Source organism: Cloeon dipterum, chromosome X (assembly GCF_949628265.1).
Source record: "Cloeon dipterum chromosome X, ieCloDipt1.1, whole genome shotgun sequence".
Lineage (NCBI taxonomy): Eukaryota > Metazoa > Arthropoda > Insecta > Ephemeroptera > Baetidae > Cloeon > Cloeon dipterum.
In genome coordinates, this window is record NC_088790.1 from 5,459,853 (window position 1) to 5,581,744 (window position 121,892).

Sequence of the window (121,892 nt, forward strand, 5' to 3'; positions counted from 1 at the left end):
ATTTATATCTGCCGGCAATAAAAGGGAACGCACGATTACAATAAAATGTGAACAGAAATAATTGGAACCGCAAATTGATGCATAAAATAACAATTTGCTGACGTAACGAGATAAATGTGTGTCTTTATTATGCACTGGTTCATTTTTGGGGGTTTGCGTGGCAAAAACGAAATAATTGGACGCATTATAGTGAGAGCGATATATCTCTAAGCAGGTGGTTCTTCGGTAAAAATCTGATGTATTGATATATCTTCAGTGCCGCACCTCCCCCGGAAAAGGCGTAATTGGTTTCGTTTCTTATCTGCGGAATCAACGCAGCAATTATTTATACTGTTGAACGGATAGCATGCGTGAGTTTGGACACTAAAGCATAGTGACACCGACCCAACTGTTTAATCGCTACTTTTAATCAATCCATGAATCCACTCAAAAAATGAACATTTTGAATTTTGAGTATGGTTAATTTTATGAAATTGACGCAATGGCTCATCTCTTAGTTAAATTTATTTATTAAATAAGGTTGCCAGCTCGTAGTCACAATTAACAAAAGAATGAACAAAGTAGGTACCGAAAAAAGAGGCAAAAATATGCAGAGGAGGCCCCTGCCTGTCATTAATGCCATTAATAACACAAGAGCAAAACTGTAATATGTTATTCCTGGTAAAATATTTGCATATTCGCTGGCTGTTGACGCTGGCACGCGCATTGTTGCTCTTAATTCAGCATCTGTTCCTGTTTCAATGCATATACCGGCTAGTCTGCTTGTCACGCCCCGTAGTTGAAATCAACCCCGGGGGTTGCAACAACCCCTCTCTGCGAAGCGGCAGATGAATTGAATGCTGAATGCGCGTCGGCAATAAATGGGGGAGGCGAAAAGACGCAACTTGTTATATGTGTTACCGAATTACACTTACTTAGTTAATTCTGCTCGGCGGTGGTGAAAACGTTCTGCCGCGCGTTCTATATAATGCAACTTGTCAACTGGGGTAATGGGATTTTGATTAATTTCAAGCGGGCTGACCACGAGAGCATTAAATTTGAGAGCTAGATTCGCTCACAAGTGGCTCCAAATAGTTTAGTTGCAGACAATCTAGGCTGTTTCTTTTCCTGGGCCAAAATATTGAAAAAATGTATGATTATAACTAAATAACACAAGAGTGTACAGCAGAAAAATCACAAAAAAATCATTGCAATCGTCCACGATTTCACATTGGCTGCTTTACATAAAGTTAGTAGTTTTATCACAGCTCGAAATCGATAAAATTCATTAGGGGTTGAACTAGCAATATCTTTAATAAGTTTTGGTCTAAATATTTCCCGTAATCATCGTCTTGATTTTCACCCAGAGAATATTCAGCACTTTCCCGGATTTTAGGGTTTTCTGAAAAGCTAAAAATCACCATATCTCGAAAATCACCTCTACGTAAATTTCAGTCGTTTTTAAATATGCACATTGAACTAAAAATCGTTTTGAAATAGGATTCCTCGTAAAACGGTGCAAAATTTATATAATGGAATTCAGGCCTTGACCTCCCATCAATCAAACTACATATTAAGAAGATATTAAGGCGCCTAATTGGCACCAATTGAGACGATAAGATGAGCGTCGGATACTGCATTGGTCAATATGCTTAATAGATTTTGTCATAAAGAGGTTAATGCACCATTCAAGATTAAAGGCAGCAGTTTTTTCATTTTAATAAAATTATAATGACCCAGTACGATACTATACAATAATGATGCAACCGAAAAATAGAATTTCACTCATTTCTGATGAGACAATCGGCTCCAAAGTTTGAATGTTAATTAAACGATGAGCACTGTCTCCCTTTTGAAAATCATGATTTAGTTCGCCTGAAAGTATATTTGCCTCATAATTCACACACCGTTGCACACATCATAAAATTAAGCAAAAAATCATAGATGAACTGTTGAGTTTTTTGATAAATTAATTAATTAATTAATTGTTGTTCCAGTTTGCATTTCCTCTTCAATCAAATAGGGCTTTTTAAACAACTATTTTTTAATTTAAAAAACATTCACCACCAGCGTTATGATTTATACGTTCGTTAAAGAGGCTTGCTATATATTCGAGGCCTATATGAAACGTGCGAGACATGTGACATATTGATTAAGAAATGTCAAGTTAAAAGTCACGAGATGGACCGTTAAATACATATACGACCATTTAACTTTAATGTAACTGATTCAAGCACAGTTACTGCAGTACATGATACACCAAAATGTTAGAGAGCAATCTTATCTAATCAATGAGCTTCACACACAGCACTCTCACGCGCTAGCTGTGTAACCAAAAAGACGCGGCGCTTTGCCCTATCGCGCACAGACGGATGGACTGCTAAAGTAGGCCACACATGTAAAAAAAACTAGGGTAATTCTATTTTTATGCTTTTATATCATTAATTTGCTGTGAATATATTAAAAAAGAAAAAGGTTTTGCACTACAGTTGCTATGAAAAGCTGCTGACGCTTCTAATCAAGGGCATCAAGGTCAACTGGTTCAAATGTGCTCCGGCAGTCCCACCAACTTTTTAATGGGAGATATCCGCTGGCGTAAAAAAGAATAACATGCGGTGGGCAGCACACCAGCCACTCAGTCAGTTAGCATCCAACCATGGACCCGATCGAAGCCGCCGACATACAGAGCGCTTTGCAGAACTTTTTGGGCACGACAAAAGATGTGGCGTTTGAGTACAAGGTGGCCAAGGGCACGGAAAAGCTGCAGGGCTTCGTTTCTCTGATCAAAAGGGCCGTGGTCACCTATGAGGATGGAATTGGAGAGAAGAAAGAAGTGCGGCTGATTGTGAAAATGCCGCCGGTGTCCGAGCACCAGCTGAGCTACACCAAAGGCTCGGATTTTCATCAGAGAGAGTGCGACTTTTTTAACTCGGCAGTGCCTATTTTGGAAAGGAATTTTAAGTAAGTCACAGAATTACAAAATAAAAAATAATTACTTCATTTAATGACAATTCCAGGAATTCCCCCGCAAGTTTTCCACTAGTGAAATGCTTCTTAGCGAATGAGCGGGCTGTTATTTTAGAGGACCTGTGTGCGAGCAGACACGAAATCGTTTCCAAGCCTTTGAGCAGCACGAATTACTGCTCATTAGAGTACATTTACATCGAAATGGTTTTCCAGCAATTGGCGCTCTTTCACTCGGCGTCCGTAGGCACAAACTGGCCAAAGGTTTTGCCTCTCATCCAAGTGGACGGACTGTTCGAAGGGCACGGCAGGAACATGATGGAGCCCAGGATAAAAAATGGAGCTCTGTTCGTCGCCGAGGTCTTGCGGCTGGAGTTCCCGGACGCTTACAAGAAATACTCTGAATGGCTCAGCACTGGCGAGTTTTACAACAAGATCGTCGACATCTGCAAACCCAGTCAGCACCGGAGAAACTGCCTGTGCCACGGGGACATGTGGGAGAACAACGTCATGTTCCGATTTGACAAAGACCGACAGGTATAAATTCATAAAAAAAGCAAGAAAAGTCTTATTTTCCATGGTATTTAGCATTTATGTTTTGTAACAGCCATGACAAATGACCGGCAAGTGCAAATCAAAAGCTCAGAGAACAACAAATCTCTCCAATTTGAATGCAAAATTATTATTTTTCTGTTTCTGGAAGTGAATATAATTAGAGTAAAAAACATAGCTCTGGAAAAATACACTTAAGATCGCCACTTCTCAACGTTGAATTTAATTGAATAAAAATTGTAAAAATAGAACCCTCTTCAAAACAAATAAAATATTCTGGAGCAATTTTTTTAGTTTTTAACGTATATTAAATTTCCAGGCTCCTCATAAAGAAAAGTAAGTTAAATTGGAAGGGTAACGTTCCCTGAGAATGTTTTAGTTAAATGTTCTGAATAATACCAATTGCGAACTAGTATTTTTTCCTATTTATATATGTCTCAATGACAATTGTCCACCTTTTTTTCCAACACTGGTCATTTTACAAAAATTAATGAAAAAATATCCCAAACAGCCAACATCAATGAAAATAATCGACCTGCAAATGGTCCGCTACAATCCTCCAGCCTTCGATCTGCAATTCTTCATGTACCTGTGCACGGACAAGGACTTCAGGGACGCGAACGAGGTGCCGTTGCTCGCCACTTACGTGGATTTGTTCAATCGCAACCTGCCAGAGTCGGAGCCGCAGATGACCATGGAGGATTTTCTGCAAGAGTATGAGGAGTTTCGGCTCTTTGGCACTCTCTTGGCCGCCACGATGCGGCCTTCCGTGTTGCTAGAGGGCTCGTGGGTGTCCGAGAATGACGGAGAAATGAACGGAGACGTTGTAGAAAATTTTATTTATGGCAAGCCTGTGGAAGAAATGGTGAAACAATTTAAAGTAGATGAAACTTTTAGATGGGCCATCATGGCGATTGTTGACGAGCTCGTTAAAGAGCTCGACAAAACTGGCATTTAAAAATGTAAAAACTGTATGTACAAAATTTTAAAATGAAATATATTATTTTCTTTGTGAAAACAACTAACCACTTGTCCACTGAATTTTTATTATAAATAAGCTTAAGTTCCTTGGAATGATGTCTTGACCGATGAAGAATTATAATAAAAATTTAAAATGAGAAAAATGTATGCAAAATTTTTACTAGTCTGAGCAGTCCGGATTTAAAATTTAAAATGTATTTTGCAAAGAAATGAAAAATATACCTTTTTAAATGTTCACGAATAGAATATTTCCTCCCCTGTATAACCAGGGAATTTTCTCTCACAATCAGGTTTTTTACTACCGATATTTAAGTCTGCCTATATCCTAATAATTATAGCATTTATGTTCAGACCTCTTTAAATAATTTTAATATTTATTTGAAATGTTTAAAACTCCATATAACAGGAAATCATGAAAATTCGCTGCCACGAGCGGCAAAGAATTCACAGTCGCCACTTTAGTTAAATGAGAAATTAATTATTTACAGCCCCGAGGGCGGGCGGCGGACGTACGTGTTTTATTTACAATGTAATTAGCGCGTGAGTTGTTTTAAAACGGCGGCGCGGAGACACGGTGGCACGTGGCTTTGTTTACCGACGAGTGGCCACGTGCCGGTACACCCTCAAAAGCATGCGAACGCAGCTATGGTGCTTAAAACAAATGAGAGCAGGAGAGGGAGAAGAATTTTAGATTGCACGCATGCTGCAGTATGCACACAATAATCACGTTTTGCTCGCACAACACATGTTGTGATTTCGCTCAATCATCCTTCCCTCATTTGTAATTCTCGTTGATCGCCGCCTCCGGGTGAAACTGACCGTGAGAACAATTTTGCAGAGAGATGAGGTTTAGAAATGAAGCCGCAATATATAGATCAATTTTGAACAAATCTCTATTAATAATCATGTGAGGATAGGGGTTATTTTAATAAACGATTTATTTTATTAATTTGCTGGTCTGTGTACTAATTAGAAATAGTAAAAAACTTTAAATTTCTAATTTTGAGACCCTTTTATATCTGTAAAACACTAGATTAAGTATTGAAAAATATCATTTGGACTGACAAAATGATAATTTTTAAATTCGGAGAAAGATTTTAAGAAATTTACCAATTTAGGCAATTTCCGAAAAAAACTCGTTTCCAATTCATAGTAAGGCCGTTATAAATTATTTACTCGTATTCACCAGTGAATTACGCAGTCCACAAAAGATTGATTGATTTTATGAGACTCCCGCACCTTAGAAAAAATTTAATCTCTGCAACAATAAAGCCGTTGAGTTTTTGCACGCGATTATTCCAAAACACTTCGCTTGACAAGTTTTGGAAAAATCACAAACCTTACAAAAGGTAGGAAACTACATCATTCAATTCATCTGGCTGAGCATAGGAAAATTCCTTTACAATCCGACCACTTCTAAAGAGAGCACGTTTGAATTTGAAATTACGGAGGAGTGGATATTATTTCTTCGGTAAATTGGAATATTTTGTCAAACACGATCGAATGGAAACAAAAATTCACCAACATATTTTTATTAAAAGATGCACTCCCCTTTTTCAAGCTGAAATAGAAAATTTTCATTGTTTCGCTAAATTTTCTCATCCACAAATTGTTTAAATTTTTAGCTATCAATTTTGTAGCTCCGTCTACCCAAGTGAGAAAGCAAGATAAAATAAAATTGAATATATCTTACACAGAAAGAAGCATTCAAACGACAAATCCCCAATTAAAATAGCCGCATCTCTGATTGAGAAACGGGGTGTCACTGCGTCTGATTAAATTCTTTTCACAAGTTCCTCTCTCATTCACCTGGCATTGCTCATTCACTTTTTCATTATGTTGCGACAATTTTTCACCTCCTTCTCGGCGCGAATGAATACAAGGCAGAGGCGCGGCGTGCACTTAAAATTACGCAAGGAAACGCGCGGGGGACGAGAAATGAATAAATGAGTGTTGCTAAATGGCACCCATTGGTGCAAATAAAAAAGAACGACGGAGACTTATTTGCAGCGCAAATAGAAGGAATAAATTAGAAAAAGACTTGCCAGAAAAGTGAAAGAAGCGAGCAAGCGAGCGACGCAGAAAGGTTTAATTTGTGTGAATTGCCGATGGCAAAGAGATTCCGGGTGAAAGAAACGGACGCCTTTCTTGCTCTCGTATTTTTCTTTGATCAAATTAATTTTGTCGAGAGTGGCAACGATCGCTGAACGCTGAAGAAAACGTTCTGAAAAGATATCCTTCCAGCGAGGTTGATTTTTTATTTAATTACGTCATGGCATATTATGCGCATTTGCTGTAAAAATTGATAGGTCGATATCGGAGTTATTGGAATGTGAAATTTTTTCTACGCTTCCAATCGCCAACTAGGCACAATTATGCAATTTTTAGTCAATTGACCGGAAAATATTCGATCTTCTTAAAGCAAAACTATCAATTTAATCAACTGCTAATAAGTATGTAATAAACAATTCAAATTGATTTCATTTCTTGCTAAAGGAGCGCATAATAAATCTGCAAAATCAACAAACAAAAATATAAATGTGAGAAACTAGACGCATATTTGAAATGAAATCCTGAAAATCCTGATTTGTGTATTAAATACGCAGAGGTGAGCAATTTAATTACACACCTAGCAGGCAGCCACCCAGCCGAGCAAATTGTAATTCCTTCAATCGATGCATTGTGTACGTATCCGTATTAAATTCGAATATGTATATTGCGCGCGGGCAGGAGAGATTCCCGGCGGCAGACAATGATGATTATTATCATTACTGAACGCTCGAGTTGTTTTTGACTGCCTGCCTCACTTGAAATAATCTCTCTCCGAGCTCCCGTTTAATTTTCCATTGTGCAAGCAAGACGATCCCCGTTCCGAGTCAGCAGAAAGACAAAATTGATTCTCTCGCTCGCAGGCAGCAGCAGCAGCAAATATATTTAAAGCCGCCTCTGCCTCCACCAACCGGCAGCGAAATAAACAAACGCCTTTTCCGCCTTTTCTTTATTTCAATGCTCCGTTGAACATTCCAAATTGGTCATAATTTGTCTCGCAGTAACAACTTTTCTCTCCCATCCTTGTTACGTACACTCCATACGGAACACGCCACATGGGACCCGATTTTTTCTCTCGCGCTCGCCAATCCTTCGGGGAGCTGGCGAGCAGACATCTGCACGAATCGAGTCCGTATATTATATAATATATAAAATAGCTGCTTTTTTTCTTGCACCCTCTCCCCGTCTCCATTGTCGATTTGGCTAGAGGTTAATTAGAAAAGACGGAGCATCATGGATGAGTTCACTTGAAATTTTATTTGCATGGAACAATTAGGAATTGCGGAAAAAATTATTTAAATTCACTGGGGATAAAAGATTCATATGCGACGCGCAGGTATGGCGTTGGCTGATTGTGAGGTGAGGAGGTATTTGAAAATGTGGGAATGATGCGAGTTTTTGACAAGATTGTGCTATTAACTACGCCGGTCAGATCGGAAAAAGCCTTCGCGACACTCTGACAAAATGCATAAAAGAGCTCTGTTTCCCACATTACGAAGCTATCTTGAATCAGATTGGCGGAAACCAATTTTAAGGAAAGGCTGATAATTTTAGCTTCAACTTAAAATTGCTTGTCCCATACCTGCCCATATCCAAAACAAAAATATAACAAATTATATCTAAACATAATAAAAGAGAGGTTTGTTGACATGAAAGAACGTCAGAGATCTTCAATTGTCCGTTTAAAAGTAATTATATAAACTTGGCGACAGATTGTTCCAAAACCGGTAGCACTGAACTGGGAAGCACACTGCTCAGGCACTGAGACACCAGGAGTCGAATCCCGTGCAAAATTTCAGACGTTTTTCATTTGATGATAGTTTTTTGGAGGAAAATAGTCAGTTTAAAATGGTTGCCGTTCCTATATAGATAGTTTTTACCTCTGCTCAGAACAGCGCATATTCCCTCTGGGCTATATGAGCTCACTGGGTTCAAATAATAACACCGCTGAGCGGATAACATGGGGCCGCAGCAGAGGAGCTCGGGCCCAATCGTGGCTATCTTTTCGCATCCCCGCACTGAATTATTTGATTAAAACGCCAGACATTTGTCTCTAAAGCCGCAGGAAAGATGCAAACCCCATCAAAGGGCGAGTTTTTCCAGCCCGTTGAGCTATTTGAGCATTTCGACATTGGGCAGCCAGCAATGGATCTCCGAAATGCTGAAATACCTCCCACTGCCTTGACACTGTAAAAAAATAATGCCAACGGGCTGGTTCAATTTGGCTGCTTTCATATTCTATAAATTGAATATAAATTAATATATCCGTGGTTAACTTGGAAATATTTTTTCCCCTGTCACATTCCACCAGGAGAATTAGATTTTAATACCTTCCATGCACAAAACATGCGCGCCCGACCCCGACAAAATTAGTGCGATAATGCAACTCAAAAAGCCAATGAACGCGAAAGAGGTGAAACCCCTATGAGTTTTTGACTTGCACTCTTCTGGTAGTGGTAATTTTCAAAGATTTAAAATAAAAACATAAAATCATCTGGGGATCTGGGGATGATTAATAGCGTGATATTTATCTTACTGTTATTTTATTTATTTGTCTTATTTTTTTAAGAAAAAAAACCTGACGGATAAACTTGAAGCAACAAAAAGAGTAAATCCGACCTGCAAGATGGATCAATTGTGTTTCCTGTTTGCCAGATCTGGTGCTCACAGGCGGACAAGGGCGTTTCTAGGGGCAGCAGCTGCAGCAGGGCAAGATAAAGGGGCAATCAGCGCGCGGGCAGCGCGAATTCGGCAAAAGGCAAGGGTCAGCGGAGCAGAATGGCGCGCAGTAAAATGTGCGCGAGTGCCTTGGTTACTGCGGCGCCTCCTCATTTGGCCGGTTTGTAAGACGCGCTTTGTAATTTGATCCCCTGGGACAATGCGATTCTCATGAAAGATGCATGAAAATCCCGTTCTGCCGACGCCCGCCGACCGCACCCCATATTGTTAAGTATGTGCACAAAGAGACTCGCCGCCGGTCGCCACCTTTGTTTCACCCGACCGTCTTAATGCACTATTCATTTCAATTAACGCTTTCGCCACACACAAATGAAGCGCTCTAATTTCATTATATATCTCTCAATCCTACTGTGAATTTTAGGTAGTTTTTCATTTGCTTTTGGGGATTTTTTGGAGCGTAAAATTTATTGTGAGTAAAAATTTAAATATTAAAAACGAATTCAAGATTTCAATTACATTTTCGGAATCTACTTATCGAAACGAATCTAATTATGTACTATTTCCATACTTTTGGTAAAGTTTATGATTTTTCCAAAATTTCCCAACAAAAAAAGTGTCCGGGAAAATCAGTTTTAAAATTTTATTTAGATGTTTTCACAAAATCAAGCTTTTTTATTTTAGCTATTTCAAATTCTAACTTTTATATCTCGGCATATTTCAAAATCACGCGCACATGTAAATATTTGGCATTAATGGAATAAACATATTTTGAATTGAATTGAGCCGATGGCAAACAGCAAACCTCAAATTGAATTTAGACACTTCTCGTTCATTGATAAGAACACACTCAGCTCTGAAGCGTCGATCTCGGTCAAAGTCCCCTTGTTAGATTTATATCTGTACCCAAGCCTTGTTTGCACCAGTGCATGGCGTTACTTCTTCGTTATTTCCCAACACATGCTTTATTATCCGCAGCGGGGCAGTCACTTATTTTGATTCATATCTCTGTTAGTTTGTTGCTCCATCTCCATAATTCGGCCGTAAATCCCTCGACGGAAGCGAAGCAGGCAACACACTGGACCAACGTGACGAGCCGGTTGCATAACAAGATAACTGCAGGCGCACAACACGCAGCCACGACGTGGGGATATTTTCTATTTCACAACTGCGCAGATTTCAAACCTATATTTGATTAAATGTTGGAATTCTTTGTCGGTTAATAATGTTGATTTTCTCTGCAAAATTCTTAGGAATTTTTTTAGTTTTAATCCTTATGAAGTGGGGAAGATCTACTTTTTTCCCTGCTTGCCAGTTTAAATTTTAGGAAAATCGGCTCCAAAGTCTTCATACTAATAAAGCGGTGAACATCAACTGTCTCCTTATTTTAAAATCAAGATTTGTTTCACCAGAAGGGAAATTAAATAAAATTTACTTCTTTCCATGCGATGGTTTTTATTTTTTCTCCAGCTTATCCACGTTGGAAACCAACCGCGGTGTCTGTTGCCCTTGCCAAAAGGGATCGTTCATCCTATCATGTGCAGAATTTAGCTGACGGTAATAAATGCCAGTCAACGCCAATTGGGTGAAATGCGGCATAGGCATAGCTGTCCAAAATCCCGCGGCTGAGACGTCATAATGCAGAATTGATCAAGGGATCAAAATGCAACCTTAAAAGCCACTATTTCGAGTATCTTTTTGCGTAAAACTAAAGCCTTAAACTGTGAACCAAAGCCTAAAATAAAAATTAGAAATGCGAAAATGAATTCCCTCACTTGCTGGATGTAACGAGGGTGGCGTCGAACGAATTTGCAGAACTCCATCAGGTATAGGGAGAAGAGAGGAAGTAGGTTAATTTTTTTCAACCATGGTCTCGCGGACTCTAGTATAGGGTTTGCGATCTACAGTAACGAATTCCTGCCAATGCTCTTATCAGTCGTTTTTGTGACGTGAAGACCTCATCTTTCACTTTATCACAGGGAAATTTGTGAAAGTCATTAAAAAATTCACCTTCAAATCAATAATAAGTTCGTAATCAGAGTTAAAAAATAAAGAGTTCAGTAACTAAGCAGGATCCGTAAAATTTCCTGTCTTTTCATAAAAATCTCTTTATTATTTTGCGGAAGTACAGGAAAAATAATAAATTTTCTGGTTTTATGAATTTCCTATCTTGGAATACACTCCACATCCGCCCTCGCACGTGACACCGCTTTTAAAATAAGCAGCGGGTGAAAAGGGTCAAATTATGATTGTTACCCAATGTCGCTTTTCACCTTTTGTCCGTAAAATGAGGAAACGACTCTGTGCATCCTAAACGTTTCTGTCCACCGGCGAGTTTGCTCAAAGATAATTAGATCGGACGAGTATGAGCGCGAGAGAGACTAATTAGCAGCAACTCTCGGACTCGTCAAAAGCAACTAAGCGCTGAAGGCTGCGAATTGCGCGACGTAATGAGTCTAATTGTGTGCTCCTCAATTATTCGGGCCGGCACAGCTCAAACATTATTTGCTGGAGGTCAGGAGAGCATGTAAAATTTATTCAAACTATTTCCAGTGTCCATAAAGACTAATTTCTTTTTATCGCAGAAACGAGATTCCAATCTGCGGACCGCGGACGAAAATAAGGGGAGTGAGAGAGTGAGCTGCAATCGCAAACACAAAAGAGAATTGTTAGCCCTGCACGTGCGCGGCGTGCGGCTCGTTTTAAAATAATGAGTGGCCAAACTTTGGCCGTGGCCAATTACACGAAATCGGCTGTCACACATTTTAACAAGTGTGTTTCCAATTAAAGATTAAATAAAAAAGCAGAGATCATTTCAGTGCAACGAAGAAGAGAAATGGTTTATGATTCTGACAATTCGCTAGATTAATAATTTGTGTTGCACACATCTTTAGTCGATTAAGGTAAATGAGCAGAAATTTGTGAAAATCCTTTTAACCCTAGAAATGCTAACAAAAAATTAAGAAAAACTAACCAATTTCCCACTGTCGCATTATTTGAAATCGTGATTTTTTTCGCCAGAAAGGGAATTTACCTCATGATTCGAACACCATTGGATAGATTGCGATGAGAGGGATAGAAATCAAACGAAAAAAATCACGGACAAACCGTTAAATTTTTCGGTAAATTTGGAAAATTCTGATATGATATAAAACAGTTTCCTTCGTCCTGATTTCTTTATTGCATTGTAAAGATAAACTGTTGGTAAATTTAACAAACAATAAACTCAATGAACTACTTGCTAGAGTCAACATTGCAAATGATTTTAATTGTTGGCCTTCAAAGCTCTACTTAATAAATAGTATATCCGAATTTTTTCACTGATCTAAGAGTACAATTAATTAAAAAAATTACTGTTTGTAAATATAATTATGATATTTATCTGACCAAGCCTGAGCTACATTATTTACGAGGAAGATTTTTCTCTTACTGCAATTATAGATGAAATTTTCCATATTTGCGATTTCCGAGTTATGGACGTTTAAATCTCAATTTTTCAGTTTCCCCAGCTTCTATAGGCGAAGATAATTTATTAATCTCTATTTTTAATTAATTAAAAAAAAACTCGAAAATATCATATAATTCATGTTTCTGTATAACATATTAATAAAAAAAGTCAGTTTCGATTTTTTCCAGTAAAATTTTATGCTTTTTAATATACTCTTCGGCCGGTTGCGACCGACTCTCATCGATTGAGTCTGTCGGGACGGTATTATTTTTTGTTCATTTTCCGATGGCACGATCGGTTGCTCTAAATAACCAGCGAGGATTAAATAAGCAGAGCGGTTGGCGGGGACAGAGATGCAGCACGTAATTGTGTTGGAAACATGGCCAAAAGCCAGCCACGAGGAAAACATTGATCCTGGCTTTGGGGTTTAAATCAGTTAGTAGCAAAAAGTAGCGAGGGATGCACACGCGGATGGTCTCTCTGCGCTTCGGCGACCCGACCAGCAGGCAGAGAGATTTTTCGCCGCTCCGCGAATAAGCTTTTATTGCACCGCCAACATACTTACACTCGAAATCAATTTGGCTAAATCCCACATGGAGCTCCCTTGTGCTGAACCGAACCTTGGAATAAAAACACACTTCGATAATTTTATATAACAATCTGAAAATCAATTGACTTGAAAAACATTGAAAAAGAGTATTTCGCGTAAATTTTAATTAACGCGCGATTCTTTCCCTTTTCCCTTGAGTTTTAGACATCTTCTATTTTAGCCAGACACATCAGTTTATAATTGAAAAGTACCGCAAAGTCCAGAGTGATCGTGACCCGCCAGCGTGGTCCCAATGGGAAATGTCTAGCAGGCAGGACATTGATTACTTTCTGAGCGAACAGGCAAATTACTCTATCAGGCTGAACGAAACCTACCTCATTTTTATTTATTTAAATTTTGCCTTTGTAATCATGGTTTGGCAAAAGGGTGGAAAATTTACAAAAAAGCCTAAATGCTGTTTTTTATTTTAATTTCCAGGAAAACCTTTTGAAGTTTATTATTTTGAAAACAGTCGAAATTAGAAAACCCCAAATTTGTTACAGTTGGTTTATAATAAGATATTTACCAGGGAAATAAACCGTTCCAATTTAACTTTAGCTCTATTTGAGAAGCCCAAGAACGGAATAAAAACGCTCTTGATTATTTTAAACTGAAATTTGTCGTGATTTTGGACAAAGTTTTTTTAACTTATGGTAAGTTGTGAAATGTCGTTCTCAGATGTGAATTGTTTTCCCAGATTCGATCTGCAGGATTTGTGCCAAGTTGAGAACTTTCAGAACATGTGCAATTTGAGTGATATGTTAGAGCACCTTTCGGGTACTCAGTAACAATCAGAGCGTGTTCTGGTAGCTTCCAAAAAGTTAAATTAAACTTATTCTGAAAGCTCTTGACTTGGCCGTTCCAATGGTGTGCAGGTCGAACCAATACAGGACCGTTAGGCGTCGTTAATTGGTTATTAAAAGTTAGATATTATACACACATGTGATTTAATAGTTACGATCCTCGACTGCTACTCTGCCGACAGGGTTCGATTTCTTATTTCTTACCTGTTTTGATGGTCTTGTCTGACCTCAGGGGCGAGTAAAGCACGTTCCGAAGGTAAAAAGCAACCGATCCTGCAATTTTAATTTTATCTCTATTCACTGGAATTAAAAATCGCCCTGTTTCAACCCTCTTTATCTCGAAAAGTGCAGGTTTCTCAATCCCAAAAGGTTTTTAGAAATTCTATATACACACACTTGAGGTAATATTTGTATCACATACTGTGATTAAAATCAAACGGACCCCTTCTTGAGAATAATCAAATTTGAAAGATTATTCGAATTTTATTTTAATATTTGCAAATAGAGAAGTTGTTGGCCTTCAATTTAGGAATCGTCTGGCGCATATTTTGTGATTCATTACAATTCGAAATATTTATGATTTTGTGAACTCCAGTGGACCCGTGTTTCCCGATTTCACCCTGATTACTTGGGAAAGGTTAAACATTTTTGCGTGAAACCTGGTGATTATATGTTAATTATATAATAATAACCTAACATAATCGGAAAATGAAATATAACGACAAAAATTTAATAACTTTACAGATTATATCAAACATTCTTCGAAAAACTCGCCGTGGAAAAAAAACAATTAATTAACCCATTGAGCTAGGATTATTTAACATCATTTCCTGAATTGAATATAACATGTCTACAAATTAATTGGTGGGGCTTTTGATTACGCTTCAGCTCCACTTATGAGCGCTACGTGCAGCATAACTATTCGCAACAGCGTGGCTGAGTATCTCTCCACAAATAGATATTCTGATATTAATTAGAGCGAATTATATTTTGATGGGTTCACGTAGGAAAAATAACAAGAGAAATCGATTGCGTAATACACCTAATGCTTTATTTCATTTAACCACATTAATTTGCACTCAATGAACTGAACATAACCTATATTTATTTATTAACGAAAACAGACACGACAACATCTTCAAATCCGTGTTCACTCAATCTGAAACCGGTTTATGGCACATCCCATTTTAGTTCAAACTAATAAGAGAACGACAAAACTGATGGATTTTCTCTGAAGGGACAGTGGAAAGCAGGAATTTGAAGAGGTCTGCAGTGAGCTGTTCTCCCATACGACACAATCAAATTAATGAGAAGAAATGAAGCATATTTGTCAGCTAAGAAGTAAACTTCGCACACATTTACGCAAGTAAAAAGCAAAACGGAATGTTCAGCAGCGTTGAAATTCGTGAGTTTGATTATTTTGTGTGTAGAAATCCCCCTGTTGATTTCGTCTCTGTATATAATCTCTCATTTTATTGCTTGGATTTTGATAAATTACGATTAGATTTTGAGCCGTCGCACCGTGGTGATGATCTATCGCGGATTTTATTTAATCTCAGAGGGGGGCATTTTCTTTTTTAGGTTGAAACACGTCTACAACAACATTTATAGCTTTTTCCTTAACATTGATATAGTGTGTGTGTAATTTCCTTGTATTTCCTAAATCGGGCAGAAACCAAGTGAATTGAACAAATTCTTATTGATGTACTTGTTAAGAGTCGAGAGTACGTTTGCTATGCTTTGTACCATACAAATGAACCTATTTGTTGCTTGTCTTTTCTTTAAAATAGCAATAATAAATGTCTACACTGAGTGAGTATATTTTATGTTTTAGCATAAGTAACTGTAATTAAAATGATAAGAGCAGTTGAACTACTCAGAGTTCGTAGGCAAAGTAGTGATTTCCTGTTGACACAAGCATACTTCGAAGGAAATTATTTCAACATATCACAGCCAATGTGAAATATAAATTAAATTTTGCCTGTCAAGTGGGGTATGTGCATCATAACAATCTTTCTCCTCCAACGTTCACGCCAAATCAATTTCTTTTAAACACTTTTAATGTTCAATCTGCCTCTGATTGACAATGAACCAAATATACTAAATTAAAATATCTACATTTCAAATAAATAGTAAAAAATATGGTACACATATCTACAGTTCGGGGAGGGGGGATAAAGTATAATTTAGGTTTATTAAAAGTCAATCCACTGCCGACCGAAAAGGCGATCGGAAAATCACACATGTGCTTTGCTCTCACCTCAATCTAATAACTTTGGACGCTTTTCGGGCGCCTGGCTACTTTAAAAATGGCAGTACAATATCTCATTCTAGGTTGCTCATCACTTTTCATGTTAATGTTTTAAGGCTATTAGACGTGCACATTTAGAGCAGATAGTGAATTTACTTCGGCCTTTCGATCTGGGAACAAAATTCGCAAACAAACGTGGCAGAAAGTGGTTGTTTCATCTTGATAACTTTGTTTCATACGACAAGCCCACGTAACATCTAGATTTGAAATCTGCAACATGAAATAGCTGGGGCATGCACGAGAGCAACACATTTGGCAGAAAATTCGGTAGATGAACAAGAGGGGCACATAGACGCAACGCTGAAAGTAGTGCTGGAATTTAATTTTTGACTCTGTCAATGGATTCCTGTGGTTCGAATTAAGTTAGACAGCTGAACCACTCGGTCTACAACTCAAAATTACGTGCTGAAAATCGGCAGAAACGTAAAAATCGTTACTTTGGCGGTTAATGTTCTGAAAGTGCGCTAGCGACCAATCAGAAAAGGGAGCGGTGATCTCTGATTGGCTCTTTGACGTAATTTTGGTCTTAGATCGAGACAGTAGCGCCACAGCAACTACCAGCAAAAGCGAGTCAAGCGACAAGGCTGGTTACTGGCTTCAGGAAGGAACTGAGACGATTGTTGGATCCAAGTGTTGTTCATTCGACTGTTCGGTATGATTAACAAATCCAAAATGAACCAACAATCGAGTAACTAGGATCTAAATCCATTGACGTATCCTGTGTGAACCATCTCAATGCTGGCTTATCTGCCTTGTGGCGCTGCTGTCTCGATATTTGACCAACACTGCGTCATAGAGCCAATCGGAGATCACCGTTCCCTTCTCTAATTGGTCGCCGGCGCACTTTTAGAACAAAAACCGCTAAAGTAACGGTTTTTACGTATCCACCGATTTTTGGTAGGTCATATCGAATTATGCCAACCTCAGGAATCGATTGGCACGTTACAAATTAATTCCAGGGCTACACCTGATGTGGTATTTCACTATTTTCGATTTAGTCCTCAAAGAGCCCGGCTTTTTTGCGGCCACTTAAACGAGAAAATCTTTTTTAGATGATAATGTAATTCACACACAATGGGAGAGAGAGTCTACGGTGTAACATTCATCTTAAAAATAACGCGATCGTATTTATTCATATTGTATTCACACTATTATATGATATAACAATTTCTCATCAATTAATAATAAGTATTGTCTTGACTTTACCAAAAGCAGTCGCACCTCGAGAGGGTGCCGCCTTGAGAATCAACTCCTGGATGGGCTCGTGCCAGTGCCCCCAGAATGCGCTTCTTAAAGAGACCCCCCGAATTCCGTCCGAGAGGCCGGTCGAGAAGGTTTGCATACCTTTTCGCACCAGACTCCAATAAGCTTCCGTGAAAAAACCGTAGCCATCGCCTCCTAACGAGACAATTCTGTTCTCTAATCAAAACAAACGAGTCGAGAGAAAGAGAGAGTTGAAATGCAGTCGAGGCGGGTCCTAAGATGATCGTTTTGAGTATAGTATGTGTGAATGATATCATTTGCAAAATTTCAGACCGGCAAATTTCAATTGGCATTATATCCAGTTGAGAACATCTAAAACAGAGACTATGCAGCGAGTAACGAGTACGTCTTGCGCCGGCTTGAAATTTGAGGCCTGGAATTTCAAATTGCATAACAGTTCCTTAATTAGAGTTTTTGAATCAACAACGCTTTACTCATTTAGAGGGGAATATTTTTCGTTTCTTACATTAATCGGTTACATTCTGTCTCATTTTTCTTATCGTGTATAGCTACTTGTTTTGACTAAGTTCGCAATTGTGTCCTATGTAATTGCTAAGCACTTGTGCTTATTTCTTCTCTTAATCTTTGGATATATTGCAATCAAATATAAATGAGAATGATTTGGTCAACCAGTGAACATTTTTTTTTAACGGGAAACGGATGCGTCCTATTAAGTTGAATACACATCCACGGGGGGGAGAGCGAGAGAGAGAGGTGAATTCAAATGGAAGAAACAGTTATTTTCGGGGATATGCAGAGAATAAATTGCTGATTACAAAGTTATTTGCAATTATTACTCAAAATATTATGCGAGCTGGAGGGCGACTGACTGTTTAGGGCAGTGGCACCACCACTTGAACGTAATTTTGAGGGAAGTAGCCCGTCTTGCCGTTGACGCTGCCTTCGTACCAATTCTCGTCCACGCGGTTAACCAGCGTGATGTTATCACCCTCCTGAAACCAATGAAATAGCAAATTAGATCGATCGTATTTATTTTAATAATTGTGGTGAAAAGTAAATACATAAAAAATTTGGAAAGTGTTTCAATAAAAAAAAGTGTCGACTTTTATGATGTTTGCATGGACCACCTGTCCAGAATTTTGTTTGCGAGTTAGGGATTTGGACAGTTTTTAAGGAAAAACTTTGATATTGATTTTAAAATGCAAGTTGTGTTCAATCGTGATGATTTTTGGTATAAAAGATTAGCCATGTCGAGAGTAATTTTTTACTCCCAGAAATTCGCAAATTTAGCCATTGAAGAGACTCCAGCCAGGCGCCTCTGACAAAATATTGGATTCAAATTTCTAAAACAATCGACTATTTTCTATGATTTTTAAATTTAAATTTTTTATCAATTATTTAATTTAGTACATAAAAAACTTGATTTAACGGTAATAATTAATTTAATAAATTAATGCTTGAAAATATATTACGGTTTGTTTATTAAGAGATGGGCAAAATTGAATGTTAAAAGAAAGTTGAGCACCCTGACAGCGGTGGTTGGGTTAGATTGAAAATTCCAATGGAAGGATGTTCGACTTTTGTAGCTCCACAATGAGGCTAGATTCAAAAATTGTAATCATAATTTTATAATTTCATGTAATAAGCAAAACAAAACCAATTAAAAATAATAAAAAAAGATTTAAGTTTACCTTGAATTCAAGCTCTCCCGGGTTCTGCGCTTCAAAGTCGTACAAAGCCCTGCAGCACGGAGTTTGATTCATCGGAGTCCTTGCTGGGCTGCGCATCGGCGAGGGCAGTGGCGAAGCTGCAATTTCTCAAGTTAGTTTTGAGCCAATAATGAATTTGAATTTGCTTGATGTTCTACGAAAACCGACGCTAACTACAGGCAAATAATCGTAAAGCAATATTAAGCAAAAGCGGTTTTAAGAAGTGTGTAAGTTCCCTTGAGATTATTTACAAACCGACCTGAATTAAACTAAATCGAAAGTAACCCATGCGCTCTTCAAAATTATGTACACACGACCTTCTCTCTGCATACCTATATTGTTCTGATTATCATTTACCAGGCAGGAGCAAAGATTGCAGGGACTAATTTTGCTTAAATAATAATTACACTGGAAACACTCAGAGTCAGGTTTTGTCTGCAGGCAAATTACCAGCATTGGAGCGGGCTTGCTGATCAGAAGCTCCCAGCTCCAATTGATTAGGCTTATTAAGCACAGGTGAAGTATGCTGAGAAGAGCCTTGAAGAAGAAAGCACGTCAAGGACAGAGAATTTTTGGTGTTTTTTCGAGCGCAAGGACATGAGAGGGGCAAAGACAATGAAAAAACAAACCCTGCCTAATCGAGCTATTGCAATTCGCTTTTCGTTCGTTCTTTTTTCCCCCATTGGCCATTCATACTTTTCCCTGTCCCAGTTACATGACACATTTCTCTTACCTTGGTATCCCTCATCCTGGGAGGGAGTAGTACCTGAGCAAATAGAAATAGTATTTTGAAATTTTACAATCAGAGTATGTCTCGACTTTTAACATTGGTTATTGGCTATCGGCAGTGGTTCTGGAATTTTTTTATTAGTTGACGAAACCACCAAGGAAGAGACTCTATTGAAGGGATACTAAACGTCACAGTAATTAATTCTACACTGGCCTAAACATCTCTGATCTAGTTTTGTTTTTGTTTCCGTCTTTTTTAGTGCAGCAAGCAGTTATGCTACAAATACCAACAAGTGGCTGGCCTTGTGAAATTCAATTGATTGAATGGCCAATTTTTAAATGAGAAAAACTAAAATCTACTTTAAATTGTGTGCTAGTTTTGTTGAGGTTGAGCGCAGTCTAGTAAAAATAAAACATGCAGCAAGCGAACTCATGCGTCAAATGTGAAAGTGTGGAAGAACAAGTAGAAGAGGTAAGACGAGTAGAAACTTTGTGATGAGAAGTTAATGATGACTAATAAGGAAACTCTTAGGATTCCACGCTTTAGTTCACGGTTAATCCATTGAGTTCGTGTTCTATTCAACTAAAAGAAATATCAACAGGGGAATTTTTTGATTCAACGTATTTCGCGGGTTATATGAAGTCCCAAACGAGATTTAACTTGGAAATTGATTCAAAATCGATTTCTGGCTCTGCTCTATACGATGTAGTTTTTGTCTGAAAAAGTGTTTGGCTTTACGTTGGAAATTTTAAATAGCTCGTCAATGGCTCTAGATAAATATTCTGCACTTAGCTCCAATCATCATTTTCTCATACTAAATACCAGTTTAATGGAGCATAAACTATAATTTTAAAACAATTTTGTATTTCTTGCAACTTTCTTAAAATCTCCATTGTTAAATTGCTATGATCCTTGCATAAAAAAATTCCACCAATCCACGTGGTTCACAAAATAATACACGAATTTAAGATCATTCCCAACTTTGAATCCTAAGAGTTTCCTTGTAAGGAAAAGGATTTAGAAATTGCAGAGGATTATAAGTTCTGGATTTTTTTCTCAAACTGACAAAGTACACCAAGGGTTACCAAGTGGACTAAAAATTTGTAAGGGGAGCAATTGTAAATGTCAAGGGGGAGGCAGAATAATCGTGTTTGTACAAGGGTCACAAAAGTTACTCCTCTCATCCCATTAAAATTGTGGATGTGTCAAAATGTGCTGATTGAATTTATTGTGGCAAAAACGAAAGCAAACGCAATCAATCATTGCCGGCAGTTGCAGTAAAGTACCCTTGGAATGTGCGTTGTCTGAGTTGTTGGCAAAGAGCAGCGAGTTAGGCTGATGCACCGGAGTGGTCGCAGGGGAGTGGAATGGAGAGCGTCCGGGAGCCACTACAAAACACACCCATTCGTCAGATAGAGAGAGCACGTTGCAACAGTCAGTCAGTCAGTCACACCTTCGTCATAGACACAAATTGTCTAATTTACATATAAAAATGAGAGTAGAGGCACACAAATCCTGCGACCAATTGCAAGTGACCAGCGTTTTGATAAATGACAAAAACAACACTGTCCAGAGGCTTCTGTTCGGAAATTTCCAGAAATACCCGCCCTATTCTTCCATTTTTATAGACACTTCATAATAATGGAAACCGATCATATTACAATTTTTAAATAATTCAGAATAACGTAAAATTTATGTCTGATTTAATTTTAACTCAAAAACTTTGTAAATAGTAAAATTGAAAAAATATAAATCAATCAATTCAAACACTTCAGAAATTTTTTTATCTTATTTTTGTTTAAATTTCGGTTAGGGATTAATTTTTATTTCAATAAAAAAACGAAAAATTAGCCATTTTCTCAACTCTTTTATATATAACTAATTCAGAAATTTATAACTTTTAAAAAAGTCTTAATTTGAACTTCAAACATCTATATTTATTTTTCAATGGCCTCATTAACGAGTCACTTTTAACTGCAAAAAAATATTTAATCCCCTTCTTTTTTTCTGAACTTTTACGAGCAAATCTGCAAATGCAAACCCTGCTCGAAACAAATACAACAAACGCCACGGGATTTGTGCTTTAGTGTAGTCTATCTAGATTAAAAGAGGAGAAAAGTATGCAATATCGATAACCAGTCAATGCCAAAAGGCGTGTCTGTGTCTTTATACACTAACAAGCCGTGTCTGCATGTGTTTAGTGTGCTTAATTTAATTTCCCATTTTAATACGCGAATCTAAAAGAGCTAATACGGCTAGCAAATTTAAACAAGTTCTTCTCCCTTTCCGTTTCTCTTCTATGAATGGCCTAACAGTTAGAATCTAAAAAAAATTAGTAGAGGGTAATGAGCCAGGATTTCAGGAATACATACCACAGAGCTTGTTGCATTTTCAATGAATGATTATTATAACCTGCCTTCCGTTAGTAAAAATGCAACAAAAGAGTAAATCATAGCAAGAAAAAGACGCACAAATACAGGAAAAGAAGGTAAGGAGTTAAAAATTGAAGGCAGGACAGAGTTGATCCACCACCAGATGACGTGAGAGGTAAAATGATCGCAACTCTTACGTTTCTCCGAATGCATATTCCATCCTATCGTAGGCGCGGCAGAAGCTCTGTTGTATGCATTGCTATTGGAATATGGGGGTGGAGGGTTTCGGGAGTACGGGGGTGGCGGCTTAAAATGATTCGCACCATTCAGTCCATCCATGATGGGCTCGATGCTGAGATCGGCCAACGTCTTCGGAACGAACTCCATCTTTGGTCTCATCGCAGCTTCCTCTCTCCTGAAAATTATTAAATAATTTTAAATGCAAGTAAACAGTAGTGAAATCAAGAGGATTTTCGCCGGTAAAATATTTGACTGTTTTTAGGGTAGTTTATGAAAATTAATTTTAGCTAATTAAACACGTATTTTAAGATACAATTTAGTTTTTGCTACTGCAAATTCTAATGTTTTAGTTCAAATTTCAATACGGTCTACTGTTTTCTTAAAAAAATTGCAAAAAGAGAACAAACTTTTCAGAAAATAAGTTCTGCAACAGTAATTTCGAATTTATCTATTTTTTCCTCAAATTAAGAAAAGAAGGTGCGATTTTCTTTCTCCTTAGAGCATAAATGAAACGCTTTTTATATAGGAAAGCCTATAATAAATCTTGATTGATCCTTAATTATTTTTAAATCATTCTTGCAATACCACCCATAGAAGGCAAGGATTTTCCACGTTGGGAAATATTTCAAGAGTATGAAAGCAAACAGCATTTTCTTTGTTCGAATTTCACACAAATGGAAATTAAAACCGTTAAAATAGGTCTATTTGTATGTCCCGCAACAATTGGAAGCTTAGAAAAAAGTCAACTGTCGTGACTTACTTCTCCTGCATGGTTTCATTCAGAACTTTGAGAACTTCTGTGCACTGCTGGTGATACTCGAGCAAACCCTCCGCAAAGGTTGCCAGTTGTGAAATTTGCTCGACCTGGTGGGAAAGTAACGATTGAATTAACACACAATGCTGTAAATTATCTTCAGCTTACATCGTTTTCGAGGAGATTGAACATTCCTATTTGGGCAAGGTGAAGCGATTCAGCGAACTTTTCTTCGGCTTGTTTAATATCATCATCTGGAATGTGAGAACCTAGAGGTAATCACCAGATGGTGAAGGGAAAGAAAATAAAAGGACCAAATTAATAAAATCATAAAATAACAAATCAAATAAGGGCATAAAATGAAACCGAAAAATACAAATTTTACATAAGTGCATAACATTGGTAAAAGCTTTTGTTTTGCATTAGATTGAATGGAAATATGTTGTTTTAGTGCACATTGTAACCAAATTAAAGCAGAAAATCAAGGTATTGTGTTAAATAAGAATTCAAGGGTTTGTTCTGTTCAAACATGTACTTTTTGCTTCAAATGTGTAGACTTCCATGAAGAAAATGGCCTGTAAAAATTTTCAATCTAGCATCATTTCCAGGTTACGAAGCCAAAATTAAAAAAAAAATGGTTTTTTAAATTGATAATCCAGTTTTACAAAACAAAATCGCTACCTCATAGCTTTATAACATTGCCATACTGATAATTCTGGACTAGTGGTTCAAAAGTGGACAGATTTGAGGTTAAAAATTGCATGTTAGAGCAGAACGAATCTTGTTAGTGCAGTAACTAAAAGAAGAAGGATAGCATAGCCAGGTGAGGAAGTAAAAATACAAAAGTATTATGCCATTCAGGTGGGTTGCCGACAGTTATTCAGGATTTGAATTTGAGTGTATTAGCAGTGTTTATTAGATTTAATTTTATGTGTTTAGTGTGAGGAATTGATTTGAGCCTGGAGTGTTATGTTACTGTCAATACTGTCACAAGTCACAATTCAAATCCTGAGATGTGGTTTATGTTTTACTTGGAGCCAATTCATAGTTCACGGAGAAATGCAAATGAATGAAAGCAGCATTTTGTTATCTGCATCAGAGCAGAGGGCAAAGAGTAAAGTTGTTACCCAAACCAGGAGGAACAGGGCTGCGAGCAGGACTGCCATATGGACTAGACGAAGATGAGCCATATGGACCAGGTCCAAGATTTGGACCCCTTCGCACTCCTGAATGACAACCAACGGTCATGAAAACAAGGAGAAATACTCAACACAAGAAGTAAAGTAGTTGTCAAAAGTATGGGTTGGAAAGAAATACCTATTCTATAGATATATTCTAAAGAGTTGTAAACCAACATGCCTTTCAGTAATTATTGGACATGCTATCCCTGCTGAACATCAATTGATGACCTCAATTGATCACAAAGTGATTTTACATAATGTTAATTGTTAGTGCACTGTCAGAACAAGTCAACAAACACTGGACAATGTGAGGCGTACGAGTGTTTATCAAAGGTACCTTTCGACTGTTTTCTCCTTTTGCAATCAAAGTCCAGCCGTCTCCCCTGCAGCTTCTTACGGTGGTGCTAAACATGCAATGCAGTAAAATCTGCCAAGCGTTGGATCAAGACACCAGATATTGTTCAAAGAAGCCAAAAGATAGCATATTCCGTTTGAAAGTGCCACAAGAACGTCGGAGCGACTAATAAGATACGATAGTAGTTCTCTGCTGGGCCTAAGATCGGGACAGCAGCACCACAGCGACAAGGTCAGCAGTCAAGCTACAAGGCTGGCTGCTAGCTCATCTGCTTTGTCATCGTAGCGCTTGTGTCTCGATCTTGACCAACAGTCTACGTCAAAGAGCCAATCAGAGATCACCGCTCTTTACTCTGATTTGTCGCTAGCGTTCATGACGTTCTTCAGCACTAACAACCACCTGTAATGGTGATCATGTTTCTGCCGATTTAGGGCCAGTCGTTTTAAATTGTCAACCTGGCCATCAGGAATAGATTGAAACTGTTAAAACTGAAATTTCAGAGCTACTTTGAAATCATATCTATACGGTGATGCTATCTATTGGCGGCTCTGAACACTAAGGGACTGGTGATAATGGTTACACAGCTTACCATGACCTCTTTCAGATCTTTCATTTGGAGCGCATGCAACGGCTCTAAGAAGTTTTGCTTGATGTTATCATCAAGCGAGTATTTGACATCAGCCATCTGCTTCAGAGCTTCTCCGAACTCGACCAGCGAGATGCCGAAGTGCGAGTCGTCGCCGAGCTTCTTTCCGTACGTGACCATGCAGTCTCCAAGGACACCCTCAGGCTGAGGGTAAGTGTTGGCCTTCGCCTGGCCACTCAACTTGGAAATGCCCTTGACGGCAGCCATCTTGGCCCTGGCGTTAGGGTTGGGCTGCAGGTACTCCCTGGTTTTCATCTGCAGCTCCTCCACTAGCTCGTTGGTCACGTCAGTTTTCTAAAGATTCGTTTTAACAATATGTAACGCTGCTGAAACTCAGTACTCACCCGCTCCATTTCCATGAAGTCAACGTCTAGCTTCGTGCCTTCGGCGCCTCCCATCTTTTCCGTCATGTACTGAAACACAAAAGCAAATCGCGCAATTAAGAAAAGAAAACGAGCAGTTGCAGTTTGATTGAAATTCATGCCGACGTATTTTTACATTCTGTAAGGACTTATTAATGAGACGGTTTGATTGCCAGATGCTTCATGCTATTTAATGAGTAGCACAATTGACTGAGCACATCGAGAGGTCTACTCAATCAATCCATCAGGAATCGCGTGACGTCTTCGCCCCTAGTCCTATTCTTACTTAGACGAATAAACAAGCATGAACTTTTTAGCTCCACGATAATTTGTTCTTGGAATCTCAATTTGCGAGACCTATCTCCACATTTAATAATTTCAGCAATTTTACTAATCAACGAGTTAAGAGTAATCACTAATCACCAGGGGAAAATTTTCGATTTGACGGAGTTTGCGAGACCCGGCGCTCAAAGTCTGTTTGTGTTCAACAATGTAGATATTCATTATGAAGACTAACTGACGGTGTTTTTTATTTCCCGGAAAAGTCCCTTAATTGTTGATCTTGGCTGGAGAAGTCGCAATGAGCTCATTAATAATTAAAGATAACAAGTTTCAAATGTTCTGAGCTGACTTCCAGGTCAAGTAACTGCATTTTGGTCTTTGGGAAAATAAATTACTTTTACTTTAATATTTTTGTTTAACTTTATTTTTCTAACTTTTTTGTAAGCCTTTTAGGAGAGTCTTTGTTAATACGGTCGCGCTTTGAAAACGCCGCTACACACACAAACGCTGGGTGGCTGGGAGAGTTTATCCACCCCTGACCTTACAGAGAGAGCTGCACTTTCAGGCGGTTTGTTCTATACGTTCCAGCGAGAAATTATGTTGTGAGGATTATCGACCTGGCCATGCTCTTATTTAAGTGGGTCGGGCCGCGGAGAGTGATAATCGCAATCTACATGCATTGTGGTGTGTATGTTTGTTACTCTTTTTTATTGATTCTTCCCCCAAGGCCAGTGTGAATCCTCGTTCTAAAGGGTATCTCATACAATGTCATTAATTTATGACAATAAAGTACATTATTTAAAAATAGGAACGTGATACATTCATTTTAATTTGCATTAAAATTATTGCGATTCTTATTAGTAGTAGTATTAACAATACACGTTGCAGAAAAATCCAAAAAATTATTTGTGCAAAAATTTTAATTCATTATGAGGTTAAACGCCAAGGGTGAAAGTTAGGAATTTCCTGGTAAATACCTTCTGGAACGATTAGAGCTTAATTGATTTTCCTCGTGCGGCACTAGTTACCCACGCAGCAAAATAAGAGGGTCAAACCACTCGGAAAAGGCAGCATCAGCTCGGCGGGGGTGCATTAGAGGCAACTTTTCCGTTGGCTCACATCAAACGGCAGTGACAAGATAAAACCCTTATTTAGCCACACACAATAACAAGCAGTTAGTTCGATTTTGCAACAGTATTGTTTGCTCCCGAATAATTGCTTTTTGTGCTTGGCTGTGTGGCATGATTGCAACGGATTTTATTTCCTTTATTGTCGTCCCTTCTACCGACACACGGGGCGACTCTCAAAGAGAATAGGTACTTATATATGCAACCTGCTCTGCAGCTGCAGAGCTAACAGGGCAGACGCGCGGGTTGCATAACAGCACTCGACTTTGCAGCAGCTCGTTATGCATTGAAAAGCAGCTAGCTCCTCTGGTGTTTTTTCCGCAGGCACTTATACTCGAATTTCCAAACAATAAAGACATTTCCGGCAATCTGTGAGGGCAGATTCTTTGGTTGCTCGAGAGAAAATTGAATCTGCGTGGGAAAATCGAATTTATGCCCTTTTTGCAGAGAGGCGCTTTTGGTGGTGCGCAAATTTAATCGTACCTTCACCGCCCGGGCGTTGGTGGAGGCCTCGCGTTCCTCCAATACATTCGCCAGATGTTGGGCGGCCGTAAATTTGATTCGAAACATCACGCACGCAAAATGCCTCTTGATTAAATATGAGCCGCAGCATGCAAAGATCCTTCCGTGAGCTCAAGTGGAATATTAAATCAAGGAAAGGGGTTGGAACGACAAGCTATACATCATATGTACACATGTTTTCCGTCCTTTTAGCGAAATAGAAATTAGGGGTGTATAAAAACCGTTTGAAAGATACTTTTTCTTTGACCGCTATATGGTGTTTGAGCCATCAAATTATGATTTGTTAAAGCACATTAACACATTTCAAAAATCTATTTACTCGGAAAAATCAATAAATCGAAAATTTAATCAGGATTTTTGTTGAGATTCCCAATAAAACGTTGAATTTTACTGTTTTTCCATTCTTTACGACACGTGAATCAGCTTTTTTATATTTTCCGAGTAATTCCCGCGAGTTATACACACTATCATCAAATGGTTGAAGGGTCACAAAGAAATTTTAAAAAATTTAAAATAAATACGTCATTTTTCCAATAGTTTGCTCGTGGAAACATACAGCAATTTTCTGTTAACTTTTGACGATTTTCGCGATAGGATTAAGGGTAATTGTCAATTTTTACCGACTTTATTTGCCCATCCTGAATTTTACATATGTTGTTAGGGATGTTTCATAGTGTGTAACCTGAAATTTTGAGCAAAAAATTCGGGGGCTCTTTTTGGGAAATCGTGATTTTCGAAAATTGAAAACTTCAGATAGTAAATCCGAAATATCAACTTATCTTCGGTCCAGATTGGAATTTTGATAAGATTTTTTCACCTCTAGACGTAAATTTTTAAGTAGAACAAGTTTGCCGTTGGTCAAAATTTTGTAGCTCAAAGGTCAAGGTCACAAATTCGCATGCCAAATGTTTTGTTAAAAATATCGCAAAATACGCCCCCTCGGATTTTTTTCATGAAAACGTAAAAAATGTAGCCCTGAATGCGTAGAATCGAATGGTTAAGAGAAATCGATGGGCACTCTCGTAGATCGCGAGATATTCTGAATTTAAGGATTCGTGTCGAGCGTCCGGCACGACGACAACATCATCCGCCGATTTTACTTTCGTAATTTACGTCAGAATATGATCTGTAACCCCACATGTTATGCATATGATTACCTAGAAAAATAAACGAGCTTTCCAGTGGTGTGCTTAAATTTATTTTTGGTATCAAACTTTTCAAGTAATAGCGGCGCGCGAAAAGAAAATATAAAATTTTCAAATATTGACATTTTTGCAAATCTCAAACCTCGGGTTCTAATCATCAGAATTGCAAAAACTACCCACCATTGGACTCGTCTCGACCTACCCTAACCAGCTGAAAGGTTTAGGGGTGCTTTTACCCCCTACCCCTAAGACGCTACACTTTTTTACTTTTTTTGAGGGGGTTGAAGTATATAAAACAAAATTGGGAAAATAAATAAGAAAATTTGAGCGGTTAGAAATTAGAAACCAATTATTTGCCATATTCCCCTCAAATTATTAAACAGATCATTTTCTGCTAGGTCACCGGCTCTAATATTCGATTATTTTTAGCAAAAATTTTAAATTCGATTCATCTTTACATTCCTATGATATATTTTACACAACAGAAATCCTTGTCTGTGCAGATTAGTTTATATTTAAGAGACACGAAACCCTAATTTGAAAGTACTAGAATTCCCTACAGGGTGCTAGGTCATGAAGAGAGAGCCAAAGGAATTCCCAGCAGCGGAAAGGCAGCAACAGTAAAGCATGCTGAGCTAGTTTATCGATTGCAGCGTGCGTGTTTTTTCACGAGGCACGCGACACTGCCTCCTGCCCAAGAGTGCAATTGTTAAGTCCGACGCTACTGACAGCAGTGAAAGGGCCCGGCGTGTGCCTTAAGATATTTCGTCGGAAGAAGACGGGAATTCCAAAGCAAATGCAAAGCCCATTTCCACTGCTAATTTTCGAGTCCTTTCCCCAGCGGGCGTGGTTTAAATAGCACTGAGACATGCAGTTAGTTAAGCGCTTTAGCTTTACCGGCGGCTTTTACCTTTTCCGGACAGTGCATGGAAATGAGATTCGCTGTCTTTGCTCCATGGGAAATTGTTTCCATGACAACAGACGAACTGTCACTGCACAAAGCAGAAGCAATTAATTGTTCGTTTGTATGTTTCTAGCCAGCAAATTACAACCATTTTCATGTCATTGAAGTGCGCAGTTAGCGATTAATTGCCGGATGAAAAATTTTGCAAATTCATGTTTGATTGTAATTATAAATTTGCTGCAAAGTTGCGAATTGGTTACGTCATGGTATTAGGCCAGCTGGAAGTATTGATTGTGGAATATTTCATCTTAAAATGAACAACAAGCAAATCAGAACCAAGTAAAAAGTTATAAATTTTAGATTCTGCCAATTATTAATAAATAAACGGAGTGTCAATGATTTTTTTGCTTGATTTCTTTTCCTCTCTTCACGACCTATCTAACAGTGTGCGAATTATGAGCTAAATTTCCCTCTTGATGAATGTAATCCTAATTTTAAATGAGGAGACCGTAATTCAAAACTTGATCAGCATTCAAAAATTTGAATCCCGGGAATTTTAAACGGCAAAAATTTTAGCTTATTTCCAATTTTTAAAATCTCTCTAATTTTACAAACATATTTACAATTTTTCTATACAGCATGCTTTTTGAACTTTGCCCTGGCTATCAGAAAATGATAAAACTGACAAAAAGTTGTCAACGGAATAAAACGATTTTTATTTTTGGTAAATTTACTTTTGTCTCAGCTATATTACTAAAATTCTTATTTCACACGCGAACGAAAATTCAACGTATCGACATGTTAGATTGAGGCTGTGGGAAATTTTTATTAATGATCAAACTTGGTTGAGAGCAAAGATCTTGTCATAATCATGATAGATTAGGCGTCGTTGGGTAATTGCTACACGCTCTGCAAAATCTGTTTATGGGATATTAATAGGCAGCTTTAAAAATCGGATTCCCTTGTGGGTTGCACTGCGCAGACCACAACATTGCTGTTTAAAAATTCACAACCCTGGAGGTTTGCGGTTGTGAATGGAGTGCGCGCTGTTTGTATATGAAGATTTTATGGTAAAGGCTTATTGTTAGGGGTCAGGTTCGTGGGGAAATTGTCAAGACTTATACATATGCGTGCTGGTAAAACATTTCCTCCCTTTTACAGTATAATACAAACGCATTCAAACTTTCCACCAGAAAATCTATTACGAAGGAGTACAAAGGTGTTGAAAAATTCAAAACTTTATTTTGGAGCGCACAACAAAGCGAAGAAAATTTCATTGCCCTTGCCATTGTGTGCGGACAAAGCGTCACACAAAACATTTATCGCGGCAGAACCGTCAGTATAATTCCTCGTAATTCATCCTTTTTCCTTCGGTGAAACGCCTTCTTTTCTTACATCAAGGAAAAACTGTGTTTCGCAACGTGTGCGCTATTTTCGCATCTTGGCGGCATCAGGCGAATCCGTGGCGACGGCGGCTGCAGGCGGGCGGGCGGGTGCGTGGGTCGTGGGAGGGTGGCAGGGTAGGGGGTGGGCGGAATCGATAGCCGGGGCCACTCTCGCGAGCCGATTCGGCAGCCGGTGCTGAGAAACGGGTCGATCGCCGCCTCCGCCGACCCAAACGCCCTCAATGTGTTCCGTAGTATCAGCTGAACGATGACGTCAGCAGGGGGTGAAACGATGACGCAACCCCCTTGGTGCGTGGGCGTCTGAGCTCCGCAAAGCCCGGTGCCACGACAGGATTAATTTTGAGAGCGGCACCGATTGTCGCACGAGAAGAGCACCATTCATGGCAGGACTTTTGTTAATCAACGCGGCTTGGCAAAATCTCTTTTGATTAACTGCGGCGACTTTCTGCTCGGTCATTTGATAAGCTCATATAAAATCGATTGCAGGAGTTTCCTTCCTTTTGATTTAAATAGTAAGATTAATTTTCACGCTATCGTCACAAAACTCCAATTAAAATGAATTTTTTCCGTATTTAAAATCCATTTTGATTGTAACATTGACCAAAAGGGAAGCTAGAAACCCTTGTCAGTAGGGATTTTGCGTCAAAGTGACAACGCTGATGCGATTGTTCCCTTCAACTAATCCAATATTATATTACGTGTTAACATGTATTTATTCTTCCACACACTCTGGCAAGTCTAATTTATGTCCACTCTAATCTGGGACCGCTGCTTGATAGGAAAAATGTTTGGCTAAAACGATAAAGTAATGCTTGAATTGATATTGCACGAGTTTTAAATTAAAATACAGCCTTGGTTCTCCTGTTTAGACATAAAATATAATTCTCTTCCTTTAAAAAGAGCATTTTTGCTATAGCTCAAGAAGCCTCTCAAAATGAGCAGCAAGTAGTGCATTGCATGCCGCACTTCACGGGATACAGAGGTATTTTCATACTCCGCAACTATTCTACTCGGTAGTTTTATAATGATATGTACATACAAATAGGATGGTTGAGCTATGATTGACACTGACAGCCGCGAGTGTAAAAGTTTGAGCTGCCAGTTGGTCTGACATTTGGGTCATGATTTTGCATGCCAATTCCACCTGATGAAACTTTTCTCAGCGCTTTTCCATTTCAGCGCGAACTCAGTGAGAGCGATTAACCTTTTGGTATCCAAAAATAGCAAGGTAACTTATTTAAAGCAATTTGAATTTCCTATTATGCTACTTTAAATGCTCAACAATAAAAAGAGCTCTAAAAAATAATTATATCTGAAAACGTCTGTTCTCAATTTTGAATTGAATAAAAAAGTAGAACTCTTTTTAAGCCGTTTGATAAATTTTCAGGCTTCTTAACGAAGAGCAGAGGAAATGGGACGAGCAAATCTTCCCTATAGGATTTTTGTTGAAGGAAAATTGTAAATAATACCAATTGTGAATTCAATCTTAAAACGATTGTCAAAAAAGTCAGTTATTTCAGGGGAACAAATCCACTGGACGGTCTATTTGCCAATTGTCCATCCTTTCAAACCCTGATTTATTCCGTGCTTAATAAAATCAAATTAAAAAAAAACTACCACCACAAGAGCATGCTCACAAATTATCAACTGATCCAAGCTGTATCGATCAGCGAACAAAATTGGATTGCTGCTGGTTGGTGCGAGAGGCAATTATGCCTTAACGCGGGGTTTATTGCTGCTAAAGTGCCCCTCCTGAGCTCTATAATTTGTCCAGCCACGTCCCGGCCAACCACCGACTACCGTGTATTTTGACATTAAGCTTCTTGAACAGATTCGCGCTTGAAAGTTCAGTCACGAAAGCAGCCTCGTGTTTCCTACAGTGCGATGGCAAATAACGAAGGAGCCCATGTACACGCGACAAGAATGCAACGAGGAATGCAAATCTCGATGTGTGATATTTAATCTGAGTGAGTATGCAAGGCGCCGTGCAGTCTGCGTGGCCAGAATGCTGGATGGAAATGCTCAATGGTGGGCGAGCGAGAAGAGAGCAGGATGCGCCTAATTTAGTGCACTTCACGAAATGCCATGTAAAAAGGTCTTTGATTTTTTACTTTTCATTTGCTCGTATTCTCCTCAAAATCAACTATTTATCTAAGAAACCGAATTTTTTTAGCAACACATCCCTTCTGATGACCAGCAGTTCTGCTTTAAAACGAAACTGACAATGAGGCTGGCTGGCTCACTTTGAAGTATTTTCAAAACGAATAGAAGACCTTACATCTCGTTTTCACTGCTGTGACATGAACAAGCAAGCGAGTAAAGCGTAAAAAGGGCTGGACAAATTTTCTGCAGCTTTTATTCCCTGTGAACTTGAATAATCTTATGCATCTTATTTCTATAGGAGCGAGCCAAGTTTCACAGTGTTTATGGCATCAGCAGTGCAGGTACTACTACAATGAGGTCAGCCTCCTTTGAAATTACTGCTGCACACGGACTGCACAAATATCACTGGAACAGTGCTGGGGATCGATGAATGATTCAATGGCCGACGATATTGTCAAGGTTGTCGGCATTTAATCCATTGAGCACGGCTTGCTCCATTCTACGGCATACGCTGACAGCAATTGTGCGCGGCATTCAAATGCAAATTGTTCATTGCTTCTGAAAAATTTAATATTTGTTCCGTCAAATGGCCATGAATTAAAAAAATAAATTATTGTTTGCATGATTGATGTTCAAAGTGCCAAAATGCTCAAAAGCTCGCGAGCAATTTTTGAAACTGTTGCCTGTGTAACTAATTTTGAACTACGTACAGCTGCAGTTGAATGCGAAGAGAATTTCGCTAGCGAGCGCCCTGAAGAACTCAATTTCAGGCAATTGCGCGCAGACAATGTGGACGCTTTTAAACAAAGTGTGAGCCAGTGTTTGCAGAATCTCATCCCCTCTTGGCTCTGCACAAACAGAATAAAAGAGTCCTTGGGTCGATGCTGAGCGTGGTGCGAGCGAGCACATTAACTGGCCTGATCGATAGCTTAAACCAACCGGGATGAGCCGTTAAATTTTAATCTCCTCCAAGCTAGGAATTGTCTGTCCTTGAAGCACGAATATCTTTAACTGAGTAATAATTAGGCTCGGGGGATCGTGATTTGCCCAACTTGCCTCTACAGGGGCAACTAATTGTGATACCATTGAGATGTCAGAGTAATTTTTTAGGAAGATTTGCAAACGTGAGAAATGTAACGAATCAATTTTTATTTGTTTTGAAAAATAGGATCAAATTTTATTTTTTAGATTCCAATTCCGTTAACAGACGAATCATTTAAAAAAGCACTGATTTCCTCGTGAAAGATTATTTTGTAAATTAAATCGTTCCCTTTTATGTGACGTAAACCTTGGAGGCCTGGCTGCTTCGGAGTAATATGGAGCCGTCGGAGAGGGAGGAGATTTATCTGGAGTCGTCTGCACGGCGCCTGAAAGGCTTAGAATGCAACCCGGCCAGACGCTATAAGAACCGTAAACGAGATTCCGCGTGACGCATTTGCCGCCGAGATGAATTGTTTCGGCTCTGGGTGTGCGCATATAAAATGCGGAGTAATCATTTGCTAGACCGAGCGCTCAACTTCATTCAAATTCGTCATGAAATTTTACTGCTTTTTGCGATTAATATATTCATTGAGCGATCTGCTCAACAAACTTCAATAACCTCGTGCTGTCATCAACAGTTTGTTAAACAATATTAATTGCATGTTCGCTTGTACCACCAGCTTTGACATAAATGGCTCACGAAACGTGCAATTAACGTTCCATTGTCTCACGGACAATGCACATTTGGAGGCTGAAAATGGCCAACATGCAGCCGGTGAGTTCCAAATGCATGCAAGTACACAGTAGCGCGGCAAGCGTGAAACCTCAGCAGTGGCACCATCGATCGTTCCAGCTTTTTTTTATCAGGGTGAGAGGTATAAAAATAAATTTGTGGCCAAGAGGAAACATCACAAAGCGGTTGCTTTGTATTTCGTAGTGCGAACCACACCCACGACAAAGTAGACCCTTTTATCTAAACGCTATTTGCGGAGAAGATCTAATTCCGTTTTGCGGAAATTGCACTTTAGTTGGTAGCTTCCATCTGAAAGAATATTTTTTTGCCATTGCACCAGGAGTATGCCAAGAAATACTGCAATGCAGCATCAATGCTTGCATAATTGTACTGAAAACTCCTAACGAAGTCCTTTCAATATGAAGCTTGTCTAATTCTTGGGATGTGCAATAGATCCAACATTGCTTTGAATAGTCGACTGTTTTAATCAAAATAACATGTTTGATAACCGGCAAATATACGGTTTCTAATCGTTCAAAATTGTATTTTTTATCTTGCCAAGCATACCATAAAGTAAAGACACGCGTGTTTCTTTTCCGTTTAAAATGAAAAAGAATCATGGTTGTTAAATGGCTTTTTTGCTGACAACATTTTGTATAGAAAGATTTGTGCACCGGATTTTAAATGGGGAGTGGTTACTCGGAAATTTAAGAAAGAAGAAATGCTACGTAAAAATGTTGGAAGCATTAATATATTGCAATTAATGAATATGTGAAATTATCAAAAAGAACTAACCGACATTCTGCGCAAAATTTTAGCTCAGCAAAATAGGATTAATAAGGGCAGCCATTGTGGCCCTAAAGTCCTGCTGAGTGATACATCTGTAAATGGCCCAATAAAAGCCGCCAGGCCTCTCTCTTTCTCTCCCAGCGCGACAATCCCACTGCAATATAATCGATTTGGTTTGTGAGTAACGCCAGTCTGAAAGTAATAAATATCATCTCGCTCTGCACCTCATACACAATAAGCTAGTGCGTTTAATTGCGAAAAAGTGAGCTGGATACTTGGCTCGACCACTTTTGTGCTCAAATAGCGGCTGCTATGGTTCCAGTTATGTGATTACTTTTGTGTCTGCGGCGATATTGCATTAAAAGTTGCAGACCAACTTTTACAAGGAATCACTATTGTGCCAAATTTGCTATGGAAAAACTTTGTGCATTTGAATTGTAGTTGCAAAACTTCAAAAATAGAATTTTCCAAGCATTATATTTGTCCCAAAAAAAAAAAGATATTCACATAATTTTGGAACTGCAAAAATATTTTAAATAAAATCCCACAAATTTATTGCAATTTATCATTCTTTAAAGGAAGTGCAATATTGAACAATTAGTTTCATATCTGTGCTGTTTCCGTTCTGCAGAAGATAATCTGTGTCTCTCATTTATCGGGCGTTGTACACAAGCATGTGCTTGTGTTTTCACCATGTCTATAGCTGGCGGAAACACAGGCTTCTTGCATACAAATAAGTTATTTACGCTTCTTGCCCGTGCAATTAAGTAATGGCTCCGCGAGTGTTTAGAGAATAACAATTACCGAGGGAGAGTGTTAACTAATTGCGCTATTCGTTATCGGCAACAGCGAGCGCAAACACATAAAACTGCAAGGTAAGAAAGAAAGACGATCGTTGTGTTTGGTTAACTCACCTGGTTGGCTTTGTTGATCTGCTTCTTTAGACCGGCGAACGCCATGGTTGAGGTTTTTCTTGTTTACTACTCTCGCCACTAACTTATTGATTGATTTCCAAGTGGTTTTGGTGTCCGGCAAAGGGTGCTCAGCACCAATCTAAAACACACAAAGTTGAGTTGAAAAGCATTGCAGTTTATCTTGTTGATGAATATATATTCATATGAAAAACTAAGTATTTTTTATAATTTTTTTCATCTTTTGGGATGGGCGACCCCCTGATAGCGAAGTGTCCCAATAACATTGGGCGCATGGGCCTCATGGGAGGAAACCCGGTCCAGAAAATGACAAGCTCATGTTACTGCCCCCACACCGGGGTCTTTTTTTATTGAAACGCTATAGACCTTCGTCCCGTGAAATTGATTCACGCATGCCGGAAAAGTGCAAACCAGCAAGTAGCGAGTTGGAGGGCTTTCGCAATAATCCCAAATTCGAATGCAATGCAGAAGAGTCGATTGTAGGTACACATCAGCCCCAAACATCGGTTAGATTCTCACATTGCAATTGCACTACGATGCGAATCAACAGCTTGTTAATATTTAATTCATTAAGAATAAATTTATTTCTTTTAGTAAATTTACAAAAAAAAAATGCATCTGGAATTTTCTGAGGGAGCTATTTTTCACATAGAGGACAAATATTTGAGCTATTTGCAGAAGAAATACACATATAATAAACGACTGCTCCTCTTCTTAATGGGTCATATTTTCCGCAATAAAAGCGAAGAGAATGCTCAACAGCCGTAATGATGGGTCGAGTGTCCTAATTTCACATATCACCCCTAGCTGGAAATTGTACGAAAAAATTCACCAATGAGTGGTATCACGGCAGCGCCTGAGAGGGGAAAAAACAACCCCGTACTCCATTCACATCTAAAGCGGCAACGCGCGGTGTTCCAGTTCATTCTGAAGGCAAGCGAAAATCGATGTTTGCATTCGCCAGCTTGTGAAAATCCACATCACCGTCGGCATTGCACAAATCGAATATCTTTCGTGGCATTACTACGGAATTAGAGCTAAAATCAGTTTTTTAGGCACTCTAACGCACTTTGAAAACTGATTATTAATGTAAAATCAGAAAATCGATGGTGTATACAGTATGACCACTTATATTTTGAGACTAACTTTGCATGCGCATAACTTTTGAACTATTTATGCGTTTCGCGCCAAATTTGTATCATTCAACTCCCCACTTTATGCTCTTTTACTATAATGGCGCGAAAATCACCTCAGACCCTTAGTAGGTATGCAACATGCACGACAAGCAGAAAATCCTTTCGCTGCTCCGCGCCCAACGCTCGATTCGGGACATTATGGCCCTCACCAAATGCTCCAGGGCAACCGTCTTCCGCATCAAAGCTATTGGTGATACTGCCCCGACCCCAAGGAAGCCCCGAAATGCAAAATCAACGCCCGTCCGCACTCCAGCATTGATGAGGGCCATTCGCATGAAGATTAAACGAAATCCGCTGATTTCCATTAGAAAAATCGCACGCTCGTACGCAGCGGGCCGCGAAACGGTCCGAAAATTAGTGAAAAATGATCTGAAGTACGTGTCGAGGGCCAGGACCAAGAGACATTTGATTACGACCAAACAGAAGGAAGCGAGAGTGGAAAGAAGTAGGAAGCTGCTATCCGATTTGAAGAAAGGCACGAAACGCCGTGTTATTTTGTACTCAGATGTAAAGATGTTCACTGTCGATGCAGTTTCCAATAGCCGAACTGACAGGTATCTGAGCAAGTCACCAGCATCTGAGGTACCAGAAAATATCCGATTTTCGTTCAAAACTAAGCATCCTGCTGGTGTTATGGTCTTTGGACTTGTCGCATCTGATGGCAAGAAGATGAATCCAGTGTTCATAAAACAAGGGCTTAAAGTGAACTCTGAGGTCTACTTAGACATTTTGAAAAAGCAAGTTCTGCCTTGGGTGAAGTCAACATATGGGTCGGACACAAAAATCACATTCCAACAAGATGGTGCGCCGGCCCATACGTCCAAAAAGACTCAAGATTGGCTAAACCAGCACCTGCCGGGCTTCTGGTCCAAGACGATGTGGCCTGCTAGCTCACCAGATCTGAACCCCCTCGACTTTAGTGTTTGGGCAAAAGTCCAGGCGGATGCTTACAAGAAGCCTCACCCCAATATTGAAGCCCTGAAGACTTCCATCAAGAAGGCATGGCGTGCAATGGATGAAGAGTACCTTCAAAGGGTTTTCAGCCGAGTCCGACCCCGTCTGGAGGCCGTGATTGAGAAAAATGGAGCCCATATCGAATAAATGTGTAACCAAACGTGTAATAAAGCTGTGATGTAAAAGACGTCCGCCTAACTTAAGTAGTTTTTGTTAAGCAGCCATTTTAAATAAAACATGGAAGAGTCTCAAAATATAAGTGGTCATACTGTAATTAGGGATTCACCAGAAAGTCAAATAAAAACGTCAAATTTTACGATTTTCCCGCTCTTTGCAAAACGTGCCACGGCTTTTTAATTTTCTGGAGAGCCATGCCCCCATTTCAGTGGATGTGCGTTCCAATATAAATAAAATTGCAAAATTTACAAAAATTCAGTTATTTTTCTAACGGTTTACTCGTGGAAACTGAATATCTTTCTGAACGAGTGGAATATTGACTCAGGTATTGTACTGATACAGAAAACGTGCAGTACTTTTGCGAAATAAAGAAAATTTTAACGTTTTTAAAACCAGATTTGTCCTCTCTCCAATTCGTTTATAAAACGAATTTTTGTGCTGCGAGACACCGTAAAAATATTTGGTATATTTTGGGTGTCCATAATGCACAGTTCATCATACACTCTTTTAATTAATATTTAGTGACGCGAACCGACAAGAGTCGCCGAGTTGATCCCCGTTATCACCGTCGAATCGAAACGCCCAAACGAGTGAAGCCACCCACGCTTGGCACCGTGCATTTATTCACGAGCCGCCGGCAGATCCATTCGCACTATACTTGCCAAAAAAAGCTTACTCCCTTTCTGCATTGCGCACTCGAGCCAAAACGTTTGGCCTGAAATAATTTTAAAATTGGAAAAAAGCCATGTTGCATTTACTTGCAATTTCAAGCACGTTTTTAAACAAAATTGAATTACTGACAACAATGATCTTATTTTTTTTTATTCCCCAAAGCACTTCCAGCATCTTTTGATACTTTAGAAGCAATAACTTTTGGACGGCCGGTGCTATATGAAAGAGGCTTTTTTATCTTTGTGCACTCGAACGTCGGAGTCAGTTTGCGGTTCGCATTATAAAACGCTGCGAATGTGTGCCACTTGCATCACCAGCAGCGCTATTTGTGCCCGCCGCAGCGGCGTTCTTTGCTGAATAAATTTCCACTTTGTCAAAGGCAAATACAGGCATCCACACAGTCGAAGATGGCATATAGACAGCGATGCATCTATTTCAGCGAATACACCACAAAATCAGCTGAAGTGTGAGCACCGAGGCGATTTGCTCAGCTTGCGGAACGCGAGAAGAAAAGTGAATTATTATTCGCTCTCTTCTTTGTTACTCACGCTATGGCTTGTAATTCAAAAATATAAAAGTTGAATCGCAAGTGGCGCACGTCATCTCTTAGAAGATAATGGAGAGATGTGAAAAATGATAAGCAAGTAGAAACGCAACACTTTAACACGCGACAGATTTCCTTTAATTTTAAATTCGTTAGCCCGATATTCTCCTACTTTTACCTCTCTTACAAATTAATTTAATTAAAACAAACTGACGCTTCCAACAAGATTTGAAAGAAAAAAATTAGATTTTTTCTATCGATTCCTGTAGGAAATTTAATTTCTAATAATTTGTTAGTGGTTCAGAACTTCGCCCATTGGCTTTTTCTATGAAAAACCTTTTTTATACTGAATTGCGCAGGAAATTTGTGAACAAACCTGGTGGTAAGAAAATGCAACCCTGGTTTGCAAACTCATTTAGCGCTTCATTTGCTCTAATCATCTCTTTAAGTTGGCTTTCAAAAGGTCATCGATTGATGAATTATGAATTCCAGCGAAACAAAAAACAGGAAATGGGGCAGCAATCGAGGGTGGCTCACCTGCTTGAGACGGATCAGAGGCGAAAGTCGGGTTGCCTATACGTACTGCTCGCGAGGCTCAAGTGGAACGAACTGCTGCCCCCTTTGCGCCGCGCTGCCAAGGGGGCAGCAGCCGAATCGAAGAGCCACCCCTGCGCATGACAACCCCCGCGTGTTCTCGCCCGTAAAAGCAGCGCCAATGTCAGACAGCCACCCTCCGGACTGCCCTAATAAAATTCAGTAGCCATTTTTGGCGCTAATTGATTTATAATGTTGCCGTTTACTGTTTGTTTGCAGTGCTGCAGATTAATTAGTTATCTTTTTTCCAGCTGAATAAGGGCGTGGTGCAGAACGGAGCTTAAATTCCTCCGAAAAATAGGTCAATTCTGCTTTGGCCTACTTTTTGGACAGAGAATGAAACCAGAGGGTCGATATTAAGACTCAACATTTTCCGGACTGAATATTTGCGTTTAGATTTTTCCTTGAAAAAAACGTCTGGTTTTTTCCAACAGACAGTTTAACATATTATGAAACAGTTTTTATAATTTTAAATGTCCTGTGCTAAATAAAATAGAATTTATAGATTAATTTTACATTTTTCAGAGGTAAATTACTTATAATATATTACCATTTATTTGTCATGCAACAGTTTTTATATATGTTAATGCGTCGCATAAAACGTATTTTAGAATTTAGAATAGATTTATTTTCGGAAAAAATACTATACAATATTTTATCAATCATCTGCCCTTTTGTTAAACTATTTTTTTATTGCTGTGTAGCATCAACCTCCGTTAATGGTCTGGATCGCGAAATTTGGACGAAGAGAAACTTAACTCGAGGGATTTTCGCATTGCTGTTTCACAGGCTTTTTAATTAAATACTAAAGTTTCGCTTTTCATCACGCGTTTCACGAATAAATTGTGAATAATACGCTCGCTCTCCCTGCTTGCAAAGCTCTTAACTTTTAATAATGGTTCTAGACCACAACGTCGCCCGCGTTGAACCGGCCGCTCGACGCACCGAGAGTTATTCAGAGAGACACACCGACTCCCACGACGAATTCTCTGCTGCTGGAAATAAAACACGCGCGTGTCTTATTGAACCACCAGGCTTCCCACACAGCGGCTTTATTCCTTTTAGTTTTCACTTTCAACGAGGTACGTGTATTTATAAATTTTGCCAAATAAATAAAACACCAACATAGGTGTAAGCCAGGCAAGCAGGTGCTTTGATTTCCAAACAGGTATAAAAAAAATTCATGTCATTCATTCAAACGAAGCATATTTGAATGGAAGTTATGTGCCAACTCCCAATTCTCCAGCCTCATTTAAATAAGATGTTCTTCGTTTGAATCCCCTACAGCAGAACGTTTTCTTTTCTTTAATTTGAGAAATGGCGTTGTAAATCAGTTGTAAATTGTTTTTTCTCAGATTTCACTATCATTTTGAACTTTTAAAATAGCTACATAGGAAAACTGACTTTTAAACAGTTTAAATTTAACTGAAGTTTTCCGTCTGCAATGGCCTAAACGAGGCCACATTTTCATTTCGAGACATGGAACAAAAATTAATCTCGAAAATGTTTTTTTCACCTCTAAGATAAAACATGCAATCTTCGGTAATTTGAAAAATCATAAAACATCGATTGAAACAAAAACAGGCAATTGTGCAAAACTCTTTTTTGACAGTTAAAACTCCGATTCAACAAGAAGAATATATATCTGCAAACAACGCGCCTCCCTTGAGACTCCCAATATAAAAATTTACCGCTTATACTTTTCCTCTTTCACTGAAAGGCTGCGCGTGTCAGGACAAATCGGAGAGAAAAAGCCTCGACGAGTTTGCGCTGCCTGCGAGTGGAAGGATTGTGCAAAAGGAATGGGCGAGAAGCATTGATCAGTTAACAGTTAGTATCACTTTTTGTGCCGCCGCAAAATCAATACTTTTCGCTGCATGACTTTTGCTCCATATACAAATGTTCCGCCCCGCGCACAATGCAAGTCGACAGATTGAAAGCACGATCACAATATTTTTAGAAGACTTTAAAAGGGGAACTGTGCAGACAAATTCTGAACATATTTTTAACGTTACCCTAAATAATCTCTGTAAATTGAGAAAAAGCTAAAGGTTTCTCATGTTGCTGTTTGAATTTCTGAGAAAATTGGCTATAAAATTTGCTTGCTACTCAAACGGCGAGCGAGCACTGTCTTTTTATTGCAAATCATGATTTATTTCATCAAAAGGGAAATTTACCACACAATTTTTACACTGTTGGATAAATGAAGCGATTAATCAATAGACAATAACAATTAAATTTGTCGGTATTATTTATCAAATTATAAATTGTTACTCATTTTAGACTAAATTTCAAAATAATTTAATTGTTAAAATTTAAAAATTAAATTAAATCTAACAACCAGAAAGGATGTATCCGAATAATGCCAGTGGAGAATCATAATAAAATCATGCCGCTGAGCGCAAGGCAGCGAGATTAGCGATCGCCTTAATTGGGTTAAATTCGAAGTGGTATAGTCAAGGCGGCGGAGACGCAAAGGAACACTGACTGACGTCGTTCATTGCAATTATGTCATCAGCGACAAACCAAGAAATATATCGAAAGAAGCTGGGCGAATTCACTGCTCCAAGTGGCGGCAGTGGAAATGAGTGACGCGTTGACGTGAGAAAATGCCGCTTATCGTCTACTATAACAGAAAGAAACAGCAACGATCTTTTTTGACATCCAACTCATAGGGGAAACTCCTAGGATTCAACGTTTTAGTTTGTGGTCTACGCGGAAATTCATCAATTCGACGATTTTAGCAATTTAAGGGACTTTAAAGAAAATTACCAAAATCGATTTAAAATATTAAATTATGTTCATAGCCAATATCGATCGGTGGCTAATTTTTTATATTCTTGTTTATTTGTTTATTCTCACACTTAGTCAAAATACATTCATGTTATTAAAAAGTCGTCAGATTTATATAAAACATGTGAGAAAAGGCAGAATACCTGGCAAACATCTTGTGTTAAAACTTTACCCAGGAGGGCAAAGCCGGTATTGGCCTATACTATATTCTGACTAAAACCAAAATTTATTCTAACAATCTGAGTTTTGTAAGAATTTAATAGTTAACCGTAGAGAAAAAACCTATAAAAATTTATTCTGATAGCTGATTAAACATCATAATTACTAATAGCTGCCAAAAACTTATTGCAGTACTTTTTTCTTAAAAGTTAAATAAATATCTGTAAATTGAGTGAAATATAACTTTTTAGGATTTTTTTTATCAAAATGGAAATCAGCTCTGAACGATTGAAAACGCTATCTGGAACCATAAAATTATTGTTTGCGATTTTCCCAGCAAAAACTCGAAAATGAGGTGACCCGTCCAGAAAAATGATAAATTAAGTAGAGAGGTAGAAAGAAAATTAGTTTTTGATAAATCGATTTTGAATCTCAAAAAATGCTCAGGACTATTAATTTTAAATCCGAGAAGATATATTTCTTAGCTCATTGAATATAGTACACGATATAAAAAATGATTTCGCAGAAGAGAATGCTACTTTTTCAACCATGATTCGATTTTCAGGACTGAATGAACTTGAGGCGTGCGACGAAGATAGCAACAGTTTGGACTCACAAGGCGCGCGTGACACTCAATTTTTGCAATGAGAGTGATTTTTGGCGGCGAAGAGAGGTTTGCTTTGGCAGCAGAAAGAGCTACCCAGACGCCACAACCACCTCGCAAATTCAATTTGAGCTGTGAAGCTGCTCAAATCAACTTATTGTTAGATGACCAAGGGAAATGTTGTTGTTGTTTGACAACAGACATTAATTCTAAATTTTCTCTTTCGTGATGATTATCAGTAAAATACTTATCTTATTTCCTGGTGACTTTAAAATAAGATTTAAAAAATTAAATATAAAAAGCTCAATTAAATTTAAAAAAAATAAACACAAGAATGTAAATTTTATAAATGAATTCAAACCTAATTTTTTTAATTGCTTTTAGCAACTACCGAAGGGATACGAGTTTGGCTATGAATGCTTGAGGAAAAAAAATCTTGGCAAATTCAGAAAGCTGATTACAGTTTTAATTTTAATCGAATACTAAAAAACTTTTGCTCTTCCCAGTTTCCCGAAATTGACTTACAAAAAATTTAAATTGCCAAAATAAAGTGATCTTGGATTTTATGTTAACCACCATTTTAGAAAAAATAAAACTACTTCAAGTCGTTACGTTTCCGCAAGCGGATTTCCCAGAACACCTGTCTGTTGGAAATATTTGGTATAATTCAAACACTGGAGGCGAAAGAATTATCTTTAATTGAACAGACAAAGATAAAAGTCAGGGGTATATAATTTGGAAATTTTTTGTTTCACTGTTGGATTAAATTCATTAAATGCACTGAAATGTACCCATTACATATCACGATTTTACAACAAGGTTAATTCCTTTAACTATCAATCTTTCCTAATAATATTGAGAAACACAAACAAAGTAAAAAAGTAAATTCCATCATGTCACGGGAGACAACTAAAAACAACAAACTAAAGTAAAAACTTGTCGCATTCAGCACGAAAAACAAAATTTACTCTCTGGTTCGCCGTCTGCTAATTTCAATTAGCAAAATGCATTTTTTTCGCGAGAAGGCGGGTCTTTCTGCTGCATTGCGGCACACGCCGGCCACCAGGGGCAGTCGCCCCCTCATTTCATCCGCGACCTGACTAACGCCCACGACGCCCACTCGAATAATAGGATACATACACCCCACGCAGATCCATTCACAACTCCTCCACTTTAACTCCTCTCCTCTGCTAGCGAGAAAAAATAACGAAAGCTTAAATTTAGCGCACGCTTGGCGGAAAATCAATTACATGCCCCTGCCCAGAGCCGGCTCTAGGGACAAGAAGGAAAATACACACCATAGGCTTCATCAAGTGGTTTTCCTCCCCCATTCACTTCGGTGCGAATTTTCGCTGACGAATCTATTTTGATCCGCGCATCGAAGAAAACCCCACGCAGGTCAAGTGTCGATATTATTTAGGGTGCAATGAAAATTTTATCTTGTGGTTAAGGCTTATTATCAAAGCAATAAAAAGTCGTTAAAAAATTAACTGCAAATAAATGTATTTATAATTTATTTAATTCGATTGTCTGAGCATTTAAAAAAAACTCAACAACAAAAAGATGATTAAATTAAATTTTTATACTAATAGTTACAACCATAAAAACGACACGCCAAGAGGGATCTTTGCTAAATTGTAAGTTGACACAGTTCACAAGAGAGGAATAAGATTGTCAGATGAATAGAATTGATGAAAATCAGCTTTTAGCACATACCAAATCAGTTTCCTTGAAGATCCGCTGGAATTAGAGTTGACCAAAGTTTCGGCTTTCCCTAAGCCAGAAGCTAGAAAACCTGACCCACAAATGTGCGGAGAAATTTGCGAAAATTGCAGCTCCGGCAGAGAAGTTCACCTGCAGGGACCACTGCTTGTGTGTTTGTTTTAGTTTCTTGTTTCTGTCGTCAGAAATGAATCCAGCTGGTACCCTTAGGTATTGATAGTTGTCTCTGCAGGCAACACAGATTTCGTTGGTGATTTTTGATGCACATAGATGGCGGTGGCTTGCGGCTCTTGAGGGTTTCCTTCAGAGCAAACTCTATAGGTGTATTACTAAGGAGAAAAATGTTTTATTTAAAACTTAAATATCAAAGCACAGCAAAGGACAAAATCACTCTTAAATTTTAAATATTTAAATATATCAAAAATATTCAAAGGTTTAGTTTATGGTGACTATGGTTCAAATATTAAAATTATCTAATGTTCTAGTAAAATCTTAATCTCCTTAGTGCACTAACATCCATTTTTCCCGCGCTGTCGATTTTACCAGCTGGATAATGTGTTCTGAATTGGCGGGACCATTGCAGGTGATAGTCGGCAGTCGGCACCCCCGCGTTGTTATCTTCACCTACCAAATTTCTGTTTTTAACTCACTTAGGAAACTTTGCATCTATGATTTAAAAGGTCAAAATCTTTCATATGTGATTCCTCAACGTTCATTTCTTATTTCAAATTGATTAGTTCGATTGTTTCGTCTTAAAATGAAAAACAAGGGTAAGTAAAAATCAGTGTCAATCAAACCTGACCGCATGTATGTATGTAATTTTTCCTTACGATTTGAGCATTTTCTGGGTTGTCATTTCGCCTTAGCAAGAATTTCCAACTTTTGCTACCTATTCGTGACATTTATTGCTGCTAATTCACTCACATTTTAATTGGTAGGTGGAAACAGCTCATCTACACCGCCTCAAAAGAAGCTGAAGCAAGGAAGTAAGTCATTATACATACTTACATAAATTATGCGATACACATATGATATTAATGTCATTATTTTATTATACATTGCAGCGGTACTGTCCTTCTTTGAGGCAGCGAAAATTAGAAACGAGAATGCAAGAAAGAGGAAATTGAGTGAGCCGCATGATGACGAAGTGACAGTCCTAAAAGTGCGTTGCGATGAGGGAAACGTGGAGCCTCCAAAGGTTGAAGATGAAAAGACGGTCGTTCCGGAAAAGGAGCAAACAAAAGCAGTCGTAAGCAGTGTCAACGAGAGTTCTGAGGTGACAGAAGCAGTCAATGATGCACCTGAAGACAATATGTTGGAAGAAAAATCATCCCCTTCCAAAACTGAAAGCGAAAGTGAGGAGGAAGAGGAGAATGGGTCTGCAAACGCTAGCTTTACGTCGACTGGACTAAACAGCAGTTTATTGATGGATGTCGATGACAAGTCAATCACCTCAATTAGTGATATTCCCATCACTCCCATGAAGTCGACTCCCAAAGTTAGGAAACTCACCCCAAAGCAGTTGGAAAAGCAGCTTGAGAACCAGAAGCGCAAGGAGAAAGAAAGGGAGGAGAAGGAGCTGAAGAAGCAGCAGGAAAAGGAGATGAAGCAGAAATTGAAGGAGGAAAGAGAAGCTCAGAAAAATCTTGAAAGATTGGAGAGGCAGAAAAAGAAACAGGCTGAAATAGAGTGAGTTTTCTTGAACTAAATTTGGGTAATCCCAAGGTTATTGACTTTTGCCTTAATTGTATCTCAAATATTATATGTGTGACTTGTTTGTTAAAGCAGATCAAACCAAGGGCGCCCTTTTAAATTAAAAGCTCTTAAGAATAGCATCAAAAAAATGAGCATGTCTAATTCAATTTTTAGTCAAAAGCTTGAGGAGAAAAAGGCCAAAGAGGAGGAAAAACGGAAACAAGAGGAGAAGAAGCTGGAGGAGAAAAAGAAAAAGGAGGAGGAAAAAGTGAAGGAAAAGCAGAAACGAGAGGAAGAAAGGTTGCTGAAAAAGGAAAAGAAAGAGGAGGAGAGGAAGAAAGCTGAAGAGGAGGAAAAGAAGAAGATGGAGAAGTCAGCAGCTGCGTTTGCTAGTTTCTTTAAAAAGGTTCCTGCAACAACTGAGCAGTGCAAACCAGTGGAGGAGAAAGCAAATCTTCTAAACAATTTTATGCCTTTCACTGTAAGTCCCTGTCATTTATTAATATCCATCTGTTTTTCTTAACAATGTAAATTTCAGCTGAAAAAGGGCATGAAGCTGGCTCCAGTTGTTCGACACTCGCTTGATGATAAGGCCAGAACCAATTTAGAGAATTCCTTTGAACATCAATGTGATGAAAAACAGCTGTACCTGCAACAGCTCAAAACCAAGGACTTCATTCCCAAGAAAAGTGGCAAAACATTCCCAGCTAGTGAAAACATAGTTGATGACGATGTCATTGTGATTGGTACTGAAAACTCGTTCTGCAAAAATGCGTGATAATTAATAATTCAACTCCAGAAAAAGAAGACATAGAGGAAGAAGTTGAGAAGGTTGGAGAGCTGTTGGTTACAAACAATGCGCCTGAAAAGAACATAAAACCAGCAAGAGTCAAGCTCCTTCAATTTGTCGAGAACCGAAGACCAGCATACTGGGGAACTTGGTCAAAGAAAAGCACTTGCGTCACCCCAAAGAAACCTTTCGCGCAAGATAAGGTGATTTAATTTAAATACATTATCAAACACGTTTGTCAAATATTTTTTTTCTGCATAGATTTTTGACTATGAAGTTGACTCTGATGAAGAATGGGAAGAAGAGGAGCCTGGCGAGTCTCTTCACGGCTCTGACGATGACAAGGAATCCGAGGATGAAGAGTATGAAGTTGACAATGACGTTTTTGTACCTCACGGCTATTTGAGTGACGAAGAAAGGGGAAATAGTGAAGATGAAGCACTGGTAAGTTAGCATACTTGTGCTATTAAGGAGTGATCCAAATACAGAAGGTTGGCTAATCGACAAACGACTTTCCATATAGGTTTTTTCGCAGCAATAACCAACCCTTTTTTTGTGTGGTTATTAGTTAATTGTTAGTAAATTTAGTATTTTACTATTGTTATTATTGAATAATTTCCATTGACACAAGTCCTTGGCGAGTCCGTTTAATTTAAATTTGGCGTCCTGTGCTCTGCCAGAAAAGCCTAAAAACTTAATTCGCGCCAGTAACATGATTATTGAATATTAACCTATTTTTTGTTTTAATTTTGGTTTTTGGTCAGGGCTATAATTTAAAATTTGAAAAATGACGTCCATAGCTCATTTTTGATTCTGTTTCATGGTTAATTTTAGTTAGGAAAGAGCAAAAAGCCGACTTCTTGTGAAAACTCAGTAATTATTTATGTACATTTTTAGCCTGCTGAGGAGCAGAAGGAGAGGCTCAAGCAGATGGATATTCAATTTAAAGAAGACATGAAAAAGAAAGTGAAGCACCTTCTTCCCAGAATGGTCACCTGCTTCAATCCAAATGACCCAAGCAAAAAAGATGATCCAGGTAAGCATTGCGCGTGTGGATTTCACGCACATTTTACTCCTATTCCTAAACTTCCAACTTCCAATCATCATGAAAACATTAAAGCATGATCAGTGCATATTAAAGCCTTATATGAATAATTTAATACGGCTGAAAAAGCGACTTTGAACAGTCTTAAATCGATTGCAAATCCATGAAATAATCATAGACGCAATAAATACAAAATGATCAACTCAAATCAAGAGTCAGAAATAAGAAATAATAATACGTTCTTATGATTGATTCAAGGTAGAAAAAATTTATCGAATTTTATTCTTATTTATTTCGTTGTGGTAAATTTTCCTCACTGTTGCAGTGGAATTTTATTTTATTGTTTTTTCAAGTTTTTTCTGCGTGTATTTTCCGTAGGATTTGTTGCTACTTTCAGACCTGTTGAAAAACAGACAGAACTAAAAATGACAAAAATTTTGAGATTTGATCTGGATTAAACGTAGAAATTTCCTGTTAGCGTTTTAACAGACCAAATCATGTCTAATGGGCTAATACAATGTCTTTAATTTGCACTTATAAACAATATATAAATCATCAAATATTTTCCAGAAAAACACCTAGTAATTAACGTATCCTTTTAATAGTGCACAACCAAGTTCTGCATCTTCTGAACCAGTTCGCTGCAGTGGTTGTCGCTCACAAAATTCCCACATCCTACAACACGGATAAAGTAGAGAGTGATAATTTGGACGACGAACTGGGCAGTGAGCTTGATGATACACTGAAGACTGAATGTTCAGCCAAGAAAAACAAACGAAACAAGATGAAACTGCCTGATGAAGCCGTTCCAGATTTCATCCGACTTCTGCACGGCAACACCAAAAACCGGCACTACCTTGTCAAGGAATTCATCACTTACTGGGACAAAAAGCTGCACCCAGATATTGACGTGGAGGCACAAATTACTGACGACCGCGTCCGCATTTCCATCGGGAACGCGAGCAAGAAGATGAAAGAGCTCGCGACCTGGCAGGCGTGTCCAGAAGAAGGTGCGTTCCAGGGACGCATGTGTTGGTGGGTGTTGCAGGAGGAGCGGGACAAGCACAACCTCACTGATTTGCCTTTGCCAAATAACTGGGTTTACAATTTAAAACCGGCTGCCAGAAGGTCAAAGCTGCAAAAGCCAGAGGTGAAAAAGCAGGTTGTTCCAGTTGAAGATCGTGCTGCGTCTTCGCCCGAGCCAGCGGCCACGGAAATGCCGCCAAAGAGCGTCCAAGGAACTCTAATCACCAAATTCACCAAGGTCCTTACCCCTGACGAGCGGCAGAAGCAAATCGCGGCTGAAATGCTGAAGGTCAAGGAAAATAAGGAGAAGATGGCCGCCAAGAAGGAAGCCACTTCTCCATTCAGTCCTTCGTCAGCCTTTTTCGCCAAAACTGCAGAACTAAACAAACCCTCCACTTCTAGCAACTCTGCTAATCCTGCTGGCGGCGAGCCGAAGAAAGGACGCCGCGTGTCCCTGCTCTTCTCAGTGCCAAGGGGGCAAGCTATTCCCTCTCAAAGGCCTGCCTCGGCTTTTAATCCTGTGCCTGTTGTTCTGGCCAAGAAAGATGATCAGGATGTTATTAATCTTGATTAAATTTAAACATGCTCACCTCAATGCATCTGTGAAACTCGTAGCTTGTACATTTTATTCATCACTATAGCAGGTAAAGAAGAAGTACTAATATTGCAATTTTTCCTGTTTTCCGAGGAAAACATCATAGTGAAGATTTGTCTTTTTGACTTCACTTGTGAATAACTGTACCACTACATTTTCTTACATCTTTGCTGTACAAACGTGAAAGACCGACAATTTTCAAATGTCCTTTGTCCAGTAAATAAGTTCGATATATACACTTCAATTATTTAATTTATGTAAACCACTAAGAGCATTTTCCAAGGCAGTAAACCGATTTGATAACTTCCCTGTATTTGTACGACAGTAAAAAATTAAATTTTACCAAGATCAGGACAAGACTGAATTTCACAGACCAAATTTCGCAAGTTTTAATTCTTGTAAGTCTTTCTGCCAACTTTTTAAATCATTCTTCAATGAGTTTGTAAGTGATAATTTAGGAGAATCTAGTTATAATTATTTCCACGATTTTTCCAACTAAAATTAATTCGTGGCAATTCAAAATATGTTATTACTATGTAGTCTGGAGTCTTTGTTTCCTAGATTATTTTTAGCGCGTTTGATTCACAGCATAAAGTCATTAATCTTACGCAAAAATTACTCGAAAAAGTGATATATTTAGGGGTAATTTCCTCGATCAGCTACCCCAAATTTCGCCCAAGTAGCGGTGACTACCATTTTCACCACGAGTAAAATTGGCACAGTTAAAGAAACGGAAACTTTTATTGCTTCTGGAACTGAACAAAACCTGAAATTTCATTAATCGGGCTCGTCCGCGTTGGTTGAAACATGAGATTTGTATTTTGCTCAACATGTTTCGGCTCCAACTGGCGCCTAAAATTATACCTTAGCTAGAGCCTCGTGTTAGGACCCCCTCGTGACCTTGGGTGCAAGTTGGAGCCAAATCATGTCAAGAAATATAAAAAATCGCAGCTCTCAACCAACGGGGACAAGTTCGATTATTTCATCATTAGAAATGCCTTATTCCTATCGAGTTAAAATTGTAAATCAATTTTTTAGTAGACATAACCAGACACGCTAGGAATTAAAAATCCTTTCCTGAATACGCTTTACAAAAGCTACAATTAAGCCACTGACTATGCTTGACACAGTTCCCTCTGCTTAACGTTTAGTGTTGTTTTGACGACTGCATTAGTGAAATCCCTGCAGCTTTTTGACAACTGATAAGCGTAGAGTCATGTGTCTGGTTTGTACTGATTAAGTGGAACCAACTGAGCGAGTTATTTTTTCCAGAAACAGGCTAAAATGGGAAAGCATTGTAGGTTCTTTATCAAGGACGCAATTGACGTTCATTAATGCTAATGCAAACAGGCGTTGTGTAATTTACAGCACTCTTCTTTGTACGATGGCAATTTTAAGCTCATGTCGCAAACAGGAGCAGTAAAAAGCATCAGGTGCTATCAACAACGTAGCAGACATAACCTCCCAATTTTCCTGCGGTTAGTTAATTGTATACCAAAGTTTCCAATTTGTATCAAAAAATGATGCAATTACGATAGAACTAAACTACGATACTATGTTATGGTGCTGTGATCTCAGCCTAAACTAAAAACAAATAAAATATCATATTTTAATTTTTTAGATTTTTTGTAGATCACGGTTGATACATAAATTCAATTTTAGAAATTGTAATAAAAAAATTGAAAAATTGGTTGTCAATTTAAATACACGAAGAGGAAATTTAAGAGCTATCAACAAACAAGGAAAATTTTCAATTAAAGACAGGTTATGCGGTATTTCCATCGAATTGCAAACAAGAAGATTTTCCCTGTTATAAATCAGTCAGCAAAAAGCTCTCTTTTAATATTATAGACGTCATCAAATAGATCATAGGGTGGATTTCTTTTTATTTTATAGGTGAATGCACAACAACAAAAACGCGCACAGGACATCATGGAATTTATTGTACGCACGGAAATGAATTGATCACATTATAATAGTTGTGTCAAGAATAACTAGTTCACACCGATTGATAATTTTAGTCTGCAAGCGCAAAAGCAATAAAATGGTTGCTAGATGTTCAAGATCAACCAATTTACGAGCGTTTACAAAGCACTCCCTTTTACTCAACGGCTTTTAACTTTTCAATACGCTATGACTTGAGCTGTGTGCTATATAATTTTAAAAATGAGAGCCTGCAGAAAGAACCAATCTCTGACAACTTTTATTTCTCTCGTTGTCAGCAGCGTTGATTTATTTATATTGCATATGCGCTTGTTTGATCAACTTGATTTGCATTCGTGTTAACCTGACTGTCTGTAGTGTCTGTGTGCGCGTATATGTTTTGCGCTCGCGGCCTCAGAACCATTCCACACAACTAAAACTATAGTATTTTCTAAAATGTATATCTAAAATTTATCTCCAAAATGTTCTCTGCGACGAGCTTGAATAAAGCACAAAAAAACTTTATTCCGGAGATGCGGCATGATAAAAAAATGTGATTATTCACGCTACTCGCAAGATGAAAGATGAATGAACAAAAAAAAACTAATTTTAATCTGCTGTCTCTCACACGGCTGTGTTGCGAAGTCGAAAGGGTAGACACCTGCGCGCAGATAGCACGCCGAGCGAGCCTGGTCAGTGCAAGCTCTGCGCTCAGATCGTCCAGGTGGATTGTATTTCACGCCGTTCCAAATGAATTGGAAATGTTTAAAAATAGCTACTCACTTTCTACTTGTGATTTTGCTCTTTTCATCGGTACAGGGTAAATATTAAAATATTATTTTATTTTTTCAAATATATTGATGCTGGGAATTTTCTTAAGATTTATATAGAGAATACGAAAAATTGAACAAGTCGACTCAAATGTTTTTCTACGTTTATAGAAATTAACAAAGTTTCGCGTCCTTTTCCATTTGATGAAATAGCTTATTCATTAGGACTGCAATAAAAACGTCAAGTGTTGCAAAAGCAAAAAAGTGATTCCAAATAATTATCACTTCTTATTCTAGAGCAGTCCATTGTTCACGTCACATGCAGAGTTTGGCAAAGCGTCATCCTCCGCTACGTTAATTTTTCCATTTGCTTAAATAGCTTATAAATCAAATATTTCATCATACACCTCGACGTTGCAACAGACGTCACACAAACGCGATCACAAAAAATGACAGCATACATCATTTTTCCTATTTTTCAATTTAAATCGAAAAAATGAAAAAATTGCAGAAATTGAAAGCAGTGTCGATGAAAGGGGAAAGGAGCAAACGGACAATGAAGACAGTCACAAACACAAACACCATCACCACAAATGGGACTATTCACGAAAAGGTGAGTATTAATTTGAAAAAAAAAATCGTTTTTTCCAGACGGTTGAAATTTTTTGAAACGTTTGATTAGAATATAATTATGGCGGATTAATGAAAAATCGCAGGCCAAAAGCTCTGATAACGCCACTTATCAAATTTGAATTGATTTAAGAAATATAGCTAGTTCTCAGATAAATTATATCAATCATCAATTTCGACGCTCATTAATTAAGGTTTTGGGCCTGTCATGGTGCAACATTTAAATTGGAAATAAATTTTTATTTATTCAATTCAAAACAATAACTGTAAAAAATCGATCATTCCCTTTTAAATAGCATTTAAAGAATCGAAAAAACGGGCAGTAATTTCGAGATTAAAACACAATAAATTGAAGTTTTTTGTCGAATCCTTTACGGTAAAAGTATCACAATTGAGCTACGCGTGAAGCAGAACATGATTTATTTTGGAAGGTCAAGAGAATTGGCAGCACCAGCATTCCGACTGCGGTGGCGAAGGCCAGTCGCCCATCAAGATTTCGACCAAGCACGCCGTGCCCGCACCTTTTCCAGCCCTTGAGATGGTCGGCTACCACAACCCCCTCTTGGCGCCGGTCACCCTTACAAACAACGGACACTCAGGTATCCGCAGCAGGAGAATTGCCAAGTAATTTGAAAATGCAACTCGCGTGTGGATATTTTTGTATTCATCTCGGCAAGTGCATTATTTTAAATACATTATTCCCACGATTCTCGGTTTCTGACTTGAGATGCTAAAAGTATATTAATGGAACAGCCGAGGCATTCCAATAAGAATCAAGACGCAGCAGCCAGAACATCTTGTGACTGGTTTACCGATAAGTAATGGGAAGTCGATTGTCAAAAGACAAGTTGAACATCCTTCGAAATAAGCACAAATCTGGACAGTCCACTTTTTTAATTGGAAAACCACGTACCTTTATCCATTAAATCTTTTACAGCACTGCAACTTTTTGTAATTGCTGATAAATATCTAAAAAATGCTGTTTCACTCAGGGCGGCTTATTTGTTTCTTGAAAAGAAAAAACCCAGCAAATTATCGTTAATTTTCAGATGGTTCAACTTATTTTTATTTTAAATTTGTAAACTAGTCCATTATTAGAAAATACTGAAACGTGAGATGCGAACAAATCTTTTCAAGATTAAAATTCAATTTTTAGTAAAGTAAAATTACTCTTTTTGACATTTGGAAAAATACTGCTATACTTTTATTTAAGTTAAGCTCTTTTAAAGTAATTGTATTTCCTTTTTAGCCACTTTGAATGCTCAGCAATAAAAAGTAATGTAAAATATAATTTATACGTGCAAACGCCAATTTTTCAACTACAATTAATAAAAAATAAAAAACCAGACAAAATTAAAATAAATTTGAATAAATATAGGTACTCTGGATCTTTTTATTTCAATTGGAAAAATTTCTTATCGATTTTTCTTTGTTTTTTAACCCTGTATAAAGGGCTGAATGTATTTTTATCAATTTGTACACCTATTTTTCAGTTTCTCTGAGTGCGGCAAAACCGAATGAAGATGATGACGAGCCGATCCCCTATATATTTGGAGGGCCCTTGAAAGGCGAATACGAGATGGTTGGACTCCATTTTCACTGGGGTCGGAGAAACAACCGGGGCTCTGAGCATATCATTAACTCAATAAGGTAATGTTTAAATTCCAATTTCACCTGGGATTAATGGAATAAAAACTAACCCAAAGAGAAAATTTTAGAACAGGAAAATTTTATCATTCTAGAGTTTTATTTTTTTCCGAACTTATATTAAGGTACAATGCAAGCGAGCATTAAAATTGTATCCTTCTGTGCATACTAGGCAGGCAGGTTTTACCGTCCCTCATCCGCCGCCATGTCTGAGTGACAACTTCTCTTGCGCTTGCCTTATTTCACGTCTAAATAGTAAATTATACTTTTTATAGGTTTGCAATGGAGCTACACATCATTCACAGAAACCGGAAGTACAAAACGTTGGAAGAGGCACTGAATCACAGAGATGGACTTTCTGTCTTGGCTTTCTTTTTTTCCGTAATTGTTTTTAAATTTCTAGTTCAGAACTTGCAAATTAATATTATTTACTATTAGGCCGGCGAGAGAGGAAATGCCCGGCTTGACGTCCTGATCCAAAGTCTGCCCAACGTCAAAAATATGAATGACAAAGTTACCCTTGACCAACCCCTGCCCCTAGCGTGGATGCTGCCTCGTGACATCGACACTTTCTACTCATACAGAGGCTCTTTGACGACACCGCCTTGTTCCGAAGCCGTTACTTGGATCCTCTTTCCTCACCCTCTGCATGTGTCTTTTGAACAGGTCAGATTGAATTTACATTCAAATTAGAATTATTGATAAATGAAAAATTCAGATGGACTTATTCCGGAAGCTGTCCTTCGGGGAGGAGCCAATGGTTGATAATTTTAGGCATCCGCAGCCTATTTCAGGCAGAACGATTTATATTCACCGTCTTGTAAATGGAACGAGATTCCACCACCATTACCACAGAATTAAAAAATCAGAGTAGAGTCTAGTTAGAAAAAATACTGCCCCAATGAGTGCCATTGTAATTAAAAATTATAGATTCCGAGAAATAAACATATCAACCGTATTTATTTATTTGTTTTAAACTACTAAACACTACCTTCCAAATGCTTTCAACCCATGTCAGCTGGTTTCACAACCTGGTTGGTCTCTGCTACTGCCTTTGGAGTTTCCACCTCTGTAGTCCTCTGCAGCAAGTTGCGACTGAACCACTGAGGACGTGGTTTCGGAACTTCCACGATAAATTTTTTCTAGAACAGCATGTTATTAGGTTGAAAGGGTATAAATTATGGGGAAAATACCTGAGCATCTTGTGGAGCAGCTTCATTCTCGTAGAGAAGAATAACCTCTTTGTCCACGGCACTCAGACCTAATTTCTCCTGGACAAGATCTTGCGCCAATTTCGTCTCTTCTTGCACCTTCTTGTAACAATAGTCTACACATTTCAAACACATATGTATTAACCTTCACACTATCATAAATCTTTACTATATTACCACACAAGATGCCAATTTCATGGTGATGTCCACATCTTGTGCAGACTATCAAATCATTTCTAGGTCTAATTCTCAGCAAGTTGGCGGGACCAAATTTACGTCTCATGCGTTTTTCAATCGTTCGCCTGTGCTTGGGAACTGCCCACAAAAATCCATCACCAAGTCCAAAAGGATCAGAGTTTTGGGGTGCAAGTGCAGTCGTTTGTTGATTATTTTCACCGAGTAAAACGGCCTGGTAAGTCGGCTCTGCAAGAGAAGGAAAATTAACACAGAGCTCACTTAATTTTTAGCTGAAAGAATTATTAACTCACTGTAAGGATATCGCAAGCCTAGGGAAACACTAAGAACCTCTTCAAACGAATTAAAGCAATGCTTTAATGAAATCCATGCGTTGCGTACTGCCATTTTTCACCGGCCAAGGCCAAACGTGGTGTTGGCTGTTGGGTGTTGGTGTTAATAAATCAGCTGGAAAATGAAGGGGGGAGTTAACTAAGGAGAACAACCTGGTTCCAACACTGTGAACAAGTTTAACTTACAAAGCTGATTTATTCTTGAGTACCTTTTTTAATTTAATCATAAATTTAATTATCTATTCCTGCTGTTAAGCAAAATTTTGGAAAAATAACCCATACTAATATAGTTTAAAGTTAAAACCTCTACTCCTATGTCAAACTCCCGTCTTGAAGTCATTATTGCGTACGTGCTGCTCCCTACGCGGAAAATTAGCACAACCCTCGAAGTTGATGCATAAAAAATTTCAAACGGTCGCGTAAACTCAATGGACTTTGTGATTTAACAAGAAAAGCGGACTTTAAAAGGTATCTCATTCTCCAGTGGTGAGTTTTTATCAAAAATCAAACTATTCGCTTGAATGTCACATCAAAATAATGCTCAAACTCTAATTTTTTGTGTCATACTTATCTTTTCTAAAATTCAGAGTCTGCGTTTTGCATGTGAATGATATTCATAAAACAACTAAACTTCCTTTAAAAATAGAGTTAAGTTTTCATATTTACACACATTTCGGGAGTAATTTAGTGAATGAATTGTATGTATACACACGACAAAAAACGCTGTACTTCTCGCATTCATTTTATATTGGGTGCGCGTTATTCATTCAATAATCGAATTAACACACTAAAGCCCCTTGAAAATTTCTCATGGACCCTCTTAAAAAGAAAAATCTGCCACTGAAAATATAATAATTTAAAGGCTAACAAATATTTTCTAAAAAATATCAACACATAATTTTGGTTATAAATTTAAATTACGTAAATTACTGTACATAACTTTCAAAACGCAAGTCAACATCATTTTTTCTAAATGAGCGTAAATGAGTTGCACAAAAAGGCAAAACTTAAGTAATAAGTAAAAACCTAAACTGGTTTTAACAAAAGAGAAAGCATTTTTGTCAATTAACTTAGAATGTTTCCTGATGAAATAAATTTAAAGCTAACCTTTTAAATTATTTTTACTTTTAAATTGCAGTATTTTTAAACATAATTTTATAGAGTTATCGATTTATACAACATTACATTATCTGCATAGAAATTGCTTAAATTTCAAAATAAAAACTACTTTGATTAAAAAACCAAATTTCGCCATCAATTGCACAAAATAATGATTGCATTAAAATAAAGTGATTCACTCGCTCACCTTCAGGAAAGGTTGCTTTGCAGCACGCAAAGGCTGAATGACGTCATGCGCTTTTATAAATTATTCACCTCCTGATTTAAACTCTCGCTCATAGGTTCATCGTTCCTTTTAAATATTCAGGTTGCCTCTTGACAAATTGAAATAATTGTTTAAAATTGAGAAAAAAATAGCATCGTTCTGATCTTGTTTACAAAAGATTAACTATACCGACTAGGTGGGTGGTGGGTCAAAATATAATGGTAGCTATTATGATTTATTCTTTCCGCTGCAAAGATTACGAGAGTTTTTTGATACTACTTTCGTTTATTTAAAATATAAATATGTGCCACACATGGTGCCAATTAACTTTTTTAGACGCTTTTCCGCCCCCACATGTGCCTCTGTTTATAATTCAGTGGTATTGAAAACTATAAAGAATCGTTTGTCTGCGGAATGGCGCCATGCTAATTTGAAATTTGCATGCTGATGATTGCACTCTGATTGCCGTTGTCTGAGATTGAGCAAATACGCGCAATGGGAGTTGTTGAAGAACATGCAAATCGATTAAAGTCCTTGATGCTATGTTATTGCAAATTTAATGCTGCATAGATATTAAGCGGCACTGGAATGGAATTTATCCAAAATGTTTTCTTAAAATTAAAATTAAAAGTTTTCGTGCTAATCATGCGGCGAGCACCGTCGCCTTTTTGAAATTCGTGAAAATTTTCGTAAAGAGTAAAATTTAACTCATAATTTTTGCACAGCTGAATCGAAAAAGAGTAATCTTATTGAAAAATCCATTAAAATTTTCTTTTTCTCGGTCCTGATTTGATAATAAATATTTTTCTAAATTCAACGGACCTCTTGCTACAGCAAAATTTTAATCATTGTGGCCCTGAAAATTTCCACGTCTTTAACTAAACATTTTGTCATGTGTGTTTTGCAACAGTTTATTTTAGAGCGCTCTTGGGAACCATATGGAGCGGTGTGTTGTTGATAAAATTCACGACGTTGTTGCACTGCTTGTTCTCTCCCTTTTAGCTCGCACTAAAACGCTGCACTAATTGCCACTCTAGCGATATTGGTCACTTATTTTTAGTGGCCGCCGCCCATTTCAGCGCTATTAGAGTAATTAAAAATTGAAGCAATCCTTTCGACGTACCATGCGTCTAAGCAAAAAAATCATACAAAATGGATTGAAATTTTATTGCAACGCCTCCTGCTCAAAGTCGCGCATCTTGGATCTTGGAGCTGCCAATAATTGATTGAAACTCAATCGATGTCTTGAGGTCGCATTTTCAGACGGCTCTCTTGGTGCATTGATCGCTCCAGTTGCAGCCGAGACGAATGAGCTTCTCTTGTTTCAAATAGTGATGCCATCATTATGCATGACTGCACTGAATATCGGAGAAAGGCCAGTGAATTCCTCTAACTTAATTTAAATCTTCATTGATTTGTAATTTGTTTATTTATGTAGCTGTTGATTTTTTTTATTTAATTTACATTTTCATGTTGGTAGTCAAATTAAATGGATGAGATATTTTAGAATAAACATTATGACTCATTGTAGCATGTAAAATTAAAGCTAAATAGAATTATGGAATGATGCTCCTAGACTGATATAAAAAATAGAGATAAAATCATTTGTAGGAGGTGAACATTTTCTAAATATGCATCGTGCAAAGAGATGAATAACAAATGGGCAATTGGTTCTGTTAGAAAATTTACACAACCAACTTTATTTTCCTCATTTTTAAACTTATGGAAGCAGGCTCCCTCAAATTTCAAAGTAAACCAGCTAAAAATTTTATGTTTAAAAAAATGGAAATTCTGACCTAAAACTCTTATTGTTATGGTACCAATAAAAGCAGAAAATACTTTACAAAAACTTTTGCCACCAACCTCACGCACACTGTGTCTTGAAAATTGAGTTCGCGTTTCTCTAGTCAAAAAATAACAGCAAACGACAAATTGTCGCCGGCAATGGCACAACGCACGCAATCTGCCATTAGACAAGCAAGTGAATTTTCGTTTTGATTGGCTTCGCTAGCTGTTAGCAAGTGCGGCAATAAACATATTGAATTACTTTCATCCCCCCTTTTCCGGGGGTATCCAATTTTCCGGCGGCGATGACTCAGTGCCTGCCTGCCCGCTTTCTTTCTTCGTCCCCAACTTTCCAAGGGTTGTCCATGCGGTGTGTAGCTATTTTCTGTACGCGCTCTACGCACACACCGAACTGCTGTCCAGATCGATAGAGTGGGAGAGGCGCGGCTGCGGCTGCAACACCGAGCAAAATAATATCAAATACGCTGGCAAGGCAGACAGCCGAGTGAGTCGAGCGGCGGACGGTGCCGGCGAAGCACGTGTGAGTATGGTCCCTTCGTTTTCCTCGACCGCCAATTATTATTGGCTCTTTCACGGAATTACGGTGCTTTTTGTCGTGCTGCGAGCGCAAAATTGGGACTCATTACCGACTCGTTTGACACTTGCTTCTCGAATCGTGCCCCCAATTTCCATCACATTCGGTAAAAAATTGCAAATCGTGAGTAGACGGGTCGCGTGGATTTGGTAGAGATGCATTAAATAAATGGATATTTTTCTTTGAGGTCAGTCAGCTGATGTCCGAACGTGAAGCATTATTTCGAGCTTTGATATGATTTTCAATTTTTTTTGCCAGAAAAATTTCGGCTCTCTATTTGTTGCTGGCAAATATTTGTATATTTTAATAGTTTAAGTAGTTAGTTTTCATAATTTAAATTAATTAGTTGAATTTAATTTTTTATTTTCTTTTTGATAATTTTTTGTTCATTACCGTCAGAAGCAACGAAAGATCCGTTTGTAGAGCAATTCTGTCGAGTGTTTCCTTCATTTATGGTATTATTCAAATTTTTGAAATACCTCTGTCAACACAATGAGCTCATAAGGATCGTAGTAATCAACTCCAAGTTGATTTTGTTATTGGTAATTAGTTAAATAAGAGCTTCAGAATTTGTTGGTTAATTATTCACTTTTCCTAGAATAAATCGGCAACAACAACTACTGAACGCTTTCATATTTACAATTAAAATTTAATTTATTCACAAACAGGACTAAATTTTTAACTATTGGTATATTTTATCGTTTATTATACAGCAGTCAATTTTAATACCAATTTCTATCGCAAGAAACAGATATTTTTATTTTTCTAAACAAAAAGCCAAAATTTGAGATTGTAGATGGAAAACATTCTACAGCTTTATAAAAATTGCAATAATTTCCTTCAAGCAGTACATTGGTTTTTTAATGTCTGGAATTTTGTTCTCCTCAATACAGTAATGAATGTTATTTGTTCCTCTCAAATGCGGCGATGTTATCACCAGCACAAGCACTGGCTGTCCCACCTCATTAATTGCGATAGTGGCAGACCCCTCAATGATAAGTCTGCAAAGAAGTGACGCACGATATTTAGTTCCACGAAACTTAAAGTGGGTCTGAACTGAAAATTTGTGAAACACCATTTAAATCTTAGCTTACTTCAAAAATCTTACTGTGTTTGATAGATTGCGACGAGAGGACTTGATATCAAGTCAAAAATCATCGAACAATTGTCAAATATTTCGAGAAATTTGGTAAATTCTGATATTCAACTATAACTCACTCCTGATTGGACTATGCACATTTTTTTGCTAACAAAAAAACAATAGAAAATTCTGGAGCTGAAAATGTTAAATTTTCTTTTATTGCTGTAGCTGGCCTGTGAAGAACCACTTTAGTCGAAATGTTAGTACAAAGTGCGCAGTGTGAACTCGACTCACCTTCAGAGTAAGATACTTAACACTGCGCACGCAGATCAAGTGTCATTTTCTCATTTGAATTTATGCTGGTGTATCAGATTAATATTGTGCAGCCCCTTTGCTCGTGCGGCCGCGTCCGTGTGGCTCTGGTCAAATTATAATCTCAGCCTCAACTACTTTCGAGAGCATTTTGTTGACCGTGCCAGGGCCAAATTGAACGTTTCCTGAGAGACACAATTCAGCTGCGCTCTCAAGTAAGACGCATGTGAGCGGATATTATTCAGCAGCAGACGTAAACAGAGCTTATTTAGGAGGGGTGCTGCTGCGTTTTCTATAAGTGCGTCCGCGAAATAAGTCCTTCTAGCGCTCCAGTGGGAGGGAAAAAAACTTTATTCCGCGGCTGCTTTTCTTATTTTTAGCTCCCGTGCGCCTCTCAATTCAAGCTGCTCATCTGGAAGATCGTACCCTACTTTATTCCGCACGTTTTTCAATTCTTATGATGTGTAGCGCGCTTGCATTCCCGTGGAATAATAAGTTGCATACTTTTCATTCTTTTCTGCGCTCTAACTGTCAGACAACCGTACTTTGTAGCAGAAATAAACTACTAAATTCCTTTAGTTTTAAATTAAAATATACACGACACACGAATCTATAAGAAATACGCAATTTTAGTTTATTTCTAGAAGAATAATTGGTTTCTAAGCGTTTAACATTTTATTTATAATATGTTGCCTATAGTGTCTTCGGTAAAATTCGCGTGTTTCTTTTTTCTCTTAAAACGATAAATAATCGATTCCCATGTGGAAAAATGATTGATTTATTGGGGAATTTTGCAATTTTTATATGTACAAAAAATTGTTCTCCGGATTGTGAACAGCGACCACTGAAAGAGAGTGTGATTCAGTTGAATGTTTAAATGAGGCTGTGGTTCCTCAAGAAAATAATAAAAAAATGTAGCGTAGAATCCGTAAAATTTGACCCTCTGACTTCATATAAAATCCTTATTATATATTATTGATTACTGGTTACTGGTTTTGCAGGAATAATTTTCTAAATGCGTCAAAATGCTTTAATTAGATACTCATTAGATGGTCTGATGTCTGATCATCTGAGACCCGTAAAGGAACTTGATCTCTGCATTCTCGAATTAAATTCAACGCAAATGCTTATTTTTAACTGTGCAACACGTGTGCACGATGCTCGGTATGTTCATATTATGCTGCGTCGCGAACTTCACCTGCTCTCGCCTTTCAATAACATGACTAACAAACAGCCTCTGCAAACGCGGCGATGATTCCTTATCTGATGACGTAGGCCTATTCAATGACGTCGATTTCCCCGTGTGTAAACTGACTCAACAGCCGCTGCAGACGTGACTGTAACGGGCCCTGTTATTTTCAAAACTGATGTGTTACCCTCGGCAAATTGTGTTTACGCTACTTTTGACACTTAGCAGCAGGCTTTGCTCGCAATCAGCATAAAGGCTGCACACATGATTGCATAGCAATTATCATTTCACTCGCGGCTTGTTTTTTTAATTTGAGGCGGATAAATAGGAATTAGAGCGCATTCCAAGATAGTTCACACAATCTGAAAACTAGAATTCCTGCTTTTTCCAGCAAGACAACAAATATTTTTCAGAAATAGGATGATAAAGGAAAGTTTTCCAAACCTAAAGTTTATCAAATATCTTTTTATTATTTCAATTTCTCCAATTTCTATTTTAAAAATATTTCTTAAATCTGTTTATGAGTTTGAAAGCTATGTGAAGGTGAATTTGAAATTGATTATCACGATTTCACCCGTTTGAATGAAGTTTTGGCTCTACTACTCACGACGTGTGCTTCGAAAAATCCAAAATTTTCATTCAAGAACAAGGCAATTTAGATCAAGATTATTCTGGAATGATAAATCCTTTCCTGAAAACGCTCTCAAATGAATGCACTTTCGACTGACTCTTCTCTCACAATCAGCGGTGTAATCAATACGCAGTACGCGCTGGCTAGGTGTACAGTTTCATTGAGTTATTTTCGCTCAATACATGTGCTCGTTTTCCCCTTTAACCAATGATTGCACTTTGAAATGCGGTTGCTTCGTTGCTTGGTTAGTTGTATCGCTGCAACAGAACGTTTCGAAATCTTCAGTCTTTGTTCTTTTCAAAACACTGCAGTAAATTATTGGAGAGAACAATTGCTAACATGAAAATTGCAATGCAGTGTTCGTGACGCCTATCTTCGGACAAGTTCATAAATTATTTTAAATTCTCTGCACGTTTCAATTTTTGATGGGCACGTAGTTCAGCTTAAGACACATCATGTTCGATTCGCGAGAGGCGTGAGTTAAAAGACGGGAAGCCTTTCATATCCGAGCTGCACGCAGAGGCGCCGACGTCCGACGTGTGCTGCTGCGTGCGACTCTAGTTAATTTTTCTATGTACACGTCAATATCCGCATTAAATCCAAGGAGTGTGCCATTTATTTCAGGGCGGTGTCTAGATTTTACTCAGTAGAATCACAGGATATTAGCTCTACTAATCAAATTTTATTCATGGCACCAGCCCTAGTAATGGTTATTCGATCAAATTATCTTTTTAGTGATACACCTATTTGATTTCTATTCGAGGAATGAAATGCTTCTGATATATTGCGTCTTGAGAAAACAGGGTTAGACAAAAAGAGTGTCCAGGGATTTTGCTTAAAAGAATTAAAAAATTAGTAACATAAATAAATTAAAATTTAGCATCCTTTGTGTTTTTATGAGTAGCTCGAAAATTCAATAAAAAGAAAAATTACCAAAAAAATGCTCCAGAACAATTATAACTGACGTATGATTTAATTTCGTAGAGGTTTTTTTATTTAAATCAATTTTACGTCGAGAAAGTGCGTTTTTGGATAGTTATGAATTGAATTTTAGAGCTCATATTATCTGGTTTAAGATTTTTTATGTTGCACATTTTAACTACCTAAATTAATAGTTTCATTTACTTACTATAGGCATCGCTCAGACAAATTCAATCTCAAATATTTTATCCCTTCGGTTATTTGCCGTGAATTTTAGCAAAGATTTCTTAAAGTATCCGTTGTCTTTGAAAAACGGACATACTACCTGAGTATTATGTTTTTATTGAATCTAGTATTTTTGAGAAAATAATCTTCAATAGCGAATTTGAATGAAGGAAATGATCTAAAAATACATTTCATCAGTTCTCGCTGTTGTGAACGATGGAGGTAAAAAAATTAATAGCATTAATGGGTTGCTCCTCGCGTATATAATCTGACGAAGTGGTGCACTTTGCAAACAATGCTTGGCAGGCTCGGCTTGATTAGTTCAGCAGCCTTATCGATTGGTTCTCACAGCCCTTTTATTTACACTGTGTATATATTTATCAAAGCAATCTCCTTTATTGGACGCCAAGGCGATGTATTATAACCGCACCGCATATATATACACGTCACGTCCATCCGACGTCGATATTAATAGAGCGTGATGTATGGTCATTTCACTTTGGCTGATTTCAAATTTTATTGTTTTCCATTACTACGCTTCTTCCTCTCTCCCATTGAGATTAAAAAGCGGCAAACGATCTTATTGAATGCGTTGAAAGTTGGCTGAAATTTTCCACTTGAAGAGTTTGGAATAGATTGTAGTTACTGTGAAGATGTAAAAACTTCAAAACAAATAAATTAAAAAATTTCCGGCTTCCTGGTAAAATTAATCATAATTCCCTACCAGAATATTGATTTTCTTACTTTCTATGAATATATATTTCTTTCTCAGTTAGCCATTATAATGCAAACTATCCATCTTTAAAAGCAATAAGTCCTTACAGCTAAAACTCGAGATATTTTCGTACTATGTATTATGTTCATAAAATTCTTCATAATATTAAATTTATTTTAGAAATAGCAGGCAAAATTACGTGAAAATATCAAAAGATCAACTTAAATCAAGTCTAAATTTCGTTTTTTTTTTCATGGCCAATAGCCGTCTTTTAGGTTAAAAAGAGGTAAAAACTGGATGCTATAAACAAGTTAAGTAAATTGTTACAGAAATTATCATTTCCAGAACAATTCTGATTGTCTGTTGGTCCAGAAACAAGATTGAACTTTTATTTAAACCTAATTTATAGTCAAGAAATACACTGCCAAATTCAAGAAACATTCCTTTTCGACCTTTGGTGCATTTAGATTATGCCACAATTTTATCTCGTAAGTGCCTTATTCACAGTGCGGTGATTGAGAACGCGTAAAAATAACCTGCCAGAGTCACTGACCTGCACCTCTGATTGCACACTCATACCTCACCCACACAGCGTGCATGCTTTTGTCTCTTCCGCCTGCCCGCAGTCACTTCCGTCAGCGTGCGGCCAGCACGACTGTGATGTGTGCCAGAAATAATATTCCGTTTTCGCCCTCATCTCACTTCAAAGGGCGACTTGCATGTGCACAAGGGTTAGCTTAAGCTGGTGCGCTCCTCCTATTTCACAAACAAAGATTCATTGCTCTTTTCCGGCAGTAAAATTAGCGTGTGTCACAGCTAATTACGGACTGATTAATTGGATAGGGTTGATCCGAGCAAACTCTAGCACTTTTTGTGCTTTGCTCCGGTAGAATAGGGACGGGGGAAATCGCTCCAATTACGTGAAATTAATAGGGGACGTGTGCAAAATCGATAATCGATAATTTGTTAAATTTTTTTGCTTTAAACCATGACTGCAAGATTACGTTTGAATTGTTGTGCAAACCTTGTGGAAAATTAACTAACTGCGCATTGACAAAAAAAGGTTTTGTTGAGCTTTACGCAATTTGCACATTTGTTTCATACATCATACATGTGTCGTGTGGAACGACACGAAAAAATTGGTACAAACTGCATGACTTTAAAAAAAATAGGACCTCTTAAACGTTTAATAGAAATTTACATATACATTTTTGAAACCTATTGACTGTGAATCAATTATTATGAACAATTTAAATTCAATTTCATCAGTCCTAAATTAACAATTTTCTTATTTTGCCCCATATATGTTTCAGATGAAGTAAAATCTCAATCACCAAGTGACTATTTTCACATTTTTGTACCTGATCCATATACTCTCGTCATCAAAATGGGAACTCTAGAAGGTATTTTTCCTCTTCATCTCCTTAGTTGTTTATTTTTTACATAAAATTCCCATTTCCCAGAACAAATCGTCATGACACCTTTGAAAAAGGCCCCTGGCTGCACTTCTCTGCTTGTGGAGCGGCAGAAAAGGGTGATCGTGGAGAACGGCGCCGCTGGCGACACGCACGTCGCAGGCGGCGCCCACCACGGACTTGTGATTAACAAGCGCGAAGGAGGCAAGTAATTGCTGTTTTCAAACAGCTTGTAATTAAAAATAATACTTTTTAATCATGTGTTGCAGGAGCTACTGAACTGACGCCAGCTCAACTGGCACTTGAGTTTCGAGTGTTCCTCGTTTCAGCGCAAACCGGCAAGCATGTCAAAGAAAGCAGGACTCTACGATTTTGGTGCAGCTGTGCCGAGGAGCAGCAGGCGACGCTTGCCCAGGACTTTTTCAAACATCTCGTCAGTCCAAACGATTTCCCCAGAGGTATAACACACATTTAAATGAAAATTCTATAATTGTGCCTTTAAAAAATGAAATGTTGAAGTTATTATTATTATTTTTAATTTGTTTTTGCAATTTTTTAATTGTAAGGAACCAAATAAAAATTAAATAAATATTTTTATTCATTCCAGATTATGTCGGCTTTATTAAGAAAATAATGAAACTGATGCAGAATGGCTACAAGGGCCTTGACAAAATTGAAATTGAGCTGAGGCAGCTGGGCGAGACAGAGGAAGTTCCAGAAAGACCCGGTAATAAAAATATATTCACCCGTCCATAAACGCGAATTCTAATAATTTTATTGCAGAGTCGGCTGACGAAGGCGCTACGGGCAAACGAGTGGAGCTGACGGAAGAGCGACTGATGCAAGTGATTGAAGCTGCCTACCCCAATCCTGTTACCCTGACAGATCTGGCCAAGGAAAGATTTTGGGATGAAGACCAGCTGTCTGAAATGTTTGCTGACCTTCAAACCAGAGGTTTGGTGCACGCCTTGGCTGACCAACCAGGTCACTTTACAAGAGCCTCCCACTCTCAGACTGATGTTGTTCAGGTAAAAAAACTTGTTTGATGTAAAATTTGGAAATAATTTAATTAATCTTTCTTAGGTGGTGAAAGCCATGCCCAAGGTAGTCGCTTCAAAGCAACCGACTATTGCCGTCGTTACTTCCCTCTACTGTGAGAAGTTGGCTGTTGATTCAATGCTGTCCGATACAGAAACCTATGTCAGATTCACCACTGTAGGTACGTGACTGTTGACACAGTGCTGATATTCTCAAAAAGTTAAATGGTTTTCGCTCAATTTCAATTTCTCTATAGGAAAATTCCCCTGCTGGCGGAATAAATCCCGATTTTTACTACGGTGCAACTCTTCACGTTGCATTTTTTTAATTTGCGCCAGTTTTTCTGAATCCTGGAAGGAATTCTAATGAAGTCTTTAATTTATTTAGGGGAGTCAAATGTCTACACCCTTGGAACTCTAGGATGCCATCGAGTTGTTACAACTAAACTGCCAACCTCAGGACACACTAGAGAGGCCATGACTGCAGCTGGAAATACAACCACCAGACTTCTTGGTATGATTTTAATAACATCATCATACTTTAAAATCATTTAGGGCTGTGAATATTTCCGAGTCGAGAATAGATGGGGATTATTTGAACGAAAGACAGGAATAGTTTGGTCTGTTTTTCAATAGGACTCAAAATAGCAATAAAACCTATTTTTCGCATGTGACACAAACTAGTGTTTTTTATGGAAAATTTATACATGGGCCATAAAATATCACTGTAAATTAAACCGTGATAAAAATTCCTTAAAAATTCCACAGTGGATTTTCATCAGATTTAAACGCATAGACCGTTTATAAAGACTATTATATAATATTTTTACTCTTTTGTAGGCACATTCCAGCAAGTTGAATATGTATTCCTGATCGGTGTTGGAGGTGGAGTTCCGCACTACACTGATGAGTCAAAACACGTTCGTTTGGGAGATGTGGTTGTTTCCCACCCTGGAAATCCTCCAAAAGGGTATCTTCACTCGCTACATTAAAAAAGAAATGTTAACTAAATTTAATTTAATTTTTCAGCTATGTGTATTGCTACTGTGACTCGCTGAACCAGGACCAAGAAGGAAACTGTCAGTTTGAGACGAAGAAGTGGTGTCCCAAGAGTTTGGAACTGCAGTCGTTAGCGCAGAAAGTGAAAGATGAGGTAATTTCTAAGTAATTTCATTGAATTTTAATAAAATTTACTTCTCCAGGCTGACGCGGGTGAGGAGCCAGCGTGGCTGAAGCATTTGCTTGCAGCCCAGGTGCACTTGGGAAGAAACAATGAATCTGAGAGTTCTATCGACTTCACAAGACCATCAGAAGAAACAGACAAATTGTACATGAACATTGGCCCGCGTGAAGTTATTGAGGTTGCACACCCAGTTCCATCGGAAGGAGCTAATCCAAGGTGAGGAGAGATTATTAAATCAATAAATTTATTGGTCCACAAATAGATTGAACAGTGGCTTCAAACCAAATTTCAGCTAAGTTGAGCAAAAACTGTATTTTAAAATCCATTTTGAAATCTCCAAAATTGCAAAATTTGATTTTCATTAATAAAATAATCTATCTTGCCTCAGAACAATATTATTTCCGTTTCAAAAATTTCAGGTTGGAAGGTTGCCCACGCTTGCACCTAGGGTGCGTAGCTTCAGGTCGCTATGTCGTCAAAGACGAGTCATGCAGGCAACAATTCGCCTCCAAAAACGAAATTCTTGCTTACGACCCTGAGCTGGACGCCGCAGTTCAAAGTGTGCAAGGAAATTGCAGAGACAACTTCATGTCCATCAGAGGCATCTCAGACTACAGGGATGGCTCCCGACGAAACGACTGGCAGCCGTACTCTGCCCTCGCCGCTGCTAGTGTCATGAAAGCTATAGTTCTAGGAATGGAAGAGCCAGTTGATAATGAATAGTCTTTTTTGTAACAAAAAGGAAACTATGGGTTTGTTGTGTTTCCATTTATCAAATGTGTCCACAAGCATTGTTTTTTTTTTAGTTTAAATTTAAAACAGATGGAATGCACCCAGGGAAACAGTTGAATGTGCCATAATCATCAGACAAAATCTTGACCGCACAAAAATTAATGTACGTTGGATTATACCACATGTTCTGTAATTTTTATCTCGCACATGAATGTGTAACCTGTATAGAGAGATCAATCCAAATAGCTTTTGTGTATTCACTAACTTGACTTTGGTTCAAAATTAAAGTTTTAAATGGACCTAGTCATAGGTTGATCATCCTGATTGCATGACTGACACTGTAGCGTATTTAAAGTTAAGTCAATGATGTTAATCTATTATTTATTTGATATAAATATGCTTCCGCAGTAACGGATTTTGTAAACCTTCACTGTTCTATGTCATATCAGCTCATTTATTTTGCAAAATAAAATTGATTTGAGATTAGAAATCAGTTGGTACTTTTATTTCCAATAATTTTATCTTAAACTCAATTATTGTAAGCTAAGTTATGTAAGATTAACACTTTTCAATCACATGTAAATTCTTGATAAGCTTGCACCACCTTTCAGTTCATGTCAACCAGTGGGGCATCAGTCACCTGCTGATTGGGAGTTCTCCGTTTCACCACGTGAATTCGTTTGTTCGAAAGACAGATTCCAAGAGTGTAGTCATCATAAACAACTGATGAGCGATGTAATTAAAACCTTTAATAACATTTTGAACAAATAGTGCAAACCTGTTATTTTCTGAAATTTGTTTTCGGGTGAGGAGCCTTGCTCCAGAACCTCACTCGTGTAGACCAGCTCGGTGATGTTGGTGGCCAGATGTTCGTCATTTTCCAGCTCTCCCCCAGACTGTTCAATAGAAAATATTATCGGAACGTGATGAAAAAGCAAAAAATAAATAGACTCACAGCTACGACTGCTCCGTCTTCGGTCAAAACCAAGTAGCCTACTTGGTCTGGAATTCTCTCTAGGTTCAGCATGTTTCTATCTCTTCTACGTGCAAAATAATAAGATAAAAGCAAAGTTTTGAGATTTCTTTTTGCTAACACAGCTTTGAAAGTGTCAAAGACACAGAAATGATGTTGAAGATTCGACTCGAGACTGGAGGTAAACAAAAATCATGTGACGAGGCGTTGTCACTCTGGTTACTCCCACCACCTGCTCCCACCCGGCGATTCTATCAAGAGGACCGTGGACCAAGCTCCCTTTAACCCTTTCCGTGTTGTTGTCATTACATAATCTTACTTTTTTCTTTTTAAACGATTTAAACACAGATAATACACTTACAGAGATGTTAATGTAACACACAAAAATATTAATATCACGTGAGTATGAAATCGGGATTTTTATTTCTAATAATCACATCTTTCCTTTTAAACCCAGTTATTTGTTCGGCTAAAATCAACAGATTACCACATGACACAGAACATGTTTTTGGAGCTAAAACGAACAGTTTTAACTGTAGAGCCATAGTATTAATAAATGAAAAAATAAGACGGAATAATTGTATGAATTTTGTCGATTTTGACTGTGGAACGAAATACGACTCTGGAACGTTTTATGATTCCACACCTTTTTCACGGCTTTGAATGCGTCTTTTCTTTGTCCTTAAATCCAAACAGCGATTTTGCCGATTTTAATTTGAGGTAGCGTCATCTATTCTGTTGGCAATAAATTGGCAAATAATACATATGTTGTTGCAAGTTTACCTGCATTATCCAAACATTGATAAATAATGTGCCGCTATATTATGTACCTCTTTCATTAAATAAACGCGATCTTATTTGGAAGTGATGAAAATTTTAAAATTAAGTGTTGCTGCTAAAAATGCAATTACTTTCAAATTTTTAATATTTTTCATTTTCGTGATTATGATAAAAAATTCAACTCGATTTGAAAATACATTTTTTCATAATAATTTAGATAGAAGGATAATTTTGGCAGTCGGAGAAAATTTTGTTTTTCTTTCTTGAGTCTTTATGCCAAAACAAAGGAAGTTTTTTAATTATTTATACCGTAAAGTAGAAGAATACTGAACCTGATTCTCACTGATTCTGAAAGCTGACTCTCCTTTTGGCAATTAAAGAAATTTTCTAGTAGTTTTTACTACATAATTCCGTTAAACGATTTTTTTTAATTTTTCCTAGTAACCAAAGGAAAAATTAATTGGTGATAATTTGTACGTTCTATTCAATTAAAACCAGGCTCAAAAATTGATAATTTGTACTTTGCAGAAAAATGATTCGGTGTGGAGTCCTGACAGTGAGTGATCGGTGTTCTGCTGGGGGAGCTGAAGACAAAAGTGGTCCGGCCTTAATCAAGCTGCTGGAAGGTCAAAAGAAACACCAGTACACAATCGAACAGGCGACAGTTATCCCAGACGAAAAGAGTCAAATCGAAGCAGTTCTCAAGCATTGGTCGGACGATTTACACCTTGATTTGGTTTTAACCACTGGAGGCACTGGATTTGCTCCTCGTGATGTTACACCAGAGGCCACCAAGTCCGTGCTGGACTCGGAGGCGCCTGGAATCGTGATTGCCATGATGACAGCCAGCCTCAGCATCACTCCAATGGCCATGCTCTCTCGATCAGTCGCAGGAGTCAGGGGACAAACCCTGATCGTTAACCTGCCAGGAAGTCCTAAAGGCGCCTCAGAAAATGCGGAAACTGCCTTGAGAGCAATTCCGCATGCAGTAGCACTTCTTAAGGGAGACATCAAGAATGTTGAAAAGGTAAATTGCTTCATTTATTTAATATTTAATCCAATTTTAAATGCCGACCACTTTTCAAGAAATTATGTCCGTTAGAAATTAGTCTAAATTTTTACTTTTATAAATTCCAACGATTCAGCAAACCATAAATAGTGGGGAACTATTCATTTGACATATTGTCATCTTTTATCAAAAACCAATCAAAAACTATTGAATTGCAGCAAAAAATACACTAATTTATTTTCCTTGTAAGCGAATTTTTTTAATTAATATTATAATTGTTAATTCGATTCTGATTTCTAATGTGTTTAATTTAAGGTGCACCAAAAGCTGCACTGTGGCTGCAGTCACGAGCCTGAACATGTTGGAGATATTACCAAAGTTGCACACCGACCTCGCAAGTCCCCGTATCCAATGATAAGCGTCAACGCAGCTCTAAAAATAATTTACACCGAAGTTGAGTCTCTCCAAAAAGCTTACAAGATGCCTATTCATTTAGCGCTGGGCTGTATTGCGGCGGAAGATGCCGTTTCTCTTTGCAACATTCCTCCGTATGCAGCGTCAGTCAAGGATGGCTACGCTGTCCTGAGCGCTGATGGGGCTGGTGAGCGACAAGTGGTTGGTGATGTGCTTGCAGGAGGCAATCTTCAGATGAAATTGTTTCAACCAGGCGAGTGTTTAAGAATTACCACGGGAGCAGCTGTTTGTGGTGGAGCAGATGCTGTTGTTCAGGTAAAATCTCGATTTTCAATAATAAATAAATTAGGAATTAAGACAGAAAAATGTAGCTAGTTAGCATATTTTTAAGTCAGTCCTTCATCTCAAAACAAAGCTAGACAGAAAAATTGAAGAAGGCACAGACTAAAAATTATGAGCTAAATATTTTTTAAACCTTATTGACAAATTTTCTATAAAACAATTTACTTGTATTAGGTGGAAGACACAGAGCTGCTTCTGTCCACGCCTGACGGTAGAGAGGAGCTGAAAATAAACATCATTGATGCGCCTCAAAAAGGCCAAGATATAAGGCCAGTTGGAAGCGACCTTGCAATCGGACAGGTTGTGGTTGAGAGGGGAAACGAAATCGGACCTGCGCAGGTTGGCGCCCTCGCTTCAGCCGGCGTGAAGACAATATTGACTTACAAGCGGCCCAAGATTGCCGTGCTCTCCACAGGGAATGAAATTCAAGATATTTCATCTCCCTCGCCTGGTCCATTTGTCATTTACGACTCAAACCGACCCACTCTGATCGCCTTATTAACCCAGCAAGGATTCCAAGTTGAAGATTTGGGAATCGCTAAAGACGACCCAGACGCGATCGCCGAAACCCTGAAAAAAGGTTTCGCCAGTGCCGACGTGGTGGTCAGCTCAGGAGGCGTGTCCATGGGCGAGAAGGACTTCCTGAAACACATTTTAATCACCAAATTCCTGGCCAAGATTCACTTTGGTAGAGTTAACATGAAGCCAGGCAAACCAACAACATTCGCCACCTGCGACTTCAAAGGCCAGAAGAAACTGGTATTCGCCCTGCCAGGAAACCCAGTCTCCGCTACTGTCACCTGCCACCTGTTCGCCCTGCCAGCCTTGAGGGTCATGGCCGGCTTCAGCAGTGGTTATTCCAGAGAAATCACTGTCCAACTCGCAGAAACCATCACCCTCGACTCCAGGCCCGAATACTGCCGAGCAGTCCTCGAGAGGGCACCGGTGCCAACAAAAAGCGTGCCGGTGGCCCATTTAACTGGAAATCAAATGAGCAGCCGACTGCTCAGCCTGCAGAGTGGCAGTGTTCTGATTGAGCTGCCTGGAGGAACAAAAGAAAAGGGAACGCTGCAGAGAGGAGAACTGGTTAAAGCGCTGCTTATCTAGTGATGTTGAAATTGGCACAAGTAGGAGGGCTAGTGAATTTAGAATGATTTTATTTTTGTAATCTGGTTCAATAAATGAATTATTTTTCTACAAGATTTGTGCGTTTTTAAATCAGGGTTTACACAGTTATCCATCCCGTTTTTTACAGACTTAATTTTTTCTAAAATGCTTGTGAAATGAACGAAAAAGTGCGGGTCAAAAGCTCAGAAGAGAAAAAATCTTTCCAAGTTTACTTAAATATTAATTTCAATCTCTGGACATAAAAATGAATCGTTTCTTTAAAAGATTTATGCGAAAGTTAGATTTCGATGTGAGATTTTAAAAGTAAATTTAGTCTTACTTTTAAGACTCGGAACCGGTCTTGCTAGCCTTTTGGAGCAATTATTACAGCACATGCAGTGAATTAATTACCAATACAAAAAGGCAGTTTCTTAGTTCTGAAAAATTCCAAAGCAAAACAATTTTGGATCTTTCTTTTTGTTATTTGTGCGATTATTAAGGTAGCCGCGCGGGCGTGGGGCCCGTTGCCGCCGATTTTGCGTCTTTCGTGGGTCAGGGCTACTCAAAATGAACAAAAGACGCTCAAATCAATTTGGAATGGTAATTTCCCAAGGAGTTTTTCTATGAGGATAATTTTGTCCTATTTTTATGTCCCAAAATGAGATTAAATCCAGAAAAAACTGGGCTGTCTGTCAATTTTCCGCGCTTTTGTAAGACTATTATGCTGCTTTGATTTTTCTGTTTTTATTATTTTTATTTCTTGGGAGATATTTTCAGTGTTTTTTCGACTCGCATTTAGCATTGATTGCACACTGCCATTCCATTTCTCCACAAGTATCACACTTTTTTGACGGCTTAACCTGAAAAACCGTGACCACCTTGGCTCTGTCATCAAACTTGCAACTAATGCTGAGATCCTTGATGAGGAACGAGTAGAAGTGGTTGGCCCACCGGTCTCTCAGGTAGACGGACCTTGGGTCTTCTCGCAACACGCTGCTTATTGCGGAAATCATGTGCTTGGTGTCCTGCGAATTTTCTACAAGTTGGATCACGGCTCTTTCGCTAAATCTGGAAGCATAAATAATAATTGAGATTAGCTTGGTGATTTAATTCTCATTTATTAGCGTCGAGAACCTGAAGACCCCAGGCTGGTTTTAAAGCTAAAACTCTACGAAAAGATTGTAACTGATTATTTATGAACCCTTCAATTGATTTTTAAAGGCGAAAATCATCCCTTGCAATTCCCACCACTTTTTGCTGAAAAAAAATGACTTAAAAATTAGCCAAATTGAAACAGATATCAAAAACAATATAATATTGCCAAAATATATTTTGAGGTGAATGAAATGATGTGTCACTCTTTTTACATAATCTTATGTATTATTTACTTTTTTAATGAAGAAATGGGCGGTAATTGCAATAAAATCGAATTTTTATTGCTGGAAACTATATCTGATTAAAAAACAGATGTAATTACCTGACATTCAGTCTGACAACAGGAGGTTGATCAATCCAGGAAGGTACTTTCACCGTGGGTTGCACTGCTTCATTCTTTGAAGGCGACTGAGGTGCTAATGCACAGGCGACAGGTTTGCTTCGAACAGCCGCGGCACCTGGCAAATCTTCCTCCCCGTCCGGCTCCTCTCTGCAGCTGATGGACCTGTTTGGTGTGTTGGGGGCTGGACTAAAACTGGTAGCTGAAAATGTGGCTTCGTCTTCGCTGGAGCTACCAGTGGCCACCTCTCGGTAAAGGCCTGCGTTCAGCGTTGATTCGTCTTCGTCGTCCTCTTGGTTGATGCACCACGGGCTGTCATAGTGTGGTATGTACGGTTTTATGTCCAGCACTGGAGTGCCATCCACCATGTCCACTCCGGAGAAATAAATTGAGGCACCTGCAAAATTTAAATTATGAGATTTGTTATTTTTAAAATTAAACTTTTTGTCGTGGAGGAATTCTTGAGCATTTTTTCTGGAATATATGGAGATTAGCGTTCACAATGAGAAAAACTCGTATTCTAATCATGCTAAATCATTTACCTTGCCAAAATATGCTCATTTAGACAGACTACCACTTCTAAATTTTAACCAGCATTTTTAGGAATTTTTGAAACTTGAGTAACTTTTTACTTTAATTTTTTAATTAATAAAAAACGAAATATTTTTATTTAGTATGGAATAAAATGTTGCCTGAAGTGTTTCTAGCATACATAGAAAATTTGAAGATTATTTTCCACCTAATTAGAGATATGTAGTGTCAAAGGATAAAAAAGGTATATTTTTTAGTCTGGTGAGTCTGATTTTGACCTGCAGAGCATGTTGTGGATCACCCATGAGGTCAGAAAATACCATCAGAACAGGTAATAAATCGAATCCTGGCGTCAGGGTAGCCCTGGAGCAATCGGTATATTATTCAATTCCAATTTTTACTGACGCCGAGGAGATAATCTGCTAGATCTAAGTTAAGAACTTTCGAAATATCTTTAATTCAACCCTTTGGGAGCCGTGATGTGCCCACAATCTCGCCAGGAAACATATACCTTGGACTTTTTCAATCTTCACTAGAGAAAGGCCTATGGGGGATGGCCTGTGAGGGCTTCTGGTGCCAAAAACACCAACTCTTTCACCATTCAGCCTCGGAGGAGCCACCTTGGCTTTGACGTGACCCTTTTCATTTTTATGAAAATGAAATATTAACCTGAGAAAATGAAAAAACTTAAGCTCACGTGGAACCAAAAAAATTAATAATACACACCATAGATGTGAGAAGTTTCCAAGGCCTTCAAGGGTGTGCTCAGGGTTGGTGAACAGTTCCTTTCTCAAAGTCAACTTGGCTGTGCTCTCTTTGCAAATGCCTGGTTGACGCGGAGTTCCTTTTTTCTCAGCGAACCAAGATGAGATATAACCAATTATTTGAAAGTCCACTGTGTGTGGAGTTTGTGACAAAGACGATGACGGCTGCTGCGGTTCAGATCTTGACTTCCCTTCTAAGAGATTTGGTGGTTCCTGCAGAAGAAAGGCCTCTGGAGCTTTCAGTATATCTTTGATCTTCTCCATTTCCTTCTTGTGCACATGCCCAAGTGACTGAATTTGCTGCCTAGTTTAAAATAAAATGTTTTTTAAATTATATTAATGTAAAATTAAATGATTTTTTTTGTTAATATGTAAAACATAATTTAATAAGTAATAAAAAATACAAACCTTAAATTTTTCAGTTCACATCTAGCAACGTTGATCTGTTGGTCCATGACATTTTTATTTGTCTTCAAATTTTCTAATTTAGATGGGTCCGCACCTAAATGTTGTGCCATCGAGTTTTGTTTGTGTTTATACTTGGTCGGGACGGTCGGGACTCATTGAGGATAAATAATGTAGGTCTCATCCACTCAAGTTCTCTTCTAGTGCCATCTATCGTATGTACTTAATACTTAAAGCCAAACGTAATACGTGATGTTCTCACTTAAATACAAGAAGAGAAAACAGTTCGCCATGTTTGACTCCTTAAAGAGCGGTAGATTTAAACCTCCTGACATTCTTAGCTATTTTCGAAAACAACGCAAAATCCAAGATGGCATTACATCCGGTTCATGAGTGCTCATAGAAAATTTCATTCCCCTGATTCCCCTTTGATCATCAGACTTGTTTATATGTTTTGTTGAATTACAGAGGCAAAAAGCAACATTGATTGAATAAAATAATACATAGATAGTTGAAAAGAAATAATAGATACTGACTAAATAATAATAAGTTTCCCTCGTTCAAACTCAGGTTGTCGTGTAAAACTCCATGGTACGTTTAATATGCTTAAATTACTAGATTCAGACTTAAAATTAAGAAATTCCTTCTAGCGTCTCTTCAGTTAATATTTCTCCGACAAGAGCGTCCCATCAAGATGTAAGAGATGATCTCTAAAGGGTGCCCGAAATGCAAGAACCAGGTAACAAATTTTTAACAAAAATAATTCATTATTCATTAATTATGGTAAATTTTCCTAACGTAAAGGTGGCTGTCGCTTGCAAAGCGTGCCCCTGCGGTCACATCTTCTTCACCGCTCGCAACAGAGCACGCACCTTGGACAGCTTGATCGTGCCATCATCAAGCAATGCTGGTGAAAATCAGGGACAGAGGAGAACAGAGAGGGTCAAGCGTGAGAAGCCTAAGTTCTACGACTCATTGCAGTACGAAAACAAACTGAAAAAGGTACGGAGTTTCGCACAATTGACCGGGTTTGTTTTGCAGACGAGAATATAGATAGGTTCTAAATTTTTTATCTAAAATTTTTTGTATTGACTTGTTAAGTACATATTATGTAAAAATTAATGGTAGTTTGAATTTTAGATTAATTTAACTTTTTTCTTGTAAATTCTTGAGCTTGGAAGCAGTTGAAGCTCTGAAAAAATTAGATCAGACTACTAATTAGTCAAGAATACTTTTGAGCGGTTCTGGTTTTGTAATTTTTAATATTTGTATATTCTTGATGTCAATATATATTTAAATAATGCAAGTTATGGCATACAGCTAGCAAAATATCGCAAAAACAAACAACTTTTTTATTGCTTCTCAATGTAATTAAAAATGGATAAAGGTTTAGTTTCCTTGGGTAGTTAGAGGAAAATTTGAAAAAATATTACCAAACGTAATATTTTGTAAGTCTTAAAATCAATTGTTAAAATGCGATTATTACCGGAAATGTCCAAAAAAACTGTCCACCCTTTAAATTTTGGACACACGAAATAAATTAGGGATTGGTTTATTCACAGAGAAGAAAAACAAAAATAACTCAACCCGTTTATGAGGAGGAAAAGGATGAAGAAGAGGAAGATTCAGACCCGAAGAACAAGAAAAGGAGAGTCCTGAAGAAGGTTCAGGAGGATGAGGAGGATCCTATGATAAGCTTGTCAAATGAAAGGCTTCAGCAGTGTGCCATAGAATTGGCAGAGTTGAATCGAAAAATCAACTCGGTGTCATGGAAGATTTAAGAAAACGACTTGGTGCTTCTGATTGATGTAATTAGATTAAGCAAATAAAATAAAACATGACGAGATCTCGACTAATCAAGCAGTTTCAATAAAACATCAATGTAGTAAATACTGGAATGTGGCACAGTCAAGGCGATAAAATCGTGTAGAATGCAAATATATAAAATCTAGCAATATACATAAATATAAGATCTCAAATTAATATCATACTAGCTCCCAATCACTTTCAATACAAGTCTTTGGTTCGTGGTGAAATGAAAATACTTTTTGATTGTGCACGATTATCCTGCTTTCCTGATCAACAGCAGACACCTTGTCGTCGGCGGACACTAAAAATGCAATTCCCATATAAATATAATTTGAAACCAATGTTAGCCAAAATACCCACCAGTCAGATAAGTTGCACTTCCGGGCAACTTTTTCCAAAAGTCGCCGATGAAATTGACATCGCTGATACCGCACCTGCGGTAGATTTCGCCGTTTGGCGTCAGGACCCAGACGCCAGTGGCGCTGATTGTGAGATTCACGGCCTCCACTCCAGGCACGATCACCCAGCCTGTCCCCAGAGGAAAGTCAGGGAACACGGCTTCTCGGACGTATACGTTATTCTTGTTGTCCAGCGCCCACACCATGTAGGCCATGCAGCCAGCCACTACCTTCAAGAAAAACCGGGTATGATTAGTAAAAAAATTAAATACTTCTAAAAATTTTAATAAACCACCGTCAAAATGTTTATCAAATAATAAATTATGAGTATTCATTCTCTATAGTTGTTTTAAAAAAATGTCACATTAAATTAATATTATACTAGCTCCCAATCACTTTCAATTCAAGTCTTTGGTCCAAGAGTCAAAAAAATTAAATAAATTTCTTCCGCTCTCAGAAGAGCGACTGTTTCGGCCATCAAAATCCTCTTGGTGGTTTGTTTGATTTAATTTCCATTCTAAAAAAAATTTCTTGATGTTAGGAGCAGATTTTTCACTCTTTGACAAAATAACCCAAATAGGAAAGGATGGATTTATTTGGCTTATATTTGAACTGTCGTAAGAGGATTTAATATCACAGTGAGATTTGAGTTGTCAGATTTGGGAGGTTGTTTTCGACTTCGTTGCTCGTTTCTCTTTTTGTTTAGACTATGAAAGGAGTGTAGGCAGACGTTTTGAAAGATCCCTTATTATTAAAAAATTCTTATCAGATAATACTGTGGCTATGAATTTTGTTTCCTAGAAAAACTTATATTTTACACACTTTGTTTCAAAGTAAAATTCTTAATTATAACGCAAATATACTCAAAGTAGTGATTTATAAGATTTCACACCCTCGATTAACTCTTCCTTATTAAAAACGAAATGTTGCTTCCAGTAAAAAGGACAAGATAAAAAATTAAAACTATCATTGAAAATTCAGAATGTCTTAGTTACTTTCAGAAAGTGGACATCCTCCTCTTTCATCACATCGTCCTCAACTTGAATCCAGCAAGGAGAAAAATCGCAAGCTTTAAGATCATGCGCTGATCCAACAGCCATATAAATTGATCCAGTCGTATCACATGCCCAAATCGTATCAATTCCACAGGAAATGTAATCAAAATGTGCCGTTGACTCTGGAAAACGCACGTATTCAGAAATTTTTTCTTAAATTTCGATTATAATCACGCACTAATTTGAGCCAAATCAAGCTCCTTCCAGCCGCTTCCCGCCGTATTCTGTTCACTTAAACCCTGTCGGATGAGAACTCGGCCTTCTGCGTCCAGGACCCAGAGGGAGTTAATCAAGGATGAAAGACACACTATCTTGCTGCTGCTAGCAGGAGGCACGGCCTGCGGGTGAAAAGAAAATGAGATATATTTTTTATTGTATTTTAATTTTACATAAAAAAGCTGCGAGTCAGGCCTGGAACAGTAGAGCTCCCCTTGGGAGCTGAGGTACCACAGCTGACCAGCTCCGTCAGAGGAGCCTTCTGCCGATATTTCATGCCAGCGGACAGACAGCTCGATCGGGTGGACAACGTCCCATTTGTGACCTGATAGATCAAAAATTGATTCTGTTAAATGTATGATATAAATGGAAAAAAACCTACCTATGAACTCTGAGTTATTCATGTGGATCAAGGAGGAGTTTTTGGTTGCAACCCATATGGACGAATCGGTGGCTGCCACAAGCAACTCACCCTGCAAAATCAAATAACATTTTTGGGTTTAATGCTATTTAAAATTTAAAAAGATAACTGAAAATCCCAATCAAGTGACAACTTAAATAGCAAATCAGTGTACAAAGATAATTTTAAAAATTAATAGTTTTACTTATGGAAAAAGGATTTCATTTCTTATATTTTTCAATGATTCTTTGTACTAATGTTATTTTATTCATTTATTATTCAAAGGAAATTTCAGAAAAAAAGAAAAGTTTTTTTGAACAGATTACCAAACAGTGCAGTAAATTTAATCCGAGAACGCCATTTCTCAAATTCGAATTATTAATGATGCCGCTATTTTTTTCCGAAAAGACCAGCGCGACGTCCAACGTGGCAGCCCTAATATTGAATATTATGTCTCTAAATTCCCAAACAATTCCGTTGCACCCTCCAATAAATGAACTTCTTATTTAGATAAAATTAAATTGGATAAGAGTAACGTTTCAATGGGGTTTTTCTGGGAAGTACATAAATACATTTCATTGATAATATTACCAATTGTGAAATCGTGTAAAAAATAGTAGAAAAAAGCTGTTAAGTACTAAAACAGTATTTTAACCATTCTTCTGATTTAGTAAAGTAAAAATAATTACGGTGATATTGATGTTTTCTTCAGCCAGAGGCCTCGGTATGCCACCATTGACGAGGACCTGCCACCAAGAAGGCGCCTGTTTCGGCAGCTCACCGGAATGGACGAGCGCGTCAAAGGAAAAATATAGCGCATTGCGTCTGTCCAGGACCCAACCAATGGTGTAGAAACCCATGGGCACCGTTTTCATGCTGAGCGCCGCGTCCACCATAGGCTCGCCGTTGGGTGTGGCGATTCGCAGCCAGTGCGTGCCCGACGGCTGCGCCTCAGAGACGCACGCCCGCTGCCATAGCTGCCCACTTCCCGCGGACACAACCCATATTGAGAATCCTGAGCATGTAACCTTGGCGACGGGAAAGTCGCTCGGAATGCTGATCACCCCATTTTCTCCTGAAAAAAACCCAGATATTTAATTACTAAAAGGCCTTAACAAAAGATAAATATTTTGAACCAATTTGCAAGCGTTACAAACAATAAAAACAACGTAATTCTTACCATGGTACTGCAGTGAACAGTCTGCAGTGACAATCCAGGCAGTTCCAGTCTCTGTGACGGCCAAGGCCCTGACTCCACGCACCTCCTGTGTCCAATTTTGCTCAACAAAGGGGTTCTCGTGGCTGCAGTTGGCCCGGAAAGCCACCCCGCGGTGCACCCTCCACACCACCTTGCCGTCAGGGGTTGTCTGCACCTCCTGGGCGCGCCACTCACTTTCGCGCCACTTGAGCTCGCTCTCCACGCTGGTGCTGAACTTGATGGAGCCGTGCGGCCCGATGCAGCACACAAACCACTTGCTGACCAACAGGTTGGCTACTGGTTCCAGAAGGCTGAACTGCACCCAATGGTCTGTGGTCTCAGTGGCCGTCGACTGCTGAAGAGGGTGGATGCCGGTCACAGGCAGCAGAGTCGAAGTTGTCGAGTCCAGACTCATTTGCTTCGAGCTGGTCGACATTGACCGCTCCTTCTTTGCCAAAGGCAGAACGGTGGGTCTCACGGGTGTGGTCTCCTTCTGCTCTTCTGCAACGGCAGGTGGAGAAAGCTGGCCGCCAGGGTTTAGCAGATCTCGAAGCACCGGCATCACCTGCAAGAAGTTATGGCGAGAGCTAGATAATCTCAATCGGCACAAAATTTGGCGGACATATGTTCCTTTTCTGATAATTTATTTACTCTTGAGGTCTCAGTCACATAAATTTATGGGGGGCTGGATGAATTGGCTTCAGCCTTGGCGGCTGAGAGCCTTTGAATTTTTTTTTTGACCAGTGGTGGCTGGCGGCTTACCACGTGACCCTAAATTTGCAGCCTGGCTGAAACCTCTATTTTTTCTTTCATTTTTTCATCAATTAAATTAGATAATTCAAATATTCCATTGTATTTTCAGATAAAAAAATGAAATTTATTCAGCTCTTTTTAATTTGGGACTTTATTTTGAGCTGTTGAAATTTAAATAGAACCCTTGAACAATAAGTTCAAAATATTATCCATCATAATTAATGTGATTATTTGTTTTCCCTCTTACTAATTTTGAAAATTCAATCATGGGCTTGTGTTCTCTGCGCAAAAGTCATAAAACCTACTCAAACATGGCCGCTCCTAGAGTCTTGAGATGTTGAGGTAGGTCAGGTGTCAGAATCATTACTTATCAAACATACTACGTGCTTTCATTGTTGCAAATTCGACAGTGAAAATTTGGTATTTGAGCGATATGCAATTTATCGACCAGTGCCTAAAGTGTACCCCTATGGTGGCAAATTTGTGAATATCATATGAAAACAATATGCATGGTTGCGAAGGGCAGTGACCCTTTCCTTATCTTCATTTTTTGATAAAAAGTTTAATCTGCTGGTATGGTTTTTGAGTGATTTTAACCATATCAAGTCATATTCTAAATTTCGCGCGGAGACTGGGGGCGGCAGTCATGCGAAGCTCAATTGGGTGACAGCGCACGGCGCAGTGGTAGTTTGAAGAAAAAAAAATTGTTACTGAGATATTTGGTGAAAATATCTGTCCAGATATTTTAGTTTTAATATTTTATTTCATTCATCCTTTAAAAAAAAATCTTAATGTTTCCAGTGTTTGTGAAGGATCAAAAATTAAAAAAGAATCTAGATGATACCTCGGCAAGTTTGGACTCTTTGTCAGCCACATCACGTTCAATCGAGTCGGGACTGCGAAGGTCTGGCAGAGGCAGAGGCCGGCACGGCATCCCAGTCAAAATGTCGTCCGGCGACAGCTTGAGGACGCGGCTCGCCAGGTCATCCTGCTCCTCCCCAAAACTCTCAGACCCAGACTCAGTGTCCGAGGGGGCCAGAACGTGTCTGATTTTCTTCTTCTTCCTGCGGCCTTTGAACAGGACCTCCTCGAACTCCTGCTGGCCGATGGTGTCCAGCTTGCTGGGAGTGCTTTCAAGGAGGGTTAAGCCAACAGTTGATTCGAGCTTGACCACAGGCGGCAGCTCCACCGCCTCAGTGGCCAACACTGGCTCTTCCTTCTGTCGCTGGAAAGGTGCCGATAAGCTGCTCATTATCTTGTGAAAGGGAATCTTGTTGGTCAGGTCCTTGATGGACGAGACCGCTGTAGCGGCAAGTGGCGCCTCTGACGGCGACAATACTGACTGCTCGCTGCCGCCCTTCGGCAGGCCCACGATGGACGCCTCTGGTTGGCAAGCCAGCCTCACTAAAGACCTTTTGCCTTCCAGCACAAAAATCTCGTCTTTGGTCACCGCGAAGTCTAGGATGCCACGCAGCTCATCAGCAACGGCGACAACCGAGATCGAGTCAGGGTCGAGGACAAATAAATCGTTGCCTGAGCACGTGACCAGCATGTGCTCTTTGAATACTACCAAGCGGCCAAGTTGCTGCACTAGAGGATGCGTCACCTCCTGGAAAAGAAATTGTTTTAAGAGGAAATTTCCTGCAGAAAACAAAACTTGCAATATATTTTTGCTTTATATTTCAAATTCATTTTTCAGGATTTTTTACGTTTTGTTCATTGATGACCTCACTGACCTGATCACTGGACGTTCCTTCTGGAAAGGAAAGGCTACGAGAGCGCAAAATATGTGGAGGTGCCGGGTTGACGAGTTGAACTCGCAGTTGAGGATTTAACAAGGCGTCCTTCAAAGAGAAAATTAGTTCCTAAGTGTGACAAGCCTTCGGAAAAACCAACTTTAAAAATGAGCGTCTGCTGCACTGTTCCTTGCCGGTCAGCAACCCAGACCCTCAAGCCAGGTCTGCTGGTGTAGATGATCTCTTGGTTTGGAAGGCCGTTCGGAGAGACGCAGAAAGTTGCGCCAAGATAACCAAGCCTAATAATGTGTTAATTTCTTGTTAAATCCTGGAGATTGAATAAACATACCTTTTTCTTTCTCGCTGTCCAACCTGCGTAATATTTTGGGGATCGTCAGGGTTGCAGATAATTGTCCTCAACAGAGACGAGACTAGTAGCAACTGGTGGCAGAAGCTCAGTTGCACAATTGAGAATTTTTCATCCAGTAATTCCATTGACTTGCTCAAATGCTTAAAATAAAAAATACATATATTTTTAAGTGAAATGATTCAAAGGACAGGGAAATCATCAGTACCATGTAAAAATCCAATTTGGTCAACACGATCATTCCAGACACGTCACCACTGAACAATTTCATTCCATTGAGACTCCACTCCAGGGCAGAAATTTTGCTATTGTGCAGTCCAGACACACGATAGCGCTCGATCTGAATGTAAAAACAAAACATCAAAAATGCATTATTTAGAACGCCTCATTTGCCGGTGTGACAAACCAACCTGTTTATTCTGAGACGGCAGCCGTGGTACCTTGAAGATGGTGACAACCCCTGCAGAGCTGCCAGCGGCCACCAAGAAGTCCACGGTGGACACCAGGCGGACACTGGTGATGCTGTCCGACGCATCCTGCCATAATTAAACAATTAATTTTCCTCATAACAATACCATTATCTCTTGGGTCTACCTCGCACTTGAGCCTCTGGACGTGTCCCGTGGCGCGGTCGAACCAGAGGACGAAGCCGTGGTCGGTGCCGACGGCGATGAACTCGGGCAGGGCATCGACGCAGGTGAGACTCAGGTCGTCGAAGAAGAGGCCGCGCTGCACCCTCTGCGGAACTTGCTGCAGCAGCGCAGTCAGCGGCGCCCATTCCCGAAGCATTGCTGCTCCGTCGACAATTCAACTCCGGCCCCGAAGGCGGCCTGTTCACGGGACACGGTCGCCGACGGCCAGTTCAGTTCGTCGCCTTCAATTTCGATCGCGAAGGGGGCGCGGCTGAAAACACCTGCTCCTGCCAGTCGTGCCTGCTTGCTGGAAAGCGCGCGCAGCACCTTTTGGTGTTTGTGTTTGTGTCACTTCTGTTTCTTTCCATTTACGCTCGTCACTCATTTTGTTAATTTGCCTGGCAAATTTTAATTATACGATCAGCTGTTTTTCTAAGTTTCAATTCATCACGGGACAAATTGATGGGCAATACTTAATTCCAATAAAAATGTATAAATTGGCAGGGCTATAGGAACTATTAATATAAATAATATATAGGATCGTGTGTGTACTATATTTGCACTTATTCAGCTTCAAAGCTTTTAGAATAGCGTGGGTGGTTTTTTTCAACCGAATGTGGGCCAGCTGTTCGCGAGACGAGAGGATTCAGTGCCAAAATATAGCCAGTGAAATTTTGCACATGAACGAGCACTCGCAGCAATTCCGCGCGACTCTTTCGAAGTTTGAATTTAAAAATCCGGCCCTGAGCCGCACAACCAAGCATGACCTATTTCAATTGTAAATTATTAGCAATCGGTGAAATTGATTGGGATATTCCAAATGAGTACATAATTCTGAGCAGGAAAAAACCTAAATATTTGATTTTCATTTTTTACAATGGCTTTTTTATATATTTTCATATCGTGTTTGTATATGTTAATTTTCTATTTGAATTATGTTTCGAGAAATGCTATTTTTTAAATTTTTCAAAACACTGCTGACGAGGCCATTCACGAGCGATGCTAGAATATATCTCTCTGGCTCTGGCATTGAGTTGACGCGCACTTCCTGTGTAGCTCATGTGATGTTTCCAAAGCTTTGTAGTTTTCGCTTAGTTTTTCGCCACTGTGGTTGAATTTCGTTCCAATCATGAAAAGTCTGCCACTTTTCTCTTTTATTTTTTGCGTTCTTACGTTCAACCAGGTACTGAAACTGATTTTTCCTCGTCATCTTATTAGATAATTACATATTTAGGCATTTGGTGATGGCATCCATATGTCACGAACGGCAACAATTGAAAAAGAATGCGCACAAACCTTGGGCAGATCACAAAGTAACTAATTTTTTAAAACGCCTCTTGAAAGGTTGATTCTAATTAAAGACCTCCAGCTGAATCGGAAAAATTGAAAGCGTCTGACTTTCAATACCAGTATAAGGTAAACATTAATTAATTTTTAGTTAATTTAATATGATTTCATGCATTTTTACAGTGCTACATGCATTGCGTCGCGAGAACTTTTGAATTGGTCAAAAAACGATAGTAATGAAAATTATGTAGCAATAATAATATTACTGCAGATGAAAGATGGCGCATTAAACCAAGAAAAAGTCGAAGATTATCTGAGCCGTTTACCTGATGTTGACGAGAAAATAATGGGAGAATTCAAAGAATCCTATAACAAATGCAAAGACATCAGTAACGAATTTAAAATTTTTCTAACCGTTCGTCACGCATTCTTTGATCTTGAATAGAGCTCGACGATCCTTGTGAAACAGCACATCAGCTTTACAATTGCGGTAAAATCGTCAATCCTGATTTGCTCCAAAAAATGACCGAATTTATCACAAAAGAGGTACGGAAATGAAAAATAGAAACAAGTATTAATATGTGCAGTATTAACTTTTAAATTTTAAATTAGGTAAACGCAAAAGAAGCCTAAACTGCTGATTGGCTTGACATTATTGGTGTAAATGATTGGCTTGTAATATTTTTGGGTCAATAAAAACTATGCCTATGAGCCAAAATATTTTCATTACTTTGAACCACTACTGTAATATTATTTCCAATCACTTTTAGAGTAGATAATACACACATTGCTTTAAATATAGTTGACCATTTTATTCGGTGTCTCAGAACAATATGTATATGTGATATCTGTCTAGTAAAATTTATTTTTAAGACGAGAGTCCGTTTTTAAACGTTGATTATTTTTTAATTTAGAGAGTTATGCCATCGGTTAAATATCCAAATGTATATTTTTATTTTAAAACGATTTCCATGACAAATCCGTTTAAAAATGCTTTATTTTTAAGAATCTGCAATTTCTATTACATCGGGAAAACACGTTCACCATAAATTTGTGAACAGCAACCACTGGAAAAAGGTCGTAGCACGCTGGAATTTTGAAATGGGGGTACCATTCCCCAGAAAGTTAAAAAAAGGCGTTGAACGTGTTGCTAAGCGCAAGAAAATTGTATAGTTTATGTTTAACAGAGTTTTCAGCTAAAATCCAGATTTACTGGTATTCCAGAAATATTTGAAAATAGCCTATGTGTTTCAATTGCTTCAGAATTCTTAAATTACTCATGATTCGTGCTTATTCGATGGTCCGATCAGGACAGTGGTGGAGGTGGATGAAAAAGTCTGGTTTTCGTTAATGGATAAAAGTTTAAATTATTTTCCAGGAGAGGACGTGTAGTACCTACTATAAATTGAATTTTCATCATGGTTATGCAACCAGTTGGTCGGACGTGCTCAGCGGGTTGCAATAGCCGCTCTCGACTGGCGTTGACCGTAGCCATAGCAACTTGTTAGTTATCATGGCGGCACGAATCCAAAGGTAATTGCCCGGCCAGGCCACTACTAAAAAAGCAAAATGCGCCGGATTGCCTTCGCCGTGAGAGCAATTAAATTGCAAAAACACGTGAGCGGCGAGAAAAAACCGCTGACGCCGTACGTGGAGGCGAGCGCGACCACTCTCAACTCGTTGCAGCTAGCTTGGCACCTGAACGAAGCTCAAAGGAAACTGGCAGAGACAAAGGGGGCAAAGTTCACATCTCTCCTTGAGATGTGCGACCCCGAAACGTTGGACTGGCAGCCTGTTTATAGGCAAGTTGAACTCCACTGTAAAATAACAGGGCGTAGAGTTAAAAAACTTCTGGTATAAAAATTCTTTAAAATGTGAAAAATTTCAAAAAACTCCTATTTTGGTCAAGAATTTTATTAAATTAATATACCTAGTCATGTAGCTCCAATTTGGCCACTAGAAAAATAATTTTCAGTTGTTAATAAAAATACAGCAATAAAATCGAACGGTTTTGAAGAAACAATTATAGGGAATATATGGATTTTGAAATTTTTAGTCGTTTTATTTTTGAGTTCCATCTATTATTATTTTGAAAAAATGCACACCAAATTCACATCTCTCGAGCCTCATATACAGTTGATAATTTTCTAAATTAAAAAATCTGATTAGTTCAGGAACTTGGAATGTTTAACAGGGGAAACGAATGCAATTGTTCTGTTGAGGAACTCGCTCCGTCGACGGTCTACCTTTTCAGGCTGAAAGTTTTCGAAAGCGAGGATCAAGAGAGCAACATCAAGTGGAGCGAGTGCATTTCAGGCCAAACGAGAGGTATTTATTTTGATTTTCAATTAACACTGTACAACAAATGTAAAATAATTTCATATAGACGAGCCACCATCTGCTAAAAGCTTGCACAAAGAAATTGAGTTTGGAAACCATCAGGAAGTTAGCAGAATACTTCAAATAATGTAAAAACGTGTCATTCACGGAATTGATATAGATGTAAGGAAATCTATTCGCAGACCCATCGCAGCGAGCAGTTGTGCGTCGGACGCGGGACTGACGAGCCTGCAAACGGCGGTGCTCGGCTCTGACCTGAAAATGGTGAAAATGCTGCTGCAGCACTGCGATATCGATGCCAAGAGCATTGGCAACGGCAGAACGGCACTCATGATGGCATGTGCCGCAGGAAAAGCCGACGTTGCTGAGTATTTGCTTGAAAATGGAGCAAATATTGAAAAGCAGGACAGGTATTTCTTGCTCAGTCAGCACATCCGCGAAAAATCTTTTCTTCCTATTTGAGCAAAAGATATTTGATTTAATCAGTAAAAATGCCAATTGGTGTTTCTTTTTCAGGCGAAAAGATAAGTTTCATTGATTTTTTGGAGTTAAGTTGTTAGTTTTACGAGAGTCTGACAGTTTTGTCTCCAAAATAAATTCTAAACGAAATTCTCTTTTTTTTAAATAAACTCTATATCGATTAAAGGTTTCCATTAATTCATGGGTCTGTATAAATAAGGGAACGTGTTGACCCTGGTAACGCATTTACTCTCGCAGGATCGGAATGACCGCGCTTCACCACTCGCTCTTGCATGCAAGGATGGTCAAATTGATTTTGGATGCGGGTGCAGCGGTGGATGCTGCCGACTCGTGCGGTTGGACGCCGCTGATGAGAGCCGGTAATTTGATTTGAATAATACAGCCATTGGTAGCCGGCCGGCCGGCCGGCGTCTCATATATAGCGCGCAGTGTGTATTTGCTCAGCCAGTCGGAGAAACACAGGCGACGGCTGTCGAGTGTTTGAACAGCAATCTCGTCTCTTCTCTTCTGCAAATTGATTAATTATTCATGCGCCGCGGAGAGTAGGTTTCAGCTGTCTGCATGTATGCTGAGATGATGTGAGATGTGCATTTGCTTTCAGCTTTGAGTCACTCAAGAAAATAGATTTGGTTTGTAGCTGCAAGCCAGGTATTATCAATTCTTGTTGTTTATTTATGGGATAATGTGGGAGCTGCTTGTCAGGGATTTGTTGCTTTTCTCTTGTCTCTTAGGGCCGTTGAAATAAAGCCCTTAAACCATAGGTTATTTCGACACCTGAGTATACACTCGAAAATTTCCAAAATCTCCAAATGGTGCTCAGATTATTACGATTTATTAAATAATTTTCAAGAAAATTGCCCAAAACTCCCTTTGACCAAAAATATGAACGGTTTTGTCTTCCACAAATGCAGCGCAACTCCTTTGTTTCAAAATTTGATTCGAAAGCGAGCTTGCCACCGGATGATGTAGATTAGCCTTGTCTTCCTCATTATATTTTCGCTCGACACCCCTATTCAACTTTATGCTGATAAGACTTCTCAATTTAACTTTTAACAAGCAGATGATGCGATTTGCTTGTTTCAACTTCGCAAATCACGTTCGATATCGATCTCAGTCTACTGTTTTTCTAGTGCTGCTCGGGTGCGAGCCACAAGTGGTGCGGCTGTTAATTAATCACGGGGCGCACGTCAATCACCGCGACGTCAACGGATTGAGTTGCTTGGCTGCCGCCGTGTTTGCGTTTGCACCCGACCACGCCGTTTTGCGCCTTCTCCGCGAGGCAGGGGCTGATGTGCACGCGCCGGCCGACTCCTTGGGTCACTCGGCACTTCAGCTGGCATCAAAGGTGCGAAACGCATTTCAGTCAATTTAATATTTATTTTTGTGTTCATTCATATTTTCACATTGTCACATTTGCTACTTGTTTTGCAAATTTTAAACGTTAAAAAAGAGAAATTAAATCAATGTAAAAAAATTTTTGGTTACCTCAGATCGTTGAGAAAATCTTCAATAAATTCATCTGGAAACATCCATTTATTGTAAATTAGAAGTCTCATTGTCAGCCGCGAAATTTAAGGTGGTTGGCTAGCTATTTTCAACGGCTGCTGGCGCGGCTGACAATATTTTAAACGTGAGAAGTTTGATAGTGCTTTACGGCCCAAAGAGCCGGAAAACATTTTTTCTCCTGCACTTTTTAAATTTTGACCCTTTTTTCCCTGCCAGATTCACGGCGGCTGTCTGACCTCTATTGTAAACTGATCTTTTCGGTCATTGATTTTATTGCTTTTTGCTCAAATTGACTTACTTTTTAATTAATTACTCTATCCTATATTTGATTATGTTTTCTTCAAGGACATAATTACAATACTCTCGCCAGCCGTGAACACCATTTCGTGTCCGCCGGTGGTGAAAATTCGAGCGGACTCGCAGGAGCAGGAGGAGGACGAGAGGATCGAAAAGGAATGAAACTCTGCTTACAGCAACACCGATTTATTTGGAAAAAACGCAACATTGAGCTCCTATATATACATGTCTGAACCCTGCATTTTGGACAAGCTAACAACAACAACATTAATAATGAACCACATCAATATGCAACAACAATGATCGCCACAGTCTTGCTGGTTAACATTTAAATAAAAACACATTTGGGTGATAAATTTCCTTTTATACTCGTGTCCCAGATTAGAAATCTCGCATTTATTCTTGCTAAAAATGTGTGTCCAGTTCCGGCCGGGCGCATGAACTTGAGCCGCGAAACTCGGTTACTGTTGAAAAGCGCATTGAATTCCGTTTTCGAAAAGCTGCCGTTGCCTTTGACGTTCCTTAAGGCAGTGTGTTCAACATTTTATGCATAATTAGTTTGTTTACGCTGGAACGGGCGGGCTGTATGTGTATATACGCACCGCTCGGCTGCCCTCTGTTGAAATAGCTCGACCACACATCGATTTTCAACATTTCAACCGGCAGTCAGTGCTTGTGATTCTACACAGACAATTCGATTCACTCGCATTTGAACGACGAGATAAAAAACAACTAGCATAATATATTTTTCATTTTTTGTGGCAACACGACTCTCTTTTTGGGGGCCGTCGTGTCGTCACACTGACAAATTTTTCTCTTGTGGGTGACAATATTTTATAAAAAATACTTTCCTGCTTTTATACAAACACATGTACACCGACACATATCACAGTTTTTCAAAAGGTTGTGTATTTTTTTATATTTTTAGTGTTCAACATTTAGTATTTTAGCCACAAAGTTATTATTTCAAAGTTAACAAAGACGTCAATATTTTTAAATGCAGAGGTTTAAATTGCTTGAGATCTAACAATAAATAAAAAAGCTTCCGTATGTAAGCAGCTAATTTAGATAACATTTATTACATTATTTAAATTACTCTAAAAGCTATAGACTGTATTTAAAAAAAATGAAATCAACGCACGGTGTGTATATACTTTGTACGAAATGGGTGTTTCGGAATTAGTCTGAACGGTCAGGACATTGTTCGAAAACCAAAATAGGTATTGATCCGAAATTGTGAATTTGCTCGCTGTCGTCGAGCTTTTGCAAGGGAAAAGAAAGTCTTGAAAGCTGGGCGCAACATGAAAAATATTTGTTAAAACAATGGCTCCTCAAAGATATAGCCCTGTGTCTAAAACCAGAAGCACCGGACCGATAGTTCAATTGAATTATTTTCATAGTAAATTCGTGAATCTAATTCAAATTTCTCACCCAAACTGCTCGCAATTTGTTAGTATGTTTTACAAAAAGCCGTAAACTCATGTTGTATTTCATTAGAATCTCTCAACACCAATGCCCTTAATCTGAGGAGTTTTAGAGGTGACAAAAATATCGAAAGGCTCAACCAAGACGATTCCATCGTGCGGTCGACCAAAAAAGCTTGATAATGGAGACATCTCGGTAAGGGAATTTCTAAAGAGGACACATGAAACACGAGAGCCTAAAACATTTTCCGTTATTTTTAGTATTCGGACAGCATCCCTTTGGATAAATTCTTTTCGGATAATTTCCAAGACGTACCGTTCGGTCAAAGTCCGAGTCACTCATTTTGGATAAAATACGCGCTTCCATCGACAGGTTTTAGTATAGTGAGAATGAGCCAAAATAATGATTAATATGTTAACCGTGTTGTAATTTAAATTTTAGGTTAAATAAAGTTTAAATTTATAAAACAGGTTGACCAGTCTCTATTGCATCCCTAATTTTTATTAAAAGTTTACCTGTTTGTAGTTTATGAAATAAATTCAAATATTTATATTTACAGATTTTTGCTGAATATATTAACTTAAAACAAAAATTAGACCGCCAATTTGAGTGGGAATTTTCGAATGGTTTTGCGTAAGTAAAACTTAAAAAATAACAAATCCATTCCAGATCTTAATGAATTTTTATGAAAAAAGTGATAAAATAAAAAAAAACTGCTGTCTACAAATTGTGGGAAAAATAGAGCCTCAGCCTTTCAAGACCCGGACGAACTTGAGGGGCAAAGGGGGTGGAAGAGTCAGGAAAAGCGAGCGGCGAACCTGTCAGCGCGCGTCACTCACGGAAATCCGAGGAAAAAAGGCGGAAGAAGTGGGTGAACAAGAAATTGGATTGGTTGCGCGTTGTGCGGATCATTGGGCGCGTGCATTATTCCTGTACGGGTGCGAATAATGGGGCGCGCAACAGGATGTGCAGCGCCGAGCCAGCCGAGCACGAGGGCAGCGCGATTATTGATTGCCCCCGCACACTCCGACATGCAGTGTCATTCGCCGGACCGAAAACAACCACCACATCTCGGTCGACGCGCGGCACCCTTTACCTACGTTTATTTACTTTTCTCCGTAGCGTTTACTGGCTTTCTTCTATGTTGATCGTGGTCTCGGCTACCGACGGCGACGACTCCTCCACAACGGGCGCTGCGTAAGAACAGGACGGCCCTGCCTCCAGGTCCGAACCCATCGTGCTGAGTTCGAAACTCTGGTTTGAGCTCGGCGGGTTGCTCGAATTTTCCACCTGCACCTGCCGATAAATGCGCCAATTTAGGAATGAAAAAAGTTGCGGAAACTCAAAGCGAAAAAAGAAAGAAAAATTGTTCCAAATTGGAAACAAAAATAATTTTTAAAATCCAAAAATTGTCTAAACTACAAGGGCGCAAATTTTCGGGGTTTTAAAAAGTAAAAACACCAATTTGTTTCATATTAAATCATCTTGGCTCCCGGAAGTGCAAAAGGGGCCAACTCAACGCCATTTGAAAGCTAATTAAAGTGAAAATAGATCGTCAAAAAAGGTGAAAGATCATATGTCAAAGGTCAAATTTTGTAGAAATATTAAAACTCACAACCAAACATCGCAAGACCAAAATTTTACCAATGAAATATACATACAAATCTTCTCAACGTAATATTTATTTGAACAGAAAAATTTCGTCGAGTAGGATTTTTCTGTTATGGAGATATTTATGGAGACACTAACCTGTAAGCCGCAAGACGTTTGTGACCTTTCAGGGCTGGGGGTGAGACTGATGCAGACTGCGGACGCGGCTTCTCCTTGCAGATGCCTGGTCGAAGTGTCCTGCGGATTGGCGCAGGTGTTTGACCTCCTGACCCGGTGTCTGTGATGCCTTTTGCTGCCGTCCCTCTTGGACGAGTGGTGACGCCGCACTTTGACCTCAGGCACTACGCACGAAAGAAAAAAATTATCAATTTTATTTACGGCTGAGTTTTTAAACTCATTAAGCACCAAATTATGATTATTTCTGGCAGCTTTGATGGAAAATTAGATTTGTCATTGTCACGCGACATGAATGTCCTATATCGCGACACAGAAATTCGTGTTTCCTCTACACACATTAAATATTTACCTTGGATTTGTATGTCGTTCACTGACGACTCAATGTCCACTTGCTTTTGTCTGGTGAGCTGGTGCCGCCTGGCAGTTTCTGACCGCTGGTGCAGCCGCGGGGGCATTGCCCTCGACTGGTCCCGAACCTTCAGGGTCACTTGGCAGTCATCCGGCAAATGCAGGTCCATCGCCATAGAGGCCTGCAAACAAATGTGTACCACTCTTTGTGAAAGAGCTGAATTTTTCTGTTTTATTTTATAAATTTTATAAAGTTTGCATACTAATCAAGCGGAGAGCACAATCATGATTTATTTCGCCAGAAGGGAAATTTTACGCATGATTTGCACACTGTTAAATAGATCGCAATCGAATCAAGCAAAAATCATCAGCAAACCGAGTAATTTGGTAACATCTGGAATTTAATTATGGTACATTGGAGATCAACAGGTTATTGAAAGTTTCACCAATCCAAATTAATTTCAACAGTTGTTACCCCGTATCAATCCACTTTAAACTGTTGAAATCGCTTAACCTCTTTACTAACAAATATATGACCAAAAGGGAAAAGAGTAAACCCACAACGCGTGGAATTTTCACCAGGCTCGGGCAATTAATGAATTGTGCATTAGCGAAAAGGCATACATCAAGAGTGGATCCCGGCGGGGAGCTGTTGAGCGAGCGGAGTGGAGTGGAGGGCTCGGTCGGCTCGGCGAGGGTTTTCATTTCGCTCGCAGCAATTTCAACAAAGTAAACGAAAGAGTGGAAAGACTACGGCATTTTTTGCACTCGAGAGCGAAAAAATGGCACGGAAAAAGCTTTTGGGATTTATCTATGCAGCGCACGGAACTCGTTCTCCCGCGCAGCATCGCATCGCGTGAGTTGGAATTAATGGCGAAAAAATGATGTACGCAAAGATAGCAATCCGCCGATCATACTGTTTTTTCTCTTTCACATTTGGCTCGCGAAAATTTGTTTTATCGGTTCCACTGCAGCTCTGCACATCATATTTGAATGATAAATGACCCTAAAAAAACATAAAGCACGTCTAAGAAGTGCTTTTCCAACCTGTTACGCGTGAATTCAGATGCTATATATAATGCTATATGGTGTTATTTCTGTGATGCTATCTGATGCCTGGTCTGAAATTTTGCAAATTTAGAACGGGTATTTTTGGAACGAGATAAAAGCTAACTGGTGTTCTCGCTATGTCAACTGCGTCAGACCTTTTAGGTCCGTTTCTTGGGTATGTTTTCAGCCTTTTCCAGGAAAGTTACATAAATAGTTCTGGCTGATCTCCTGATCTTGATATTTTTATAATTATTTTTTTCCAGCTTGTAGAGCGCAAAAAACATTTAGAATATAGATATGTAATCTGAAATTGAATTTTGATTTATTTAATTTTCATTAAAAATGAAAATTATGTAAATTGGTGCTTTTTCGGGGTTTCAAAAATATTTACACGCCCAAATACAAGCTTCTAATGGTCAGATTTTCGAAAACCGCACACTGCTAGACTAGTCTCAACCTGTTCTTGAAAGCCCAATTAGTTTATAAGAGTGCCAACCCTTCAAACCTCTTTATGCACCCTAAAAACGTAAAATTATACCGTTTTCTGTTATTTGAACCTCACTGCGCAATTGAATTTAGTGTTTAATTACATTAGAACAAAATGAAATAGGAATACAAGTCGAGTGGTACGCAGTTTTCTTAAATGTGACTCTTGGACGAACTGTTTTTTATTTTGCTGGTCGCTCTGACAATGAAAGAAAACACATTTTTCACCAAATCTACTCTTCTTGACCATCAGTTGTAAAAAAGCTATAGACCATCAGATTCTGTATGAAATCCCCTAGATAGCTGAATTAGTTAAATGGTGTTAACCCCTTTTCAACCTATTCAACAATTAGCGTGAATTTATTATTTTTCCATGTAAAATTTTTTAAACAAAGAATGAAGAGCATCACTCTGAAATTTAGAATTTATCTCGCAAATTTCATGAAGCAACGTACTTCAAATCAAATTTTGTAAAATTCCAAATTCCATTTTTTCAAATTTAAAAGAAAACCCGAATTAACCTTTGACCGTGGACATTAAATTTGTTGTTAATTTGATTATACTCGGTGAATCCAAATCACACCTCTTTTATCATGAGATTGTGAAGTCTTGTAGGAGATTTTCAAAATGATTAAAAATTGAAATTTGGTCGAAACAAAGTATATTACTTCTGCGGTGTTGTTTTTAATCAATTTTGCTCTAAATCATGCCAATTTTGTCCTCAGACCCGTGACATTTCGTCAGGTACTAACCTCTGAAGTTGCCCTTTCGACGCTGCCCTTGGGGGAATCGGCAATCAGGGGCGGCGGCTGGCGCTGCTGGAACATGAGCGGCGAGTAGTTGATGTTGGTGTAGTCGACGGAGAGGGCCTGTCTCTGCAGCGGATGCGGTGACAGCAGCGGACAGCCACGCTTGATGGACGAGCTCTGGCGACGGGCGGCGGCCGTCGACGCCCTGGCGGCAACCGCGTGCCCGGCGCCGATCAGGGCCGGCGGCACCGGCTTCGCCAGCAGCGGCAACGCGGCCAGTAGCGGACTTCCGTTTTCCGCCAGCGCCGCGATGTTGGGCGCTGATGGGCACTTTGCCAGCGAGTTGCGTCTGCCGGCGTTGTTACTCGGCGTCGTCGATGACTTGGGCCTCGCCTCGTCTGTCTGGTAACCTGCCAGGTCGCATTGGAATTTCAAATTTTAGCAATAAATTGAAACAAACAAACGCATTTTGTAAAACTTAATATATTTACATAAAATAAATTTGTATGTGTTTTCCTAACAGGTTTCTGGCACGTTTGTTTGATTGCATAATTACGACTGTAGGTCCTTTTTTATTAAGAATTCTAAAAATTGATGTTCAAAAAAATCATAATCAATAAAAACGCTTTTATAAGGATTTGACGTTTAATTATGTGATAAAATTTAACACATTTTTGTGTGCTTTTGGTGGAAAATGAAATTAGTCGATTTTAGCGATTTATGGGGCTTTGAAGAAAATGAAAAAAGATTTCCAAATCGAATTAAAAAAATTAAGTTTCGCTCAAGTTAGACAAAATTTGGTTTAATGAAAATATTTGATGAGGCAAATAGATCCGTGGGTCATTTTTTACGTTCTGAGAAAACCTTAATAACAAATGTCATCCCGTATAGTGTTTAATATATTGTACATAAATCGTTGTTCTTGAAATTTTCTCTATTCAATCCTCTCGATATGATTGGTGATGGGAAAGGGATGAATGCGTTAACGAAGTTGATATGCATGATAGAATAAAGGTATTTTTCTTGAACGAGTTTTATATTTCCTCTAAAATAAAGTGTTCAAGTTTTTTTGGAGAGGAACTTTGCTGTAAGCTATGAGAAAGAAGATTTTGAGTTTGAAGGGGTGCAAGGGGGTTGTTTTCGGGGTTGGTAAGGTGCGATTGACGTCAAAGTACACTTGTTTTCAATTTTGAAGGGTGTTAATTTGGTTTGAATTGATGAAAGAAATTCAACACACATTTAGCTATGACATTCGTTTCCCAAAGACTAAATCGATTATGCTAATGAGGGCAAACATTCTTGTTAAAATGCAAATGTCCAACTTACAAACTAATGAAAAATTCTTGTCCCTGAGAAGCAGTTGGAAAGGAAAATCAATAAAAGTTAAGAGTTTTTTGCCTTCCCCAAGTTTCACGAAAGGCTCAAGAGAGCAGACTTAGGAGATAACGGATGAAAAGAATGAATTGCTCGTGGAAATGGCCAAGCTAAGGAAAGCATATAAATCCTGTCAGTTGAAAGTAAACAAATAGCGCAAAGAGCAAAAAAGAATACGAAGCAATTGCCTTTTCTTAGGAATTCACGTCCGACTAAACCATTTCTGGATAAACATTTTCGCGTCCTATCGCAGAAACTGAACAGGATATTGGACGTGAAGATATGTGTCTCAGAAAAATAGCCCATCAACAATTGAAACAAAGCTCATTTTAGTTAAATTTGTACAGTACATAACTGAAAGATTAGTTTGGTTGTAATGTTATGTAAAAAGTTATTTTAACATGATAGCAGGTAGATTTGATTTGATCTCCAACTTTTAAATTTTTGTTTGAACATCAACCTGACTTTTTGGAATGTTATTAATGTGGTATACATCGCGGTATCGAAATAACCAAGTTTTCCGGAAAAATAGAACTCTCTTTTCCTGGAAAATCGCTTCTTGGTGTTCAAAAGAATGTGAATAACTCGACATGTGTAATGATAAATAGAGCATCAGACTTGTGCCAAAAGATGACAATTTGGACAGCCTACAACTTTTAAATTGCAACCAATTTTCCCTTTTTTCAATCGCTAAAATCGTCGAATCGAAAATTTCCACAAAATTCTCATTATATGAATTATGAAAGCCTTCGCAAATTTGATAAGGTAATCTCCAAAAACTGGAACGTCAAATCTTAGTATTTAAAAACATTAATAATATTTACAAAATATTGATAATTTGAAAAAAGGTTTTTAAAAATTATTGAAAGACTCACCCGCCGAGTCGATAGAAGACTGGAAAGTCTTAGAAAAGTTAATGAACGATTGCTTGAGTTCCCTCCTGTGCATGCTGACCGCCGGCGAAGGGAGGGCGGAGGCGAGCGGCGTGGCCAGGCCCAAGGTGGTGGCACCCTGAGCGACGGCCCTGAACACGCCAAGGTTGTCCCAGCGCGTCTGGCAGCTGGTGCTGCGGCGGCCGCTGCCGTCGTCGCCGCGGTACCTGTGCGTCGGGCTGGTCTTCGGCTTGAACTTGGCCGGCACCACCTTGGCCGCACTGTCGCGCGCCTCGAACGTCATAACGCACGCGGCCACCACGATGAAACCTGAAACATTCACTCCAAGGGTTTAAAAACGGATATTTAAAAAAAAAACACAAATCAGGCCAGGATTAAATTAGAGTATACGAGAAAAAAGATTGAAAATAATTACCAACCACGCATACTAACGGCCGGGAGTTTAAAATTCTGTTTTCCTGCAAAGTATCTCCAATCCCCAAGCTTATGTGAATTTTCATAATGCAAGAACTTTTTCACCCTTTGAAGATTTTAACGAATAAATTTTCCTTTTCCTCTGATTTAATGGCACGCCGGCTTTCGTACATCAGGCTCCCAAGTTACAAAATTAATCTCCTCGCTTTCCTCCCGAGTTTGCTGTTGTAGGCTCGCAAGATATAATTCGTTTATAGTTGGCGAAGTTTGCTGCGGAAGTTTATGATTTCCTAATACATACTGCGCCAGTTTCCTTCCGATACCAAAAAGATGCTTTACCTTGAAATATGCGTCTCGTGCGGTGCGCACTCTTCTTGATTAAAATCTACTCCGCTGAGATTTGTGTGCACATTTTCCACTTAATGAAAACTCTTCATAATGGTATGGATGTTTGCAATAAGTAAGCAAGTGGAGGGGAAAGTTGTAAAAGCCGAAGCCACCGATGCTCTTTTTCCAGTTTTATTCAACAGATATAGCTGCAGATTTTATTCCTCCTTGAGTTGATCTGGGATTTTATGGTACATTTTTCTAAAGAAAAGTTTTTTTATTGTCATTCAGTCCTGATTGTATTTGAAAAATTAACTCATATAAATTTACAATATCAGCGAACAATTATTTTAAGGTTAATTAAATCTGGCTCTTTCGAAAAAAAAAAAATAGAATATTTTTTTATTCCTAGATTTCACGGTCCTGCTTAATATTTTAATTACCCTCGGGATAAAGTGCAAATCTGAAGTTACGCAAGTAACGTTTTTGGTGAGATTTTCTTAAGCTCTGTGCTCTATCGATCAGCAAGGCTCGCGTTCCGTTGCAGATAATTAGTCCTGACAGACACTTTTAAGTTCCATTTGCATGTGACGCGCCGCTATTAGCATCGCAAAGTAATTATACAGTTAAATTGCTCTGAAATGGGGCTTAAGGGCTGTTAAGCGAAACTTTTCTTCAGGGAGAGAGAGAGATGCAAATTAAGTCAACTCAAAGGGATTAGCCATTGTTTACAAATTTTTGCGTCACGTATAGAGTAGAGTCTGGAAATGAAGACTGATATTCAACTTTTTCAAATTCTTTCAAGCACTTGAAATGTTTTTACAAAAGTCGCCTTTGAAACAGAAGATGAGAGAATGTTTCAAAGGTATCAGTCTTGATAGCAATGATTTTGAACAGATTTAAACTATCTTAGAGTATATTGATATTATACTGATATTAGATATTATACTCAAATATCCTCAAGTTGTTACATCTGCACGCAAATTTCCCAGAGCACTTTTTTGTGAGTCTTATTAGAACTTCTCATGATCAAAACTTTTTTGTCAATATTTTTTAAATAAAAGATTAATAATTTTGCTTCCCTATAAATTTTTACAAGTTTGCGGTGAGTTCGTAATAATTTATTTTAAATTTAGGGATTTTAGAGGTAAATAAATAAATATACACTAGTAGAAATTCTACGCATTTTATCCTTTAAGATTTGAATGGGTGCCATTTCAATTTCGTTATTATATTCATTTCGCAGTCTAATATTTAAATGTTATTATTTACCTTATTTGTATAGTATAATTCACAAATTTAAGTGTCTCATTATTTTCCATTTATACATTCAGTTCGACAAGCAAGAGAGCGTTAGCACCGAAGGTCGGGCTTACATTTTTTTTCAGCCGCTCATCAGCATTAATGGAGGCCATTTCATTGTGTGGGAGAACGTTGAAAATGCGGCCCGAGTGCAAATCTGTCGTTCGGAGAGGACTTAGCGCTCGCAAGGGGCGTGCATTACACTCGGCGCGCCGTGCCAAATCACATACAAAAGCCGATGCTCTGCTCTTTTGCACTCTGCAATGGTGCTGTGCAGCTCCCGTTGCGACCTTTGCAGCTTCCGATCTATTTATAATGCAGGTCGCTCTCTCTTTTAAAAGGAAAAAGCAGAGCGCGACACGGAATCGCTTTGAAACACGTTTTCTTTTTGCCTCGCCGCACAACGAACGGTCTAGTCATTATTTTTAGAAAAGAGATGAACACATGGAAACGGAGATGCCTGTAGTTTACGACATGGACTCGGCGTCGCGCTGAACACGTTTTAATTTGGAAAGAAACTTTGCATCGCGTCAAATGCTTGCCAGTGCAGGAGTTTTTACTTGCGAAAAATGAAATGCCAGATTTTCTCTCCGCTTATTCTAAAAGGATCTTTAACATTTTATTTCTGCTCTAGCAAGTGATCCATTGAATTTACTGTTTGGGAAATTTAGCATTAATTCATCTCTACAATGTGCAATAATCAAATAAGCGCCATATTAAATGATAATTAAATTTTATAATGTGCCTAAATTATCAAAAAATTAAACTGTTCGTTTAAGACTTTTTGCTCCATTCCGATTGCACTCGTAGCCATCTATCAAACGGTGTGCGAATTATTAATCAAATTTTCCTTTTGGTAATATAAATCATGATTTTCAATGTGGAGACAATGCTCGCCGCTTGATTAAACCTTGCAGACGATCTTCTCAGAAATCTGGACGGCAACTTGGGAAACTGAAGCTCTTTCCAAATTTTTAGAACATAATGAGCAAAAATGATGTTTATACATTTTGCAGAGTAATCCTCTTTAATGGCTTATGCACGATGGTTAAAAATCACCTCATTCCAAACCTTCTTTACTACAAAACAAATTTAAAATGATTAATAAGGCACGTTTTTCTGAAGAACGATCTGACAAAATTACACTCACTTGCATATTTGACGAAAAAGTTTGAAAGAAAAAATCTTAACATAGTTAATGTCAAAATATGCGGTCTGCCGCGTTGTCCTTATTTTATTTTCATCAATATAACTTAAATGGAATATTATCTCAAAAAACTACACTATTTAATTTTACGATTCCCGAAGGCTAAAAAATTGGTAGTGTTGAAAGGAAAGAGGCTTATCAGGCAAAAAACGTCTAACCTCGCGGCAGTGGGAGATGCGATGAGTACAGCAGCTGCCGTCAGCTCACACCACCCTTTGGGATTTAACGATTAGAAAAAAGATAAGCTTTAGAACGTGACTTGAAAAGCGAATCAGTCTTCTTTCACACCTTACATTTTAATTCCTCGCATCGTAGAAAGAAATAAATTTTCACTGAAAAGAGATTTCTACATCGTGTACTTCCAGTAAAGTTCAGCACCACGGTTTCAATTCCCGGGAACACATATTTTTAGGGCACATGCAACAGTTCTTCACAAGCAAAAGTAGGTTTTACTGCTATATTAAGACCTGTTGAAACTTTCCTCGTATTGGTTAAAAATTTCAAAATGCTTTCATTTCCATTTGGGTAAAATTCCAGAAAAAGAAAATGCTTTAATACCAATGTAAGTTTTTAAAAATATTAACATACCCAACATGGAAAAATTCACGTATTTTTAAGAAAGAATATTAAAAAATTAAAAAACCCACTCCTTTTTTGTTCCTATGTTTAGGCATTTGGCCCACTTGTCTTTTCGAAAATGACAGAAAATTGACAAAAAATGACTCTTCCATAACAACAATAAATTTTAACAGTAAAAACGTGTCAATTGAGCTAAGAGTCATTGATAAAGTCATTCATTCACAGATAAAATGAAAAATTTAACATTTCCGAGATTGTTGCGTTTAAAAAATTATTCCAGTATTTTCAGAAGAGTCGGCACAAATAAACGAATCCAGTTGATCCTACAGTGAAGGGCATATAAATTCAAAGGACACACCTACATGCACACTCGAGTCATTTTTCCGGGAGCGAATTCGAGCGTGTAGCTGCCGGGACACAAAGCTGCGCCATCGATTACGGGAGAGAGCCATCTTTTGCAATATGACTGCCTGCCCGCCCGTCGTTTGCGGTTGGAACCACGCATCTGCGAAAGAGGCAACATTGTTGCTGAGTAAAACACTGGTGAGCTATGTTTTTCGCGATAACCATGCGCGCCGTGGTTGACTAATTAAACCGCCGAAACAACGCGCGCGGACACCGTTTTCATGCAGCGCTTTTTGTTTTGATAATGAGATTCCTCGCCACGCACCATATGTTCGCTCGTATGGGAAAGGAGATCAAAAACGCTCGACTGAAAATTTTGTTTATTAAAGCGGTTTAATTTCATAACCAAAGCCAACATTTGCGAAAGCCATTAATGCTTGAAGACAGCAAAAAGATGGTCCTTCTTCCGATTTTAAGGGACTCCCGTTGGGATTTAGGATTCAATCCTGCTGGTCTGCATACTGGACTTAAAATATTTCTTTTGATGTGCTGAAAACCCAAATTTGTTCAGCCAATCGTGTAAGTAAACAATTTTTCTGAGATAAAAAAATTGGCTGGATTGATTCGTATTTTCAGCACATCAAAAGAAATCATCATCACAGCAGCAGGATTGAATCTTAAATCGCAGCGGAAGTGCATTTGAATTGAAAGTAACCGCTGGCGTCATATATTAGTAGCTTTAAACACTAAGGGGATTTCGCAAAAACTTGTAGAAGAGTTTGATAAAGAAACGTGTAACATCTTTCGAGATGTACATTCATTTTTGACAGGGTTCGCACAATTATCCGTTTGGTTACTTCCACGGCTATCTTTTTCTCGAAAATAAAGAAAACGATTATGTTATTTTTATCTCAAATAAATTACCGAAAAGTGTAGGTCAGAGGGGTAGAAAACTTTAATATTAATTTTTATTCCGTTTCTAGAAATGCAAATGCCTCATTTTGGACATGAGAAAATAATTAAGATCGTCGAATTTTTTAATTTTTATCCCTGTCTGGGGACCGGGAAAGGCATGCACTGTACTAGCACGAATGCTGAAACCCGGGTCCCAATAACACCGCGAACGGATAACATGGGCGCACCAGGTCGCGCAGGAACCCAGCCCACTGAAGGGCCACTTGCCTCCGCATCGAGGACTTTTTTGAAACGCTAGACATTCATCCCGTAATGCCAAATCACGCCTGTTGGAAAGGTGCAAACCAGCAAGTAATCTAAGGCTATGCAGTTGGCAGGGAGGCTTTCCAGGCGACTACCGACTGCACACATTGTTGCTTAACTTCAGTGATCTAACGAGAACCAACATGCTATACACCACCCTAGACATAGAGATGCAAATGATAGATGCAAATGAGCGCAGAAGCACGCGAGGTTGTCATAATTTTCAGAAAAAAAACTTTATGCAAAATACAACAAACACTATAGATTACAATTATTAGGGAGCGTTTATTTAATTTTGCCGTTTATTTAGTTTTCAGGCATTTTTATGTAAAAAATTTAAATAAGTTTTAATAAGTTTAAATAAGGGTTACAATTCTAGAGAGGGTGGTTATTTCCAGAAATAACAGCTGATGGCCACTCTTTTTGTAAACTGCCTGCTTTTTTTCACACTCTGCAAGGGTTACAAGAATAATATGGAAAGATTTATATGGTTTAAAGTTTTTTTATCTAAGAGCCAGACAGTTGCGTCGAGTTCATGAAGGTTAAAAGGTCACAGCGTGACTCCGCGTTTAATCTGAAAGCAGATGACCGCGGGGTTCGCAATCAGCAATATGAAACAAGTGGCGCAGAAAATCAACGCGCTCTCATGTGGTTGGTATTTGCAATCGCCGCCAGAGTACAGATGTTGACCCAACCAACGGCTAATTTCCATTCATAATTAAAAAGTGGCAAGTGCCGCGGGAGGATTGAAAACACGCGCAGATCTCGTTTCCTTGCGTGCCAAAATATGTATATTTATTCGAGGAAGGAGATGAAAATTCCGTGTTTGCGTTGCGCAACGCAAGCTTTTCTCCAGCTGATGGAACAAGAGGGTATTCCACCTACCCTACCTGTGCAAACATTTCTCAATTCCATTTTGCGTCGCAGACAAACGCTACTCTCGAGTTAACTTTCGGTTCCTGGCAATGAAATTAGATTTTTTTACGCATTTGGTATGAAGACGGCGACTGGTTTTTTTTTTTTTTTTTTGCTAAACGGCACTACTTGCAGTAGAGATATGATATAATTTCAATTGTTTTACAGAATGTTATATAAAAATCGCCTTCACATCATAGTTTTGTGAAATACAGTTTAAAAAAACATCAATTTTGTGTTTTAATTTAACGATTCAAACATTATAGCCTCTTACAGAAATTTAAAAATGCCTATAAGAATTTCCATATCAATTTAAAAATACTGTATATAGCTCAAATTAAACAAAATTTGGGTCAAAGCCAGTCTTTGATTAGTGGTTCATATTTTTAATCTCAGGAAAAACTTAAAAAATTTGAATTGGAAATTATACAAAATCTGAAAAACTTATTCCTTTTTAGCACATATTTGGTCAAAATTTATTGTTTACTTGATATTACTTCGCCGCAAACACTAAAATATTAACTCTTGATACCTTGAGAGTTTTCTTGTGGTTCAGTTAAAAAAAATAAAACCCTTTACTGTCAGTCTTTTTGGTCCTTGGATTAGCTCGCTTTGCACCCAATTTGATGGCTTTTTGTTTTTATTTATTATTTAAGGAAATTCTTCCAATTTCAGGATTTTACTATAGACTTAAGCGAAAAACAGCGAAACTTAAATTCTAAAATTTTACTGTCAAATTGATATTCCTGAACTTGAAGTATAAATTTGTGCGCACTTTATGTTCATTAATTTCACATTTTGTCCCTCGCTGCTAATCTTACCATCGATAAATCACAATCAAACTCCAAGTCCAACCCAACGCAATTTCCAGCTTGTTCACAAGCCACAAACCGTAATCATACTCAGAGCGTATATGAGCAAATTTAATTTCCCTGATGGCTGCGGATGGCCGTGAAGTGCTACAAGGGTGTTTAATAGGAAATAATAATGGCGCTTCATTAAACCACCGAGGCAGCAGAATTCGAGCACTCGTGCATTAACTTTGCAGGTAGGCTAATGCAGGCGCCATTATATTCGGGAGGATTTAATTAGTCGGCAAGAGCCCTTCGAGATGTGCATGCATGTCGAATGAGTGGCCCACTTAATAATTAACTCGAGAGCAGAGAGAGACACACACAGAGGCCTCCGTCGCTGCCGCACAAAGGAACACGCAAAACGTCAAATTGCCCCTGCCGGCTCTCAACCCACGCAAATTGCGTTGCTATTTTCTTCTCGTTTGGCCAAAGTTTACCCAGCCCAGGCTCAATTTGGGCTAAACTGAATTTCATTAAAATTTCCGGGCATTAAAATTAAATCAAATCATTTTGAAAATCGGAACAAGGGCCCCGTTACTTCTTATCTTGCTAAAATTGAATTTTTCTGTTCACGTCACGAAAGGAATTTGTAAAATTTTAGTAAAATTTAAAAAGCAATTTTTCTAGAGTTACAAAGCTCCCCAAGCAATGAGAGATGTCATTTTTCCCCTTACTCGAAAGTGTCTGTATTTTTTCTAATCAATTTCTTGCACCAAAAGTCACTTTTTTCTTAGTCCCCTGGTGGCACGCTGATTGGCCAAATTCGTCAGATAGTTTTGGAGTTGAACCGTGAAAGCAGTTTCCCGAGAGCGAGTTGGGGGATGCATCTGACAGTCACACCACGCAAACAGCACTATATTAGTTTCCCTGGGCGGGTGGGTGGGCTGGGGGGATTTATCTCGACTAGCAAGGCAAATTTGGCCGCCACCAATGAATTGAATAGACACGCACTGCTCCCGGAAGAGAGCCGAGTGCTACTCCACAGAGAAATCAAATCGAAACTTTGACGGCTTGCCTGTTTCGTTGCCTATTATGCTTTTGAGCTGGCAATCAGTCTCGCTTTGGCGGCTGTGTGTTTATACGAAATGGTCCCAATTCAATCAATGTTGAATAATCAATTAAATTAGTGAATTCAACTGAAGCTACCAAAAAATCTGATTTAAAATTTCGACTCTCTTTTTTATGCTCATTTTATCCCTGTCCAAGGACCGGAGGACCGGGAAGGGCGCGCACTGCACTAGCACGAATGCTGAAACCCGGGTCCCAATAACACCGCGAACGGATAACATGGGCGCACCAGGCCGCACAGGGACCCAGCCCACTCAAGGGCCACTTGCCTCCGCACCGAGGACTGCATTGAAACGCTAGACATTCGTCCCGTGAAGCCAAATCACGCATGCTGGAAAGGTGCAAACCAGCAAGTAGCGAGTCGGCGCCGGTGCGCCTCCCAGCCCGTTGAGCAATTTGAGCAATTCGAGGAGTCACTTAACCACTTTTTGCCATTTCTGACATTGGGTAGCCAGTATTAGATCTCCGAACTGCTCAAATACCTCACATTGCTTTGACACTCCTGAGAGTGCCTTAACAATGCGAGCCAACGGGCTGGTTTTATTGGTAAGGAATTTCACGATTTTCCCGCGCTTTAAGACACATGCCACACCTTCTTTTTGTATTTTCCTGGGAACCACGCCCACATTTCAAATTCCCCGCGAGTTACGCCCTCCTCAAGTGGTCGCTGCTCACAGAGAATCCGGCTTGCACGTTTTTTGACATCAATAAGAACAATTTATTTTAAAAAAATCAGTAAATTTTCAAACTAAAAATTGTTTATTGTTGTAAGTAGAAAATTAAAGAAACGCCGGCTATTTTACTGGTGGCATCATAGAGGCCAAAAATATCAATAAATATTTATAGAAAAATGTTAAAATAGAACTGTCAATTTTAAACAAAAATCAAGTTAGCGTAACTTGTGCCCACAGAAATTAATTAAATTTTCTTACTTTTTGAAAAAAATGTGTAAAAATTTGCAATATGTTTAACACCAATTTTGTTGAAATTGATCAATGTTTTACAATTGTATGATATGTTAGCCAGTGAGAAATAGAGCTGCGCATTTGCTCTGTTGAGATGTCACGAAATTCGCGTCAAAATATTCATTCATTTTGGTACGACGTGCGCGCAATTTCACTTTTGACGGAAGGGACGTGCTCCCGGAGCGTGCTGGGATGACAAACGTGCGTCGGACTTGTTTGAGTCAAGAGCGGAGGGAATGTTATCGATTGGGGGCGGCGCCAGCTCCACGAGAGAGCGCCGGAGCTCAGGCTGGATGAGGGCAGGTGCGTGATGCCCAAGACGAACAGGTGGCATGCAAAATAAATAGCTGACGAGAGCGAGCGCCTACCGCCAGATTAGTACGCCGCTTATCTCGCAGAAAGCTCTTTATCTTTTGATGAACTCAAAACAACATGGCCGCATGCCCACACGTGCGTTCGTCAATAATAAGTTTTTCACGTTCTAGTCTCAAGTTCCGCCATCAAAGATCAATGACGAGCATGGCTGTAATATTTAGACCATCGACTTTTTTTCTGCGCTTCCAATCGTTGCAGAGCCATCAAACGAGTTCTCATAATGTGATATATTTTTTAGGACTACACAGAGCGAGTGTGCTTTCAATTTTGGTGATTCGGCGAAGAAAAAAAATGGGGTAGAGAAAGGATTATTAATGGGGGTGGTGCCCTTAAACTTCCTCAGATATATCTAGGGGAGGTCATAACGATGTGCATTTTTTTAAGAAGTCGAGATTGGGTAACTAATGCCTAACTTTCTCTGATGGAGGCCGTCGTATTAAAAATACCAAATCACTGGTTCTCTATTTATCCCATTTACAAAAACTGATGCTGACCAATTTACTCGTGTTGGCGTCCAATGATGTGCGGTATAGGTTTGAACAGTCAACTCCGTCGCGTGTGAGGTGCAAAGAGCAGTTTTTCAGGGTGGGCAATGGGGGTATAAGCGATGACATCCTGAGACCCCTTTAATAAACTTTGGGAGGTCAAGAAGAGTCTAACGGTAGGTGGTTTTAAAAAATCTGAAGTTGAGATTTACTTGTGTTAGTCGGAGCCCCGGACACGAACGAATTTTAAACTTATTTAAAGCAAAATATCTAAAAAAAGAAAGCATTTCCAAATTTTTTAAACAAGTGGTTATAAAAAAAACGATCATCTAAAAATGGTTAGATATTTAATTTTATAAAAAAGTATACAATTGATATTTTTATGCCACCCATTGTTTTGTGCTCCATTTTCCAGACCGAATTTTAATTTTTAATACAACACACAGTGATAATAAATTCCATTTGTGACTCAAAAATGCCAGACACATCGATCGGTTTTCCATTTGAGTCTTTCTATCTGAATCCGAATATTCACCACTCAAGAGAGCGCCAATTTCCGATGGATCGGCAATTCAATTCCGCCTGCACAGATAAGCCGTGTTTTTATATTCAACTGAGAAGCAATTTGCGATTGCAAATCACTATCTGGAAGCAGGCGCGAGATGAGAAAGATACAAACTGAATATAATCATCCTCACTCAGCCAGCTCAGCGGAGCGGGAAATGACTTCAGAAACAATTATATATATTGGGAGTTGTAAGGATGGGGAGAGAGAGACGGAGAGAGAAGTCTCCATCGCCGATAAAGACGGATCAAAGAGACAAGGGACAGTGTGCAAGGAAAGGAGACGCGTATGGAATTTTACGGTTCTTATGAGGGTCAAAACTTATTGCGTAATTGTAAATATTTGAAAAGAAAATGAAATTTAAATATATGCAGAACCTCTAGTTGCAAAAAATCTTACTGAACTATGGCGTGCTATCTAAATTAAAAAAGTAACGTATTTTTCCGTAAGAATTTTAATCTATTTTGTTTGTTTAATTTTAATACAATTTCGTATTTCAGTGCAGCTGTATGGTTATGGATTCACTATACATTTAAATTATTTTATTTTCAGATTAACATAATATAGCATTGACATTTTTTTGGTTATGTTATAATTTAAAACGACAGGAAAACATGTAAATTATATCAGCTGTTAACAATATGTTTTTTTGTTTGTTACAAACGTTTAGCCATTAAAAACTTACAATGAAGCTCATGAAAAACACATGTGAATGTCAAAAATGATCCACTGATCAAATATTTTATATTAATGAAAATAAATTTCATTCAAATGTTGCACAAACTGTAATTTTAAATTGATTTTGAATTTTTTTGTCATTTTCTTCAAGCATTAAATCAAATCATTTCTACCAAATCCACATCATCTAAGCCTACAAAAATTCATTGGGCTTGTTACCAAATTCTAAAACGCCGTATCCTAAAGGAGAAATTCACAATTACCGAAATTCCGCACTGTCCTTCGCGACATGGAAACTCTTTGGAGCCGGTCCAAGTCTCTCTTCTTTATTAAATCGGCTTCAATTGCCGCTGTTCCCGCGATTTAGACGTTTTCATTAACGTCCGACGGTGGTGCGGGGTAGCCAAGCAAGTTAAAAGGTCTCAAAATTACAGACGCTTGCCACTGGAAAACGGGAGCAATAAAATTTATATGTAATCGAGTGTCCCCGTCGAGCTGCTTTTTATTGCCCTCCTCGCAATATAACTTTTCTCAAGTGCACAAGTTGCTCCTATTCTGTTTCCCATTTCCCGTCCGTGCTTGCCGACTACTTGAAATTGCAAGCAAAACTTTTATGAATTCTTCCTGCTTAAGAGATTTTTTATTAAAATTTCTGACAACACGCAGAAAAAAGTATGGGGAAATGAGAAAAATTTTAGTTTCTGTTTGATATCCTTGACTCTAGAGCAGCACACTTTTCAGGATGGAGGACATTCATAAATTACATTAAGACTTCAAGATGGAAACAACCAGTCCGTTGGCTCGCATCGTTAAGGCATTCTTCGCAGTGTAAAAGCAATGATAAATATTTGAGCATTTCTGAGATCTTTTACTGCCTACCCAACGTCAGAGAAGGCCAAAAGGTTTTTAATTGAGATACTCGAAATGCTCAAAAAGCTCGAACGGGCTGGGGACTTGCCACTACTTGCTGGTTTCCACACCTTTCCAGCGGCTATTTAGGGGAAAATGTCAATAAAAGACCAAGACGAAATGATGGTCACATAGATAGGGCCCAAGCTTCTCTGCGGCTCCATGTTATCCGCTTGGCGGTGTTTTTTGCTAACGGTGAACTAATATTGAAAAACAGGTAGACTGCTAGAAAACAAACTCATTCTGCATCCGTTTCAGACAAAAATCAATAAAGTGTGCTTGTCAGGAGAGGATGCATGTGCATACATGCACATTTGAACAAAAATGACGTTTCACTTGCACCGAGTCTGATATATGGAGACGGGGAGGCCGTGAAAAATTAATTTTGCATGCGAGTGCGGTGGTAGGGTAATTTTGCGGCCACGCTATCTGGCAGCTTTTGCATAATCCGCAGCCTCTTCAAAAAGCATCCGTTGCCTTTGGGGAGCTGCTCTTGACACCCTGTGCAAATTCTTAATGTGTATTGGCTTCTTTGAAGCTTTTGGCGGGATAATTTCGCAATCTGGAACATGTGCCAGTTTATCCAACACGCCACAAATTGGCAGCAAAAACTCTCGCGTACGAAAATTTTAACATTTTCAGTTATGCTGAAAAATAGCTAACATTCTATAGGGGTGAGATTAAAGGATGATTGATCAGATTTTGAATTGTCCACACGCTCAATTAGTTGCATCATTAGCTTCCAACCTGCGAGAAAAACATTTTTTCCATGATATAGAGGGTGGAAACAGAGGGGTTAAAGAGGGTGGCACCCTTAGACTACTATCCAGGTGAGATCATGACGAGCCGAATGGTGTGCAGATTATGCAAATCTAACGCTTGATATAGAAGCCAAGATTTGGTGAAAAATGACATATTCTTGCTAAGTTTATGTTGATAAAAAAAACTTAAATTGATAACTTAATATCGGGTTCTAACCATCAAAAATACCAAAAAACTGAATATCGTATGATTTGTCTTCACGTCCGATGATTTACTGAAATAGTTTCAGTGAGATAATACTCAACACCGTTGCAAAAGGATGTGCTAACAACATAAAAGTGCAAATATTGCAGTTTTTAAGGTGAAAAAAGGGTCTAAAGCGGTGACACCATTAAACTGATTTGGCTATCTAAGGGAGGTCAAGACTAGTCTAATGGTGTGCGGATTTTGAAAATCCAACTATTAGAAGCTGAAATATAGACTGCAAGAGAAATTCCGTAAAAATAGCCCAAAAATGAGATTTAAATTTGCATTGAATTTCCCAAAGAAAAGCCTTGAAAGAAAAACATTTCCATCTTTTTATGCACGTTGTGTAATAGTTTTTTACACAATTCGTTCCCGTTTTCGGGAGCATCCAAGCCATTTTTCCATCGCATTGCCCGGGCTACTTTGACAGCGGACCTTTTTCTTTTATCTGAACGGCTCATCTCTGCGTGTGCGTGGCAGCCGCAATGACGTTTTCCGCCAAATTCGACAGCAAACCCGTATCCATTTCACTTACGACCGGCACAACGACACAAAACCCTCGGATATCGAGTTTTTTTGTCTGCGAGTGGAACATAATGCACCCTCCGCTCACTCAGTGTCCTTTTGCTTTATAAAGAGGCAGCAGTCGATATATGGAGGCCGAAAATGGAAAGACTGAAAGGGAAAAATAATGTAAATCACGCAGACCTTGTTCCGCCTAATTTTCATATCCGCGTGTGTGCGTGAATATGATGGATTTAGATCTTAATTTATGGCCCGTATTTTGTGAATCAAGGCTTTTTCTGTGAATTCATAATTATTGTGAAAATCTAGGAACAATATTTTTGGTGCTTTTATTGAGAGGACTAATAATGTAAAAAAGTGGTTAAATCCGTTTTAAAAGTCCTGTTGATGAAAGCAGGGTTTGCTATCACACAGCAGCTGCCGTTCGTTTTTCCACGGCTGTCTTTTTTGCAGGAAAGAAAGAACAAGAAAATGTCTAGTTCTTTCCAGACGAAAGATATTTAATGGAATTTCTCTTATATCAATGACAAATGTAAGTAAAATGCAGATCGAATATCAGAGAGGCACAAATATATTTTTTAAATATACTTGAAGCTTTTTTCAATTTGCAACATTAAAAAAGTTTGAACTTGTAAGCTTTGGAAAAAACAATTTAAATCTGAGAGCGCCATCTTTGAATGTTTAATCGATTTAAAAAATATGAGTCTTTACGAAATAAAATAAAAACATGAGTTTTTCATACTCTGGAGCCTTCTGGAGCGTTCTTGGGGAGTTTTAACTTTTATTACACATTTGGGTTTCTAAAAAAAAAAAAAAAATGACAACAATACCAGTTCTATGCAAGCTACTGTTTACTCTGTGAAAAATTCACGTTGTCATCGTTTTTAGTTTTCGAGATTAGCAGTAAAACGTTTTATTGGTGACTGCGCTCCAGCTTCGGAGTGGTCGTACTGGTCGTTTCCCCGCTAATCTAGTAAACTAAAAACAATGCCACTGTGCATTTTTCACAGAACTTTTACCTCATACAAGTAAGCTTGGTATATAGCAAACACCTTCCATATAAATTTTCTTCAATTAAATTTAAAATTTTTTATTAATAAGGTTCATAAGGAATGAAACCACCCAAAGCAGTGCTAAATCTCCGGAATAAATTCTCCAGAAGAGTTCAGAATGAAGAAATTTATATTTTATCAAATAATATAATCAATCCAACAGATATTGAGAGCTTGTGTAATGGGTAAAGCACAATTTCTATGTTTCTGCTGGCAGGAGGGAAAGTTTTGTCTGCACGATTCCATTCCACTCTCGCCCCCGCCCGCGCAGCCGACAAACCGGAAGCAACCGACCCGATTCAAGCCAGCGTGTATAACAATCGTGCAGCAAAGCTTTCACCACACGCACACAGTGGGGCTGCTAGAGCGCATTCACGTCGAAAATGAGGCAGATGCGCGCATTATTTGCCAACTCACCTCCGACGCCCATCACAATGGGTCCGGCGTAGGAGAAATTGTTCAAGTGGAAGCCTCTGCTCTCGTTCTTCACTTTGATTGTGGTGTTGCCTCTGATCTCTTGATTCACAGATAGCGTATCTGCATAATAGCCTGCCAACAGAGAAAGAGGAAAAAATATGCGGTTATGTAATATCACGGAAAATCAGTTTTCAAAATATTTTGACTTCCCGAAATGATAATTTGCAGAAATAGAGCAAAAAGGCTTTTTACTCCAATTTTCGCAGACGGGGAGAATCTGAAAAAGGGGTTTCTTTTAATCTGTCATCCTTTGACGCTTATTCAAGAGATTGTACTACAAAATAATTGATGACGTTAAAAGGATTTTTTGGTTGAGGATAAATAATTACTACATAGAAAATGTAAAAGTTTATTGAAAATTTTTTATCTCCGACCGCTGTGATGTTTGATCAAATGATAACCAATGAGTTTTTGATCATTTTGATGAACTTTGAAAAGCGGTTATTTCTTCAAAACCAATAAATCAATAATTTTATTTGGATTTATCTGAAAATTTAAATTAAAACGCCAAATCTCATGATTTTCCCGCGCTTTGCAACATGCCAAGTCTCCATTTTTTAATTTGAAGGGAACCGCACTCTATTTCGAAATTTCCAAGAGTTATACCCTCTTCCAGTGGGCGCTGTTCCCAGAGAATCTAGTGGACATAAATATTTTCCGCAAAAAATTAAAATTTCCAAAAATTCAGTCATTGTTCCATCGGTTAACTCGGAAAAGATCTATAAATAAAATTATTGTTTTGAAAGGAAAAGAATAGCGCGGCTACTTAATTAATGGAAAGAATTCAAATTCGATTTAATAAAATTAATTTTGAGCTGGGAACTGATTAAAATCATCCAAGCAAAAACCTATTTTTGTTTAACTTACCCCTTCATTTCCATTCTTATAAACCATTTCTCCTTGTTCCTTTTTGCGCTCCCAAAATTTTATATTAAATTTTTACAATTTTACAATCTTGCTTAGATTATATTGCATAAAAATTATTAGGATTTGCAAAAATTTGGAGATTAGGAGTGCGCGTATTTGAGGCTTTCTGGGGGGTAAACCAAGTGAGTGTGTGTGATAACAAAGTAAATATACGTCTCGGCAGTGTATACGCGTGAAGCGCTCTTTTTTCGATCTTTTGTTGTTGCTAAACCAAGAAGAGCCCTCGTCGCTCATGCCGAAAGCTCAAGAGACGCAAGCTGGCTGCGGGAACAAAAAAATACGCGTTCGCTTTGAGAGGTTTGGTTCGGCGGGTTGCATACGCTCGATTCCGCGGCTTCTTTTCGTTCGCTCGTCGCGCGAAACACCCCACGCGCGCTACTTTCTCATTAAAATAATTACGCTCCAGCGTCGCAACAACGACGCTTACCGCCGCGAGCAAAATTGCAGTAATTATTTTTAATTATTTCGCTCATGGCGTAAGCGTCTGCGGATGCAAATAGAACGGCACGAAATTTATCGACACAGTATACTTTTGTTTTCCAGGTGAGAATCGCGGCCTCACAATTATAAAGAGACGCGGGCTTTCAACAAGCTTTCGACAAAGAACGAAGCAAATTGACTTTCTTACCGAAGAATAGGTGGCGACCTTTGCGGCCGCGTTCTTACTTCTCCTTCCGCCGCTCTTGTAATGAACTCGTAACGAACTGTCTGAATAAGTTTTTTATTAGCTTACTTTCCGCTCCCGTTTCCTCACCACCGCCGACGGAGATGCGCGGCGCGAGAGAAGAGAAAAAATATCTCGCTCCCAGCCGTCTCCCATTGGATTGCATGTGGCTTTGTTGGCTACACTTCTTATTGTTACGTCTGTGAATTATTTTTTTTCTAGACTCCAGTTCAAAACAGCTATTTGTCTGGATCAGATTGAGCTTTACTTATAAATTGGGGTTGTTTCCTCGAGAGATTTGATATCGTCTGCGAGTTTTCAACTTATTGTTGTTGTTTTTATGGCGCTATAGAATGACTAAGTGTGACGGACAATATATGAGGCAATTTTTCTGGAATATCAGGATGAAACCTGGGAAATTGGTGAAGCCTATAAAAAATTGAGAATACATCAAGTTCTAATGAAGCCAGAACATACAACTTTACGGTGAACAACATTTACAAATACATTTTTGAAATATCAGTAATTTTAGAGTTCGATATAAAATTAAATCAAATGAGTAGCCACTTTAACGATGCCTGACGAGCTCTGTATTAGTAAAATCTGCAAGATCTGCGCACACCGTTGGAACGACCAAGTCAAGAGCTTTCAGAATATGTGTGATTTAACCCTTTGGCAGCCATCAGGGCGCTCAGGAACGCGATGTAGGGTTCATCAGAGTGTATAATAAAGTTTCTGTGGAATATGGGCACCTCAATGCACGTTTTTCGTGGAAACAGTTTTGCGCGCGAGATTTTCTCTGGCGGCGGTAAATCATCATCAGTGCCAACAAGATTGTCTCATAAATGAGTTTCGCTGAACTTTTCGTCGGATTGTGAAAAAGCGCCCGCCTTTCTGCACTCTCCAGAGCTCTCCGCAGCGTCTTGGGACCCATTACAACTTAGACGCCCAGCAAAGCCGGGTTGCGAAACTTTAAGTGGCTAATAAGAGCCTGCCTATGGTGCGATGCGGCCAATTATGATGCCATGAGTTAGGTCGATTTGGGGCCAAAACTGCGGCCCGTAATTTTACAGCTCCTTTCCAGTTCAAGCTATTTGCTGTGCTACTTTGCACTTAATTCAAATAAATAATGCATTAATTTTAATATAAGGCATGGGGTGGTAATTTAGAGTGAGTTTTGGATAATGTAAAATATTTGGAGGCAAACATTTTTGATAAGAATTGTAGCAGAAGGGTTGAAGCCGCCCTATACCCTTCAGCTGGTTAGGGTAGGTAAGGATGAGTCTAACGGTGTGTAGATTTTGCAATTCTGATTGTTAGAACCTGAGATTTGGAGTTTACAATATTTTCAAAATGCGAAAAAGTCGAAAAAATCTTGTTTTTTTAGTTTTGAGGTAAAAACAAAATAAAATACCACTCCGAACTTTTCTCAAATGCTCACAAATGTCGTGGCACAACTCTTGAGCAAATCCAAAATTCTGAACTTCTTTTCCAAAATTTTATTTACAATCAAAAATTTCCAGTAATGACCTTTTAACTTGACCTGGGACAACAAATTTGGTAATATATTCATTTGGCTCGTCAGTCAGAAGGAAAGCACGCATTATTTTTTTAAATCGCACTACGGGGAAAGGAAATAATGAGGTCTCAAAATTTTCCAAAATGAATTATTGTGTCAGCCATCAAATTTTGGAATTTGACCGGATGGCTCCTGAGCGTCTACTACAATTTGAGATATGGATGTCTCGAGCTGACGGATTTGAACGTGAAGCTGAAGATACCCATTTGAAAATCGTATAGTCACGATGAAATTTGAATGTATTCTTGTTAAGTATGAATGTTGTATTAATTTGAACTTTGAACTAATCCAACTATTACAATTATCATTCCTTGACACGTCATTTTAAATTATATTTGAATTATTTAAAATTCAATCAATTCCATTTTGAATTTCTGATTCAAGCCCAAGAAGCAATATAAAGATCCAAATAACTCCGACCCCAGAGAAAGAACTAATATTATTACTGTATGTTCACATGCATATTCAATTGTTTATTCATGCCAATTATGTCCTCCAACTCGTGACATTTTATCAAAACAAAATATCGTATGTATTGATTTATCCCCAATATTTAAAGTTTAAAACATCAAATGCAAGAAGTTCCCAATTCAGAAAAGTTGCTAATCATTAAAATTGTAGCCAAGTTTGCAAACAATTTCCTGATTAAAAGATGAAATAAAATCAGTGTCGCGGACACTGTTCCAAAAATAAAAAGGTAAAAACAATTGTAGTGAAGACTGACCGAGGATGGCCATCGAGGCGCCGAGCACCATGAGCAGGATGCCGAGCGAGAGCGCCTTGCACGCGTTCCACAAGCACTTGGACGTCACCTTTCCCTTGACCACCTGCACGTTCCAGTCGCCGCGGAACTCGTGCGGCCGCTGCTGCTGCTGCTGCTGCTGTTGCTGTTGCTGCTGCTGCTGCGGGCGGCCGCGGCCTTTTTTGACCGCGACGGCCGCTGCCTGGTGCATCGCTGTACTTCAGTCAGCCGGGGCGGCCAGCGGGGGCAGGGGGCCGTCCTGCCTCCGTCTGCGCTCTGCCAAGACTAGACCGCCTCCTAGTGATGGGAATTTTCCTATCGATAGTTTGAACTATCGATATTTTTCGGTGAAAATATCGATAGTTCGATAGGTATTTTTTCTCAATCACCTATCGATTTTAGATATTTTTGGTCAAAACCTATCGGAAAAAATATCTCATGATTTTTGAGCCGCCACACCCATTTTAACAGCTGAAACCAGCGCGCCCATTTTATCAGCTGGAACCGCCGCGCCCATTTTAACAGGTGGAACTGGCCCGCCCATTTTATCAGCTGGAACTGGCCCGCCCATTTTATCAGCTGGAACTGGCCCGCCCATTTTAACAGCTGGAACTGGCCCGCCCATATTACCAGCTGCTACCGGTGCGCCCATTTCAACAGCTGGAACCGGTGCGCCCATTTTAACAGCTGTCGTTCGCTCACTTGTCACTCCCACATTGCACATACTTAAAACAAACACAACAGTAACAAAATAAATAATAACAAAACAAGCAATAATAAACTCAATCACAACACAGAGACAGCCGAGACAGGTGGTTGACACTAATGCGGTAAACAAGTCAAACCAACTCTGGAAAGGCGGCTAATTGCATGCACTTAAAATCCTGATCAATTATACATACTATAGATTAATATTGTTATATGAGTTTCCTGTTGAACAATTTATCTCTATAATTACAAATTGAAAGTAATTTATCAATTAAAAGTCATCATTAATAAGACAAAAGAAATGGCATGACGTCATAGTTGTTTTGTTT

General features: G+C 38.6%; 14 protein-coding genes across 29 annotated transcripts; 8 read left to right on the forward strand and 6 right to left on the reverse strand.

Annotated features, from left to right (window-relative positions):
- The first annotated feature begins 2,463 nt into the window (after positions 1 to 2,463).
- On the forward strand, positions 2,464 to 4,527 carry LOC135946689 (uncharacterized). The gene is made up of 3 exons (XM_065495004.1): positions 2,464 to 2,940; positions 2,997 to 3,480; positions 4,007 to 4,527. Exons 1-3 carry the CDS (start codon positions 2,636 to 2,638, stop codon positions 4,451 to 4,453), a joined length of 1,236 nt encoding a protein of 411 aa, XP_065351076.1. The 5' UTR covers positions 2,464 to 2,635; the 3' UTR covers positions 4,454 to 4,527.
- Positions 4,528 to 15,066: 10,539 nt separating this feature from the next.
- Positions 15,067 to 46,447, reverse strand: EndoA (endophilin-A). 16 transcript variants are annotated; one of them, XM_065492405.1, is made up of 14 exons: positions 40,930 to 41,075; positions 36,832 to 36,970; positions 25,908 to 25,976; positions 25,507 to 25,857; positions 24,898 to 24,966; positions 24,509 to 24,617; positions 23,550 to 23,650; positions 23,388 to 23,491; positions 22,711 to 22,802; positions 21,302 to 21,403; positions 20,019 to 20,051; positions 19,736 to 19,822; positions 19,268 to 19,383; positions 15,067 to 18,568 (listed from the first exon to the last, which is right to left on the reverse strand). In XM_065492405.1, exons 2-14 carry the CDS (start codon positions 36,874 to 36,876, stop codon positions 18,449 to 18,451), a joined length of 1,398 nt encoding a protein of 465 aa, XP_065348477.1. In that variant the 5' UTR covers positions 36,877 to 36,970; positions 40,930 to 41,075; the 3' UTR covers positions 15,067 to 18,448. The 16 variants fall into 16 exon arrangements, with proteins under 16 accessions (XP_065348477.1, XP_065348473.1, XP_065348478.1 ...); XM_065492401.1 differs by lacking the exons at positions 21,302 to 21,403; positions 40,930 to 41,075 and adding an exon at positions 46,259 to 46,447 and having other exon boundaries at positions 22,585 to 22,802; XM_065492406.1 differs by lacking the exon at positions 21,302 to 21,403 and having other exon boundaries at positions 22,585 to 22,802; positions 23,550 to 23,635; positions 24,509 to 24,607; positions 24,900 to 24,966.
- A 395-nt stretch (positions 46,448 to 46,842) lies between these two features.
- On the forward strand, positions 46,843 to 51,653 carry Caf1-180 (Chromatin assembly factor 1, p180 subunit). The gene is made up of 9 exons (XM_065495593.1): positions 46,843 to 47,034; positions 47,203 to 47,250; positions 47,329 to 47,953; positions 48,134 to 48,440; positions 48,498 to 48,705; positions 48,759 to 48,952; positions 49,011 to 49,193; positions 49,647 to 49,785; positions 50,400 to 51,653. The coding sequence occupies exons 1-9, from the start codon at positions 47,022 to 47,024 to the stop codon at positions 51,392 to 51,394; spliced, it is 2,712 nt and encodes a 903-aa protein (XP_065351665.1). The 5' UTR covers positions 46,843 to 47,021; the 3' UTR covers positions 51,395 to 51,653.
- A 2,360-nt stretch (positions 51,654 to 54,013) lies between these two features.
- Positions 54,014 to 57,343, forward strand: LOC135947043 (carbonic anhydrase 2-like). Its single transcript, XM_065495598.1, has 7 exons — positions 54,014 to 54,158; positions 54,620 to 54,721; positions 55,170 to 55,337; positions 56,232 to 56,388; positions 56,661 to 56,766; positions 56,824 to 57,051; positions 57,104 to 57,343. Exons 1-7 carry the CDS (start codon positions 54,089 to 54,091, stop codon positions 57,257 to 57,259), a joined length of 987 nt encoding a protein of 328 aa, XP_065351670.1. The 5' UTR covers positions 54,014 to 54,088; the 3' UTR covers positions 57,260 to 57,343.
- Positions 57,317 to 58,224, reverse strand: mRpL32 (mitochondrial ribosomal protein L32). Its single transcript, XM_065495599.1, has 4 exons — positions 58,085 to 58,224; positions 57,774 to 58,019; positions 57,579 to 57,712; positions 57,317 to 57,527 (listed from the first exon to the last, which is right to left on the reverse strand). The coding sequence occupies exons 1-4, from the start codon at positions 58,176 to 58,178 to the stop codon at positions 57,390 to 57,392; spliced, it is 612 nt and encodes a 203-aa protein (XP_065351671.1). The 5' UTR covers positions 58,179 to 58,224; the 3' UTR covers positions 57,317 to 57,389.
- Positions 58,225 to 61,645: 3,421 nt separating this feature from the next.
- Positions 61,646 to 71,758, forward strand: LOC135947041 (uncharacterized). The gene is made up of 12 exons (XM_065495596.1): positions 61,646 to 61,773; positions 68,215 to 68,304; positions 68,365 to 68,520; positions 68,586 to 68,774; positions 68,924 to 69,043; positions 69,100 to 69,344; positions 69,400 to 69,535; positions 69,742 to 69,867; positions 70,194 to 70,323; positions 70,383 to 70,506; positions 70,556 to 70,752; positions 70,956 to 71,758. The coding sequence occupies exons 2-12, from the start codon at positions 68,289 to 68,291 to the stop codon at positions 71,257 to 71,259; spliced, it is 1,743 nt and encodes a 580-aa protein (XP_065351668.1). The 5' UTR covers positions 61,646 to 61,773; positions 68,215 to 68,288; the 3' UTR covers positions 71,260 to 71,758.
- Positions 71,752 to 72,425, reverse strand: Lamtor4 (Late endosomal/lysosomal adaptor, MAPK and MTOR activator 4). Its single transcript, XM_065495602.1, has 3 exons — positions 72,224 to 72,425; positions 72,047 to 72,164; positions 71,752 to 71,991 (listed from the first exon to the last, which is right to left on the reverse strand). Exons 1-3 carry the CDS (start codon positions 72,293 to 72,295, stop codon positions 71,876 to 71,878), a joined length of 306 nt encoding a protein of 101 aa, XP_065351674.1. The 5' UTR covers positions 72,296 to 72,425; the 3' UTR covers positions 71,752 to 71,875.
- Positions 72,426 to 72,491: 66 nt separating this feature from the next.
- Positions 72,492 to 75,988, forward strand: cin (Molybdenum cofactor synthesis protein cinnamon). Its single transcript, XM_065495595.1, has 4 exons — positions 72,492 to 72,640; positions 73,550 to 74,048; positions 74,346 to 74,759; positions 74,961 to 75,988. Exons 2-4 carry the CDS (start codon positions 73,554 to 73,556, stop codon positions 75,891 to 75,893), a joined length of 1,842 nt encoding a protein of 613 aa, XP_065351667.1. The 5' UTR covers positions 72,492 to 72,640; positions 73,550 to 73,553; the 3' UTR covers positions 75,894 to 75,988.
- LOC135947042 (tRNA (adenine(37)-N6)-methyltransferase) lies at positions 75,924 to 79,250 on the reverse strand. The gene is made up of 5 exons (XM_065495597.1): positions 79,092 to 79,250; positions 78,646 to 78,987; positions 78,431 to 78,588; positions 77,371 to 77,785; positions 75,924 to 76,961 (listed from the first exon to the last, which is right to left on the reverse strand). The coding sequence occupies exons 1-5, from the start codon at positions 79,199 to 79,201 to the stop codon at positions 76,667 to 76,669; spliced, it is 1,320 nt and encodes a 439-aa protein (XP_065351669.1). The 5' UTR covers positions 79,202 to 79,250; the 3' UTR covers positions 75,924 to 76,666.
- Positions 79,251 to 79,627: 377 nt separating this feature from the next.
- LOC135947045 (UPF0547 protein C16orf87 homolog) lies at positions 79,628 to 80,944 on the forward strand. Its single transcript, XM_065495600.1, has 4 exons — positions 79,628 to 79,679; positions 79,739 to 79,827; positions 79,893 to 80,090; positions 80,651 to 80,944. The coding sequence occupies exons 2-4, from the start codon at positions 79,792 to 79,794 to the stop codon at positions 80,867 to 80,869; spliced, it is 453 nt and encodes a 150-aa protein (XP_065351672.1). The 5' UTR covers positions 79,628 to 79,679; positions 79,739 to 79,791; the 3' UTR covers positions 80,870 to 80,944.
- LOC135947038 (tectonin beta-propeller repeat-containing protein 2) lies at positions 80,935 to 87,930 on the reverse strand. The gene is made up of 15 exons (XM_065495592.1): positions 87,615 to 87,930; positions 87,431 to 87,556; positions 87,229 to 87,360; positions 87,003 to 87,163; positions 86,814 to 86,952; positions 86,654 to 86,761; positions 85,762 to 86,526; positions 84,147 to 84,729; positions 83,656 to 84,041; positions 82,949 to 83,039; positions 82,740 to 82,891; positions 82,529 to 82,688; positions 82,291 to 82,472; positions 81,258 to 81,525; positions 80,935 to 81,198 (listed from the first exon to the last, which is right to left on the reverse strand). Exons 1-15 carry the CDS (start codon positions 87,807 to 87,809, stop codon positions 81,074 to 81,076), a joined length of 3,573 nt encoding a protein of 1,190 aa, XP_065351664.1. The 5' UTR covers positions 87,810 to 87,930; the 3' UTR covers positions 80,935 to 81,073.
- Positions 87,931 to 88,689: 759 nt separating this feature from the next.
- On the forward strand, positions 88,690 to 89,650 carry LOC135945989 (general odorant-binding protein 56a-like). Its single transcript, XM_065493961.1, has 7 exons — positions 88,690 to 88,835; positions 88,887 to 88,965; positions 89,022 to 89,068; positions 89,123 to 89,158; positions 89,211 to 89,328; positions 89,385 to 89,485; positions 89,552 to 89,650. Exons 1-7 carry the CDS (start codon positions 88,782 to 88,784, stop codon positions 89,570 to 89,572), a joined length of 456 nt encoding a protein of 151 aa, XP_065350033.1. The 5' UTR covers positions 88,690 to 88,781; the 3' UTR covers positions 89,573 to 89,650.
- Positions 89,651 to 90,508: 858 nt separating this feature from the next.
- LOC135945258 (fibronectin type 3 and ankyrin repeat domains protein 1-like) lies at positions 90,509 to 92,132 on the forward strand. Its single transcript, XM_065492827.1, has 5 exons — positions 90,509 to 90,758; positions 91,109 to 91,267; positions 91,326 to 91,407; positions 91,462 to 91,689; positions 91,997 to 92,132. Exons 1-5 carry the CDS (start codon positions 90,509 to 90,511, stop codon positions 92,130 to 92,132), a joined length of 855 nt encoding a protein of 284 aa, XP_065348899.1.
- A 1,600-nt stretch (positions 92,133 to 93,732) lies between these two features.
- Positions 93,733 to 121,140, reverse strand: LOC135946540 (uncharacterized). The gene is made up of 7 exons (XM_065494792.1): positions 120,838 to 121,140; positions 116,884 to 117,015; positions 101,658 to 101,984; positions 99,412 to 99,818; positions 97,125 to 97,305; positions 96,737 to 96,939; positions 93,733 to 96,283 (listed from the first exon to the last, which is right to left on the reverse strand). Exons 1-7 carry the CDS (start codon positions 121,064 to 121,066, stop codon positions 96,113 to 96,115), a joined length of 1,650 nt encoding a protein of 549 aa, XP_065350864.1. The 5' UTR covers positions 121,067 to 121,140; the 3' UTR covers positions 93,733 to 96,112.
- Between the last annotated feature and the right edge of the window lie 752 nt (positions 121,141 to 121,892).

Bases quoted from the DNA above. Each gene is read 5' to 3' on its own strand.
- LOC135947045 (XM_065495600.1), top strand. From the start codon at position 79,792: ATGATCTCTAAAGGGTGCCCGAAATGCAAGAACCAG. The intron at 79,828-79,892 runs GTAACAAATTTT...CCTAACGTAAAG, and splicing joins GCCCGAAATGCAAGAACCAG to GTGGCTGTCGCTTGCAAAGC. The intron at 80,091-80,650 runs GTACGGAGTTTC...GTTTATTCACAG, and splicing joins ACGAAAACAAACTGAAAAAG to AGAAGAAAAACAAAAATAAC.
- EndoA (XM_065492401.1), bottom strand. From the start codon at position 36,876: ATGGCGTTCGCCGGTCTAAAGAAGCAGATCAACAAAGCCAACCAG. The intron at 25,977-36,831 runs GTGAGTTAACCA...TTTGTGTTTCAG, and splicing joins AGATCAACAAAGCCAACCAG to TACATGACGGAAAAGATGGG. The intron at 20,052-22,584 runs GTAAGAGTTGCG...CTATTTGCTCAG, and splicing joins GAATATGCATTCGGAGAAAC to GTACTACTCCCTCCCAGGAT.
- LOC135946540 (XM_065494792.1), bottom strand. From the start codon at position 121,066: ATGCACCAGGCAGCGGCCGTCGCGGTCAAAAAAGGCCGCGGCCGCCCG. The intron at 101,985-116,883 runs GTGAGTTGGCAA...TGAATGTTTCAG, and splicing joins CATTGTGATGGGCGTCGGAG to GTTTCATCGTGGTGGCCGCG. The intron at 99,819-101,657 runs GTGAGTCTTTCA...GCGACCTGGCAG, and splicing joins GTCTTCTATCGACTCGGCGG to GTTACCAGACAGACGAGGCG.
- mRpL32 (XM_065495599.1), bottom strand. From the start codon at position 58,178: ATGGCAGTACGCAACGCATGGATTTCATTAAAGCATTGCTTTAATTCG. The intron at 57,713-57,773 runs GTAATATAGTAA...TGAAATGTGTAG, and splicing joins TGAAATTGGCATCTTGTGTG to ACTATTGTTACAAGAAGGTG. The intron at 57,528-57,578 runs GTATTTTCCCCA...ATGCTGTTCTAG, and splicing joins CTGCTCCACAAGATGCTCAG to AAAAAATTTATCGTGGAAGT.
- cin (XM_065495595.1), top strand. From the start codon at position 73,554: ATGATTCGGTGTGGAGTCCTGACAGTGAGTGATCGGTGTTCTGCTGGG. The intron at 74,049-74,345 runs GTAAATTGCTTC...GTTTAATTTAAG, and splicing joins ACATCAAGAATGTTGAAAAG to GTGCACCAAAAGCTGCACTG. The intron at 74,760-74,960 runs GTAAAATCTCGA...TACTTGTATTAG, and splicing joins GAGCAGATGCTGTTGTTCAG to GTGGAAGACACAGAGCTGCT.
- LOC135947043 (XM_065495598.1), top strand. From the start codon at position 54,089: ATGAATTGGAAATGTTTAAAAATAGCTACTCACTTTCTACTTGTGATT. The intron at 54,722-55,169 runs GTGAGTATTAAT...TTATTTTGGAAG, and splicing joins ATGGGACTATTCACGAAAAG to GTCAAGAGAATTGGCAGCAC. The intron at 56,389-56,660 runs GTAATGTTTAAA...TACTTTTTATAG, and splicing joins CATATCATTAACTCAATAAG to GTTTGCAATGGAGCTACACA.
- LOC135947038 (XM_065495592.1), bottom strand. From the start codon at position 87,809: ATGCTTCGGGAATGGGCGCCGCTGACTGCGCTGCTGCAGCAAGTTCCG. The intron at 87,164-87,228 runs GTACTGATGATT...TTTTATTTTAAG, and splicing joins CCAAATTGGATTTTTACATG to CATTTGAGCAAGTCAATGGA. The intron at 86,953-87,002 runs GTATGTTTATTC...ACACATTATTAG, and splicing joins GGACAGCGAGAAAGAAAAAG to GCTTGGTTATCTTGGCGCAA.
- Caf1-180 (XM_065495593.1), top strand. The intron at 47,251-47,328 runs GTAAGTCATTAT...TATACATTGCAG, and splicing joins AAAGAAGCTGAAGCAAGGAA to CGGTACTGTCCTTCTTTGAG. The intron at 48,706-48,758 runs GTACTGAAAACT...ATTCAACTCCAG, and splicing joins TGACGATGTCATTGTGATTG to AAAAAGAAGACATAGAGGAA.
- LOC135947042 (XM_065495597.1), bottom strand. From the start codon at position 79,201: ATGGCACAACATTTAGGTGCGGACCCATCTAAATTAGAAAATTTGAAG. The intron at 78,589-78,645 runs GTGTGTATTATT...TCATTTTCTCAG, and splicing joins GGAAACTTCTCACATCTATG to GTTAATATTTCATTTTCATA. The intron at 76,962-77,370 runs GTAATTACATCT...TTATGCTTCCAG, and splicing joins GTTGTCAGACTGAATGTCAG to ATTTAGCGAAAGAGCCGTGA.
- LOC135945258 (XM_065492827.1), top strand. From the start codon at position 90,509: ATGCGCCGGATTGCCTTCGCCGTGAGAGCAATTAAATTGCAAAAACAC. The intron at 91,268-91,325 runs GTATTTATTTTG...AATTTCATATAG, and splicing joins CATTTCAGGCCAAACGAGAG to ACGAGCCACCATCTGCTAAA. The intron at 91,690-91,996 runs GTATTTCTTGCT...TTACTCTCGCAG, and splicing joins AATATTGAAAAGCAGGACAG to GATCGGAATGACCGCGCTTC.
- LOC135945989 (XM_065493961.1), top strand. From the start codon at position 88,782: ATGAAAAGTCTGCCACTTTTCTCTTTTATTTTTTGCGTTCTTACGTTC. The intron at 88,836-88,886 runs GTACTGAAACTG...TTACATATTTAG, and splicing joins GCGTTCTTACGTTCAACCAG to GCATTTGGTGATGGCATCCA. The intron at 89,069-89,122 runs GTAAACATTAAT...GCATTTTTACAG, and splicing joins ACTTTCAATACCAGTATAAG to TGCTACATGCATTGCGTCGC.
- LOC135947041 (XM_065495596.1), top strand. The intron at 69,536-69,741 runs GTACGTGACTGT...TAATTTATTTAG, and splicing joins TGTCAGATTCACCACTGTAG to GGGAGTCAAATGTCTACACC. The intron at 70,507-70,555 runs GTAATTTCTAAG...TTACTTCTCCAG, and splicing joins CGCAGAAAGTGAAAGATGAG to GCTGACGCGGGTGAGGAGCC.
- Lamtor4 (XM_065495602.1), bottom strand. From the start codon at position 72,295: ATGCTGAACCTAGAGAGAATTCCAGACCAAGTAGGCTACTTGGTTTTG. The intron at 72,165-72,223 runs GTGAGTCTATTT...TCTATTGAACAG, and splicing joins AAGACGGAGCAGTCGTAGCT to TCTGGGGGAGAGCTGGAAAA. The intron at 71,992-72,046 runs GTTTGCACTATT...ATCGCTCATCAG, and splicing joins CAAATTTCAGAAAATAACAG to TTGTTTATGATGACTACACT.
- LOC135946689 (XM_065495004.1), top strand. From the start codon at position 2,636: ATGGACCCGATCGAAGCCGCCGACATACAGAGCGCTTTGCAGAACTTT. The intron at 2,941-2,996 runs GTAAGTCACAGA...TGACAATTCCAG, and splicing joins ATTTTGGAAAGGAATTTTAA to GAATTCCCCCGCAAGTTTTC. The intron at 3,481-4,006 runs GTATAAATTCAT...TATCCCAAACAG, and splicing joins GATTTGACAAAGACCGACAG to CCAACATCAATGAAAATAAT.